General features: G+C 32.4%; 2 protein-coding genes across 4 annotated transcripts; both read right to left on the reverse strand.

Annotated features, from left to right (window-relative positions):
• Window positions 1-22,309: 22,309 nt before the first annotated feature.
• Window positions 22,310-62,608, reverse strand: LOC129219250 (G-protein coupled receptor moody-like). Of its 2 annotated transcripts, XM_054853577.1 has the most exons (4): window positions 60,713-62,608; window positions 36,704-37,133; window positions 28,711-29,112; window positions 22,310-23,448 (listed from the first exon to the last, which is right to left on the reverse strand). In XM_054853577.1, the coding sequence occupies exons 2-4, from the start codon at window positions 37,112-37,114 to the stop codon at window positions 23,152-23,154; spliced, it is 1,110 nt and encodes a 369-aa protein (XP_054709552.1). In that variant the 5' UTR covers window positions 37,115-37,133; window positions 60,713-62,608; the 3' UTR covers window positions 22,310-23,151. The 2 variants fall into 2 exon arrangements, with proteins under 2 accessions (XP_054709552.1, XP_054709551.1); XM_054853576.1 differs by lacking the exon at window positions 60,713-62,608 and having other exon boundaries at window positions 36,704-37,194.
• Window positions 62,609-87,699: 25,091 nt separating this feature from the next.
• Window positions 87,700-104,327, reverse strand: LOC129219251 (neuroendocrine protein 7B2-like). Of its 2 annotated transcripts, none has more exons than XM_054853578.1 (6): window positions 104,229-104,327; window positions 99,294-99,619; window positions 98,019-98,147; window positions 96,818-97,023; window positions 93,946-93,993; window positions 87,700-88,071 (listed from the first exon to the last, which is right to left on the reverse strand). In XM_054853578.1, the coding sequence occupies exons 2-6, from the start codon at window positions 99,616-99,618 to the stop codon at window positions 87,997-87,999; spliced, it is 783 nt and encodes a 260-aa protein (XP_054709553.1). In that variant the 5' UTR covers window position 99,619; window positions 104,229-104,327; the 3' UTR covers window positions 87,700-87,996. The 2 variants fall into 2 exon arrangements, with proteins under 2 accessions (XP_054709553.1, XP_054709554.1); XM_054853579.1 differs by lacking the exon at window positions 104,229-104,327 and adding an exon at window positions 104,051-104,172.
• Window positions 104,328-144,179: the final 39,852 nt, after the last annotated feature.

Genomic DNA, 144,179 nt, shown 5'->3' on the forward strand with positions numbered 1-144,179 from the left:
AAATTTTTTGCTCTTCAGTGGCACATCTCTCCAGAGGAGCGGGGACAGTAGTCAATCTGGCCTTGCTTTAAAGGAGTTTTTTTTTTTTTTCATGTTTTGTTTTTTTGTACAATTTATTTTGCTTCAAATCATCAGCTGGAACTAATAGAATTTTTACTTCCTTTTACAAAAAAGGAAGTATTGTATTCGCGAAAATATTTTCACTCAAAAATCGGCCTTAATTTCCATTTTTCTCACCTGGGTCATTCCATGCGAAATGAGCAAAATTCGCAAAAAAGTGGTGGCCGCATAGTAACAGATTTTTATGAAATTTGGTATAGAGGTTCCTTTTATGCCTATATAAAAATATCTAAAATATTTTTGCTTAAAATTTTTTATTTAAATAGTTACATGCGATTGAAAATTGGTCAAATTGAACAGCATTCTCATAAATGCTAAATGTTGCACTTTTGAAGGCTTGCATCTTGTTAACTATTTAATGAAAACATAAAAGTTATATGTTTTTGCAATCTATGGAGTAGGGTAATCAATCTGATATCAGTAAAATTTTCAAAGTTATTATAGTTAACTTTTAACCGAGTCTCAAAAGCTGAAAATATTTCAATTTTCTTATAATTAAGCATTTTATTTTTTAATCACAATCTTTAAGGAATGCACTAGCTTTGATGAAATTAATACCCAATAATGTGCTAAGTATCATAAAAGAAATACCTTACTTTTGAATTTGTATTTTAACTCATTTGTCTTCAAAATCAGTTTTAAACTTAGTGACATTTTGTAAAATGATGATTTTCCCCTTCACGTACACACAAAAATTCAAATGAGGAAAAATTCAGACAACTTAAAAATTTTTCAAGAATATAGAGCTGTGTTTCTACTATTTGCTTGAAGAAACTCGAAATTGGTTTTTGATTTCCAAACGTAAAATAAAATTCAGAAAAATAGCATTTTCTTTCTGTTTTATGCGTCAATCCATACAGGTTCGACGGATAGTTGCGCTCGACCATTTTTAATTTTTTTGAAATTCATATCCCTAAAAGCTGCATATGAAAGATGTTTAAAACCTCTTTTATTTTTTCTCTCAACTTTGATTTTTTGGAGGTCATCAAAAGTGATTTTCGTAGTCAAAAATGGGACTTTTAGACCTTTGCATTTTCGCCAAAATCTATTTGAATTACATTTATGACAGTTAATTTAACGCTTTGATGTTAAAGTGCATAAGTTGATAGTCTTATGCTGAGTTACGTAGCTGTACGTTAATAATTAAAATAATGGCAACAGGTTAAAGTTCAAGGCCAAATGTAAAAATTTTACTCATTTCAAAGGGGGATAACTCACGTAGAGGACGGAAACACAAAATGAAATACGGCAAAAACTAATCACTGGAACCATGCTAAAAAGAGTATGTAACTTTTGCTGTGTGTTTGTGTACCCTTTATAGATTACAGCCCCTCAAAAATCGGAAAAATGACAAAAATGACATTTTTAGACCCCTATAAACCAAAAAGGGATTGAAATAAAAATAAAATTTCCTGACCAATTGAATATTTCATTCAAGTACTATACATGTTATACATATTGTTTTTTTTATTTGGTTTGTAAAAGAGATACAGATCTTTGAAATTAAGCAATTTTGCTAGTCAATTCACACATTAAAACAGAAATAAAAAGTGTAAAAACTTCATGGCACCTTCTTAAATTACGTATATTGTGCCCTATCACTTCAGTATAATACATTATACTGAAAAAACATATTGTAATTTTCAAAATAATAATTTTAATTTGATAACTTAGAAATATTTGGACATGAATGAGAAGTTTTTACTGTGTGGAACCTGTATGGATTGACCCTTATGTGAAATAACGAGAATTCAAAGAACTTGATAAACGACTAAATGATACAAAAGCAAGTAAAATTGACATTTATTTCAATTGAAAAAATGTACATTTCAGCATAAACTTCATAAACATGCTTTTGAGAAAATGAAACACGAAAAAAATGGTTAGTTTTGCTAAACTTACAAAATAAAAAGAAATAACTAATGAAATTTTACCTTAGTTCAAGTTACTCTAGTAACAAAAATACGCTGATACCAATGATTAAAATTTAGTAGCATCTAAAAGACACTTCGATATATTATGTAAAAAAAATGAGCAAATTTAGAGCATTCCCTCATTTTCAAAAAAACATCTGAAATAGAGGAAAAAATGAAATTTTTGGAAATTTTCGATTTTTTTAAGTACAATTTCGTCATTAAGAAATTCATAAACAGTTACTAAATTAGAGCAGATAGTTACTTATAGATAGTTTTTCAATCTGAATTATTTTTACTGTTATTTTTTCATTAAAAGAGCTAGAAGAGTGATTTAAAATCTGAAGTAAATTGGCAAAATTTCAAATGACCCACCTCCGAATGAATGTTGAGTTTTTTTTTTTCGACCTGACCACACGTGGAAAAATGCCTAGGAACCTACAGACTCCCGAGATATAAATTTTGGCGATCCCCGAGTTAATTACAACGAATTTTCTCGTGACGTCAGGATGTACGTATGTATGTGCGTATGTGTGTAAGTATCTCGCATAACTCAAAAACGGTATGTCCTAGAAAGTTGAAATTTGCTACCTAGACTCCTAGTGAGGCCTAGTTGTGCACCTTCTCTTTTGGTTGCATTCGGATGTTCCCAAGGGGGTCTTTTGCCCCCTTTTGGGAGAAATCATTGTTAATTTCGATGTAAACTGAAGTGGTGTTATAATTTGTCGGACACTTGGCGATATATCGCCGGTTTTTTGGTCGCCAAGTTTTGTCGCCAACTTGGCGACAACTTTGACTTTTTTTTTATTTTAAATTTGTTTTCAATTTGAACACTGTTGGTGATATTTAAAGAGTTAACCGTTGAATCACATTAAAATTACCAATAATGGGGAAATGACATTAAATTCTAGTAAAAGGAAGTCATGTGATGCACACATCAGCTCGTATAATCTTTCCTTCTCACATGGTCTCTCTTCTTTTTCGTGCGAAGTATTTGTACTTGTACTTCTATTTATTTTTTGATAGTTTCGTGAGTCGAATCGGCTTTTCAGTAGATATTTTTGTAATATTATTGAACAGTTTAGATTCAGTCGGAAGCTTTAAAAGTAACTTTAAAATGCAGTTTTTATTTTTTTCTTTTTTTCAGTAAAAGGCAAACAATGGTAAAATTAGTAACTCTTCAGAAAACAACCCCTATTATGATACTATAACAAGAGAAATATAAAGACGACGCAAAATAATTAAAAAAGGGGGAGGGGACGTGTTTCCATCATTTTTGTTTCAACAGAACTTATGTTTTGACCCAAGCTTTACTTTCTTTCACTGAAGTAGAAAGGCAAATACCGCAACAAGTAGTAATAAATACATTTTACAAAGGCTACAACTTTGAATCTTTCTTATATCGAAACAGTTCCATGTTTAGATTTGCTACATATGCCCATTTCTCCGCTAGTAGCAATAATACATGTGAAACAACTTTATGGTTGTAAAATTGTTTTTTTAATTCAAAACAATCCCTTGTGTGAGTTTCTGAGCATCAAAGGATATCTGTACCAAATATGGCAAAGATACAACGTTAACTTCCATTTATTTATATCTATAGCTTTTTCTGTTCTGTAATGTTGTTTGTAACCCACTATACTTTATATTTGTATGTTTGTTACATTGTCATTCTATCTTTCGCATTTTTAACACTCTCAAAGTGACTGCTACCGTTGGGGGATTTTTTTTTTTTTTTTTCGTGCAATAGCTTATCTGTAAAAAAAAAAAAAAAAAAAAAAAAAAAAAAAAAAAAAAAAAAAACATATTATCATTATGATAAAAATAAAATTGCATTTGTCTAAAATCAATCTTTATTACTAGTTCCGAAATTAGGGGCTCTTTCACATGCAACAAAGCAGAAAATTCGTTCCGTCTTCCATTGCATTTCTGAAGCTTTTAAAAATGTGTGAATGATCTAAATAAATGAAAACCTAGCACAAAAAGAATGGGGGAAAAAAACCAGTTGCTTTTCATTCTTGTTGAGCGGCATATATAATTTTAACTTAGCTGAAATGATCGTTTTAAAAACCGTTTACATTCACTTTCGTCCTATTGAGATGCGAATTTCAGAAAACTACTGGAAGTGCAGAAGTTATGCAAAGCTGTTTTAAACACTTAATACCGTATATTGAAAATAGATAATGAGACTTTTTCGTAGACGTTGCCTTTGACTCTTCATTGAATCCGTTGCTTTTAATTCATCTTCACTACCGTCGTATTTCCTTTCCCTCGAGAACAGCACTTTCAGTTGAAGGTGTGATCCTCAACCTCCGCTACCATCAATCAATGTCGTAAAATAATTCTTGCGGTAAAGGAAAGAATTTCTAGCATTTATTTGTACTTGGCATTTCCGTACAACAAGGACTCGCAGAGAAAGGTGTCCATCTCCTTGTAATTGATCTCAAATTGCTTCACAAGCATGCTATTTGCCATTTAAGTTTGCTTTGCAGAGTGTTCACAATGGGCCGTGGAAGTTGCAGAGGGTTTCAAGGTCTTTCAAAGAAGCTTTGATTACGTCAAGTAATTCTTGCTGGATTGCATTTATGCTTTTCGAGAATTACTACTTCTGAGGCAATTATTTTGTCTACCTCCAGGCTTTCTGAAACTTTACCTCACAGCAAACCAACTCGGACTTCGTTTCATGTTTTTATATCAATTGCGGAGTGTAAGGTAAAACACCCGTTTTGGAAAGCGCAAAATATTCTAATGATATGGTATTCTCCCTTTTTTTTTTTGCCTCACGGCTATTTTTTTTTTTATAGTTACGTAAATCGAGAAGAAATTTCAGCTGGTATTTTTGTGATATTCTTGAACGGTGTAGATTAGCCGGAAGCTTCGAAGTAAATTTAAAATACATTTTTTTGTTTTTTCTTTTCTTTTGTAAAAGACGAACAATTGAAAACTTAATAACGATTTCTACATTGATGCACATTAAAAATATTAACGATGCGAAATGATGAAAGAAAGAAAGAAAGAAAAGAAAAGAAAAAAAAACTTAAAATTTGATTTTTGAGATCTTGAATTCAAATTACGTTTTTATGTTTTTCGCCATCATGAATGGCGATAAAACCCTACTCATTGGGTTTCTTGTTTCTACTAATGGCTTCTATCGTAATAATAATTGTGAAAACCATAATTTGAATTCAAAACGTCAAAATTCAAATGAATGCCAGCTGGTCGTTGCTGGATGTTATGTACTGGATTTTGTGTGCTGGATACTGTTTTCGCGTAAAAAGGATTGGTTAAAGTCGAGAAGACGTCGGGTATAAATAAAGTCGATTCCGAGGTACATGGACGCTACCGCCCAGGGGAAGGTTCATGCTCGTGGAGGCCATGGACCAGAGAAATTTGCATTGTAAGCATAATAAAATCAAATCAAAGGTAACTACTGTCGAATAAAAACAATAAACAATCGTGATTGTTAAAGAAAAACAACTTGTTTCAATAATTGGAGGGGGGGGGAGGGTGATTCTGGGCAGTCCTAAAAATTCTCGTCTGTTTAAACATCCCCAGTACCAGGCCCTTGCCCAGGATGTCATAAAGGCAGGGGTTTTGGTTTCAATGTTTTTTTTTTCATTTTTGCCTGTATTGTCAGGAAAACACAACAATGTGCGAAATAATTAATTTCTGTGTATTGGTCAGTATGAGGAGCGTAGCCGGGGGGAGGGGGGTCCAAATTCCCAGATGTCTAGGTTTTGAGCAATATTACCAATTTTATTGTATCATGTCCGGATCGTTATGAACTTCACCTCTCAGAAGGTAAATTCTGACTGCGGTATTTAGCTCAATATTTATTAATTCTACTGCTTGTTCAGATTCAAACCGTATTATCTGTTTACTGTGCGGTATGTTGCAACACATTCTGAAAAAATTTCACATATTCTTTCATGACATATGTTTTCAGATTTTGCATTCTAAGATAATGCGTAGAAAACAAAAGAGGAAAGGGTTCGTTGCAGATGCAAATTACATCACCAAACACAATTACTATGCATCTTCATAGATGCAATAGGGGAGATCGGGGTTAGTTGTTACAATTTTTTTCAATATTTTTTTTTACGTTAAACTACTATTTCAAGTATTTACACGTGTGAAACTTTAAAATGCATCTAGATTGTTTAACATTCATAACATATTTTTTAAAAAATGATTAGAAGCCACTACTCCAAAATATTTCAAGTTTTTTGAATAGATGTAGATTGTAACTACTTACCCCACACCACGGGGCATGTTGTTGCACTATATGGGGTTAGTTGTTATATGAGATATATTTTAGTAATAAAATGAATTTTACACATTTTGTGGTTTATTCTGCAAAATTTTAAAAATTCTTAGCTACGTTAAAAATTAAATACTTTTTGGCTTTACATATTTACTTCATTAATGACTTATTCTGATAAACTATCATCATCATAATCATTGTCCGAATTATAATTTTTAAAAGCATACAATTTATCAAACTTAGCACATCGGCCATGTGCCTATTTGTCACAATTACGACATTGAAGTCATTTAGTTGTTTTTTTGGATTCTAAGTACATTATAGCGCACTCTATGCAGAACCAGTCTTCATCATCTTCATCCGAAGGACGCAGTGTTTGCACTTTCTTTCTTTCTTTTTTTTTTTTTTGTCTTTGTGTCTGTTGATTTCTTCTCTGTTAGAGACAATTTCCTTCTCACAGATTTTTGTTTCCCAGCTTCGTCTTGCAAAAAATTTTTTACTGGTGTATCTGTTAAAGTAGCGCTGACTTATGGTTTCCGCTTGCGAACCGTCTTCACTTCTGCACTGCCTGCATCGTTGGAGAAAGACCTACATTCGAATAATACATTATTTATTATTATTATCACTGTTGTAATTATTATTATTATTTATTCAACCATACATATTAACAATAAATTAAATCATAGAATGAAAGAGATCAGAATTATTATCATTATTATTATTACTATCGTCATACAACTACAGTGTTTGATATGAATTGAATCATGCAATAAAGCAGATCAGAAATATTACTTACCACCACTACCATTTTTCATCTTACTGACGCAGAATCTCTCTAGTGTCATGAAATTCATTGGCTGCCTTTCGTAATGAACTACCTGCAATTACTTCTTTTAGCCACATCCAGGTATGTTTTTTTAGGTGTTTTGCCCCTGTCCGTCTAGTTTTTATAGCTCCCCGCCATATCACCTTTAAAAAGAAAACATAATATTAAATTAAAACTTGCATGGGGCAAGTTCTTACTTGTAACAACTAACCCCAACAAAACTGTAACAGCTTGCCCATATGACGCCAATTCAAATCTTGGCACACATTACCGGTATGAAATCTTTGTACAAAACATTTAAATATGTTAGCACTTACCTGAAAATGTAGGCTTTCACGTGGTATAGAAATCAATCTGTTATCTGCAACGGCTTCGTCACAAATAGAAAAATAACAGCGGAAAGAAAAATTACTTCCAGATTCAAAAAACCATTTTCCTTGAGCACTCTCCCTGCTACTGACTGCAAGAACTCCAGTGATCATCAGGGAATGCAGATGGGTGAGTCCTATCATGTAGTGCAAGGAAAGCCATTTTCCCCTGGCGGTTAACTTTAAATTCGAATGTAACAACTTACCCCGTGTAACAACTAACCCCGGTCTCCCCTACTCTTCTCTATTTCTGAAACGCTCAAGTCATCATAACCTTCTGCTAAGAAGCTTAACGAAGTGAATGCTCTGTATTAACAGTCCATTCTGCGGTTCCTCCATCAGTTCCCCCAAAATATGATTTTTGTCGATAAAGAATAGACAGTTGTAAATTGCCGAGAAACTTCAAAGAGAATTGAAAAAAAAAAAAAAAAAAAATGCTGCACACAAATTTTAACCTTCAAGTTGATTTTAAGTCAAGTGCGAGCTTTTCTGCATTTAACTTTATATTATTTTTTCCCCAATGGGAGGGGGCCCCTAAAACCCTCCTCTTGGATTCGGCAATGCCCTGCCCAGTACCACCCTGCGCTTTCAACTGCCACTTTGCCAAGATATGCAAGCTTAAAACTTAAAAGTACACTTTCCTACTTTATTTATTTATTTGTTTTTTACTCTTTGTAAATGCACTTTTCCAAAGATTTTAGCTGCTAAAAAACACTTTTCAAATGAAAATCGTTGCTCAGCTAAAACTTACAAAGAGAAAAAATTGTAGAAAATTCTGTTTTTAGCTATAATTTCATTTTAAGATGCTTTGAAAGTTTTATTTATTTATTTATTTATTTATTCGCGCATCGTGTCCAGGTTCGATCCTCCTGCGGGTGACACTCGGGGTGCCCCCCCCCCCCTCTAGCTGCGCTACTGACTGAATTCTTTTAAATTCATTTGTAGCAGAAGCTTTAGACACGTTAGGTAAAACTTTATCCAGAAATATCCTTGGCGGCCTACGGCCAACACTACAAGGCAGTGAGGCAAATATTGACCGTGAAAATGCTAGTTCTTACATTGTTTACATTATTTGGTGCTTTTAGCTCAGGTTAAGTGTTGAGTCAAGGATTATTCGTCCTTTTTCTTTCATACTTTTTGCTTTTGCACTTTGAAATTTATACCCTCATTAGAAAGTAAAAAATTTTCTATCTGAAAAATGTTGCGAATCGTGCAAAGCTAAGCAATATATTTTCTTTAAATGTTATATAATGTTGAGACAGAAACGCTGCCTTGAATTTTGAGTTCTGAAGAACCTGACTGATGAGATAAGTAGCTATTACTTAATTTTGGTTATCATTGTAACACATGTCGAGATACATGTTTTTGATAACAATTTGTTTTTAATTTCCGACAAGCAATAAGTGAAAGATATTGTTTACCAGTGCTGCGGAGTCGGAGGAAAAATGACCGTCTCCGACTCTGACTCTGGGGGTTTTACAGCATTCTACTCCGATTTTCGACTCCTTTACCCCAAAACCAGTTCAACTCCGTCTCTTCAGCCCTGCGTACAACTACTAGTCTTGCTTGACAACACGATAAATGAATAGATTTATCAATAGCCGCGTTCATAACGCACTTTTCAACCCGGTAAATCCCCGCTCTGACTCCACAAAAAACAGATTGAAAAATTCCCCGTTTCCCTGTAAAAAGAGGTTCTCCCTTTATACCAGAGAAAGCGGTTTTTACCCAGCATCCTTAGCGGCTAGTAGACGAACTTGTTTCGCGTAATGCATTCTGGGTAAAAACACCGCTTTCACTCAAGGAGGATAGAAGAAATGGGAGACGCCCAAAGCCGTAAACTTTCTGCGCGCACTTGAAGCCGTGGACAGAGCGGGTAAGGGAGAGGGGCAGGGGAAAACTCTACCCAAGAAAGCAATTGTATTCAACGTAGAATAACAGGGAAAACGTTCAGAAAGAGAAATAAATGTGCGGAATTTTTATAATTTTTACAGTCGGAGCAAAAAAAAAAAAAAAAAAAGATTTATCACACACAACAATGAAAAAAGCTATTTCTTTGAGATTTTTTTTCTTATTTTGATTCATTTTTGTTATTAGTGAATGCATTTTTGCTATGTAGAGTAGTTATTTATTTCCCCCGATTACCACACAATTTCAGAAGCTTAAACGTGCTTAATTAATGAAGAAGTATGTCTGAAACTGTGCTTAGTTAGAATTAGAGTATAATTACATTAGAAATAAATTATACTAAAAAAATGTGGATGCCTTTAATCCTAAATTTTGAACATTGTTTGAAAGAACTACAGAATGTACCAAGTACAGAAAATGTCTTTATTATATACAACAAATATTGACAAATTGAAAGTAAAACACAAATTTATGACAAAAATTTAAATTTCTTAAAAAATACCCTTAAAATAGCCAAAAATTTAAAGAATTTTTATATTACAATTTCTTTGTCAAGAGCTCTCTTCAATAAGTTTAGTTTAAAAAAAAAATCTGCCTTGTAGTTCAAAATTTATGTATTGCTTAAGCCATTTGCACAAATGAGACATTTTTGCGCGCTGTATTTCTGGAATATTAAACTTGTTTTTAATTGTGACAGTTAAAATATGATAAATCATCATTATATATCATAATATGATGTATTATATATCATAATATGATGCAGCAAAATTATAGTTTTCTTGCATTAAAAAAAATATGTGCCCTATCCTCTTTTTTCTATGGTTCTAGTAGAGATATTTCGAACAAGAAATGAGTTATTCAAGTTGTGTTGCCAGGGTTGCCAAGTATTTCGCCACGGGTAAAAAAAAAACACGGTTTTCCCCTTCCAGCAAAAATAGATTTTTTGCCAGTATTCAAAAGGGAACAAAAAATGGAATTTTTACAGACAACTTATGTAATTTTTTTAATTTTGCCCTCAGTAAATTAATAAAAGATATTAAACATGCTTTAATTAAATTCTAGTTTTGTTTTTCTTTGACATCTAGCTTAAAATAAATGTTACATTAAACTTGCTTAAACGAATGCTTCCAAAGATTGTTATTTTTTTTAAATAAAAATTGAATTTACAATTTGTATTTGAGACAGGAAAATAAATGCAAAGGATGATTGTCTAAAAGGACTAGACATTACCAGTTCTCAACTACTTTTCCTCGGGTATCAATTTCCTCAGACAGGAGAAAAAAAAAACGTATTATTTCTTTAGAGAAAAAACATAATTTTCTATATTATTTGACTATTTTCTGTCAAAATTAAATAGCTTGAAAATTTAAATGAAATCTGGAAAAAGAATAACAGTCTAAATTTTTGATGAGGTTGGTCATCCTGCCCGCAAAGGGTTATTTTTGCCAGGATTGTGGCAAAAACTGGGAAAACAAGTACAACAATTGTACAATTTGAATAATCCAATTGAAACTTAAATTAAATCAGACCAAGACTAGATTCTTCATTAATATAAATGTATAATTAAAACAATTCAAAGTAAACTAGGGGAAATAGATAATGATTTAAAATTTGCATATTGCGATGCAATGTTTAAAAAAATATCCTGATGTATCGGATCCAACTGAATTTTAATGAACTTTGACTATTTTTAGGAGTAATTGTCAATAATAAAATTTCATTTCGTATGAATTATACATTTTTATCACATTTATATTTCACACTATATAATCATAGTTGACCTCTTATAATTTTTATTACTCTGTTGGCATTGCACTACTTCCCTGCTAAAAATTAAAAGATGAGAATTTCTTATTTAATAGTTAGGACAGTTTAATATTTTATACCAAAGTCAGTGAGTTAATTTTTATTGCTTTTTACTCTCCATTTTCTTTCTACATTCATAAAATAAAAAAGAAAAGCATTTCACTAAAGCAATGGATTACTGTTCCACTGATGCAATTTAATATTTTAGGCACAAAAACATGAAAATTATTAGAATGCAGTTAAAATTACTATGATATTAAACACGTTTATATCCAATCCCCATAAATGAAGAAAATCTAGTTTTGCCACTTTGGCAAATATGGGCAAAAAATAGTTTTGCCAGGACACTTTTAGAATTTTTTTTCCTACCTTTGGCAGAAATGTGCCAAACCTATTTTTTTTAAAAAAATTACTTATCTGAAATTTTATGTTTAAAAGAATTAGGCTCATAGAAAAATTTTACTGCATTATATTGCAACATGTTGTGATGGAGGTTTAAAAGGATTGCTTTTGTTACTAAACGCAAATTTTGCAAATTATAAATAAATATAATAAATAATAAAATTGATAGCTAAAAAATTTCATTCCTATATCTTTGTTAACAGAACTCAATTCAACTTTCTCTAATTCTGTTTTTGACATTTTTTCCACTGTCCTGGCATAAATGACTTCTTGCCTGCAAAATATCTAACCCTTCGTGTTACCCACTATTGCCCTTTAAAGTGCAATAATTTTGAATATAATTGTCTAAGTGAATTGCTTTTTTTTTTCAATATTTTTTCCCCCAATACCTAAACCTTACATTTAAATATTCTTTTATAATGGCACGAAAGATATCCCTGGAATCTTGTTTCCCGGTCTGTTTGTACACCCGTACGCAACACAAGCGGGCATTTTAGTTAAATCAACAGAAAATATTCACTACTAAACACAGCATTCTAAGTAAAATAGCACTGATAAAGCCCTTCAATGCCGAATGTTTTGGGTAGACTTTTCCCCGCGTCAGTTAAAACCGGTTACGGTTTTAGCTTCAGGTTTTGTTGCGTTGAGCGTCTCCCCTTTCTTCTATCCTCCTTGCTTTCACTCCAGAAGCTAGCAGGAATAGAAAGATTCCACATAAACCCCGCAAATAACCGGAATACGGTGAAAAGCAAGCTTTTCCGGGATCGAAAGGGTCCATGGAAGCGGCCCTCTTGAGAACGTCCCAAGTTGGAGCACAAAGCATTTGTCAATAAAACTAGCACTGGCAGAGTTGCCGACTTTGAGAGAAAATGACCGACTTCGACTCTTGGAATTTTAAACCTTCGACTCCGACGCATTCACCACAAAATCACTGCGACTCCGAACCGCAGCCCTATTTCTTAACCCTTCACTGGTAAGGTGATTTTTTTGCAATGTGAGTGATGAAGCGGGTAGTATGTAACCCCACCATTATATTTCATGTCACTCCACAAAATTTGGTAAATTGAAGTCGAGAAATTTCAGTGATTTTTGTACTATTCATCTATACTAATAGAACTGAAATAAACACCGTAGGTAATATACATATAAAGCCATGTATATACTATTACAAAATGTTTGAATGCAAAAGTCCCGTTCTTTTGTGGCGCAAGACACCCTATCTCATGAGTTAAGAGTTAACAAAGATTGATTGAACAATCTGTTGAATAAAGTTTAAGAGCGTAAAACAGAAAGGAGTTTTGGATCTAAAAACTAATTCATTAGTTCGTATTTTTGTATAAATAGGATTTCAGAAATTGTTTCTGAGTAGGCAACTCCTGTTCAGTTCCAAAATAAAAAAAGTGATAAAAGATACAGAATATGTGAAAGCAAACAATTTTTAAAAAGTGATGAGAATAAAAGTAAAACAGACAGTAAAGAAAACAAAATAGTAGGTAATAAGTAGAGTATGAAATAAAAGATGAGCATTAAATAGATACATAATGTTAAGAATCTGCAGTGAAACTTTGACTTAAAAAAAATCCCACATATTCCGTGACTGGAAAATTTTGTGCTTGTTCAACGTTCATCTATTGGGTTACTGTTGCACTTTTTATTGAAAATCTCCCCCTTCCAAATTGAGACCTAAATCAGAACCATAAAAACTACCCTGTTTCTTTTCTAATAACTGCATATGCAAATAAAAAATACTTTTAATGTCATGTGTTCATTTAGAATTTATATTCCGGAAAAATTATGCTTTTCGCACAAACTTGATTCATGACAGCTCACTAAATATTTTTATTCGCAATGCAATAAAAAAAATAATAAATGAATAAATAAATAAGTAAGTAATAAGAAAATTATTTAAAATAAAAGTAAGTTTGCTAAATTATGTAATACAATTCAATCAATGCCACTGTTATTACTTTTTAACGAGATAAAACTAAAAACTAACTTGTTTGCAAACCTGAAGTATCGCGTTTGAGATGTATCAGAAAACAACTGAATGCATTTGAACAGTATCAGAAAAGTTATCCAACATTTTATTCCCCAGTTATCAGAAGGAGGGGGGGGGGGCTTTTATTATAATCTTTCGTATGTACGAGGAATTTAAGTTTAAGTTAAGAATATTTATAAATTTGGCAAATTTCAGTTCCACTGAGGTTCTGCATTTCTAAGAAGCTTACTTAAAAGATGGATTTTAGATTAAGACTTGATGCTGGTTAAATTTGGCGTAAATGTAAATAAACAAAAATTTAAGTAAAGGAAATACAAAACTATGATTTATTCTTACAAGCAAAAAAAAATTCTGATCTCAGTATTTGTATCTTGCATTAAAATAAGTGGGATTAAAGAAAAATGAATGGTTTTAACTGTCTAGCTGTCTAGAGCTGTCATATTTACTAAGACTCACTTCAACCGGACGTGATTATGCCATACCATAACGATTTATGAATGAAATTGCATGCTTGCCAAAATCCTTCTTATTTGAACATAATGTATTACCGCCGTGTCTATAAAATTTGCATGTTTGGAACATTTATTTCGACCGCCTGTGAATATTCCGCGGTTGGTTAATGAAATTGCATGTTCACAAACATCTGCTAAGAGAATAAAGTTTACATTAATATACTTTTGTACGTTTTTGAGATTCTTACAAGGATGTCGTGTGTACGCGTATTGTACTCATATATTACATTAATGGATATTAAAATGATACGGAGACCTAAACGGTTCGCATTTTGAAACCTTGAAATTAGCAAAAGATTAAATTAGTAGAATTTTCGTCTGCAAACGCATTATTGTTCCCGTCCTATCGTTTTTAAAGGGTTTCATTGTCAAAGTTAAAAAGAAAAAACCATCAATAATCGAACTGTAATATTTAATTTTAAACGGGGATTTAACTTCGGCATGAAATAAATATATAAAATTGGAATTATAAAGAGATTTTTTAAAAAATTCTTCAAAATTTATTTTGCAGTACTAAGGCTTATTCTCACACTCGTACGGAACGATTCAAAGACATTCTACGGAAAACGGTCCCGCACGTGATGCGTCATATATTTCATTAAAAATAATACTTAAAAATATTAATGAACAAATTTTTTCTGCATAAGAAATTTCAAACTTATGAGTGATTTCTTAAGCAAAAAATTTCCTCATTACCCTTTAAAATTATTACTTTTTAATGAAATATGTGAACCGTTTCGTGCGGGACAAAGGGTTGACATTTTAGTGGAATGGCCCTTTTAGCTTCGGATTGACGTCATAACTATTTCCTCAAACCTAAGGCTCTACTCAAACCGTCTCCGCAAAGAAATTCAGTAAACGGAGACGTTTTGAGGGAGGACTTATGACGTCAATCCGTAGCAGAATGCTCCACCGTTTTTTTTTTCTTTCTGTCTTGAACAGGTCCCTACATTATTTCAACAGATTTTTTATTTCTTTTTAACTGATTTTTTATTTTAGGCTCTATTTGGAAAATAATGTTTCTCGATCAGTCAGTGTGCTTTGCTACAATGATTAGTTCTCCTACACTAATGTGTTACCGGAGGAAAACTTTTTTACGCTGGTACTAAAGTTATCTTGCATAATATCATGTTTAAATTGTCTAGATGAATGACAGCCAACTACTGTAATTACCTTTATAATTCATGCCTTCAAAACTTTTATGATACGTAGTTGGTCAAGATCAAACGATATTTCTGCCTCGAGTTTTCTATATCGTGCCCGCGCAGGGCAGAGCGTGGATAATAAAAAACGAGCGAAAAGTAAAATAAAATAAATTAATGAATAAATGATTAACCCCTTCTAAGGACTGTGGGGAATGATATACGAATTTCAATAATTGCTCGCGTCCATAAAAAACTCAGTTGAACTTTCCTGATTAATTGATGCGTTTTTAAGGTTGAGGAGAGCATAGTTAAATTTTATCAATTTTATTTTTCTTTTTGTAAATCAATTGATATTTTATTTAAGCATAACGCTTAACAGTTTGTGAGAATAAACTTGATATCAATTAAATATTAAGCAAAATTCCACTTTCATAAAAGATACATTATTTTGTTTTCATACATCTGTTTAAAAGGTGAAAAGGTATAATTCACAATATTGCAAGCAAAGATAGATATTTATCCGATGCTAGAAAAATCGATATAGGAAATTAGGCTTGTGCAGTTCTAAACGGAGCTTCTTTTTTTAAAAACTAAGGTCAACATTCATTTTCTCTACACTAGAAAAAATAATTAACAAACTGCAGAACGATAAAATCCTTATATCGAAGGTGAAGTGATATTACCCGAAAAAGAAGCTAATCGAAGCTAGGCGATAAAAAGCAAATTGATTAGTCCCCACTTCATTCGTCAGGTCGCCGCATTTTCTGTAAACCAAAAAAAAAAAAAAGAAGAAGAAGAAACTAAACAGCAAATTAGCTTAGGGAAGTTTTCGATTTTTCAATTTTATTTTTATATGATAGAGTAACATGTATGAACAGAACATCATAGGGGAAAATTTTTTTACGATACGATAAATAGTTTTTTTTTAATTAATTTTTAAGGTTCAAGCGCTAGTGACGTCAAATGGCATAGGAAGTGACGTCAGGCGCTCTTCCGATAGGGGAGAAGCCGAAGGTCACGCATTCGACTTCGAAGACGAAACGTAAAAGGCTTATCTCCTCGCGTTTCTGGAACATTAAACCTCTCATCCTCTCGGAAATATTCGAATATCATCATTGATGTTACATGAGGAAGATTATTTAGATTGTGCTTTAACGAATCCGGTCTCCATAGTGTGTTCAAAAGGATTATTGAATTTCTAAAAAATAAAAATATCAGCGAGCTCAAAATGTCCTTAGCGGAAACAAGGGATTTTCGGCGGAAGGCTGCCCATTCGCGCCCTATGACGTAGGCTCGTGACGTTTCAGAAGAGCGCACTTTTGCGCGTGGATTTTTAAAAATTCATTAAAAATCAACCACGGTGTTTTAAAATTCGGCAATGGTGAATTTTTTAGTTTTGAGGGTCAATTAACAATATCCAATAGCCAAAATATGAACATTTAATAGGTTGCAAATTCCTTATTGCTACTAGAACATACAATTTATCAGTTTTAATCAAGGTTAACATAACTCTTTATTAGAATCAATGCTAGTTGTATAAACAAGTGATAATTTAGTACGCAGGGTATCATTTCCAAGAGGAATGTTTTCTGACAACTTAACATTGTTATAGCACAAGTGGGGTCGGAGACTAGTGCCGGTATGCGAACGATACTAATATTTTTAGTCGCCACTTTAGTTTTCTCCACGTGGCGAATGGCGACCGTTAATACTTATCTTAAGTTTAAGCGTGAGTAGACGGCGTTTCGTGTAACGTAGTCATTCCTTTTGTTAGCATCTTTAGTTGTCACTGTGTCTATTCATAAACTTTCAGGCCGCTCAAGCATAAATGTAGACACGCCATTTGTGTGTGTAAATTGCCCTTGGTCTTAAACACGCAAAAATCTTCAAACATAACCCACGCGTAACGTCTTATTCAACAGCGACAATTGATTTAGATTCAAGAACTCCCACAATGTCTTAGAATGAACCGGCTATTTCAAGATATTTTTCTCGTCTGAAATTAGTTACGCATTAAATGAGAGAACAAGGTTGTAACTCATGAATCATGAATATAAACTGTATTTAGGGGTTACAAATAACTCTTTTTGCCGATGTGGTGAACTTTTGAGAAGCAGCAAGCTTTCTAAGTTGACTTTTATTCAAACACGAGAAAATCGCCCGTCAAGGTATGATGGATTAAAATTGCTTTTGCATTTGAACGAAGAAATTGCCTGTTTGATGATATTTAGATAGTTGTAATTTTAACCCTAACTCCAGTGGATTAACCCTAAATTCCAGTTCATTGTTGACCACTTTTTCGTTTCTTCATTCTCCTAAAATTAGTCTTACCAGTAAGTTAAGTTACGGATATAGTTCAGCCATGGCAAAATAATGCTTTTCCCTGCATGTCAAACATTCCCAAAAAATATTATCAAATTATCATTCCGTGGCGCGAGTTTCATTGTTGGTGACGTCAGTCGCGTTACTCGATCAGTGAATTCGCTATTATATATATATATATATATATGAGGATTTATTGAACCAGTTTTTATCGCTTTGTTCAGGCGTTGTGTGAAGAATTTAACTGCAGTACTTACTGGGTATCATATGTATATATGCTGGATACCACCTACATTTAATTCCACAGACCAACTCGGAGCTAATGAACGCAGCAATGTGTGTATTTTAATTCTAATCAAAATCATTAACTCAAAATGAAAACGAAACAAGGCATTTCAAGAAAATTACTAACTTGGAATATTCCAAGAAAAAATATTATTACTTATTTATTTGTCAGGGAAACTAAAGATAAGCTTCCTTTGAGATAAAATGCCTTTTTTAAATTTGACCTATGTTTTTTTTTTTCATTTATAAGTTGAGGACAATTGGGGAAAAAAAAAGATGTTAATGAAAAAAAGAAAAAACACAGTATTACACAATTCTTTTTTCTTGTTTTAAATGAAACGTTTAACTATACTTAACGTGCTTTAAAGATGAAAATAAAATTTTTTACGAGGTTAAAAAAAAAAAAAAAACTGATTCAACACAAATTTTGTGAAAAATTAATAAAAAAAAGCTGAATTTGACAGCATAAATTTTTTTTAATTTGCTCTGTAATTTTAATACTTCGTAGTCCGACATTTTTGTGTTCAATTTTACGTTCAGAGAATTCATTGGAAAAACTTAATTTCAACAAGTTACATGAATGCAGACTTTCACAGTTGTGAAAAAAGTTTTAGGTACCAGTGTCACAATATACACAGCGTTTTTATTAAGTGTTTCGCCCGGTTCTTCCAGATTGACTGACCCCCAAATGCAGTCTCTCTATTCTTTTAGCTTTGAAAGAATTTCAATTAAATAAGGTGTTCGGTATTTGCTTGCAATTCTGCATAAGCTTTGGCCATATTTGCTAAAATGCTTTAGGAGCTCTCCTGAGGAATCAAAAAGGATCTATCTATTGGGGCTATTTTTGATGCATGAAAGTTTCCTGAATCATTTCACAAACGTGACTGGCTTTCATCGGGAAGGTTTCTGAATTCTTCAGAACGATTCTAGGTTAATTTCAGGAAGGTTACTGATTTTTAGAGAGAAATACTCCTGTTTTTATTTATTTATTTATTTATTTATTTATTTATTTTTTGCCAGATATGCTACTGGTAGAAGTTATAGGCACATTAGCTGCCCATTATTTTCCAGAAGCGTTTTTTTTCCCTCTTTAACAGTGAATGCCTTTTAGAAGCTTATTAACTAGCTTTGAAAATTTCCTAGGTTCGAGGTTAGCTTCCAGGATTTATGAATATCCAAGTGTTTTCGAGAAATGTGACCTATTCTATATCAAAACTAATTTAAAAGTTCTCCCAAAACATAAACTACTCTCACTTTATCCAAACTAAGATAAATTATTATAATAATGGTCCTAGTTTTGCAATAGATAAGTATCATATTCTTCTACTACAACGCAAAAGCTCAATCGCCCGATTCCAGAAAGTACATTACTTCACACACAACAAATTGATATTTGTTCGCAGCTATCTGTTGTTGATTATTTTAAATTAAATTTATATCTTAATCTCAATTTGAAATGAATATTTTGAATGCGTATCTTAAATGTCATCTTAATATGCCGTTTATTCAACAATAAATGAGATACAACATTCAAAAAATATTCTAGCACAAATTGTTTTGTGAAATGTTATTAGTTAGCTTAAAATCATTGAGACGTCTTGCTGATGAATCAGTCGGCGATACTTATCGAAGAACAGACGACGTTGATGATTTCTTTATGTGCTGCAAACTGTCGACTCCTTTATCCGTTTACTGTTCGAGTTTTCAACATTAAGTGTCCAGGAAAACCTTAAAATAGTCATTCTGCTTCGTGAACTTGTATTATACCTGCAATAAAAGTTTAGTGTTCTAGGGGAAGTATGCTTTTTTCTGCTCCTTGATCATCGTAAAAATAACCATTGGATGTAAAATCTGCTTTGTAGAAACACGTGATGGATGCTTAAGCTCTTAAATCTTGCTTTTGTTTATTTTAAAACATTAAAATCAGCTACGCTTGATTTCATTTTTATTTTTTCGCAATTTACGCCATTGCATTGTTCGTGTCAAATTATTATGCTTTGTAATTTATCTGAATCGATGAATTTTACGAGGTTGCTGTTATTGTAGTACATTGTTTCCAAGTTGTCGAAAACATCAGATTTAATAAAATTATGTTATCTAATTACATTGTTGTTATGTTGCTACGCTGGTACTATTTAATAACAGCATTGCTATTATCTTAATCTATCCTATATTATATTAATATAGTACTCTTATCTTTCTATAATTTTGTTATTTGGCTACACTAGGGCAGCCAGAAATACCTTCTGGAGGAGATTTTTGATCAAAAATACCTTCTGAAGGGTTTTTTCGATCATACAGCGCTTTCATATGCATAAACTCCTGTATTATAATTTGCATTTATGATAAAACTGATGCCTCTGGGGGTGTTTTCATCCCCCCTCGCTGCGCCACTATTTGGCTACATTGGTGTTACCTTATTACATTTGATTATATTTTTGTTATTTTTAAAATAATTATAACCAATAGATCACTGATCACATCTCAATAAATGTACATCTTATACTATAACTCATCTACACTGCTCGAGAATAACTTACATTGATGTTTTATTACATTATTTTCCTCTTACTACATTGAAGGAATAATTAATACTAATGTTTGAATTTGGTTGCTGTAATGTTGTTGTAATGTTGAATTTGGCTTCAAGAGTAGCTCTTGTCCGGTTCAGTTGCTCTAAAGATCAGTAAACAATCCACTATTAATAAAAATGCAACTGTCACAACTTTGGAGATAAGATTGCTCTAGATGTTTTCTTTCAATTCAGAAAAGAAGTTCTACAATTTTTGTTTTAAATTATTTTATTGAATTACATAGGATCTATTTTCTTCCATAAGTTACTTCAATTTCTTCATGATGATGCCTGGTGCCATCTTTCTAGAACGTTAACAGTTTATTGAGAAAAATGTGCTTCTAAGAGTACTTCACTATCATTTAAATTTAAACTGAGGGGTATTATTTTTATTTATTACTATGAAAAATATCACTATACAGTAAAAAAATAAAATAAATATAAATAAAATAAAGTTTAAAAAAATTAAACTGCTCGCTTACTGTAAAATTTCTTGGAAACTGGAATTCTAGTATTACCCCTTCCATTTGGTAGCTTTTCGAAGTACAGCTTTTGCTTAAATAACGCAACTGAAGAAGGAGTTGCATCGTTACTAAAAAAAACTTTTGGAGTCCAAGTTTCCAAGAGATTTTCTAGTAAACGGGCAGTTTTTTGAATTTTAATTTTTAGTGTAGTTATGACAAGAAATGTACTCCGAAAATATTTTATTATTCAGTTGTATTTAACTCAAGTAATTTCCCTTCAAAAAACAAAGAACTTAGATTTTTTAATTAGCATGTTGAAAGATAATAATTTTTTTAAAAGTTACAGTCATCTTGGGACTGAAGATGTGTGCGGCGTCAAGCGGTTAGGTCGCCCAATGCGGGTAGGCATTCGTATGTCACCGCATGGTGTGCAAGCGGCGATGCATACGTCTGTCGTGTTTAACCGAACACCCTCGAGTTTCAATCAGCGAAGCAGTGGTGAAGTGGCATGGCGTAAGTCAGTCGTAATAAGTCTAAAAAAAAAATACATTTCGAAAAAAAAACTGAAGGTTTGCAACTTGTGATTATTAGAATACCAGCTTATTTTTTTAACTGTCAATAATATTACGTTATTATGACATCATCTACCTATAGACTACGATGGTCATTCTGTTTGCTCTTTTTTAATTTAAGATTATTATTATTGAAATAAAAAACGTGCTTTCAGGCAAAGCGGGTATTCCCACTTTATTTATATTTTTTGGCAAATTTACTGACTTAGATTTTCAATTTAAATAGGATAAGTATAAGTTAAAAAAAATATTTTTCTGATGGCAACTAGCTAGTCTATTGTTTTAATCAATTATTTCTTTATGTTTATTAACAGATGTTCTGACTTATACTTATCCAGTTTAAATTGAAAATCTAACTTATTTTTTTATATTTTTTGAAATGGAAGTTAGCTAGTCAGTTGATTCAATCATTTATTACTTCATACCTGATTGAAAAATGTACCAAATCACAATTAGTTAAGCTTACCCGAATGGCGTACCCGCTTTAGGCCCTCTGGTAGGGCAAAACAGGTTTTTAAAGTGTTTGTAATGTTTGATAATAAATAAATATTGGGTTAGAAATAATGCCAGAATTTTGAACTTTAATTAAACTTTTTAACGTTTCGAATATTTTAATTCCGAGTGTTGATTAATGCCTTAATAACTAGTATATGTACGTTTTATTACCTGTGGATTTTTTAAACATTAAATTTTGTTATCGCTAAAATTTAAAATTTCAATTTTGATACATTCAAAAAGTGCATAAAGCTCATCTTTTAACAACAGCGAAATCTCTTAAAGTGTCTGAAGTGTATGCTGTAAAAATACTTCGATACGGTTTGAACCCATAGATGATTTAAAAAATTTATTTAAAAAAAAAACAACATTTATACATATCGTTACAAAATGGATAGAAATCAAATGAAATTCAAATCGCTCACAGTTTTTGCATATGAAATATGAATATTATTCACAGAAATTCAACTATCGTTTCAAATGCTCAACCTTAAAGTAAAACAATTATTAGTGAATTAGGATATGTTCTGAAGAAATCAACTTATCGTGTAGCAGATCCAAACCAGACTTATTCACATTTATATTGAAAGAGTGATTCACATTTCTTTGACTCAAAAGGTTGCTAATGTGAGACAAAATGAGAGAAAAAAAAAGTGGCAAAATAAGTTCGGGTCAACCTTTTTTTAACCTAAAATCAGATCTGAAATTTTATAAATAATGTTTATTGCAGTGGAAGTTCCAATTTATCCAAGAAAACTATTCTCTTGAATGATAGGAAACTATTCAGTATACGAACTGAAATAAGTCAAACCGATAAACGCAGAAGATTCATCTCAGTTTTTTATGAACCTCTCAGTCTCTTATGAAATGGAAAAAACAGTCGTGTTTCGTGACTGAAGTTGTAAAAAATATCTTTCCACATTACTCGGATTCTTATATGAAGTTTCTAAAACGTCAACAAATGAAAATCCATAGATTCCATTAAAAAAATGTCTTTTTTTCGCACCAGGAAAGCTTCTAAAGAAGTCGAAAGGCAATATACTCTGCCTTTTCGAATTGCAGTTCAATGGAATTCCATTCCCAGCCTTATGAAATATGAAGATCCAGTTTGTAAAAAAAAAAGGATTCCACATTGTGAAATCCAGCATCCTCAGGAACTGTTCTACTCCTGATATAAACTAAACACTTTTCTCTTCGACGAACACTGAATCCGGTCCTACAGACATACTAGGCATAGAGGTGACGAGAGAGATAGTAGTACGCACACCAGTTGAATCGTCATGCTGTTGTTGGGGCGGGCTGCCACCACTGAAACTAAGAGCACGTGGCCTTCTGCACAGGAGAACAGTTTTATATGCTTGGCGATATTGCTTGTTAGTAATTCCATATATAACGGGATTGATGCAAGCACTCAAATAAATCAGCAGGTAACCCACGATGTGCAGTTCTGGTCTCTGTACGTCTTGATCGGAAACCTGAAAGAAAGAAAAGAGTAATTATGGCAATAAGAAAATTTCCGAAAACTGATGCGTTAATTTTTGATTCTTTCATACGATCTTATTTCAAGATTCGGTCTTAGACATGATACACCAGTGAGTACAAATATGACAACGTGTATAATGTACAAATAAAACAATTAAAAAGAGTTAAAAAAAACTCTGCAAACAGCTGTTTAGGGGTTATAAAACCAAACCCCTTCATCAGGGTCCGACGACGGACAAGTGAACGAGAAAAAGTAAGACAAGGTCACACTTCCAGTCTATTAACTCGTCCTTGTCTTACTTTTTCTTCCGTCGTCGGACTTTGTGTTTCATCGTTCTTTTATGCACTGATGAAAGGAGTTGGTTTTAAAACCCCAAAACAGCTGTTTGCAGAGTTTTAAAACTCTTTTTAATTGCTTTTATTTGTACATGTGCACCTACATGTTGTCATATTTTTACTAATTTCAATGTACAAATTTTTCGACTTCTTCTTTTACGTATGATACACCAGTCTTTCATTTAGTTGTGTGAATTCTGAAACAAATATCTGTTTGAAAATCTATTTCCTGTCTTTCTCTGGTCAGTAGGGGGAGGGGGGGGGGTAATGCTACACACAACAGGTCAATCGTACTTCGCAATATTTTCTTGCATAAAAGTATTAATGAGTTTTGGATTGGCAATACATTTTCTAGAATATTTTTCTCTAGAACTTTAAGCATGAACAGATGTCTAGTTCAAATGTTTATTTCCATTCACTTGAAAAAAAAAAAAAGTAAAATTAATCATGCATATAATAACATACAAAATTGAAAAAGTAGTTTGTAATGTTGTTCTAACTGCGGTTAAGAGAGTAGTAGTTGTTTTTCTAACTATAAGAGGCAAAGGATGTGTTCTTAGAAAATAACATAGAAATAACTATCAGTGATGATTACGCCCTTTATGGTCAGAATTTATGTAATTTTCAGATTCTTCACATTTTAACTACGTACCGGCAGTACAAACCATCAAACAAAAGTAATAACAAGCTTTGTGAAAGGGAAAGGAATCGTGGCAATAAATAGGCACATTCAGATATAATCGACTTTTTACTCCATTCTATGGTAGTTTTCAGCTTAAAATCGAAAGGATTAAGGAGTAAATAGATATCTATCACAGAATCAACAAGAATGTAAATGCGCTGAAAATACCGGTTTGAAGTGTTTTAAATCATGGGATTCTAGTCCGACAAGATCAAACCATGTTGCTTAAGACAATCTGTCCGCAATTATTCCTGAATTTCAGAGTAAAATGTGATTAGTTAGATGTCAGTGGTAGTTGAAAGAAAGTAGCCAAAGACAGGGGATGAAGCCCAAATTTGCTGTTAAGAGTTATCATCTTGATGACGCTTGAGCTACTTTACATCCCGGACAAGCTTAACGCTGCTTGGCTGACCGATTTTATAGCACTCGTTTAACATGGAATTCCGTACCGGTTGAATTTTCAGCCACATAAGGCAATGATAGCGATTTGTTCTGCTCTACCATTTCAAACAGTTTACAGATTTATTGACTTCTGGCTGTCTTTATGTATTCTCCGCCCCTCGTAATGCAAATACTAGTGCTTAAAGTAAATTCACTGCGCTTAGCATAAAGGCGATAATCTGCTGTCAAGGACAATGACATGTCCAAGATCCTGGTTTTCAGCTCGAAATATGCCATAAAAAGAGAATTATTGAACGAAGAATTATGAATAAAAGGAAAATCATTCTATCTGTATTTCGTTAGGTTTTTTTCTTTACCATACGCAGGCCGAAAGATTTAAAATTAGATTGTATGGAGAAAAATTAACATTACAAATTCAAAGACTTTTCTGTTGACCGACATGCAGATGTTTGGTGAGAATGTTAAATAAAATGAGATGAATAACAGAAAATACTATTATTCATCAAGGCGTTTATTGCTTCTACTATTTCCGAGGAAATATGTTTTTGCTCTTATAAGATATCCTCTCACTATTATTTAGTTAATGAAATAACAACGTGGGATTGATATTTATTTTCACTATTAGACTAGTAAAAGGGAAGGACGACCAAAATTTTTTGGAGCACGAAATAATTAAATGTCGTATCTTGAATCTGCATTTCATACTTTATTTTTGAATTTTATTTGAAAAGCTATGTATAACTAAAAACTTCCAGCTCCAAATACATTTGAAACTATGTCATACAGACAACAACTAGATATTATGCTGTTGGGTCATTCCATAGAAATGTCAACCTCAACCTCAGAAAATTTTTTTCCACAAAGCCTTAATTGTGACCTATCATTTCATTAAGCATACTTTCTAGTACATAAATCCAGTAATAGTTTGCAAAAATTTCATTCGGTGTTTTTCTTCTGGCTCTAAACGTGCGAGGTTGTAGAAAAGGCTTAGCATGTGCAAAAAACATGCGTCTACGTTTTTTTGTGTAATGTAAAATTTTTTGCAAAATTTTAAAAGAACTATGTTTATTCTTAATGATTAGATGTTGGCCCGACAAAATTGACTGTTCTTTTTGCATACATTGTAAGATAAGTATTTTAATTAGTTTGGTTATTTCACTGAAAATATTTGCGTTACGTTAGTCACGAAAATGTACTATTTTCTGCTTAAAAACTAAACCAGATGATTGCACCAAACAGCACTTTTTATTTTCTTACATTTGTGTCATATCTACTTAAAAAGTGCAAAATATTTATTTTAGTATCAGTAGATATAAAATAATTAGTGTGACTAACGTAACATTTGAGGTGTGACTAACGTAACAGTTTGCATGTGACTAATGTAACATTTTAAAAATGACTGCATATATTTAAAACTTATTTAATTCAATGTACATTTTCATGAACAATTTTGAATATGTAGGCATTCTATATTGACTGAAAATATAAAGGGTAAAAAATACCAGTAATATTACATTGTAGACCTTCTGTTTACTTAGAAAAATACTTTTTTAAAGGTCTTTATAAAGATACTTCTAATTTAAAGAATCATTTAAAAAGAAAAAAGATGAGTCAAGCAAAGTGAGTACTCTGCTGAATGTGCATTCAACACAAGAATCCAAGCTTAAGAATTAAGATAATAGAAATACAATCTTAACAAAGGAGAACTTCTCTATTTTTTAGAAAATACATCTCCACCTATTATTAAAATGAAGTAATGGCTGCTCGTTGGAAAACATTTGAAGATGTTACATGATACAGTGACAATAAACGCTGCTGCCATACATTTCAGAAAATGCAAGAATGATCATTTAGAAATTCAAACATTTGCGGTGATATCTGGAATTAAAATGCATTCTGCAAAAACGTCCGAATATATTTTTTTTTTCAATCTTACATTTTAATTCAAAAGGATGCACAACACTATTCGTTCGATGAATCAGTAAACCTTAAAAAATAATATGCCATTGAAAAGTACTACGGAGTTTCCTGTAACGATAACTAGTATATCAGCAGAATACTAGATTTCGGTGAAACTATCAACGTGCATAAAGTTAATTTTTACAAGAGAGATATTTAGGATTTAATTAGCCCAAGAATGATGTTATTCAGTTTGTAAAAGCAGTTTTTTTTTTTTTTCGCACATTCAAATTGAGTTAATTGATCTGAATCCTTCCATTCAATTTCTTACACTTATATAGAAAAAAAAGTAAAGAATGAACCATAATACAACACAAAGAAGGTTCCTAAAAAGTGTAAAAGTAATATAAGAGCAAGAAATTAATTATAAAAAATTTTTTATATGCATTCATTGCTTGTTATTCGATGGTTACGTTAGTCACGTTACGTTAGTCACACACAGTTTTTCGGAAAAGTACCATTTAGGGCAAAAAAAGATTCATATGTAACAAATCTGTAGTACATTTTTAAAAATAGATTGTTTACCTCTTACAAATATATCGGCCAATTTTAAATGCCTGCGTAAATTTCAGAAAAATTTGCCTCGTAACATAAGCATTGTTTCTCAGGGTTGCAAAAATGTTACGTTAGTCACGATGCCTTTTTTGGAGAAAAAACACCTGCCAGCGCTTATTTTGCTTCAAATTCTTGGTAGAAATGAAAAATAGTCACCTTGTACATTTTAAATCTGCATATTAAACCAAAACACATTTATTTTTACACCCGGTGTACGTAAAAAGAGTTTGAAAATCAGCTGCGAATGTTACGTTAGTCACTATGGAATGACCCTGTTACGCCCCCCCCCCATTTAAAAAAATGAAACACAATTCCCTATCAATATGCTTATAAATGTTTCATAGACAGGGTCCGACAAAGTTTTAGGAGCGAGGGAAAAAAATATAGACGCAAGACAAATTACTTCTCAGAGTTTGTAGGGCAATTCCATGTAACATGGCTCCTGAAAAGTTCTTGTTCTGAAAGAACAAGTAGCCAAGATATTTTTTGTCGCCCGATAACCTGCCCTCCGCCCCCCTGTATTTGTTGACCCCTGTTCATGGAATATACGATTTATCGCACTTTTAAATATGTATTTCGAGGCACTGGGATAATGTGAATTGATCGTGAGAACACTGATTATGATATAGAAAATCATTTCCCTTACTTTTTTTTTATTGAACTTCACAGAGGGTGCAACGTATGCTAAGAAAATCGTATAGGAAAAAAAAATCTGTGATGGTTTTACTTCGGAGGAAGAGAGAGCAGTAATTTAAGAAGCAGTACTGCTTTGATTCTCTGTAAAATCTTAAGTTTATTATTTCGATATTTCTTTAATTACATACGTAGTACCCAGAAGCAAAGGGTTGTAGGAGCCAAAACTAAAATCTTGGGTTACAATTAGTACAAATGGTAAGAGAAAATATATTTATTGGGGCAAGAGATGGTAATAATATTTCTAACAGGTGCTGTTATACAGAATGATTCACAAGAACTTTTCAAAGAAAATCTACCTGCAATTCAAACTTTGTACTCGTTAAAAGTCCACTTACATTCCTTTACTTCTCACTGCCGTATATGAGATCCAATGATGAGGTAGGGTGGCTACAACATTAAAGCCTAAGCTGGGCTCCAACCAGGAGCAATAGCAGCAAAATTCATCGTTCAGATTCTGAAATTGCGCAATATCTGGTCTTTGTATACACAGCGCAGAAACAAACCCTGAGAGATGAAATCTCTATTATTGTCACTTTTGGTCTTAATCCAGCATTATGCTAGGTGTAGTTTCCTGAAAATATTTCACTTTGATCATCTACAAGAAGTATTTCAAAAATTTTCTTACTTTTACTATAGTTATTGGTAAGTAGCAAAGCAGGAAGGAGCAGAAGATGATCAGCACCATCCTAGTGACCCGCCATTCTTCCTTTCTTCGTTTAGCTTCCCTGTCCTTCCTCTGAGCACTAGTCTCTGTAGAGGAATGCTTTTGGACACGAGTACGACTTCTACGAACCACCCAAAATATTCGAGCATAACATATCGCAATAGCAAGACAAGGCACTACGAATCCAAAGACGAAGAGAAATGTCTTCGAAGACTGGCCGTCTGTTTCTAGGATGGAACAGTTGAGGATGGCTGGGTCATAGCCGAAGCGGCCCCATTTGCCCAATAGTGTAGGAAGAATCATCGCTGTTGCGAAGCACCAGATGAATACTACCATGGCAGCAATGTAACGTTTTCTGTACACCTAAACATAAGAAGTAAATTAGTAATATTGTTATTTATTAAAGTTCTGATCATAAACTAGTAGCTTCAAGTGAGAGATAAATTGATAATTTATTATAACACAATATAAATACATTTATACGTGCTTCAGGGTTCCACATAACCCGTTGTTCTATGCGAAAAGGGTGCTCGTTGTATCCCTGAAATACGAGAAAGGAATATATTTTGAAACTTTGTGGGCGACTCCGTTGTTCACTCTTGTTTAAACGGTTTGATACTTTCAACTTTTAACGGTCTTTCTTATAAATGTTATGAGAAAACGATTATGTTTAATAATGATGTTTGAGGGAAAATTAAATTTTAAAAACTCTCTTTCTATCATGGACATCCTGTGTGCTTATACACAAGATATATTCATTCTTATAACATCCTGTGTGTTTATACGACTTTCGATAGCGAAAATTAAATCGAAATTCAAGATTTCAAGTTTTTCTCTCTTCAACGTTAGTCACCTAGAAATACTCTTGATTTTTTCTAGCTAGTGATTCCTATAAAATAGTCAAAGAGATGTTTAACAGCCACTAACACGAAATATGTTTTGTTTAGTTGTCACGTGAAAATCATTCCCGTCTTCGAACTTAAATGACGTTAGAATGCTACTAAATGCACATTGTTAGAATCTTTTGTACGCATCAAGTTAGCTTTGTTAAACCAATATTAACCATTACTTGCCAATGGATTATTGTGCCAAAAGGAATACGAAGACCTGTCAAGAAACAACGAAGAAAGGGACAGGCTTTTACAGAGTTATTCCGAAAGGATAAAACATTATCTCTTCCAATATACAGGGTGTTTCAAAAGAATGACCCGATTTGAAATGCATATATTATGAAAACTATTGAAAATAGAAACTTCAGATTAATTTTATTATACATTGATTTTTAAGAAGTTTTTTCCCATACAAAATTAAAGGTGCTCAATATGTCCACCTTTGGATGCATGACATATGTCTACACGGTAGTCAAATTCGTCCCAAACTTTTGCAAGCATGTCTGCATCGACTGCGTATACAAACAACCCGTGTCTTTGAATTGTTTATACCATCTTCTAGTGCTCTTCGGGGCAGGAGGTTCAATACCAGGACCAGGGTATTCTAGACGAAAATCACGCTGAACAGTTGTTGCGGACTCGCACTTCGCGAAACATAGAACACCGTACAATTTTTGTCGTGCAGTCGCCATTTTCACTAACAATGAAATGTCAGGTAAAGAAAGAGAATTAGCGCTACCTGTTGGCAACTCCATGACACATGAGATTTTCCCCATTGCAACGATACTTTTATTTAATGAAACGGATTAAAATCTGAATGGTTATGATTTTTTGAAATCGGATCATTCTTTTTGAAACACCCTGTATTCTGTGTCCCATATGGTCAGGGCCGCAGTTTTTAGCTTAGACGATCCCCGGCTTGGTTCATGGGATTTAACCCATCTCGTGCTAAACGGAAATCCTAAGGCATCACGATAAAAGATAGGCAGTTTTTAAAGAAATATAATACTTTCTGTGGACGTCATTGAAAGTGCACCGTTGTACCAACGTATCTTTCCAGTCTTCCCTTTTATTTGATCATACTTGCATGTCGTATTCAGAATAAGTGAATACTTTTATAAATCTGATGAAGATACTCGGAAAGTAGCCTGGAAGCAACTGCTGTAATTTTAATAAGATTTTAATAGATTTATTTGTGCTTGTACTTCTGCTGATCTGGTTTGAGTTAATCAATTTTGAATTTATTATTTAAAAATGTACGTCCAAAAAATAGATATGGAAAGTGATGATCAAAATGGAGCCGTTTTATAGATACATTCGACTCCCGATTATCAGCCGTCGGATTATCAACGGTTCGGATTATCCGCGGGTCTTATCAATTTTTTTTAAACTTATGTTAGTGTTATTGTCCGTTTTTAGATTTTACATACATTTTTGATGTAGCAATGTTTTTAGTTATAATTTAAATGTTTGAGTGAGTGTTATTAATATTTTTTAGCTATTGAATACATCCATTCTTTCATGTAGCACCACTATCGACGGATGCTTTTACCACGAGAATTTTGACACCCAGTTTCCCCGCCAGATGGAGCTACTTGGGATCTATTTGATGCGAAATTGCTCTAAGAATTTAATTTTGCCAAGAACACTCGAAGCCAAACGAGTGCTCGAGAGATATTTTACATGCCACGCAATCATACGACATAGACACTGTTGATTTTCTTAAAAAAAAAAGTCATTTAAAAAACAATAAAACAACGAATTGTAATTTTTTGCTACTGAACCAACGTTAAACCATCTAAGAACTTACTGAATGAAAACTTAACTAATCTAAGAAACAAGCACTGGCGCGCCAACCAATTTTACATTTTTAGTGCCGTACAGGTTAATAATTGAAGACTGCACATAAAGAGTAGTATTTCTAAAAGAAGGAATCAGCCTTATGTATACTTTGTTCAGAGTGTTTGCGAAACTATGGAATCAACAGCTCGTCAATGTAGTGAACGTTTTTCGCGTCATCAAAACAAAAAGTCTTATTCCTTTAATCGAAGTCTTAATGGTTTCTTTTTCTCTGATACAGAGCAAAATGTACATATTCTTTCTCTCTATATGTATCACACGCACACCACAAATAAGTATTAACATATTTAACATTCTATCCATCAACAGCGGAAAAATTGACAATGAAAAATCATTGCATGATGTTCTAGAGATAATTAATGAAGGAGCCATTTTAATTCATAGAGGAGTATTTAACTAGACCTGTTGACTGTAAAACGAAACTACTTAGTTGCTTGTAATTTGCATAATTTTTCGCTTCGTTAAAATTGAATCAATAATATTTTTTATGCTAATTTTCATTATTTTTTTCCATTAAAGCCTTCGTAAAACATTATCTCATAAGTTCATACTAAATGCTCTTCCCTCGACTTTACAATCAATGCTATGTATCATCGACTAGCTCTTCGGATAAAGTTGATGGGCGATAATCCCAGTTTTTTTTTCTTCCAATTTTTGTGTGCATCTTTAAGCTTTTATACTTTTCATACAAGTGCTATTACAATATTTGACAACAGAATAGCCATGAATATTCTTTTGGAGAATTGAGTCACGCTAATTTTTTGCGAATATAATTTTCTCGAGTTGGTTTTTCCGAAGATTTTTTGCAATAATAGGGTCTTCTAATATCTCTCCATGTCGGTCATGAATACGGTGACTGCACTTTTAATAGTTATTTTAGCTTCCGAATATGAAGGAAATGTGCAAGCCAAGAAAATGAATTTTAGGTATTTGCTTTACATTGATTTATTTTTTTTTAAATTTTGCGAAAATGCTTACTGTTAAAAGTAGTTCTATGGTTTACCTTTAATCCAATAATCTCTGTTTCTGCCCGTGTTAAGAATATATATATGTATATGGTAAAATCCATGTCCATTCAACTATGGCGTTACCTTGATAGTCTTGGAAATTTTTGAATGTAAAATACGTTAAGACTAATAAAAAAGTAAGATCAGAGTATTTTTTGGTGTTGATCAAAAAATTCCTAGGGACCCCATTATCTCAGGAACGGTACAGCATATTTTGTTGCGTTTTTTTTTATTTGTAATATTTTTTTTCTGTTTCCACAGATATGCAACTTTTTGAAATATTCGCTTTAATCTTTCCACTGTCTTTTGAGAAATTTTATTTTATTTTATTTATTTATTTATTTTTTGGTTTTTCTCAAAAATGCCAATTTTAAAAAAATATTTTTTTTACTGTTGGTTAGTACTACTGAGTACTACATTCCCTGAAAAGGAGAGCTTTCACTTTTTCGTTTAGTTGGTTTTAAAGGCATTTGAAATAAAATTTTGAATTTTCAAGTCTACCTTTACATACTATAAATTTCCTGAAAAACACTCATTTTTTTTCAAATGCCTCTAAAACCTGTTAAGTGAAAAAGTGGAAGCTCTCCTTTTCAGGGTATATTGTGCTCAGTAGTACTAATCAAGAGTAAAAAAAAAAAAAAACTTTTTTTTTTTTTTCAAAATGGCATCTTTTTGAAGAATAAAAATAAATAAAATAAAAATAATAATTTTGTTCCTAAAGGCTGTGGAAGAAAAACTTTAACAAATATTTCCAAATTTTGCATGGCTGTTAAAACAGAAAAAAAAACCTTTTAAATAAAAGAAACCGCAATAAAATATGTTACACCGTTCCTGAGATAGAGAACTTTAAATATTTTGCTTAAAATCGCAAATGAAAAATGATGCTCGGATCGCCATCTTTGGTGACCTGTATCTCGGCCCAAAAATTTTTTTTTGGAAAAAACTAAAATAAACCCTGATTTTACATTTTCATCAGTTTTAACATATGTTACATTCAAAAAATTCCAAGACTATCAAGGTAACGAACGCCCTAGTTGAATTAACATGGATTCTACCATATATATTTTCTTGGTATCCCAACTCATTGCAGCTTAAACTTCAAAAACTTTTGAAAATTATTAAAAAGTACAATGTTACTAGAGGGAACCAACAGAAATTCTAAAAACGAAGGTACACCTCAGTTTAATTTTATTTTTACACTATAAGGAGTAAAAATTATAATGCACGGTTTTCTATTTTTGCGCCATTGAAAATACATTTTTTCTAAGTTCCACAGAAAAAGGAAACTAAAATGCATTAAAAAATTATTTGTTTTGAAGGAAAGTTTTTAATTATTTAGCATCACAAACTTAAGGAAACGTATAAACAACATGATAAATCTAACGTAAAATTTTAGGAACAGTTTTGTGTTGAGGATGAGTACAAAAATTATATCAGATACACATATTACGAGACGGAAAAGATATGTACTTCCTCTTCTGTTGTCGAAACATTTTGAGCAAGAGATGTTCACGTGTTTCAGGGTTGAAAGAACCCATTGTTCTATGTATAAAATTATTCCTTCGCGCCCTGAAATATGAGTATGCAATATATTTTGTAACTATGTGGGCAATTCTGCTGTTCTCTCTAAATGAAACGTTCAGTGGAAGTTTTCCATGATCTAAAAATTTTATCTCTTGATGAATAATTTTATAAAAAAAAAAGGGGGAAAAACAGCATAAGACTGCTGTAGAAATAATTACGAATAGTCTGCTCCTTCTATTTAAGTATCCATGTAAATATCATCAATTGTTACAAAACTTAATTCCATAAACTTTTGCAGTGCAAATAATATTGTTATTGCTTGTAAGTTTTTGAATACAGATAGTTCATAAATATATTGCTTATTGAACATTAGATATGTTACTTCTTAAGTGCAATATATCGATGCGAAGTTGCGTACTTAGATTTGTAATCCGTTATTAAAGTGAATGAATAAATTTAGCTCATTAAACTGAAAGTCGTTTTTAAAAAGGATAAGACGATACAAACACATTTGGGAGACAAATTTAATTTACAGCGATAGATATTTGTATTGCAGTACCGCATTTACTGATCAGTATTGAAATTGAAGGGGTATAATCAACTCCCATAGGAAGCGATAATAAAATTTAGCTTCAAAAAATCGAAAGATGGTACGAACCACAGTAAAAATTGACATGTTAAAGTGCTCAGTTATCATGACTCATAAGGCAGATCAACTGTATCCTCCACCCTCTCCATCGTCATGGGAAATCAACTCCATTGCAATAAAGATGAGGAACTATTCCCCTTTCTTCCATCTATTGCATTTATAATTATTTTCCCCTATAGCTCTGTTGGTTACGTTAAGATTTTTATGAAACACAATTCATATTTTAATGTTTTAGGAAAATAAAACTGAAGGCTTAATGCAGAAAAATTTAAGCTTTTTTTCGTGGAAGCACCAAAATAAATAAACAAATACTTTAATAAATGTAACACCCAAAAATAGTACATGAATAATAATAGTAATAAAAATTCAAAAAATAAATAAAAAGTAAAATAAATAAAAATACATACGTTACTTTAAAAATGTTTTGTGTAATATAAAATGGTAATGAACAGGTATTTTAAGCTATTATGGGGGACCCCCCCATTGGTGCCATGATATGTTATCTCTTAAATAAAATGCCTTATGGCCGAGCCCTATGACTGTTCAAATGTACTGTTTTGCGTTAAAGGTATCGAACCACATAGACTTCCAGAATGTATCCAAAATACTGATAATATAATAACTTGGGATAGTTTAGATGACAATGATCACCGACCGACAGGGCAGGACTATGCTTTTGGGAGAACCACAGCATAGGTGGTATAGGAGACCCAGGGTTGCCCATCCGCCACTCCCAATAGTAATGGCGCACTCCCCAAGCACCCAGCAAAAGAGGACAAAATAAGTCCTCCTAAAATATCCCCTAAAATTTCAGTGGCATCCTCCTACGTCTTCCCCAGAGGTGGATGCAGAAATAACTTTTAGAGGGGGCCCGGAAATAAAATAGCGCACAAAACATGCAACAGTTTATACAATTGCTTTCATGACTTTATTTTTAAATGTTTTTTTTTTATAGATCACTAACATAAATATTATTCACTAATATGCTTTGAATGTGGACGCAAAATATTTTTAACATTTCAAGCGAATTAAATACCAAACTCAATATAATCTCACCAAGAAGCTATAAAATGAACTGTTTTAATTATGAACAAGATTATAACACGAGAGCAAGGTTATTAAATAATCCCATACTTCGTTTGAGTTTTTATAAATTTATTTATATTTTAATTAAAAAATAGTAAATTAAGAAAATCATAGCTTCATAACTCATAAGTTTTAATGAAGAATTCAGAAAGTATTTTTTTGCGAATTTTAAAGAAGTTACTGTTTTTTTTTTTTTTTTTAAAAGCCATGACACAGTTAAGGTGACATTTCGATACTACATTGCGTTTTCCATTAATATCATGGTTTTGCAAAGAAACTACCATGTGATTTTTTTCACTTAGCATTTTTTATAAGCAGAAAAAGAAATCTATTATTTCGCAAATAGCTTCTTGGATCGAAATGACGCTTTTTGGTTCGTCTAGACATTTTAAAAAGTGTTAATTAGTGATTCCATCAATGAAGAATTAATGAATGAATCGCGATATTTTGTCCCTTTGAATTCGAAACCAGGGAGTTCAATGTATTTTGCAGCTCTGGCTTCTGCCTCCAGTAATACTTTCTTAGCAAACAAAAATACTTTCATTCAAAATATGCTGTGTGTGTTTTGTGTTTTTTTAAATAACTGTGAAACAAAAATTATGTTATAGGGAAGTAAATTAAAAATAATAAATAAAATAGTTAAATGAATTCATCCTTTGGTGAGGTGGGGGGGGGGGGCTCCTAAAATCCGCTACTGGTCTTCCCCCCTGGTATCCCTCTTCAGAATTATGATTTATCAAAATTTGCTTCTGAAATTAAAAAAAAAAAAAAAACCTTTGAACTTTCGGTGCACCCCAAAAGCATGGAGACTTTTTGCCGGTACTCTGGATGCCTATACGATAATGCAGCCCTCTTAACGGGCCCTGTGAGTTGTAGTTTGGTCTTCGATATAAAACAATGGAAATTGGTGTCACGAAGGAAAAAAAAGCAGGACGTACCTTTGCATAAAGTGAAGGATGCACGATGAGGATATAACGATTGATGGCAATGGCTGTAATTGAAAGCAAGGAAAGTCCCACATTAACGTATCTGAGGAAAGGGAAGAGGACGCACAATGTGTCACCGTGAACCCATCTGTGATTGATGAACCTGGAGGCCGAGAAGGGGAGGTTGATGCAGCAGAAGATGAAATCCGCCACGCTTAAGCTGATGATGAAGGCAGCTGTCGCACTACGGACGCGTGGGCAACGCACCAGGGCGATGATTGTTAACGCGTTGCCGGTGAGTCCCACGATGATTATCACGATGACGCAAAAAGCCGAGAAATACAGTAGCCCTTTTCGTTCGAGGATGCTCGGCAAGGTGGTGATCGGGTCGATCGAAGGCCAGTCTCCGTGTGCGAAAGCCATCTTCAAGTCTGGAAAGCACCTGGAAGAGAAACTGGTGTTCACAGTGGAACTCAAGAAACATACAATCATGATCCGCCTCATTTAAAAGAGATATAAAACTTAGGAATGAGAAAACGAAGATTCTTTACTCTCAAATAGGAATTTTGATCAGATTTATGTGCACGTAGATGGCATTTATTTGGGTTGGGATTGTTTTCTTGACTCCCCGGAAAAATGATAAGTAGTTAAGATAAAACGATGCTGTATCTGACTAGCCATGCGCTTAATGTGCGAATTCAAAAGCTGCACGAGGTTTCCATGTAATTTGTAGCTTAGTATCACGTCGATGAAAAGCAAGAACAAGCACTGTTTCTTATGCTTGTATGATTAATGACACTTGAAGCAAATAAGAGCATTGTTACAGAAGGATAACTTTTATCAATATCTGATACTTACTCTTTTGATTGCTTTATTTGGATGGGATGCTAAAGACTTTTTCTCTATCTAAATATAATTATGTAGCTAATCATATTTCTGGCTTTATTTGTTCATATTTTACTGATGTTTTGAGTTTTTATTATTTCGAAAAATAGAAATAAATTAGGAAAAGGAAGTAAAATAAATTTGTAATTTTAGCTTAATATCACGCCGATGAAAAGCAGTATCAAGCATTATTTCTTACGCTCGAATGATTAATGACACTTGAAGCAAATAAGAGCACTGTTACAGAAGTGTAACTTTTATCAATGTTTGATTCTTATGGAGGCAGGGGGGTGGGGGACTTACGCTAGTCTGGATCTAAGGTACATATTTTTAAAGCATTAAAAATATGGCGATTGGTTTATTACAGTTGGAGAGCTTTCAATGCAAATGCTGGAAAATGTAAATAAAGTGTTAGGTTGAGTTGCAACTTTTTAGCAGATATGTATTTTTTTTGTTTCTACTTGACTCCTCTCCGGTATATTTTGTAATCGGCTATGAGTTTCCAGTTCATTTACAAAGACATATATGTATGATATAATATGTGTTAATAGGAACCCATTAAAAATATTCTGCTTGCATTGAATTTATGTTGTACATTGTACATGTGTTGTATAAAGAAGTGTAAATAAAGCTCAATGTTTTTTAAGGTTCCAATGTTATTTATCGTGCAGTTTATTGTTTATGCTAATTTTATCGACTGAATAAATTTACCGAACTCCGTCATCGTCAATTTATCCGTCATTGTTTGATCGAAGTATTTAAAATAGATTGAAACATTTCAAACACACAGTACGAAAAAGTAGAAAATAATTAACGAAATAAAAAAGTTTAAATGTACCATGTTTTAAAACGAATTAAAAAGGATAAAATAATTTTGCTAAGGTTTAATGTAGGTTTAAAGCCCAGTAAAATTTCAAAATTTCTTATAGAATGTCTGGAAAGTTTGTGATTGTTAGTTTTTAGTAGTTATCAAAATACTTCTGAGCTTTTAAAGGAAAAAGATGGGGCGCATGTACTTCATAACAGTAAGTTTTAAGGATTGCTATGAATGAAAAAACTTACATCTCAGTTCGCACTCTTTGCGGAGCGATAAAATTATTAGTTAAATTATAAATTTCATCAATTGTCTGTTGCATGAGCCCCATACTTTACTCTTTAAAGCTTACAAGTATTTTGATAGCTATCAAAAACTCATAACACAACAAAATTTTCAGACAATCAGTAAGAAATTCTGACAATGGGGCTTTAAATATACATGAAGCTTAGAGAAATTTATTTATACTTTTTCGTTCGTTTTGAAAACATAATACATTAAAACTTTTTCATTTTATTAATTATTTGTAATTTTCTCTTATGCAGTTCTATATTTCGTTATCTTGGATACAATTTTTACTGTGCACAGTAGTTTGCTACCTTGGCTCAATGTATTGGTTATTTTGTTTAATCCGTACTTTCATGAATTCAGATGACCTGGATAACCTTTTAGTCCGGATCCTAGAGTGGTTCTACTGTATTGTTGAACTTTCCACCTCTCTAACCCTTCAGAAAACTTTTAATAATGATTGATCCAAATATAAATAAGGGCTATGAAATTTTTGAAAGTTGAAAAGAATAAGGTAATGAGTTATCTCCAGAAATCGGGGGTTCATATTGAGACTCAGGAGGTCAATTCAGCAGAAATGGTGTCATAAGCAGTTGTCATACCTCGCAGTGTTATTACTATTTTTTTAATTACTTTTAATGACTGTGAGCAGTTTCCTCTCTTTCTTTCGCATCACCAAAATGAAATTATAGGCCCCATTTCTGAAAACTGGGTGTGTGTAGCATCCTCTCCCTCAGCCTACTCCCTTCTTGACGATGGCTCTGAAAACAATTCTGCACTGAAGTATTGTTCAATTGCTTTCCTAACAATGTATTGCTTTCTGAAAAAAAGAAAGAGAAAAACGAGAAAGATAGCTATCGCGTCTGTCGCTTGTATAGAAAATCTTTTCCCCCGTTTTTCTACCTTGATTATTCTCGATTTCAAGAAACTGACCAAGGATAATAGTAGGGTTTGGAAGATATTCGATACCAGCAGAAGAGGCGCTTAACCACTCACACACCCACGATTGCCCCTCCTCTTCATTTTGTCTGGAAAAAACCGTTGCATCTCGACGCAACGCAGTTACGTGGTGTTTACTTAGAGGGAAGAAATGTGGTATGAATAATTTGGAGCAATCAATTACGTAAGGATGATTTTGTCATTTTTTAACCCACCCTACCCCCAACTAAGGGTACGCAAGATTTTTCACCCCCTACTATTCTTGCTTACGATTCCATTTCGTTTTCCAAAATAATAAAATGTTGTTAGAAAATGATCAGTTGCACTAAAACTCCCAATTTGCTGTAAATCAAAGGTTTTTATTTTTGAACAGACGCGTTATATTATTTTGTTGCTATCAATTAAATATTACCTTTATATTATTAAATGAACATCCAGTCTTTGGAATACCATTTATCAGTAGTTAAAAGCAAATTTTTAAAAAAATAATCTTAAGCATAAATCAGTTAAACAATCTACTATCAATAACACTTTTAAAATAATGATCGACTAGTTTTTAATTAATTTCTAAGAAAATAAATTAAAACAGTTAAAATGAGATCAATTCAGATCATCTAGTCTGAATGTTTTTTTTTTTTTTTTGTTGTTTATGATGCGATACTAATTAAAAATAAAACGTGCCATACATAGAGATTCCTTTTTTCTATTTTAGACTATTCATTCTTTGTAAAACAAGTAAAAAACAGCTCCTCCTAATACGTTTTTTACCTTCCAGATGCAAATGAAATATAAACCCCTGTCCCCACTTGACCGCACGATTTCTAATGTAAAAAAGACTTTGAAAATATCACGTAAGAATGGGTTCGACCTCCCCCCTCAAGTAAGGGTATGTTGAGATTTTTCCGATCCCCCCCCCCTTTCTCGTGATTCTTACGTAAATAATGAATGGCCCCTCTTGAGCTGAGTCAAACATATTTCGTGATAAAGTAGTGTATTTTAATTAAAATTTGAATTTGTTGAATCGCGAACTATTGAATAGTACGAAAGGTATGACTGCTTTTCTCTCCCAAGTAAAATAGAGTTGTTGTGTATTTTAAGAGTATTTACTGTTTTTGAATCAATTTTGTGTCTTACTTAGTGTCAATGCAAGTTTTATTATTAAAAATATCGTTATTTTTTGCGTAATGATTTTCAAAACAAATTCCCTATTTGTTCCTGTTGAAGAAGGTAAATTATCTTGACAATTTCACTTTGCTCCACTTTTACCTACCACTAATCTTAAACATCAAGTTCCACCACTTTTTTTTACAGTTTCATTGAAAATAGAAAATACGCAAATTTCAACGAATCGTTCTGTGAATACTTTACAATAAAAATAAGTAAATACTCATTTTTTGGTGCTACATATAAATACTGGTTAAACAGCTCCTTGCTAATTTCAATGATATTTGGCTTACGCTTTACCCGTTCCTTTTCTTTCAGTAGAGATAAACCACTCAATAATTTCTCTCACGTTTTTCGTTTTTAATGTCCCATCTTCTCGTCTTCCCAGGCAATGATAGCCTAGTATGAATGATAAAGATTGAACGTTTGAAATTTTAACTGCACAATAATAATTTGGAACAATACAAATCAGTATAATCAATATTTTTCTTTCGTGAATCATTGTTTAGTAATCCTCTCGTGTTATTTTTCAGTGACATTCTTTTCCAAACTGTGCCTGAATTCTTTTTCAGAAATGAATCACTCAGTGATGTTTCTTATATTTTGCATTTTAAATGTATTTCTTTTAGAGTTGGAATGCTCAAAATGTTCACTGTGCATATATAAGCATTTGCAGATATATGTATGTATTTTATAGTTACTTCTATTAACTAAAAAGTGAACACCTTGACACTTTTTAGAGGAGTGAAATATGTAAAAACAATAAAAACCATAATAGTAATGAATTCCATATAAAAACCTAAGCTTCTAAGAATGAAACGAAAGATAGCAGGAAAGGAAGCGTGCGTACTTTTGATTTTTAACATTTAGAATATTTGACGAAGATTAAAAATACGCATCGCATTTCAAACGACATACACTTCACTAAATTTTTGAGGCGCATTAAAATATCCCTGAGTATTAGCAGTTATAAAAATGAATTGCCTATATTCAAAATCATTCATTACCTTTACATTTGCGGTAAAACATTAAACCATTAAAAACATTAATATTAGCTGCTTTGCAACAATTTCGTAGCAGTGTTAATCAATCTTACCTTTTTGTTTCATTATGATCATAAATAAACCTCCATCAATCGCTTCCTAAAATATTTCTTTTGACATTCTCCTTCTGATACTTCGATTATTTTCAGAGATGTATCTCTCAAAACCTCATGTTTCACGTCTTGAGCATCAAGTCCTTTCTCTTTCATTCGCAATGTCTCAGAAGTGGAAAGAATACGCAGATAAGATAACTCTTTCCTGAACGTTTTCCTATTTGACTGATGACAAAACCTTTTTATTAGACTGTGACATACTGATAACTAAGCGAAGTTTATTTTCCCCTGTCTTCGAGTAAATAAGCGTCAATGGAAATGTAAGCGATACCATACTGATTCATTTTGTTTATTTACTCTGACGGATAAGGTCAGAATAAGTTCTCTGATTTTTCTCTCTCTTTTATACTTATTCCCGTTAAAGAGAAATCAAATATGCACTTTACAAAGTGTAATGTTTTTTGCAAGTAGTTTTAAATATGTACAAAATTGTATAAGGGACCAAGATTTGGGACTTTTTCTGGTCGCCAGTGGCGAGCAGAAGTAAATTTAGTAGTAGCCACTCCACTTTTTCTAGTCGACACTTTTTTTTGTTAACCAAAAAAAGAAATTAAACAACTAACAAGTTTTTAAATTTCAACTAAAGCATTATGGTTAGGTAATCATTAATATAACTAATGGCATTAAGGTATATTAGGCCATTAAGGTAATGGCATTCAAGTATTAAGTATGTGAACAGGAAATTATTTAATTCTTAAGAAGAATTTCTTTTGACAATTTGAAACCGTTAGTTGTTATTCACATTTTTATTCGTAACACAGGTGGGGTTGGGAAGAGTGGCAAACGGGTGGCTAATGAAACTGACATTTTTAGTTGCCTCTTTTTTACTCAGTTGCCACTAGGCGAATGTCAAACACCAATATTGATCTTTACTACTGATAAAAAGTTTTAATTTGACTTTGATATACATGTTACCCTCAACGAGTTTAGTCTTATACAGACACTTTTTATTATAAAACATTTTTTAGCATTGGAAATACTTTCAATATTGAACTTGAGTTTTACTATGGCTATATAAATTATTTGTATGATCTCTATTTACCGGTGGCCCGATTTTTGGATCTCAGTGATTTATGATGAATTCATGGCTTTAATGCATAACATGACTAACTGTGTGTAAAATATTATCATGTAACTCAAGATACGCTGTAAAATTAAATTATTCGTGTAATTTTTATGTGGAGATTACTCTATTTTTAAATGTATTTTATTTACTGGATAGTTTTAGATTTGGTAAAAAGTATTATCACAAACTCTTCACACTGTGTTACTAACAATTATTTATACAAGTATGACTTATATAAATATATACTTCACACAGAGGTTGCTTTAGTTTACTTTGGGCGTAATCTTGGATTTCATAAATAATACTATCTAGTACTGCATAGAACTTTTAATGTGACTCTGTGTACGTTGTAATATTAATTTTGGAAATAATCTACTATATAAATAATCGGTGTAAAATTAAACGAAAGTTAACAAGTACCTAAAAATTTTCTTTGAAAACGAGAAAAATAAATACTTTTTTAAATGTATGGAAAACGTAGCAAAATTTTAGAAATATGTTCAAAAATGCAAATGTTCAAAGTGTTCAAAATGAATAAGCTGTTACAGATGAAAGAAAAAAAGAAGAAGATTTTAACAAGTTTATGCTTGTAAGCAAAACAATAATGTCAGTTTCCCTCTCCAATGCACAGAAAAACCACAAAATGATTTATAAAATTGAAGTAAAGTGTCAAGGAAAGTGCATAACGTAGGTGTATTTCGCACCAAATCAGCATATCGTTCAATTCCATTGTTTGATGCTAGCTGAAAGGTTGTCATGTCAATTAAAACATTACTTGAAAAAAATCTTTTCATTTTTATTATTGCGCTTTATTTTCACATGGTTGATTCTTATGCGCTGTTAGTTAGAACCGTGAGCTTTTTCGGAGCACAAGGAATTCATTTTCGATATTGTAACTTCTGCTTCCGTCCCGAAACTGAACTTTTTCAATGGAAAAAGGAGCTTCTCGTATCCTCGAAACACGTGTCAAAATATTTTGCAATTTGTGTTTCACAGCGTTCTTTTTTCCAGTAGATGAATATGGGGCAAAGTGAAATAATTAAGAAAACTCACATGTTACAAAAGAAACAAATTGTAAATTCATTTTGAAAGCTAACAGGGCCAGTATTTTATAATAAGACTTCTATTGAAATGCAGTCTTTTTTTGACAGTAAATTTGTACTTCAAATAAAAGTGGAAAATTATCATTTCGTGATAGTTAAAATATGAAATATTTTCTTTTCGATTATTGAGAACAATTTTTTCAAACAAATGAATAAATGAAGGAATGAATGAATAATGAATAAATAAAGCTAATACGTAAATGAAAAATAGAAAAAACATAAATGTATTTTAAAAATAATGAATACATAAGTGATATTTGAAAAATATTGAATACATAACGAATTTTGAAAAATAATGAATACATAAATGATTTCAAAAAATAATGAACACATAAATGCATTCTGAAATATAATTAATACAAAAATGATTTAAAAAAATTAATGAGTAAATTAACGAAAATTAATAAATTAATTGATGAAACAAACTTTCTATTTGTCTCATCCACTTTGATCCGCATGACACTTGAAAATTGTTTTAAACACTTAAAAGGAAGTATTTACCTGGTTCAAAGTTATCGTACCCATTAAGGTAATTTTAAACTGGGTGAAAAATGTGATGTAAAATTAATTGTTGTTACAAACTTGTGACACTGTGTTAGTGACACTTTAAACCAGAAAAATAAAGTAGCTAAAAGCTTTAAAAAACTCCATTTCAATTTCATAGCATCAAAAAGTTTTTACAATTTGTTATATTACACAGAATATTAATATGTAGGGGGAGAAATTCTCTACATTATAAGAACTTCGAAACATAACTAAAAAATAACTCGCAAAAAGTAACTTAAGAATTATTGGATTGTATAATATATTCAGTGCTGCCAGTATTTTTTGCAAAATTAAAAGTAGAAAACTGATATTATAACCTTGTTATCAGAGAGCAGCGTTGAGTCTTCTACAATATCTTTTAAAATCAAATATACAAAAATAAATAAATAAATAAATAAATAAATAAATAAATAAATAAATAAATAAAAAATAAAATAAAATTAATTTGAATTCTGAAATTTGGAGCTCAAATTATATTTTTCGCAATCATGAGTTGCGACAGGACCCTACTCATTGGTTACTATCCTACTCACTTGTTTCTAGACACGGCTCCTGTCGCTCCAAGCCTACCTCTCCTATTGGGCGGTTACGTGTGTACAGTTGTGTATGTGTAGGCTTTTGTGTGTGCGTAGATCTGTGTATATGCACGTTGGCGAGTGTGTATGTGTGTAAAGGCGCGTGTGTGTTTGTGTGTGAGCGCGTATGTATGTGAGCGTGCATGTGTGTAGGACATGGACGCCACCGACTAGGAGCTGCTACCGGGGGACGGACTCGCGCCTGCGGGGGTTGAAAAAGGCACCGACACCAAAGACGGTCAAATGAGAACAATAAGCAATCGTGATTGCTCAATAAAATAAAATAAAATAAAATAAAAAATTAATTTGAATTTTGACATCTTGAATTCAAATTATGTTTTTCGCAATCACGAGTGTGTATGTAGGCGTGTGTGTTTGGGTTGGGGGGGGGGTATGTGTTTGCGGTGTAGGGGATATGTGTATGTGTGTAGGCATGTGTGTCTGTGTGCTGGCATAAGTGTGTGGGTAGTTTTGTGTATGAATGTGTGTGTGTGGGGAGGGGGTATGTGTATGTGTGTGTAGGCATATGTGTTTGTGTCTGTGTGCAGATGTGCAGGCATGAATGTATGGGTAATTGTGTGTATGTGTGTAGGTGTCTGTATGTATGTGTGTGTGTGTGTGTGTATGTGCTTGTGTGTATGTGTGCGTGTGTGTGTGTAGACATGGATGCAACTTGGAGACGGCTTTCGCTATAGGAGCCGCATCGTGAGGAACCGGTCGACGCGACGGTGATGGTGTGGAGGGTGGCGGTGGGGAAATAAAATCAGCGTAACATCAAAAACAGTCAAATGAGAACAATAAGCAATCGTGATTGCTCAAAAAAAAGAAAAGAAAAAAAAAGGGGGGAGGGATGAAGTGGCATGAAGAGAAATGACAGACGTGTTGATATCATAATAGCTTCTAAAGAGAATGATTTGGTTTTCTGGAGTAATCACATGCGTTTCAATATAGCAAAAGCTTCTACAGAGAACGGTTTGCAGAAGAAATAAGAGACGATTCAATATAGTAAAAGCTTTTAACCCTCTCGGTCACCCTGGGCTTCAAACGAAACTCTTACTTCAAATAACAATATTCAAAACATATGCTTTTTTTTTTGCTTAATGATAGCATTTATTCCTGTAAAACATACATGAAGTCTTAAAATGGTTACGAATCATCTTTCAATGACAACAACCTGTTTCTGAACAAACTAGTATTATTTGTCTGAGAAGAAAAATTAACTCAATATCTGGACTGCTTATAAAACGGGTTTTTAAGTCAGTAAATGTGCATGCTATTAAATTAGTTTTTAACAATATGAATTCCTTAAAAATTTGAAAAATTATATCTTTGACCTCATATGAGACACGTAAATAAAGTTGACTTTTGAAAACAAAAATGCACATGATTTACAGCGGCATTTTACGCAAAATTTTAAAAGTTAAAAAAAAAAAAAAAAAAAACCATGTTTCTGTGACAGAAATGTGATACTGTGAATGTGAGGTTTAAAGAGAATGATCTGCAGGAAGATGACAGGTGATTAAAGCTTCAATGCAGAATGGTTTAGAGAAGAAACGCTAAAAAAAGTTACAGCTCGAGAATTCACCACTTTTAATGATCCAAAAAATATATCAATACATTCTTTGTGCAAGACAGCTTAAAAAAATTCATTCGTTAAATCTGTGGGCACAAAAGTCTTGTGATCGGGCGTTAGCGTTACCACGGGTACAGGAAAAACATAGTCTTCCCTCAAACATGGTACAACATTGAACTTTTTAAATTTATAGTAATAATTACCATCAATGAATCATATATTTTTTAAATTATCCATTTAACTGTGTGTAACTGAGTATCAATGTTTGTATCAAAGTAATTTATGATAGGGTCGAAAATATTTTGCTTCGGAACGGGAAAATATAACGTGTGCCAGCTGCAAATCATTTGCAGTCAGAATGTGATTTTAGTTCGTGCTGAATTATTCAATATAAATTATCAGTTAAATCACATCTTTTACTTCATCTCTTAAAAATAAAAATTGAAAAAAAAAAGAAAAAAGACTTTCTGATTTTTTTGAATATTAATGTGGCAACATTTTCTATGTTTCTCAATGTCCAATCTGTAACATCTATTTCGAAAATAAAATAAACAGTCACGTCGAATCTGGTAATATTTTTTTAAAAAAAGACTAAGTATAGTACCAGTATAACCTTCGTTTTCTGTTAGCTACGTTGAACTCTACTGTTAACAAACAAGGTGTGTTTAATTCTTTTTTTCCGATAACTAGTTTGAACTATTGAATTACTCTGTTACACTTGCATCAATGATTGCATATTGATTAGAAAAAAACAATGTAGTGCTTTTTCTTGAAATTGTAAACATAATTAGTTTTAGAGTAATTAGTTCTATTTTGTGCTTGTTCCGTAAGGCTAGTTTTCTTTATAAGTGCTACTATCTTTTTAACTGCTTATCTGTCCACTCTATTACGCAGAATTTTCAAAATATTCTAAAAATTCTTAATAAATTATCATGGAACCGGGAGGGATGAGACAATTTTAGCAAAACTATTTCTTTCAAAATATTTTGTTCTGCTACAACAATGTAAATTTCAGAACAATAAATTAAGACATTTTAACATGTTCAAAAATATATAATTGATGATAATTATTACAATATTATAGTTTTAAAAAACAGTTAAAATAACAATATAAATGGCCCATTGCTACCTTACAAACAGAAGGCATGTGACATTCATTTGGAAGTAAAAGTAGTATTTGCAAACAATATTATACAAAACGTCAAAGACAACGTATCATTTATGTAATAAGATTTATATAACACTGATGAAATTTATTTTATCTGACATTACACTTTACTAATTGGTCTCCATGAAATGAAAATTATTTCTTTGCTTTCAACCATTTTTGTTATGGCAACTTTGCAGTAATATCTGTTTTATCAAATAATAGTGTATTTTCGTTGCTATTTTATGAAAGTCATATTATTAGATGTATAAAACATTAAGATCAATTTTGTTAATTTTAATGAATGAATTGAAAACTTATATTGAAAAAGGTGTAGTTATTTACTTTTATTAATGCGAAATAGCGTTTTCGGAAATTAATTTTACAGAACCCTACAGCTAAAATAATTTACTGCATGGGGTTATGATTGTTCCATCTGGTGAAACATTCAGAAATTAAAAACAATGTTTATTTTTAGCATAATTCTAAGCGTCCCATTTCGTCCAGTGTCCCAACCCTCTCGACTCTCCCCAACTTATGATCAAACCATAGATACTTTATTATACACAAATAAACGGGAAATCAATTTAATATATATATATATATATATATATATATATATATATATATATATATATATATATATATATATATATGATAGCAATAGAAGGATTGAACATGGACGAAAAAATCTCGTCCTTGTTCAATCCTTCTATTGCTATCAAATGTGTTGTCTACCAGTATCATAGAGCAGCCTGCGGCGCCTATTGAACTGAGTAGTGAAGTTCATTTTGGTTGACTTGTCCAGATTATAAATACAATATATGATAGTGTTTCTATATATATATATATATATATATATATATATATATATATATATATATATATATATATATATATATATATATATATATATATATATATATACTCAAAGGATAAAAAGCGTCCTCAGATATTAAGTGTAAAAAACTAACTACGCATCTAGAACAAACGGGAAATCCCGCTGCAACATCCCCCGTATAAAAAGGAATAAAACAATCGAAAGGATATCGTTTAAAAAAATGATAAAGGTAAAAACTCGGAATAAGCGAAAATCACTCATCCCCCCTCCCCTCTCCCGATGCAAAATAAACACATTCTTCAACTAAAATGACTAAAAACTCTTTAAAAACGAAAAGCAATTCTTTGCAATTGGAAATCATTCGCCAAATAAACAAAATATACAATAAATTACATTAACAGTAGCTTTAAAATGTAAACAAATGATCACACAACTCTATTGTTTACAGCCAAAGTCGCCAAGTCACCACGTTACTGTAATCCAGCCGATCAGTGAGCGAAGCCAACTCCGACCGATTAGCGCTCCGATCTTTTGAACGAAAACTTTTTAAACTTCATATATTGCCTAATTTGTTCTTTCCACCAAAGATAAAGATCTCCCAATGCACTGATCTTTCGTGTACAGAACTACCCTGTTGTAATTTATCTGGACGAAAATAAAATTTGTTTCGTCTTTAAATTCCATCATCTTTTCCTTTAAGGATTATCAAACTAATCAGTTTATTAGATAAGATAAAGTTATTTTATTAACTTTTTTTTCTCCCGTACGTGATGGTTTGTTCCTTCAGCTATACTCAAAGGATAAAAGGCGTCCTCAGATATTAAGTGTAAAAAACTAACTACGCATCTAGAACAAACGGGAAATCCCGCTGCAACATTCCCCGTATAAAAAAGAATGAAACAATCGAAAGGATATCGTTTAAAAAAATGATAAAGGTGAAAACAGTTCTCTGAATAAGCGAAAATCACTCACCCCCCCCCCCTCTCCCGATGCAAAATAAACACGTTCTTCAACTAAAATGACTAAAAACTCTTTAAAAACGAAAAGCTATTCTTTCTTAACATTGGTGCCAAAACTCAAATGGATTTGAGCCGAGAAAGAAATGTTGCTGGGGACGGTACTTCTCATCATTTGGTTAGGATAACCTAAAGCACCGATCCGGTCACATGGTTCAACTACGACTACAGAACACACCGTTTTGCGGTGAACTTTACTTTACCAGTACTTTACTTTAAAATATATGTCGGGACCTAAAATCGTTGCTTTCAAGAAATGAAGGCTTCACTCTCTCTCTCTACGTTTTATCTATTCTCAATTGACATATCACAGTAGGAAATTTCATTACAGAAAGCAGAACTGACTTTCTTATTGTCCTTTGGCAACGGGTTAAATATTTCTTTATTTATTTCAGTTCTCGCTCAACAATAGGTTAAAATAAATATAAATCATTTGGGAGATTTTACCATCCAATGTTTAAATTAATTAATTCATTAACAAAAACGTTTCCGATTCGATCCATAGCGCTTCGAAACCATGCTTGCCAAAACTTAATTACACACAAAAAATTTGATCAAAATCGGTCCAGCCGTTTAAAAGCCTTATGGTGACAAACGTCCGCACAGAAGATTTTTATATATTAAGATATATATATATATATATATATATATATATATATATATATATATATATATATATATATATATATATATATATATATATATATATATATATATGTGTGTGTGTGTGTGTGTGTGTGATTCGTAGGTGTGATTTATTAAAGTTGATAGATAAATTCAAATGCTTCGAACATGTTATAGTCAAAATGACTCATTTCCTTTCTTCAAGCTTGTGTCCAAATTGTGAAGATAGAGATGACTGGATTAACTGCTTCTTGCCGGTGAATCTAGTTATATACGTTCTGCGTTCAGGATAATGATGGTCATCTACTAGGTGACCCTTCACAAATGGCTGTCAGTTTTGTGGTTTTGAAGGGAGCAAGTGACGAAAAATGAAGTACCGCCAAGTTTAAAATGTACTGTGTATTTTTTACCAAAATGCAAAACAAACTTTTTGACAATCTGTCGTATGATTGCTAAGTTTTTTCAGTTGTTTGATTGATGTCACAATAACAAAATACTAAAGCAGAATTAGCTGGCTTTTTTACTCAGCTTGCTTACCGAACGGAAATCATCATTCAAGTATTGTCCGTTTTCCACAAGAAGACACTTGACTTCTCCTTCGTCACGTGGTATCCGATGATTCTATTTCGCTGTTTTCGGCAGAAGGTATATTCGGATCATAGCATTTTGTTGTAAAAGCAGTAGTTTTTAAAATGTAAGAATAACTAAAATGCCAACAGACAAGTGATTTTGAATGCTGCAAGTGATGTAAAGGACACTAAGACTTTTTTGCACATTAAAATGCACGCCCAAGTTAAGGCTGTCTGGTTGTCTCATTTAGAAGTGCGAGGATTGCTTACCAATCACCCCCGCGTAAAATGGAACTCTGCGTTCGAGGAGGCGGGGCGAAGTGCCTTCTCGTGAAAAACGGACAATACAGCTGATTAACTTAGTGCACTGAACGTTCTCTTCGCACGGATCATTCGCTAAAGCTTATACAGACTCTATTTCCTCAAATATAATGCAACAAAACACGGTTTCTTTATCGCAAAATAGGATTACTCAAATAGGCTCTATTGTTCGTACCAAAAATTATTGAGACATTAAGAAATTATGAACCTATTTCCACGATAGAAGCTTATTGCACGAATGGCTCCGTGAGGAGCTCGAGGCGAATCTATATCGCACGTCTTTCTACCTTCAGATACACGGTAAAAGAATATAACTTTCTAATGATGTAGAACACGGAATTTAATGGCGAAATATGAACATTGAAAAATCTAGCTCAAAGATGACTGTGTGAATTGCTGTATTGTAGTATTGTTTTGCATAGAATAAGACTTTTTTTTGGATGAATGGATCATGTTCATGGTATGCGAGGACCTAGACTCTTAGCGACGTTTTCTGAGGCAACATCTAATTGTAAAAAAAACAAATGCATATTGGGCTGTGGGATAGCATTTGATGTGCAGAAGCTACTGTAATTCGTATTTGATGCTGGTAGAAACATATCCTCTGTTTTAGAAATGAGCAAATAACTAAATTGTTTTTTTTTTCTTTTTAATCTAACTAGTTATTTCTTTTAGGTGCTAACTGCGTCTGCTCTGCATTGATGCTAATATTAAAACATATGAGAACAGCACGATATCCTGCGGCATAATCAATCATCAAAAATAAATTACTCGTCATACAATTTTAATCATTCATACAATTTAATCATTTCTCCTTTTGTGACAGTAAGCTGTAAATGTTTAATACTTTCAGTTAATTATATTTAGATTTGCAGTAGGTTAAGCGCATTTTCTTCAGGAGTGCAAACTTTTTAATAACTTTTTTTCTAACTTCATACGTGTCATACATTTTGTATTTAGATGATTTTTTTAAGGTGCTTAAAAGGCAATTTAAAAGTACTTAATTTTGATTTCGAAAATTAAATCTCATCAAAAACAACCCTGTTGTAAAAATTTCCCCGCCAAGAAAACCTTTAACCTTTCCGCACAAAAAAGAAAACCTGCATCCTAAACCCAAAAACCCTCAGCCATAAAAAGTTATGATATCTAGTTTGCTCGCCAAGTATCTGCCAAACTATCATTCTCCCTCTTCTCCTTTTTCATCACAGCTACTTCCATTAGAACCTCCTCCCACCTTCAACTCCTTAGAAATATGGATAGATCTTTTAAATTGTTTATCTTGTTTGGCGGGAAGCTTTTTGCTCACCAAGCAACCACTTCACTTTGAAAAGCTTCCCGCCAAACAAGATAAAAAATTTAAAAGATCTATCCATATTTCTGAGGAGTTGAAGGTGGGAGGAGGTTCTAATGGAAGTAGCTGTGATGGAAAAGGAGAAGAGGGAGAATGATAGTTTGGCAGATACTTGGCGAGCAAACTAGATATCATAACTTTTTTATGGCTGAGGGTTTTTGGGTTTAGGATGCAGGTTTTCTTTTTTGTGCGGAAAGGTTAAAGGTTTTCTTGGCGGGGAAATTTTTACAACAGGGTTGTTTTTGATGAGATATCACATCTTTTTGCATTGATATTATTACTTTGTCTGTATTTTTAGAATTGAGAACATCAAGTCAAAAATGTTTCAATTGAAACAACGCTGTTTTGTGTTTTTAAGGAACAACAATGGCTAGCCTAATTTTACGTCAAGTTATTTTCTGACTATTAAGATTCTATGTTCATTTTGCGAGAATTGGGCGGTTTCAATTTTATTGCAATCCTTGTATCCTCTCTGTTGCAAAGAAAACTTCTTGGATAATAAAATACTATATTTTAAATTATATTGCTTTCGAGTATTTTACGACTTCGCAATAAATTCTATTACAGTTTCTTTATTTGACAGATTATTCAACATTTTCATGAAGGTTTCTTTAAATGTTTTACAGCTTGAGGGCTATTTTAATCTAGCTTTTCACTTTTTGTTTAGTTACATTTTTTCTTAAATCGTGGATTATTTTACGTTTTATGGGATAATTTTAATTGTTTGGTGATTTATCTTTTTCTTGATAGAAGTCTTTGTCTTGTTTAATACCTAGTTTTGCTTAAAAGTTCATTTAAAAATCGAAATAACGCATGTTATCACCAAGCAAAAAAAAAAAAAAACTAAGCCATTAAATATTTGAAGTTTGAATGTGTCAGAAGATCTATACAACCTTAATCGATGTCAAATCGCGGATATCCCAAATTTGCCATAGCGAATGCGCATGTTGCGCGCGAACTAAGCTCATTAAAAGTCTTGCTTAAATTAATTGAAAAAAAATTTTCATCTAACAAATTACTGCAAAGCACGGATATCCACACACGTATTTCATATATTTTCAATTCATTATGTGTTGTTTGTGAAAAATCCATTAATTTAGAAATAAGCAAACCAATAAAAAAGTGCTATTTTTCGCTTTCAATTAAAAAGTTATATGTGCCGTATTCATATGCGTACAGTTTCATATAATTTGTTACGTAAAATATTGTAATGGTTTAACCCCAGTTTCACGCCGACATTTAAAATTTCTTCCCTCCATAAATATATCAAAACTGAAAAACAGTGGGAAGGAAATTTCGCATCGGCAAAACTTTGGAGGGAGGGGGGGGGGGGAGAACAGCATTCTAATCTCATTCATTAATTTTTTTCTCTGCTTAAGTATAAACAAACAACATAGCTTATTGGGCTTTCTGTTTTCAGATTCTATGTCTGCGCGCATGCGCAGTCGCTGTGGCAAATTTGTGATATCCGCGATTTAACGTCTAGTTACAACTGTTGGATATGTTTTAGTCTTGATTGAGTTTCATTTCCTAAGACAACTTTGGAATAACTGTTAGATCTGTTCTAACCTTGCAATTGCAGTCCGAGATAAACAAACCCTATGAGCTGAGAGTAAGTACATAAGAATTTAGGGAAAATTAGTGATTTTCAACCTTCAATTACTCCGGCCCATGATGTCCCTGGGGGTTGAATTTTTGTATATGTACTCAATGGCCCCCCAAGAATATGTATACAAAAAATCATTACCGTAGCACCCTGGGGGGCTGTGATAGAACCCCAGGAAGGTACAATTTGGGGGGTAAAAACGCGGGGGGAGGGGGGGAGGGGGGTCAAATGGCACAAAAGGCACATCAGTAGGGCACAAGGAATGTGTGTGCGAAATTTCAGCTTGATTCCTTTTTTCGTCTGGGCTGTAGCCCTGTCAAAGAAAGCGAAAACTTTTTTGAACACCGATTTTATAACTTTAATACCTCCTCTCCCTGATGGTCTAGGGGATTGTATTTTGGTTTACGGCGTCAGGGGCCACTAGAAATTGAGTGTACCAAAAATCAACTCCAGGAGTCTTCATGGGATTAAGATACAGAGGGGTGAAAAACCCAAAAAACCCCAATTCGTTCTGTCGCGTAATCTTGTTCTTGGTCGCTTTATTTTCTTTCGACTTTGGCGGTGGATTTGCTTCTGTTGGCTGCTGACGTTTGGTTTCCTTGGCGGGGCGAGACGCTCCCTCGTCCCGTAATATGAACTCTGTTTTTGTCGAACTACTAAATTTAGTATAGCATTTAGGTGAAAAACGGTTTTCCCACCCGGTGCATTAGCCTTTCATGGCAAATCTGTTTAAATAGCTCGACACTGCTCTATTGATATGAGAGAATAAAACAATGAACCACATTTTTGGGCTCGTGTATGATCATTAGAAAACCGAGCAGATAACGTAGATTCAATCACATTTCGCAAAATATTTGGGAAGTGAAGTGACTTAAGAAATAATTTTAACATTCTCCACTGTTTTTAGCAGTGCAATTGAACTAAATGTTATTACATTCCTTCTCAAAAGTTTACATATTTTGCGCTTTTTCACAGTATGATAAAAATGGGACTTTACTTATTGTGAAAGTGCCTCAAAATGAATGAAATCTTTTCATATTTAATAATTGAATGCTATTAATAACGTGGAAAAAATATATGGTGCTTTATTTTAAAATTAAGGAAAATCAGCTGTCTCATAAATATGGGCACAAATCAGATTTATGCAAATCTACTGAAATTTGATATAGATGTATTTAGCCCTCTCCCGCGTGACGTTATGATTATGTAAGAAATGGATAATAATTTTTTTTTTACATCGAACATGAGGCTAGTTTATCTTTTTTTTTTACTTTATTCATTTAAAACTATTTCTTGAACAATCTAAAAGTATTTAGCATTTTTGTCAACGATTGAAATGGAATTATTTAATATAAATTGATATATTTTATATGTAAATGTACCAAAAATTCAAAAAATGTACAAGAATTCTGGATGCGTTAATTTTTTACCTTTAATTTCACTGAACAATATAGCATCTTTAATGGAGCCTTAGAAACAATTTGCGAAATTATAATTACTCAAACATTGGAAACTATCACTTTTCCTGATGACATTGATGAAACCGAGGAGTCAAACATGAATAAAATTATTGGCGAGTCAATTCTCGACCGTTGCTTACCGTCACAAATTTGTAATTTATTTAAACGAAGTCTATTTCTTTAAGAGAGCTAGATATGTTGAATATTTTTAAAAATTATAGTTATGTATTTACAGGGGCGTGCAAAAGCACGGGAGAATGTTTGAGCCTGAAGGGGGCCCGAGAATTTAAAAATGAGGGGTGAAATACATGTAGGAACGTAGGAGTAAACATATGGAGGGGCCCCGCAAAGTCATTTATGAGGAGCCCCAAAATTTCTGTGCACGCCTCTACCACTAATTCAAAGACCTTCAATAAAATCAATAACATTAGCGATTTACTATTAATCACCAATTGTATTTGCCTTTGAACTGAAGACAGGGTAACTTTTTCAGTTCTATTTTTAAAATGCATTTTTGTTTTCAAGTGGGCATTAATTTTTATGTTTTTTTCTTTTAAACACCAAGAAATTATGTGTACAATAAATATTATTTGCATATTTACTAAACGAAAGAAAAGGAAACTTGAAAATGCGAAATAAGAACTGAAACATAAAGGATCCTGTTACGATTAGATAATTTCTGTGCACACCCCTGTGTATGGATATGTTTATTTCATTTTTAAGTATGACCACTTTACCCCATCTCAGGTCATAAATACAAATGGAAAAAAGTACGTTATAAAGTTTTGTATTTTAGTGAAACTTTTTCTTCCTGAAGTTCAGTGCAGCTTGTTCTAAAAAATGTAATGTAATAATAGCAGAAATTTAAAAAAAAGGGCGAATATCTTAAATTATGAACGATTTGTTCAACTTTTACTAAATAAATTGAAGAGGTTGTTTTCAAATGGCGTTAAGTCAATTTTACTATTTTTGATTTGATGCGATTTTGTTATGTAAGATTTAATATTTAATCCAACACAATTTTGTAAATTTGTTGGTGACCACTTATCTTCACTAACAAATTCCATTTTTTCACCGTTATCATTATTTTGACCTATGCGTTAGGTTTGTCGTTTCAAAACTGCTTACAAAAATAAAAACAATTGTGCAATTTGTTAGTTCCCAAAACTTCAAGTAATTTCAAAACATCCTCCTTTTTTTACTTGTTTCATATTGTATTTAGCTTTTATTTAGGAACTGGAGAATTTTTCCCCCATGCATCTTCGTGACGAGACAAGCAACATGAAAACAACGATTAGTTAAACCTGACTTTGTCACAAAATTTACTAGTGACTTAATTCTTTTCAGGAAAAAAACACGAATTTAATCCTCTGTTTTCAATACGACTAAACTTTGTCAGGAAAATCTACTTATTGTAGTTATATTGTTAGCCACGTGCTGCTCTCTATTCCATCAAAAAGTCAATTTTTGAAAATTTTTACTTAACACCTTTTCTAAGCAAGCTCTTAAATTACTTTTAAAAAATTTGCTCTCCTTAAAATTAGATACGAATTCAGTTAAAACCAGTATCCGTAAATATCCCTTTCTTTCTTTTTTTTTTTTTTGCAATAAATGTCTTCGATAAATTGTTGAGACTGATCAAGTTATTCATAAACAAAGTGGTATTACTTCCAGAAAGCGCAGTTGTCGGTTTCTTTTCTTGATTCGACCCGATTTCTCAATGAGTCATTGTAAGTACGCAAGCATTAACCAAATAAAGCAAAGGAGAGTTATTTTCTTTTGTATAACGAGCGCAGAAATTTGACTCGGTAAGTGAAAAGTTTTAGTGTTATCGCTAATCTGAAACAACAACAACAAAAAAAAAAGTATCTTTCAGCTTTTCTTTGGGACTTTTATCTTTAGTTAGGATTTTTCGTAAGCCATATTCATTTAGAGAAAAACATAATTTAGTTTTTGAGGAAAGTTTCAAAAATTCATTTGATGTCAAATAAAAAATAATAGTTTGATTGTATTCTCTTGAGGCTCTGCGATTCAGTTGATTTTAATCTCAAATAAGATCAAATGGGGCATTAATCATTCTGTCTCTCTTTTTGCTTTTGGAAAAGCCCTAAATACTCTGAAAGCCTTCTTTCACTTGCTTAGATACAGATGCTATAAATTTTAACATACTGGGATACGTATTTTAACATACTGGGATACATATTTTAACATACTGAGATACATATTTTAACATACTGGGATGCATATTTTAACATAATAGGAGGGTGATGTGAGAGTGAACACCAAACCACCTTCGCTGCACCCCTGATCCAACCGGGATGTTAAATTTAAAAATAAAATAAATATTTTGCTGGAAATACGAGCAGCCCTAATGTTTGTCCTATAGTTAAAATTAAGTATGTTTTTTTTTTCGATTGGTAATTAGAGTAATTTTAGGTTTTAGTTTCATTGTTGATTTCTCAAAACTTTTTATTTTTAATTTAGTAAAGTGAAATATCAAACCGGATTCTATATACCTTTATTAATAGAAATTTACAAAATTAGAGTTTTTCACTTATTTAATTTTCAAAAGGAAAAAATGTATGCATAAGTAAGATGAGTAAATAAATAAATATAAATACTACTGCTACTACTAATAATAAAAGTAAATAAATAAATTTAAGTTTAAAATGGAAATGTTAAAAGCTTAAACATAATATCAAATGAGTAATATTTTACAATGCTGAAAATATATTTAAAGTTTTCACTTTCTAATGTAAATAAGTAAATAAAACAGTACCTATGGACGTAAAATCTGCTTTACCATCAGCTTTTTCTTTTCCTTTTCGATAGTAAAATCTAAGATGTTTATGCCTAAACTTGCCATAGGGTAGTCCGAAGAAAAAATGGGCGCTCCATATTTGGAAAAGTTTTTAATAAAGTTTTTAAAGAGCTTTTCATAGATGAATTGGAAACAGTACATATTTTCCTTCTATATAATTCCAAGAAAGAAAGAGGAAGAAAAAGGAAAGAAAAGAATGTGTGAAAGAAAACATTTTTTTAAAAAGTGAAGAGGAAAAACCAGAAAACAATGTAGACAAATGAAAATTTAAATGAAATAGAATGTAAAATAAAAGATGAATATAAAATAAATACCAACTGTGAAGAAGTCTCTGAAATTTTGGTTACCAAAAAAAAAAAAAAAAAGTTCATTGTCTAGAAAAACGTTGTGTTTGTTCACTAGTTAGAAAAGTTCTGTTGCTTGGATTGAATCTCGTTGTTGCACCAATTTTTGTTTAAAGCTCTCAAAAAATCTGTAGCCGCACCATATAAATTCTTACCGTTTGATCTAAACAATTACACATATCAATAAAAATATGCTTGCTGTCCCTTACCAAATGATTCAGTTTTTAACGATATTAATCTCGAAAAATCAAGTTCTGTTTTAGTGTTTATGTTTAGTGCTATGCTGGGACTACTTTATCATCTTTCAAATGTGCATTCGTTAAGCAAATGTTCTTAATAAAGTCTTATAAGGACGCGACTATTACAGTACAGTACAGCAGAAACTTGTTGGGAAAAGTGGGTATATTCATGTATCACACTTACTAGGAGTCCTTTCTTCAGACCAAGCAATGAAGTGATAAAAATAGTTTTAGACAAAGGTTCATTTGCATCATAGTCTTAGCTTTAGATGATGCTTCAAAGATAGAAAACAATGAAGTCAGAATTTTGAATCAACTATTTTCTAAACGTTTACATTTATGAATAAACAATTAACGAACAAACAAAATTGTAAAAAAAAAAAACATTGTATGCACTCGTTACGGGCTTCATTTGAACTACCGATGCTCTAAACTTTATGTATTGAGGAACTAGTTCTTTGTAACCCCGAAACACGTGCATGCTGCAGTTTTTGCAGTTTGTGTTTAAATGATTTCAGTGTATACAGATCGCAAGCCGACAACGAAAGTGAAACTCAAAAAAAAAAAAAAAGGAGAAAATTAAGGTTTTACGCAGTTGTAGTTTTTAGTGATTTAGTCTCAAACATTACAATATGCTCAAAAAATTATGTTGTGATATTTACTGGTTAGCTTTTGTTGTTTAAATTAATAATCATACTTAAAGTTCGAAAAATTTTCTTCGAAATGGTAATTTTTGATGATGTGTCACTATTAGGGTTTCCAATCCCGAGATCCGGATCCCGAGGGATCCCGCACGGTATTGAGCGGGACTAATCCCCCGGGATTTAGAGCAAAACCCCGCAAGATTTCCAACTCCGCAAAGATTTTCCATGCAAAAGTTTTTCTATTTTTACCGCTCATAAAATGGATCGTTTCCCAAGCATTCAACAATTACTTAAACTCAGCAAAACCATCTGCAGTGCAGCCATATCAAGTGTTTTCGTCAAGCACATTTTTTTTTTTTTTTGCGCAAAAATCCCTTTCCATACCATACAAAGCGAATGGAACACTTTAACGCACTAAACGATAGTTCCTTAATGGTATGTGACTTTTCGGCACTCTGCAAATGGTGAAGAGAATATGAGAAAACTTTAATTTTCAAGTTACAAAAGCAGTCTTTCCTAAAAAGCACAACTTTTTCTATTTGGCACTAAATTTTAACTTTTTAGAAGGATAAAGTCAATCTCGCAGGATTGGCTCATTCCAACCTCGAAATCCTTCGAGACTGAATTCGGCGCGGAATAGAAAACTTTAGTCGCTATTCATTGTATCGTTTTTACGCCACCACGCACCAGTTATGTAAGCTAACTTTGCGAGTTTTGAGGCAAGAAATAACACTAAATTTAGATTTTGAATCAATATCTAGTGCATTTTCAGTAAATTTTGAGCTGCGTCACTTTTTTTGCCGGTGTGCGACATTCAATAAAATAACTTTTTTAACATAAAAAACTGAACGAAAAACGATAAATTAAAAATAACATAAGAATTAAATATCTTAAGCTAAGCCAGTAAAGAATGGCAGATATTGACTTACCTAGGACATTGATATTTGCAGATGAAACAGAACTTGAGAAGGCATTTTCCAGAAAGAAGTTTATATTATAGGATGTTCATAAATAAAAACTATGAATATCCACACATGATAAACTGTAGAGTTTATAACTTTAAACTTAGTGGTAGGTTGGAGTCATTTTAGATAACTGGACTGCTCTCACACACAGCAATAGATAGCTTATTACTGTTCAGTACATTCCTCTTGATCAAGAAATGCAAGTGAAGTCTGTGTGTTGATGAAGCTATCATATAAATGTGTTTTATGTTGTTATAAACGGTTGGCTCTTAAAAGAAACAGGTCACGCGAAAAAACTTGTAATTTGCTCTTTCTTCTTCCTTGTAAGTTTGATAAATATCAAACTCTTCAATTCTATTCTTTGAGCATCAGAAGGTTTTAAAAAATCAAGAAAAATCGATTTTGCCTCCGCATAAACCGATGAATAAGATGCATTTTGCATCTAAACAGCTCACAAACCTGATTAGCCTTGACGCTATCAGCTATCGTAATTTATTCAATAATCCGGGTAAAAGCATTTTTCAGCTGAGCTAACAGCATTAGGAAAGCGGCTTCGCTCAGCGGCATTCTTTGAAGAAGGACGGAAAAACCTTTTCTTATTTGTTTTTTCTGATAGCAACTCACCGAAAATTTTTCTAACAAATGCTAAACATCATACGGTGTCTCTTCTCTTTCACTTGTTGATATGACGAGTAGGTGTAATTTATGCAGTTCACGCAAGGTAGGTTTGAAGATAGTATAGATTTTTATGAATTCCTTGGATGAACGGTACAGTGGAGAAAAAATATTTATCCAGAGATTTTTTTGACGGAGGAATTTTCGGAAATATTTCTGAGCACTGGTATTTCTTTTTGAATGTCTGTCTTGTCAAAAGAGAAGATCTTTAAAAATGTAGTGAACATTTATATTGCAAAGCTGAACTTTTAGTTATTTTCATTTATTTCTCTGATTGCAATTCTCATTGTTAAAAAATCACTTCTCATTGACGAATTAAAAATTATCACTTGCAAGCAATTTTTCTGCTGACATTTTTTTAACATCTCTTGTTGAAATAAATTATCTTCGTATATGATCTTTAATAACTAGTAATCTATATTAATTGAATGTACTTGTCCCAGCTTTCAATAGTGCTATGCAAGTTCAATATGTCTATGAAGTGTTCTCATCCTATCTCTCTCTTTTTGTCAGTTTTCGTGACGTCATTTTGATGACAAAGTTTTCATGGTTTATAACGGAAAATCAATCTTTGAGAAAATTGTGCAAATCGAAGACACCAAACAAAGTTCCAATCTTCGAAGTATCCTGGAAGTTAAAGAAAACCTTTTCTTCTTTTGGACTGTTGGTGTCAAGGTATGGAGTAAATTTTTTATTAGTAGCGAAATTACTTTTTTAGAGTATTATTTCCTATATTGTCTTCGAGAATTTTCATATAACTGTAGGGAAGCGTCGAAGGGATGTGAATCGTATTGATACAGCCTTTCGATGATGATAACGGTGCGAATGAAATATTAGTTGAAAATAAAGTCTACCAATGTTCAAATCTATATGAGTAGTAAGACACTATCATACAAATCTTCCAATAACTGATCTTGAAATATGAATATTTTGCTGAAAAAGAAACAGTGTTTATCCTTTAAACACTTCACCAGAAATATTTTCCACCATCACTACCGGCGAGAGCACATAGACAAAACAAATCCGACTGCTCCGATAATCTCTCCTCAATATTCCCATCCGAAGAGTCGCGCCGGCAACCACCGATTTCCACTTACGATGATTGTCTTTGTTTATCCGACCACTTTCTTCGCTGATCGAGGAATCACCCCCGCCTCACGCTCGACCGGAGAATGTGTCGAAAGTGGGCTCTCGAACGCTGTTCACTCGCGTGACGTCACGCCCGACGTCCCCTCGACGGCGAGCATGAAGACAGGATGCTTGTCCGATGGGTCCATCCGGTACGCCACCCATGAGAATGAGGCCGTCGCGCGGGAACCCAAAGTCGACCTCGTCGATTAATTAGTGCACCCTGCACCAGCCGTTAACAGGCGTCACCACCCCAAATAAACAGCCCGCTTAGTCACCATTATCACTCCAGCCGACTTCCTTTGCATCTTCGGAAATGAACCTTGTTGCCTTCATTCAAGGCGGATTGCTCTCGCTTATCATTTGGATGCTCGTCTGCTTCCACTCCGTCTCCCGGGACGTTTTTTCTGGAAGAAATCTAAGCTCTTCCTCTTCTTCTTCCAGCCACGCGTCCTGATGGGAGGTCACTGTGACATTCCAAAAATGTCCTTATTTGGCAAATTTTGTCTGACGATTCGGCGAAATTTGGAGCCCTATTCGGCAAAATTATCGTCATTTGACAAAAATTGGAGTTCTATTCCGCAAATTGAGAATTTCCGCCCTCCTAAAAATTCAAGTTCGGGGCGCGCATTCACGCTTCTTTTACAGCTACATTCAGTCGTTGTTTACTTGCAGTTTCAACTGAATTAAAAAATTGTTATCGAAAAGATGGATGCAACCAGGACTCAATTTGCATGGGAGCTCAGCTAATGTCCCTTTTTTATTCAGCGAATTCTTAGAAATTAGACGACCAGTATGTCTGTTCCAAAACTGATGAATAGTTATTTGATGTACTATGAGAAATGTGATGTAACTTGCAACATTACCGAGAGCTTCTTTCTTTCACACAGTGACCCATTAGTTTTCTGTGAGCACAAAGCTACGAGAAATGCCACCATAAAACATAACCATAACTGTCATTATTTGTCTGTGACTAAGGGTAGATATTTTGAATGTTGGGTTTCTGCCCTTCTTTTGGCAGGAATTAAGCTCTGGATACAAGCAACTATTTTTAGACTCCTCTCTCCACTAAAAAGAAACTAATACGACTGCGTTGTAGTTTTGTTCCCTTTTCACATTCCTTGTAGTTGCTGCTATATTGCAATTTCGGATTTCAGTCACTAAGAAAAGCAAAAAATATCTTAAAGTTAAGAAGCCCCAGTCTGTGACTAGTAAAAATGTGCAAACCAAAAGTGCCGAAAATGGAGTAAATTTTATCAGTTTTAACATGGAATTAACCAAATAGGAACCAATCAAAAGTACTCAACAAGAGCTACAGAAAGAGACTAAGTAAACATTGACAAACCAAGGGTACGAGATGAAACTAACTTCATCCATTTTGAAAGGAATAAATTTTATCAATAATTATAAGAATGAACTAGTTAAACTTGCTAAAAAAAGAATTAATTTTATTAGCACCAAAAGGGACACGGCAAAAAAATAAAGAACTAAAGTAACAAAGGAAACTAACTTCATTCAATTCAAAAGAAAACTAATTTTTGAAAAAAATCCACGAGGGATATAATCAAGTGCTAAGAAAGAAGGCCAAAAAGCAACTAACTGATTTCATCAAAATTTTTCCTTCAAATTATACTGAAGTACAAAAGGAGATAAAAAGTTACTGAAACCCCTGATAACAAACTTTTTGATAGTTATACAAATGTTCAAAAAATGTGTTCGAAAAGCAGCCAGTCAACAGATAACGTAATTATTGGAGATAAGTTTTATCCTCCTGGACATTGAATAACAGCAGATTAAATAATTTCCTTCCTTAAAAGTGTTGGAATTTTATTGCAAAAAGAAAATTTTCAGTACCAGGATGTATTCAATTAAAATGAGGTTCTTGAAAATCGGTCAGTTTCAATAATGCTCATCAAAGTAAATAAGAGGCATTTGTGGACCTTTGAATTCTTCGCTTTCTATGATAACTGATAAATATTCCCGCAGCAAAATTTATTGAACCTTTATTGATCTTCCCTTGATAGCAGCACAAGTCTGCATATCGAGTTCTGAGAACTATGACAGTGGGAATTAAAACACCCGGCTTTTTAAGTTAACTTTTTCGAAAAGCAGCCAATTTTTTCTTTATTTTTCACCGATAGTGGTGCAAAAATATTTAAAATGATGCATTAATTATGAAGTTTGATAACGTGTAAAGATAGTTATACCTGAACCCCCCCCCCCCCCCGCCAAAAAAAAAAAACACCCTTGGGAAATTATATATGCGATCTTCACGAAAATAGGTGCAAATCATTACTTTATAAATTTTACAAATTAGTATAGGTTGAAAACTACAGATTTTTTTATTCTTATTTATTGATCCCCATTTAATGGTTTATTCATAAGTAATTTATGAAGAGCTTAAAAACATTTTGACCACTCTGTGTAGAAGAGTGGACGAATATGCCTTTAAAATAGTAATCATTAAGAGAAGTTACAATTACAGAACAAACATTAAATGAAATAATGATTTTTAACACTGTCATTACGTCTGCCATTTCGAGAATTTTTTTTTTCATCATTAATACAAATGCAACAGAGTGGACATTCAACGGTTCAAATTAGCTATCAAAAAGAATGAATTAGATTCGCCTTGTTTGTATACTGTAGCATTCAAAGTAGCTAAGTGCGGAAGTTATGCGACTATTCTTCTCAAAAATATTACCAGATTTTATTTTCGAAATATGCAGTCGTAACATAATGGACAATGCGAAGCGTAGGAAATGTCGGGTTATCAATAAATAACAATATTTTTCGGAGAACAAAATTTCTGAACCAGCTTTATTTTATTTAAAAGGATATATAACTGATAATTTATATTGTTGTTGCAATTCAGCACAATGTTAAATGACATTTTAACTCATTATTTGAAGTTGAGACACGTGATGTTCTCCATCTTTTTGTAAAAAGAAAAATATTTTTGAGACTTTTAATGAATTACTTATGCACAAACTGGTGGTGCGACATTGATGGGAAAACATCGATGCATCTGCTCCAAATCATTGATGTTTAGAAACATCGATGTTCTGAACCATCGAACCTTTTTAATGTACGAGTATATTCCGCATAACAAACTCTAAAAAATGTTTTCATGCTAAAACTAAATTCACAGTAGCTGTTTTATTGAATAAGAAGATTTGCGAACGGGCAAAGGAAATTTGATAATAATAATGATAATTAATTATTAACATTTTAATCTAAGTAATTCAAAGGAATAAATAACCTATAAATTTTAAGTACACAAAATTGAAACCTCAGTATAAACTATTTGGAATCTTTTCCAAAAATTTTTTTTAAAATTTCTACCTGAATAGTAAAACCTGTGAAGTTGACCACCCTTGTAAGTTAACCACCTGTCTAAGTTGACCGCTTTTTTCAGGCACGGAATTAGCCCTTATCATATAAATCAACCTCTGTAAGTTGACCACCTGTTTAAGTTGACTACTAAAATACTGCACCGCAGGTGGTCAACTTACACAGGTTTCACTGTAATACAAAAAATGAAAGTAAGTTATTTATTTAATGATTAATGTGAATTTGCGAATCAATTAGAGTAGTTTGTAAAATTCTTCACAGTTGAAACACACAAGAAAGAAAGAATAAAGAAGAGAAACGGAAATATAATCCATAATTAATGATTGAGCAAGTATACTTACTTCTAACGGAATTACATTGAAGAATTGTACGATGATATTTAAAACTAAAAGTAGGGGAATATGGAGCAAAGTGGAATAGTAAAGATAACTTACTTTTTCCAAAATGAACAAAGTGAAAATTCATTCTGAAACTTACGGTACATAAAAAAAGAATAATATATTTTACAATAAAACTTGCATTGAAACTTTATGATTTATTTTCGGCAGTAAATTTGTACCTTAAAAAAATATTTTAAAAATTTCACTTCTTTTTTCATGGGGCAAAGTGAAAAATAAAAGAATTTTCTTATGAAACATTTTCTATTCAATTGTTAACAATATTTTTGATCAGATAAAGGAGTAAGTAAAGGAATTAATGAATAAATCAAAAGGAAATGAAACAAATAAATAAATAAGTTAATAATGAAAAGAATAAATGAATGAATAAAATACTGAATAAATAAGAAAACAAGTTAATGAATGAAAAAATAAATGAATTATTAAATAAAGGAATGTAAATGAAATAAGTAGTAAACGAATGCGTAAGTGATTTGATAAAGGATTGAATAAGTAAATGAAATAAATTATTTCACTTTACCTCTTCCACTTTGCTCCGCATGTACTTGGCTAACTGTTAAAATATCTTATAATAGAAATAAACTTAATATTAAATAAATAAATATTTCATCGAATGTCAGTAGGTGTAACTAATGTTCAAAATGTCAATAACATGAACTTAATAATTTAATTATATAACAAAAATAATTTTTGACTTGCAACAAAATTTTACAATATGAATATCAATATTTGAAAATCGCTTTTGTTAATGCATTCTTATTTTTCAGAGGTAATTTTTTCTTGGCTGGAATAGACTACATGTGTTACTACATATAGTTAAAATACTACTAGGTATAAAAGCAGAATAAATATTCCCCTAAATACAAAGGGTATAAATATTTAGAGCCACTTGAAATGCATACTAACAGCATGATTAAAGTAAAAATTATATATATATATATATATATATATATATATATATATATATATATATATATATATATATATATATATATATATATATATATATAATAATCAACGACAAATAGGGAGAGTGGAGCAATAACATTAAATAACATTATCTTAGAGGAAAACTATAACTAAAAATTGTTGATATTTGTAGAAAACTTTAGAAACACTCAATATTTTTTTAACAATGCGCTGGAAAAAAGGATTGTAAACTTTTAAGCAACATAAGTTTACTTCTATAGACAACTAACAATATGAAACTCTTTAATATGTGATAGATGTCGCAATAACTAATTAATAATAAAGCTTTAATCTTAACTGAAAACTGTAAACAAATTCAAATTCTTTAAGACTATTTTTGGTTCAAATAGAAAACCTCGACATCGAAAAAAATATCGAACTGAAAACATCGATGTTAGAAAAAACATTGACTCTCAAGCATGTCTGATGAAAACATCGATGTTTTAACAAAAAAACATAGATGTTACAAAAACATCGACGTTGATGTTGCATCACTCGTACAAACAATTGATACTTGATTACGCACAGTTAAATGGAGAATTACTAAAAAATATATGGATTAACTGATGGTAATTATCGAAATTGTTAAACAAATTGCAAAGTCTCAGAACTTACGAGGAGCATGATTTGCACCATTTCGCATGAATGATCTACAAATAAATAAATGTATTCCTATTTAATATTAAACTTTATCAGACGACGCTTTGATAGCTTTACGGTAATGATGCTTTGGAAAGGATGCCTATGTTCAAGCATGAGTGATCGCGTATCTTGATAAACATTTACTTACACAATTCGACGTTGCTTCACGTAAAATTAAATTTGTCACATGTTTTTTTTTTAAACTATTTTTCGTATAGCTTTGTTCTATAGTTTTTCGTTGCATATTTTCTGCTTATTAGTTTTCGTTTCTGTAGCACACAGTTTTGATAATAAAATGAGCTTATTAATTTCACATTTTAAAGAAAACATTTCTGAAAATTTAATTTCGATTTCATCTTGGTCTAAAATTGTTTATTTCGCTTTGTTTATTTATAATAATATATTTTCAATAATAATAATAATTATTATTATTATTATTATTATCATTATCAATAATATTAATAATAATAACAATAAAAAAGATTACTAGTTTTAATCGGAAGTTATAGAAGTTGCTAGGGCTGTTTTGGATATTTTGGAATAGTTTGATTCCACCACACTATTCTACTGGACAAGAAAACAACAACATATTACTAGTTGATAATTAATAACTATTTTAGTATTATAATTGTTAGTATTAATTAAATAATCGAAACAAGAGCAAATATTAAGTTTGAAATGTTTCTTTCTCCTAATGGCTTATTTAGTTTTCTTTCACTCACTTGTAAGACAAAAATTTGTATAGAATAGTTTTTGTTCATCTTTTAAGGCATATATTTATTGATTGATGTTTTTTAGAACAATAAACCGTGCTTTGTTGGAAATATACTTTTTCTTTTCGATTAGAATCGGGATATTGAATATGCCCATTATATTAAACTTTTAATCTAAGAAGCATGGGTACTCAAATAGTTTTTATCGCTCTGAGATTTTTTTCTTTGTAATAGTTAATCGAATGATACATTTTATCAGAAAATTTAGCAATAATCTATAATGATGCTGTTATGATCGTATAAAAAATTCGTTAGTATAAATTTTAACTTTTGCAGGTCTTAATGTTGTTCTGATGTCAATGATATTTTCCTGCTCAATTTGTTAAATGTTTTCGCATCACTGAAAATAGTTCGATTGGAAGGACTATGGGGAAAAAATGGTTTTGGTAACGTGATCATTGATAACATGATCATAATCACATATATCTATTTCTAAAAAAAATGTTATTTAACACGTTTATCTATTGAGCTCCTCGCTTCTTACAGAATTTTATATTTCTTTAAATCGTGAAAAGTCGGAAACGTTCACCTACTGAGCTCCTCATTTCTTACAGAATAGCGTTCAAAAAGCACAAGGACTAAGTTGTCAAACAGCGCCTCATGCCGTCTCTAGATAAAATACATATCCCTCACAAGAAACATTTCGTAACAAAAAAAGGGTGAATTTTAAATTCAGTTCATAATTCAGGCAGATGCTCTCAAAACACTTAAAATGCCTGCCCTTTTTTTTTCTTTGGCGCATATTGAGCCTGTTTACATTGATCAAAAAGCCGGCTCATTGCGGGCACGTGGTAAGGAAATTTCCTATAAAAGAGAAAAAGAACAGATCGTTACAGGTAGAATTTTGGACTTTCTCCTTACCAGGTGCAAAGCGAAATAGCTCAGAGGAGCTATAGGTCAACTGCAGATTGCAATGTAAACAAACGGGTGCTAACAGAAATTCCGTCTTCGATCAGTTTTATGCACTTCCTTTGTAAAGATACCATTAAAAGCGTATAAGAGGAATATTTTAAAAATATTAATGCTCTAGAAAAAGTAGTTTGAAAAGAAGCTAAATCGAAGCAAAGACAGTCCTCTATGAATCAATTAAAGTATTTATGTATAGCCCTTTTTACTAATCAAAAACTCTTGTTTTGTACGAGGGTTGAACTTTTCTAGTGGAAAATATTCATTTACAGCTAAACAAAAGTGACACATGCTACCAAGGTTTACAGTACTTCAGTGTAGTCACCAGAATTTGTACAATCTGTTTCCAACACGATGTAGAAGTCGTAGGTCACCTATAGTAGCGCCTGTTCTACTGATAGTTCGAATGGAGGTATACTGACTGCGGTAAGAATTTCTGCAGCAAATCTAAAGTGAATGACACAAAACGGTTTCTTCATCTTGGGAATTAAGTCAGTCGCAAGGGCTTATATCTTAATGATTTTGACTTAATTCCGTAGATAAAAAATTAATTAAGGATAAAGGAAGTGAGCACCACCTCGTGGTGCTCACTTCAGAGCTGTTCCAGATAATCTTGCTACAGTAGATCGCTGCATGTGAACTATCAACAGAACATGCGCTACTGCAGGTGTCCTGTGATTTCCACATCGTTGGAAGTGGGTTGTACACAATGCTGGTGGGTGACTGTATTGAAGCATTGTAAAACTTGGTGGCATGTATCACTTTTCTATTAGGTGTAATGTAAATAAATAGTTGCTACTATTAAAATTTCAACCCCCGTATATTTTATAGTTAGTGATTGAAGAAGGTTTAATTAAATTAACTAAGAATTTAGTCTTATTGCAATTTTAGTCACACTACTTTTATTAATATTTCTGCGTTTTAACTTGTTTGAGAACTTTGCGTTAAAAGATAAATATATGTATTTTCCCTTCAATTGGATACAGGGTTACCCTGAATAAAAGGTCACTTTATACATAGTGGATGACCTAATAACGAGATTTGACTGTATATACTATGTGTTTCAGTTAACTGTTTCAGAACGTCTAAGAGGGGTAAGGTGCATCGTGACGACTCGAAATTATATGAGGTAGTGAGAAGCAAAGGGATGCAAGTGGCAAAATTAAAAATTTGGAGATAACCAGTACACACAAATGGTAGGTGAACCTCTCCTCTGTCTTGGGGTCAGCGATTGTACTAGTAGCCCTGGTAGGTAGGTGCTGCTGTACAGCATGATTTAGAAAACAATTTCAATGAAAGCCTATATAGGATCTGATCTTTAAATGCGTTTTACTCAAAACTTAAAATAGTTCACTTGCATCCCTTTGCTTCTCACTGCCTCATACAGCAATGCAGGATCGGAAATGATTTCCGGAAGAGGTGATGTACACAGAAGCACCATTAAGTAAGAGACCGTAAGTGAAAAATCTTTTTAGTTTTGTATGTAAAAAAGCAAAAGGTACATTGGTCAAAGTGAATGTTTAAAGTTTTCCATCGGGCAACAATGCACACCTTGCATCTTCAGCGCGTGGAACTCCTAACAGTCTGAAATATCCCCGGCTTACCTAAAATTTCTCAGGTCAAGAAATCATTTCCGACCCCCCCCCCATTGCTACATGAAATCAAGTTGTCACGATCACCCTACCCCTCTTAGGAGTTCTGAAACAGTTAACTGAAACACCCTGTATATATAGAGAGATATAGGAGAGTCCACTTGATTTAGATCAAGCAAATCAGTGTCAATTTAGTAAATCACAATACCCCAAAAAAGTTGATTTTTCAAATATAATTGTTAACATTGAGTTTTCGCGAAGCTGGGTCATTCCCACCAAAGTGGAAATTGTTAACTCTATCTCTTCAAATGCGAGCCCACAAAACATCACCCAACATTAGATCGACTGTCCTGCTTCCCCCAACTCCACCCACCGTCGTCCTTCATCACGGAAAGTTTTTCCCAATTATGTTTCGCACAGAGACGTGATTGATGGTTAAGTCGGAACTGAAAACTTATTTTGCCTCTCGAAAATTGATTTCTTTTTTAACTTTGGCTCACCAAACTGTGCAAGATTCATGGCGTCGATGTTTCTTTTTACTAGAGAGCACTGTTTCAGAGAAAAAGACATTTCTCTTGAGACGATAGCATCGACCTTGATCAGGAAGAGCTTCATTATTGATTCTGATCAGAGACACCTGAGGGGCAGGAGGGGGTCCTGTCGGTGTGGAGCCATTACCATGCGAGCCACCTTGTCACCGCGCACTCGGCGGCAGTGACAAGGAGCATCGGTGCATGAGCGCACATAGCCGGGAAGCACACCTCACTCGATTCACGCTGCATGGAGAGCAAATAGCTTTACTTTAGATTGATTGAGCTATAAAGAGTGCAGTTAATTGAGAGCAATTAGTGGACCTATCGCACAGGGAAGGTATAGTCATTCAAGGTACCTTTGAGCCATGCCGGTTATCTCTGCACCACTCCAATTTTTTTTAGAGGTTTTTAGTATATAATGAAACCTCGATTTTACGTCCCCCGAATCTACGTTTTCCCCGAATTTAACGTTTTCTCATCCGGTCCCATCATGAGTTTTGCTGCTATTTATTTCCCGTATTTCACGTGTTCCCCGTATTTTGCCTTTTTTAACCCAGTCTCTTAAGAAACTTAAAATCCTTTTAGTTTAGTAACCTCTTTTTTATCATTAATCGCCTCTTTATCCAATATTTTTTTTACGAAAACAAAAAGCCACTACACTAAAAGTTAAGTGGTAGAAGAAAATATTGACACATGAGTCCTTAGTGCTGTTTCATTCAATAGTTTTTCTTTCTTTTTTCCCTCGCCCCATTTTGCATCACAAACTGGGAGCGAATAAATAGCAGTTATTTGTTTTGAAAAGAAAAAGTCAATGACGTAATAATTATCTGCGGCTGGTTGGGTTTTTAGAACGTGATCGGTTGAGTATTTTATTTAGTCACCAAAGTAAGAGACGTTTAGTCGTCAGGGGGCGAGTGTTTACTTTCGGGTCTAGCCTTGAACCAAGTTAATGATTCATTATAAATGAATTTAATAATTGTGATTTCTTAATTTTAAACAACTCTACAGTTTAGGAGCTTTTCGTATGTTTTATACCAACTAAAACAATAAAGTATGAGTGGAGCTGTTTAGAAAAAAAAGGGGAGGGGGCTTTTAAAGTAGCGCCGAATGATTGTAGCAAACAGCCTACATTGAGATGGTTCAGATGTTTACATTTAATTTGTTAATGGTAGGTTTTTTTATTATTTTACTATTTAAAAATATCATTGCTCTTATCTTTGAGCTGTCCCTAATTTTAAAAATGCAAGTTGTCACTCTTTTTTCTAGTGAGATAAGTGAAAAGAAGGTGGTGGCGAATGAGTGCAAAAAATGAAATCGTTCAGTCACGGAAAGTCAATTTAGAGTTCAATCTCGCTAGGACTCGATTCCAATGAGCAGATGCAATTATTCAGAAAAGACACGGCTAGAACAATTTATTCCACTTTTCAAAATTTGTACTATTTCAGCTGTCAAAGTTTTCGCATTGACGTAGAGTATGCAATAACAGGGTTCTGCTTTGCGGGAGGGACGGCGCGGCGCTGTCCTAATATTCAAAGAAGTTTACAATATCCTCGTGGCAAGAGGAGGACAGGGCTCCTCTTACCCCAACGTAAAACGCCTAAAAATTGTCTTCGAAAGTCGTTTTTTGAGCCTTCAAATATCAAATGGTTAAGAAGTAGGAACTGGTTCTTTAGAAAAAATGTGTTGATCTTGATCTGAAATCTTGGCATTGAGGATAAAATAGTAATTGTCGATTAATGCGATTAATGTGACAATGAAACACCTCAAAAAGATTTAAAGCACTTTGACAAGCAACAAAGCTAAAAATTAATAAGGTGAGTTGGGGTAAGTGCAGCCCTTAAATTGTATAGTTCGACTTTATTAAGGCCTAGACATTACAAGACTTGATAAAAAAAAAATTAATTTTTATTTCGTATGTTACCTGTTTTAATGCTTTTTCCAAGACATGAGCCGGTTAAAATCATTGCAGGTAAAAAAGTTGAAAAAAATTGTTTTAAACTATTGTGCTCTAGGGCCGCACTTTCTCAATAAAAGTGGGGCAAGAGCATCACCTATCTGAATTTAAAAAAAAAAAACCGTTTGAGAAAATAAGTGGCAAATGCAATCGATAGATTATTTTTTCCTGATTAAAAACGATTTTTTTATCTTTATTTTCACCTAATCATTGGGAAGTTATTACATTTTTCCTAACAAAACCTGTCAATGTAAAATGAAGAACGTTCAAGGAAAAATGGATTATTAAACAAAATTATGAAGTTTTTACTTTAAATTAAATAAAGAACATGAAAGATAACTTTTATTATGCTAATAAGCTTAAAAAAACAAAACCAAAACTTGCATATCAAGGAATAATCTTTAAAACTTGAATATCAAGAACTTATAAAATATTAACTTAATAATACAAAAGGTAACTATAACACTGACAAAAGGTAAAATGTCTTTGACGAACTTGAACATATTTTTTGTATAAGTACACTTGATATAGTAATTAACAATTTAATTTATATTATGGAGCAGTATATATAAGCAGTTATATTGGAGCAATATAGACTAGTGACACTTATTGTTAGTTAGACAAAGATGCAGGGATTAAAAATTAATTACATTGCTTCATTAAATCGTTGCAAGCGAACTATATCTGTCATAAAAGAACATTGCCAGAAAGGAAAGTGCAGTCCCAAGAAATGCGAGGCTGCACTTGCCCCTTTTTTTTCGGGCCGCACTTTCCCAGTCGTATAATTTTCTGGGGCAAGTGCAGCCCTAAAATTAATTGATTTTAAAGTAAAAAATAATAAATCTCAGCTTTGAAAATACGAAAAGTAGACATGAAATAATTGTAATTTCGTTTTGGAAGCACGAAAAAGTGAGAACAACAACAGAAGAAACGATGATTTCTCGAACCATAACAACATGGCACTGTAGTGGGAATGAGAAAATTTAGGAAACGAGGGAGGGAGTAGAGTTACCATTCAAGTAGCGCGATCTAACGCACGCAGTGCAAAGTAATAACGTTTACCAAGCTACCCAGATGGCAAGCAGCCTTACAGATATTCCCGGTTTCTGATTATTAACCTAAGCCGCACTTGCCCCAAGACCGCACCTACCCCAACTGACCTTAATAATAATAATTAAATAAATAAATAAAAATAGGGATATAGAAGAGTTGCAGAGAAAAGATTTCTATAATTATATTTTTTTTTTTATGTATTTATCGAAAATTCTGTAATATACCAAATTTTATTATTTTTAAAATGAGAAAAACATTTTAGGATGCAGTGATTAAAAATGTCGGCATATATCTTATGTTTAAACCAAATGGGGTGGGACTTTTTATGTCATTCCGGCAACGTGTAAAAAAGTATAATCTTTTGAATTTAGGTTTATTTAAGAAAATTGATATTTCTACTACACATTGGTTACTTATATACTCAAATAAAATAAATAATATATACATACTAAAATAAAAATCCAAAACTTCAAATTAATAGATTAAACTTCAAATATACGAACAATCCGCAGAAATAGATTGTGCTACAAATATATATATATATATATATATATATATATATATATATATATATATATATATATATATATATATATATATATATATATATATGTATATGTATATATATATATATATATGTGTGTGTGTGTGTGTGTGTGTGTGTGTGTGTGTGTGTAAAAAAAATAAGCAAGCCAATTTCCGAATATTAAACAAATTATATAAAAATAATGATGATAAAAAGGAAAATTGCAAATGGCTATTAAATAGGAAAAGATAAAGTATGAATCCAGAGCTCATCAGTCGTGGAGGATTCATTAAATATGGTCAAAAACTCATTTTTTTTTTAAACTATGAACTAAAAGAGAATGTTTAATCTCCAGTACATGCATTATAGAGTAACATTGGGCAAATGCACTACATGCTAAACAATAAACAAGAGCTCAAACCTAAAACTAAAAGCAGGGGGTTTCGCCTCGAGTAATTAGGAAAATTATATATATATATATATATATATCCCAAACAATCGAACCTCTTCCTAGTCTCGCACTGTAGACGTACGATGAACTGAAGTTCGATTAGTTACAGTCCCATATATACATTTTTTCTTTCAATTTCAATTTTCTCAATGCAACTATACATATTTCATTGTTTTCCTTATTTTTTCATTTATTTTTGCTTGAAGTTTAGACATATTTGTTTTTGCAGTTTTGGCGCAAAGTATTTAGAACGTTTTATGCATTTTATTTTATTATTCATTCTTTTCCACAAAATTTTAAGTATTCTCCTTTCTATCAATTCCACAGTAAAGGGAATGAGGTGCAAAGTGAAATACCAGTAGTTAAGATAAATCCCATTTTATCAAAAAGAATAAATTGAAAATTTTATTTGAAAATTACAGTTCATAAAAGAGAGAGAGAGGGAGAGGTAGAGAGATCAGTACATTTTGTAAGAGAACTTGTATTGAAATGTTATTTTTAATTTTTGGTAGTGAATTTGTACTTTCAAGTAAAAAAGTGGAAAATTATCACTTTGTTCCACACCATGGGGCAAAGTGATAGTAAGAATACTTTTTCTAATGAAATATTTTCTACTTGTTTGATTAAATATTTTTCTGATTATTTTTCTTTGAAAAATATTTTAACTAAATAAACGAGATCACACGTGAATAAATGAGTAAATAAAAGAAATAATTACTGAATTAATGAAAAATAAATGAATTAATGAATGAATAAAAAATAAATGAGTTAATGAATGATTAAAGAAATTTTTGAATAAATTAGGAATTATGAATGAATAAGTGAACGAATGAGCAAATGAATGTTTAAAAATTTAATAATAGATGAATGAATCAATGATTATGCAAATTTACTTACAAATGAATGAATAAATGAATAAATGAAATAAACCATTCCACTTTGTTCGCTTTGCCCCACATGCAAATTTTATTGAACCATTAAAATCAAAATATGTTTAATATTCAATAATTAAGTACTGCACTGAACTTCAATAAATCTTAATTGTTATTTGAAGTTGTAGTAACAAGAACTTTCTCCTTTTATGAAAACAAAAATGATTAAAACAAATTATTTTTGATATTTCTCACAGTATCAATATCAAATTTTAAAAATGGCTTGCATTTTCACGTACCTACTTCTTAAGAGACAAATTTCTTTTGACTGGAATACACAGCATGTTTAATAACATAGTTTAAATATTGCTAGATAGGTGGCGCTCAACTAGAGTGAAATATTTTATTTTTTTCTTAGCCCAATATTTCACTTTACCATACATGCTCCTTTATATGCATATGGGAGGCATTCCGTATTTAACTTGGCACACGGTATACCTCTAGACAGTTTTATTTTTTACCCTAAATTTTGAGTTAACTCTTAGCTCTTGCAGATATACCTACATGGAATAAGGATCTATCTTTTTGATATAATTTGATTCCATTTATGAAGAAGAGATTTATTTGGATTTTTAGTTTTCAAACAGGTCCAGTAACCTTCATCTAAAAGTTTAATTAGTTGCTTAGTAGGATTTTAGTAAAACTATTTTGAAATAAAAGTTAAATAACAAAACTTATACATTAATTTACATGCCTGAAATTTAAGTTCACTGAGGTGAGAAGTCACAATAACCACACTTAATTTTTAAAACAAAATCTATCTTTTTTTTCGACAAAAATCTCACAACTTCTTTATAGCAAGGGAGCATCATGGAAAATAAAATTTGATGTCATTACTGCCACGTGTTAATGAGGAATGGCATTTTGTGTTTAGGTAACGGAGGTGAGAATTTATTGTGTGACATAACTCCTTATCCTTCTAAAACGAACTAAAACACATTATTAAAAAAAATAAATATACTTAAACAGTTAGTATTTCAGACACTTGTGAAAGGAATAATAAATAAATAAGTATATACTTTTAATTAAACAAGTTATTAGGCAAAATAAAATGTCACACAAGGTGTGTGACATGCCACGATATATTTTTAAAAAAAATTATTAAAAAATTGTTGGCAGGTTTGAATAGATATATTTCTGATGAAATCATAAATCATCGTTAAATGAATTGTTTCTTCAAGTTTTTAGTGTAAAAGGCGTGTGACAGAAAAGTTACTCTTTTTGAAGAATGACCCCTATAAACTATAATAAACCTATAAAATGTAATGAAGAATAATTTATGAGAATTAAATTAAAAAAAAAAACAGTTCTAAGTATCAGATATTACTGGGCAATATTTTTTATGCTATTATTAAAAAAATATATGTATATATAAAAAGATTAAATAAAACGTTCATTGTAAAGCGAATGCTATACATTATTTTTCGAAACAAATCCGAAGCTTTAAGCCGTATATACCCTTCATTACAGTGCTGGCCATCATTTTATATTGTGAAACAAAATTATTTTGCGTAGTATTATAAAATTTCGAATTATAAGGCGTATTCATTTATAGAAAGTATTTTTCGTTGGACAAAAAACAACAACAAGTGAATCTTATCTTAGTCATTAATTATAAACATTTACTTCTTATAATATACCAACAAATTTATTCAAATTTAATTTCTTGTTAAATTATCAAAACGAATGAAATTTTATAAAATCTCAGAGTATTTTGTACTTGAGAACTAACGTCTAAAATATTAGGCCTTATTATGCGTCAAGCTTTCAGAATTTGTACTGTTCGCAGCTTGAAAAACATAGTGACACAACTCAAAAAAGCAACTTTTTCAGAAGACCATTTTTTTTAATTGTTGCAATTTGTAATTTATTGTTGTCTCATTCATAACAATTTTTAATTATTGTAATGCATCTTAAAAGTGGTTAATATTATTCGTTTTGTTTAGGTCATGCAGTTTTTGTGCTAACCTTTAAACGTTCCAAGACATTTTAATCAAATTTAGGTCAAATTACACTGTAATCAAAGTTGCCGTAAACCGGTACTTTCAACGATTTGTGTCTTTATTCCGTTTAAAAGGTCAATTTTGTAAAAGTGTTATCAATTAAAAATCTCATTTTCGGTATTTTTTGAGTTGTGTCACTATTTTTTTCAAGCGACGTGTTGTGAATCTGATATAAGTCCTTAATTATAACATAGTGAATCGTATATTAGTCACTTAATTATAAACATTTACTTACCCAACAAATTTAATCAAACTTAATTTCTTATTAAATTATTGAAACGAATGAAATTTTATAAAAACTCAGAGTATTTTTGTACTTAACTCACGTCTAAAATATTAGGCATTATTATGCATCATACATTCAGAATTTGTACTGCCGTGAATCTTATATGAGTCTTTATTATAACACGGTGAATCTTATATTTGTCATTAATTATAACACAGTGAATCTTATATCAGTCACTTAACTATAAACATTTACTTATACCAACAAATTTTATCAAACTTAATTTCCTGTTAAATTACGAAATTAAAGGAAATTTTATAAAAACTTAAGCGTTTTGGAACTTAAGAACATACCTTCTAAAATGTTAGGCTTTATAATGCTTCAAACTTTCAAAACTTCACTGCTGATGTTTTTTAAACATACATTTTGACATCTTTACATCATTGTGGTCAAAATTAAATGCGAGCGGAATTACAACGGAACGCCTAATTCGAACAGCAATTCATAAATTAATGTAGCGTAGTTAAAACACTCGGACATATTTTTAGTCGACTGGTCAAGCTGTATCTTCAATCAGACGGTGTCTAGACATCAGTGGAATTCGAATTTTCATTCGTTACCTTCACGCAGTAAAATTAAATACGTAATTTTATTCTCCTACGCAATATGACCTGCCTTTGACCTTTGTGAAAAATATGAGAATGTGTGAGCCCGTGAAATGAACTGCAAACTTAAATTACGAAGCAATTTTTTTATGATCGACAGCATAAATAGTCTTATTTTGTTTTTTATTATAATCAGCTTCTTTAAAAAGTAATTCTTCACAATGTTTAATGAAAAAGCGTTTTCGCTATTCCGTTTATTTTACCTATCTAAATTGACTGTGTGAAGGACGGTGTGCGTTGTGAGGTTTTTTGTAGCAGTTTTAAAACAATTTTTCCACAGTAAGAAGAAAAAAGTAAAATTTAAAAAAATGTTCACCAAGAACTAAACGAGCCTGCGTTCTCGTGTGTCAACGTCGATTTTCTAACAGCAACAGGATCACTCTCTCTCGCGGTTATCTTAGACTCCAAAATAATCCAAATGTATCTTTTTAAAGAAAAAAACAATTGAAAAAAATGTGGCTTAGTTGAAATAGTAAAAAGAGTTAAATTATTATAAAAACGGTGAAAAGTTCATTCTCAAAATTTTAGTCATCCAAGTGTTAGTATATTCCAAACAACGAAAAATTCCTTTAAAATAAAATTTTTGATTACTGTGAGTAAAAAACAAGGAGATAAAGGAAGAACTACGTCTATACAATGCTTATGAAATAACCTATTTCATAAATATTAAATCAAAAATAATTTTTCTCCCTGAAGATTTATTCAATTTTCTAATTGTTGCTAAAAAAACCGTTAAAACTTTTTTTCCGAAAGAATTTTTAATTTCACTTATTAACCGTTGCAAAAAACAAAAATGACTTAGTAGTTTTGAAATTCGAAAATAAAGATGCGTATCGACAATTGCTTGCATCAAAAATAACATAGTTTTCAGTTTTCTCGCTCTTTGAATTCACTTCATTTTGATTTAGTGAATCAGTTTCCAACTTTCCGCTGCGTTAAGTCTACCAGAAACTGTATTTCGATTTTTATGAACTACTGTTTTCTCTGCATCTCAAAAAAAAAAAAAACCTGAAAATGAATTCAGTCTGCAATTTTCTCAATTTTTCGGCACTAAAAAAATATTTTTGAGCTAAAATATGCTAGAATTTATGTTGCATGAATCATTGAGGAACTTTTAATTATTTTCAAGTACGGGTGTCGATTTTTATGAATAACTTTTTTTTCTATATCTTAAAACAAACAAACAAAAAAAAAACTAAAAATGAATTCAACCGTTGCAATTTTCCCAATTTTCCGGCACTAAAAAAATATTTAGAGGTGAAATATGCTAGAAATTTTGTTGCATGAATCATTGAGAGACTTTTAATTCTTTTCGAGTACGTGATGTCGATTTTTACGAATAACTTTTTTTCTATATCTCAAAACAAAAAAATAAAAATAAATTCAAACTTTGCAATTTTCTTAAATTTTCGGTACTAAAAATTTTTTTTAGAACTGAAATATGGCAGAGTTTTTTGTTGCATGAGGCATTGAGAAACTGTTAGTTCTTTTCAAGCATGTGGGTCAATTTTTATCACCCTACTTATATTATTCCGTGAATTACTGAACTTTAACACGTACTAAAAAGGTAGTGTAAAATTTATACACCTGTAGTTTGTAGTAACTTGCATAGTCGAAAGCAATTTATCATTAAGGCAAGTATTCGTCGTGAAATAAAGAAATCAAAAATGTTACATCATTGATATTGAAATACTAACACGACCTAGCCATTTCAAGCGTATTAGTTCAATATCAATTTCTCGGTTTTCAAAAATAAAAAATTCAAGTCAAAAATAAAAACAATAATCATTGATGCAATTTTGTTTATCTGTAAAATGCTATTGAAATGAAAAGATGAATTAACTGCACGTCAGGAGAAGCACCACAGAAAATTAGTAACATTTATATATATATATATCTATAGTAACTTGCCTAGTCGAAGGCAATTTATCATTGAGACAAAATTCCGTCGTGAAGTAAAAAAATCAAAAGTATTATACTATTGATGTAAGAATACGAGAATGACATGGCCAATTCAAGCAGATTAGTTTAATATCAATTTCATGGTTTTCAAAAATGAAACCGATTCAAGTCAAAAATAGGAACATTCAATCATTGATGCAATTTTGTTCGGCTGCAGAATGCTATTGAAATGAAAAGATGAAATAACTGCGTGTTAGGAGAAGCATCATAGGAAGTTAGTAAAATTTATATATCTGTAGTAACTTGCGTAGTCGAAGGTAATTTATCATTGAGTTCCTTCGTGAAATAAAGAAATCAGAAGTGTTATAGTTTTGATAGGAATGCTAGAATGACATGGTTAACTCAAGCATAGTAGTTTAATATCAATTTCTTGGTTTTCAAAAATAAAAACGGTTTAAGTCAAAAATCGGAACAATCAATCGTTGATGCAATTTTGTTTGGCTGCAAAATGCTATTGAAATGAAAAGCTGGAAAAATTACATGTCAGGAGAAGTATCATAGAAACATTTAAAAAATGTAAGTTTTAAACGCAAGAAAACTAAACTTCTTTTACTTGTGATTAGAAAAAACAAAATATGACATTTTTTTTCTAAAGTTTCTCGCAATAGATATTTTGAGCAGAAAAGTCACGCTATTATTGACATCGTCGCAACATTTTCTCAGTTAAGTATCAAGTCATTCCCTTTGTGGTTCCTCGGTCTCTCATGCATTAATATGAAGTGTCCTGAAATTGTTGTCGGAGTCACTTATGTGTGTGTGACTCTGTCAATTCATCTGAAATTAAACTCACGCACTCGAAATAATTTGGGATCCATGTCAAGCAAAGCGCAAAAGTGTCTACCATGTGGAATGACGTGTTCACTGACCATTTCGCGTGTAAAGAAAAATTTAGTTTCTCGAAGTGCTTCATTTCACTCGAATGAAACCTTTAAACAAATGTAGAGATGTTAAACGCGGAAGTGATGAAACATTGTTTCTCTTGTAGTAATTCAAAGTAAAAATATATATTCGATTTTAAGCTGGGAACCATATTATAGTGCTGCAATGAAAACAATTTACATTAGTATAAATTGAAAGAACATGTTAAAACACATTTTTGGGAGCATTAATTATTGCCCTTGTGTCCCCGCTATTGAAATATGAGACTTTAAATTCTGCCGAGATTTCAAGAGATGTCGCTTAAGAGAAGAAATTTTTATAAATGAAAGTCACAAAACAGTGATTGTAGGCTGTCTTTGGTCAACCAAGTGTAAGAGATGGATGCAGGGACTTTCCTGCGAAAATTTTTCGAAATTGAAATTCAAAAAACGTAATTTTAGCTTATCTTGAATAAGGTTTGAGAGGTGGGTTTAAAGAGTCCTCCCTGGATCTTTTGGAAATTGAAGTCTTGAAAAACAAAAACGCAATTGTGGGCAGGGATAGTCATCATCCCCCCCCCCCCCAAAGACCGACTTCCCACCCTTTCAAATAATATGCAAAGGAGGAACCCCCACCTCAACCTCCCAGAATGAGACACCATCCAAAACAAAAACCCTGAGCATCACCATCCTCTAAAAATTTCAATGGCGCAATCTTCGCCATGAATACTCCCTAATGAGCCCTCCCCCCCCTGATTGTAGGCCACGTTTGATGATTTCAAGGAAAAGATGGAGGTTGGGGCTATACCCCAGAAGTTTTTTGAAATTGTAGAATCCTAAATTCGCAAACGTATGGCATCTTTGATTACGCTAAGGAAAGAGATGGGATTCGGGGAGAGTCCTCCAAAATTTTTTCGAAAATTAAATTTCATAAACGCAATTTTAGGGAATCCTCGATGGTGGTGTTAGCATGAGAGGGCTAGGAGGAATTTTTGAAATTGAAGCGCTTTAAGCAAAATTTAAAGAATCTTTCAGCAATCTTGAGTGGCTGGGCCCGGGGACCATTGATCTGAAATTTTGGAACATTTTTGAGCTTGCAGGCTTTAATACGCAATGGTAGATCCTTTATAACGACGTTAGCCAAAGTATGGAAGTTCGGGGACATTTCCTCAAAATTCTTTAGCAATCGAAGCTATTAAAATTCATTTTAGGCTCTTTTTATCGATGCTAGGAGAGGTGTCATGTTTTGTGAGTTGTCCTTGTAACCTTTTTGATATTGAAGTTAAAAATTGAATTTTAGGTAACATTTGAGACGATAAGGGAAGGGTGGTGATTCTGACTTACATTAGTCCAGAAATTGAAGGACTAAACACGCTAGAAAATGTTTGGTTACGTTAGGGGAAGGGAGAGGGCTTGCGGGCATTCCCCGAAAATTTCGACCATCTTCGATGTTATAAGGGAATATAGAGCTTGGTGGTTCTCCCTTGAAAGGTTTTTGAAATTGGAGTCCTAAAAACGTAATCATAAAAAATCTTTTATAACGTCAGAGAAAAGAATTGGATTTGAGACTTTTCCCAGGGGGGGGGGGGGAAATATTTGAAATTGAATCTCAAGAAATCCAATTTTAGATGCTTCCTGATGATGTTAGGTAGAGGGGTTTGTGGACTTTCACCCAGAGATTTTTCTGAAATTTAAGTTCTAGGACGCAGTTTTGGGCTACCTTTCGGGACACGAAAGGAACGATATTAGATTCGGCAACATTCTCCCTCTCCCTTCTTAGCTTCTTCATTATATGCTTTTATATACTGTACATGAAAAATGCTGACGGGCCATTCCACGAAAAAGTCAACCTTTTTTCCCGCACGTGATAGTTCGTATATTTCATTAAAAAGTAATAATTCTAAAGGGTAATGACGATTTTTTTTGTTTAAGAAATTACACATGAGTTTCTAATTTGCTAAGCAAAAAGAAACTATTTATTAGTACTTTAAAGTATTATTTTTAATGAAATATATGTAGCGTTTCGTGCGGGACAAAAGGACCGTTTTCCGTGGTATGGCCCTGACGACAATTGTTGATTTTGACAGCAACGGTATTTCACCTTAGGTCATTTCTTTCCTCTTTATTTCAATTTAAATATTATACCTCTTGAATTTCATGATGCAGTTTTGCTTTACTTTCGTTTTTAACTTCAAACATTAAAAAACTACTAATGAGACTTTTCATTTCAATATTTTGAATCTCTTCTGTTTTAAACACATTTTGGATTTAAATGAATTTTTCTCCACTTTGCTGTGATTTTCAAGACAATGTTTTGGATTTATAAAATTTAAATATAAATAGGTCGGCAGTCCCTATTACCAAAGGTTTCCATAATGAACTGAATTTTTAACAAAAAATCAAACATTTTTCGTTAAAAAATGTTTGAAGAGTAAATCTCGACAGCCCTTAGTGATATTTTCTATTATGAGACAGATATGTACTCAGATGTTACTAAAAAATATTTAGTTTACATTTTCCCTGAAATTTTTGAATTTTATGGAAAAAAGTATTTTTTTGTTTTTACTTCCTTTTCCAAAAAAGGAAGTATTGTATTCGCGAAAACATTTTCACTAAAAATTCGGCCTTAATTTCCATTTTGCTCACCCCCGAATGAATGTTGTGTTTTTTTTTTTTTTTTTTTTTTCGACCCAACCACACGTGGATATATGCCTAGAAACGTACAGACACCCGAAATATCCATTTTGACGACCCCCGAGTTTATCACAACGAATTTTCTCGTGACGTCCGTATGTACGTATGTATGTGCGTATGTGTGTATGTATCTCGCATAACTCAAAAACGGTATGTCCTAGAAAGTTGAAATTTGGCACGTAGACACCTAGTGGGGTCTAGTTGTGCACCTTCTCTTTTGGTTGCATTCGGATGCTCCTAAGGGGGTCTTTTGCCCCTTTTTGGGGGGAAATCATTGTTAATTTCGATGTAAACTCAAGTGGTGTAATAATTTGTCGGACACTTAGCGATATATCGCCAGTCTTTTGGTCACCAAGCTTTGTCGTCAACTTGGCGACAAATTTGGCGATTTTTTTAAAAATTTGGTTTCACTTTGGCTACTGTTGGTGATATTTAGAGAGTAAATAATTGAATCACATTAAAATTGCCAAAATTGTGGAAAACACATTAAATTGGAGTAAAAGGAAGTCTTGTAATGCACACATCAGCTCGTTACTCATATCATCACTTTCTGATTTTCTTTTTCTTTTCTAAACTCTTTTTTTTTTTTTAACTTTCTTTCTTTACATCGCTAAAAAGAAATTGGCGGCTTCTTTCCAAAAAAAAGGGGGTGGGGTGGGGGGGGAGTACGACAACGTCTCTGTCGATAATTTTCCACCTTTTACTTCATATGTATGCTGGTTCTGATGAGCTTTAAAGCAAATGACCAGGGGGTTATCCAATCCCGATGCGCCCTCCTTTCAAGAAAGAGGGTGCTCTCTTGCATTAAAACAAAGTTTTAGAAATATAGGAATAACTCTTTTGGATGTAAAAAAAAACGAGCTGATGTGTGCATCACATGACTTCCTTTTATTCCAATTTAATGTCATTTTCTCATTATTGACAGTTTTAATGTGATTCAACATTTTACTCTCTAAATATCACCAACACTGGCCAAATTGAAACCAGATTAAAAAATAATAATAATGAATAGCCAAATTTGTCGCCAAGTTGGCGACAAAACTTGGCGACCAAAAGGTTGGCGATATATCGCCAAGTGTCCGCCAAATTATAACACCACTTGAGTTTACATCGATATTAACAATGATTTCCCCCCAAAAAGGGGCAAAAGACCCCATTAGGAGCATCCGAATGCAACCAAAAAGGCAGGTGCACAACTAGACTCCACTAGGAGTCTAAGTACCAAATTTCAACTTTCTAGGACATTCCGTTCTTGAGTTATGCGACATACATACATACACACATACGCACGTACATACAGACGTCACGAGAAAACTCGTTGTAATTAACTCGGGGATCGTCAAAATGGATTTCGGGTGTCTGTACGTTCCTAGGCATATATCCACGTGTGGTCGGATTGAAAAATAAACTCAACATTCATTCGGGGGTGAGCAAAATGGAAATTAAAGCCGATTTTTGAGTGAAATTTTTTCGCGAATACAATACTTCCTTTTTTGTAAAAGAAAGTAAAAAATAGGCTTCAATGCGGATGTTTTACAGATCTTTCCTTCATTAATTCATGAAACGTGTTGTTACACTTTTATAAAGTTAAGCCGCCCTTCCCACTCCCTTTCGTATTTACTATACAAGGGTAACGCTTTGAAAAACGTTTGGTCTTTAGGCAGTATAGTTGGATTGCTTTGATTTTCAGAGAATTTTCTACATTAAAAAAAAAATTAGTTAATATTTCTTCGGAAACTCGGTTGCCATATTTTTCTTAATTTAATTTGGTTATTTTATTTTCCTTATTATTATTATTTTTTTTTTACTCCGTGCTGGGGCTCGGACTGAAGAAGTGTTCGTCCTTCCCTATCTATAAAGTATACATACATGTCAGATCAGAATTTTTCAACTTCTACCTAGCTGTATGTCAGACAGCCGCCACAAGTTTTCGTTGTTTTTACTTCCTTTTACAAAAAAAGGAAGTATTGTATTCGCGAAAAAATTTTCACTCAAAAATCGCCCTTAATTTCCATTTTGCTCACCCCCAAATGAATGTTGAGTTTTTTTTTCGATTCGACCACATGCGGAAAAGTGCCTAAGAATGTATAGACACGCGAAATATCCATTTTGACCATCACCGAGGTAATTACAACGACTTTTCTCGTGACGTCTGTATGTATGTGCGTATGTGTGTATGTGCGTATGTGCGTATGTATCTCGCATAACTCAAAAATGGTATGTCCTAGAAAGTTGAAATTTGGTACATAGACTCGTAGTGGGGTCTAGTTGTGCACCTCCTATTTTGGTTGCATTCGGGTGTTTCTAAAGGGGTCTTTTGCACCTTTTTGGGGGGAAATCATTGTTAATTTCGATGCAAACTCAAGTGGTGTTATAATTTGGCGGTCACTTGGCGATATATCGCCAGTCTTTTGGTTGCCAAGTTTTGTCGCCAACTTGGCGAAAAATTTGGCGATTTTTTTTTTTTTTTTAAATCTGCTTTCAATGTGGCCATTGCTAGTGATATTTAAAGAGTTAGAGAGAGAATCCCATTAAAATTGCAATAATAGGGAAATAGCATTAAATTGGTGTAAAAGGAAGTCATGTGATGCACACATCAGCTCGTTTCAATCTGGATTTGAAAAGCAATTTTTTAAAAAAATCACACGAGGCACAGAATCAACAACAATAAATTTATAATTTCTTTCCAGATAAAACTTTCTCAAAATGTACAGGTAAAGCTCTCTGCTTATTGAAAAACAAGCCAATCACTTCATATGCAGTTTCAACATAATTTGCACCGAAATAAATAAAATTGAATAAATATACAACGAAGAGACACTATTGAAAGTATACGTCAATTCAGACACAGGTGTTACGAAGACCCTAGTGCGAGTAGATGAAAGCTATACATTTAAAGCATTGGCAGAAGTCTACAAAATATCACTGATGTAATTGATATGAGTAAATAATATATCATTTCATGGCTGTCTTGGGTGTCTTTTTGGCAACAACTGGCAGCTTTTCTCCTTCCAGATAAGGATTTGAGGGCTAGGGTATAAAAACAGAAAAGTTATACATTGATATAATATATTTATTTAAAAAAATTTAGTAAGATAATAGTACTGCATCCTGGTTTAAATTCGTTTTTGCAGGGGAGCATATCTCTCTCAAAAGCAAGGTCACCCCCCAAAAACTATAAAGATCCCCCAAGAGTGAGACCCCCCTCCCAAAAAGAAAAAAAAAAAACCTTAAAATAACCCCCTAAAAATTTCAATGGCGCAGTCTGTGCCATGAAACCCCCCCACCCCCCGTAGGTGGGCACCCCTGGTTCTTAACTAAAATTGTATCCTTATTGTTTGATTTACATTGCACTTCTTGATTGTTTATATATAATCGGCATAGCCATAGACCGTTCCGGATTAGAGATGTTTACGAAGTACCCTAATCCATCGAATTGCATAGTTTTAATGTAAAGTAAGATTAATACAATACAATACAATACTATAACAAGTAGTACTGTGAAACTGTAAAATACCTGTAAACGTACAACAACAACCACATTCAGCTTATTTATGGAACCATTCGACAGGTCCGTCGTTTCGAGGGCCGGTAGGGGGCAACTGCCCCCTTTCTGGTTTTGAAAAATCAATGAATTTACATATATGTGGTTTGTTTTTCGATGACAACCCTTGTCCTGGGAAAATTATGAAATGACGGGCCTCTTTTGATATCCGATTTTCGGCGGTTGGACGAATAACAAATTGCAGAATTTGCCGAATCCACGAACGTCGGATCTTCGGTATGCACTTGCACTTCCTAAGCACTTATGTGCACTTCTCGATCAAGAAACGCACATAAGAGCAATGGCGCCATCTATTGCTTAAATATAGAAGCAAAGAACAAAATGTAGAGCAGTTTTGTTTTCAAAAGTGGAGTGCAGCATTGATTATTTATTACGAAATTCTATTTAATCTTTCGTTTCAGAGAGCAAACATGTTTTTCACGAAACAAAGTTACTTGGAAAAAAACTTGTCTATTCTCTTTGAGATGAATAAAGGTAAACACACCGGTAGTGGCCACTTCAAGGTTTCTATTTGAATTAATAGGATTCCAGGTCTCCCAGTGCATTCAAAAGTGCATGTTTAAAAATTCCTATTGTGATTTGTACTTTGATTTGCATGTCATGAACAAAACACAAACCTTCGTTTGTTCAAAACAATTTTCCGCTAACGCAACGTTTACAATAAGAAACTAAAGAATGCGGTTCAATTTTAATTATCCAAAATTTTAACAAAAACATGTTTGCAGTTATTTTTCTTCTCGAATAAAGAAAACAAAAGCACTGCATAGTTGGGAAGCGAAATAAACAAATCTAGTCAAAAATAAATAATGCTAATTAAAAAACATAATCAAATACGAAATATTAATTTTTAAAGCTTCAGCAAAAAAGATGGCGCCACTAAGCACGACATGCTTAAGATGCAATGAAGAAAAAACAAAATCGATCGAAGTATGTTTACGGTTTTGGAAAATATCGTTTTCTATCATAAGTTAGTTTTTTCGATAAAGATTTTCCAGGCACACATTTTCGTTTTGTAGTGATTCTGCCTTTTTTTCTGAGATATTACTCACTCATGTCCAAAACTAAGGTCACAAACATGTTGAGAAGGAGAATATTCAACGTATGGACTGGCGATTGATATCTCTGGATCTCAATCAATCGTATTGAGCATGTTTGGGATGGTCTTGGAAGAGATATTGCACAGCGCTCCCCTCCACCCTCCCTTTCCCCTCCAAGAGTTAAAAACCATGCTTTAGGAAAAATGGGCTTGATTGCCCCAAGCATTTATTGACACTCTTAAACAGTATGAAAGCTCATTTGTGAAGCTTGTATAGCAGTGCAAGTTGGTCCTAATAGACAGGCTTTTCCCGAGATAAATACTTTATCTCTGATTCATAATTTAACGCTTTTTTCCCTGCACACATATACCCTGTTTCTTAATTCCCAATTAAAGTATTTTCCACGTTGTTATGTTTCCGTTTTTTCTCGCATCGTGATATATCTTTGTGCAAAATTTCATGGCGACACAGTGAATAGTTTTTATAGTTTTTTAGTTTTCGCAAATTTTAATTTAGTGACTTTAATTTTGGACATGAGTGTATTTATAGTATTTTTTAAACTGCGTGTCCTCCGCACGAACTCTGAAGAAATAATCTATGACTCTCCAGGGGACCCTTAGGTCCATGCACTAGTATTTTGCATATTATTATATTGAATAGCAAACACATTACAAATATAAATTGGTATCATCGTTGAGAACTGAATTCCGCATAGAAATAATTTTGTACACTTAGGGAAAAAAATAACAATGCGATATCAATTTGAAAGAAAAAACAATAATGAAAACAGGAGGCGTTTTCCGACCTGGAGGAGTGTTTCATATGTAATCAGAGCGTGCGTGCATTAGGGTGGTTCAAAAAAACTTTTTTTTCACCTAGAGTCCTGGACACCCCCTATCTCTTTCCGACTTACTAATAGGACTATGCTGTAAAAGTTTTAGCTTCTTACTCAAACTTTAAGAGGGTGCTCAAGGACCACGCAATTTAACATTAGTCGTAGCATAGAAAATGTCACAAATTTAGAAACATTTAATTTCCCCAGCTGTTTTTTTTTTTTGTAAATAATTATTTTATTGCAATGTATAAGCATATTACAGTAGAGAACAAATTATCCGGGAAGTTCGGGACCATCGCTGTTCCGGATATCTGAATTTCCCGGTTTTCTGGATCGCTAAAAAGCGCTATTGGCCGTTTGTTTATGAAACTTAAATTACTATAATAATTAGTAATACATATTAAAAATAAGAGGAAAACAGTTCAGAAATGCTTATTTTTGAAATTTATCCATAAGACCTGAGACCCTCATATTCATTTTGAAAAGGGGGGGGGGAAACCACTTTTCCATGCTTTAAAATGAAAGAAAATGAAGGGAAGGGCAAGCAACAAGTTTTTGACCATAAATGTGCGATTTTTCTACTATAGTGTATCAAAGAACAGGAATGCGGTTTTTTTTCCTTGGCAAAGGTTTGGTGTTTGCGATTACGGTAGTTATTGATAACTATTGCTTTTGCATTAAATTCATACCAATAGAAATTTGATTTATGAGTCTTGCGTTTTACGATTTCTTGATTCTACCATCAACTATCCAAAAAATTCACAAATCTGGTTTGCGGTGTTTCCCGCGCTTTTCTGACGCCACTTACGCTCCAAACGGCTTTAATTAGAGACTATTCAATAAAATATTGTTTAAGAATGTGACTATATTCATTTCTTTAGTATTCAGTTGGAATAAAACACGAAAATTTCAGACTTACGAGTGTACTTTTTAATTCAAGAAAATATTTCGGAAATTTTGCCCCGCGTTAAGGAAAACCCTCTGAAGTTCGTTTTTGTAAACATATTCCCGAATTATAGATGAGTAGTATGGTATTTGCTAAGATACCGCTCATATTCTTTTACGTATTTCAAAAAAAATGCTTAGTTTTTCAAAAATTGCTGAAAATGCGCATTTTTTAAAAATGCCGAGAAGATTGGCAAAAGGTTGCCGGTTTTCTGGTTTCCCGGTTTTTTGGTTCCCGGATAAAAGGTTCAGCACTGTACTGGCGCATATTATAATATATAGCATTGTTCCTTCAGTTCAATGTATTTTTTTAACCCACTTCCCTATACTTATAAAGTTTGGGTTAGGGGGGTGAGCACCCTCTTTCAGTTGAAATAGGAAGTTAAAATTCTTCCTGTATATTACTATCCACAAGTCTAAAAATATTGAGGAGTGTCCTGCTATCTAGGATAAAAAAATTTTACATGTATTTTTGAACCGCTCTAGAGTGCATGTCAATTTATTTTGCCATAACGCTAATTTATATAACGACAAGTGAAATTGTCGCGTATGCTTGTTAACGCAAATTTTTTAAAAATTACTTTGGTCAGAAAATTTTAATTTGTTTCCTTTAATTTTTCATAACTTTTTTTTATCTTTTGGATTAAATGACTTTTGCCAGAACGCCGACGATCTGAACTACTTGGGCAGCAGCCAAGAGTGGCACAATTGTGGAGACGAAATAGTTTTCTAAAAAATCATACCAAAAAATGAGAAGAAAAAAAGAAAGTATTTAATTCAAAAATTGAGAAAATTTTTGCTTTATTAAAGAGTTTTCTTTTTATTCTGTATTTGAAATATTTTTTAAATTATCAGTCTGTCTATCGGTCTACAAACGATAAACTGAAAAATGATCACGGAAAAATTAAAAATTACCTCATCGGAATTTCTTTACGAGGTTTCATTCCGTTTATATCATTCCCTTAACCACAACATTTTTTTTTTTTCATTTTTTTATGCATTTGTGTTTATTTTGTAATTCGTAAGAAAAACTCCCAAGACAGCAATCCGCGTTTAAACATTAGGCTGAAAATATTTTTGCTCATATCTGCAACTAATTGATTATTTTTTTCTGTATAGCGAAAACTAAAATGTTATCCTCTTGATATTATGCCACACGCTCGATTAAACTCGTTCACTTGATTTTCAATAGAAGGTAGCCAAAGAGAAATGGAATCTTTCATTAAAATTAATTTACTCTCTTCAAAGCAGTCTTAAATATTTTTATAAAACTTAGATAACTAATGGTTTAACATAATTATACTTTAAAAATGTAAGCTTAGTAATAATAGTAGTAAAATATTTCTTTAAATTAAATTTATACTTTCAAATTTACAAGCAATTCAATAGCTTAAAGTTAAAGGTGGTCAGTTTCAACAGCCAGGAAAGTTTCAAACTTTAATATGCACCTGAACATCTAATTAGTTTACTCTTTCATATTGTGCATGAGAAAGTAATAGATTTATAGAAGCAATTTTCAGTAATATTTTTTAAATATTTCAGTTTTAGTTCATATCCAGTTGAAAAACGAATCAAAGATTCTCGCAGGAAACGAGAAAGAAAGAGGAAAAGTGCTTTGTTTGAAAAAATTAAAATGTTGCTATTTTTTTGGTCATTGTTGGGTAATATGCTTAAAAGTACATATTTTTTCCTCTCTCAAAAGAAGGGTAACAAAAATTTCATTTCGGAAGATAAGAAGAAAAAAAGTTTCAAAAAACAGTTAGAGCTCCATACCTGCAAGCCACGAATAACAGAAGCGGCTTTTTTTCCAGAAAAGTTTCGGTGCAGAGTAGAAAATAAAAGAAATGACTAAAAACATAAGTATCATTTAATAAAAAAATTATAAAAAAACATTTAAATACTGTGTAGTGTTTAACATAAATTATTGCGGTACAGTTCCAAAAGTGGGGTTTTTAGACAAGTTTGGCATTAATTACTTTAACGCTGACGGACGAAGGATTAAATTGTTCCATTTGGTAAGATAGAAGTGAAAAAAGCCGATTTGCTTTGCCAACGACGTATCGCGGTGGTTATTGGTCTCGTGTCAATATAAGAATATCTCGTCTTTCTTCCCAAGCAGAAACGAAAGCTGTCTTAGCTTACTATACCATCTTAGAGCCTTACTATACTATCTGTGAAGGTCGATTTGTTTACATTTCATGGTATAATGCACGAAAGTTAGGAGAGCATATGGAACCAATCAATATCTTTGGAAATATTCCCATGCCAGAACAATATATCTGGTCGACAATATTGGTTACCAGTGTTAGCGCAATAACGACGCCAAAGTACAATTTAATCTCAAGAGATTTGATGGATGGAAAAAATCAAATTAAATATTTTACGCGATGGAGAAGGATTAATATATTAGAACAGGGGTTCTCAAACTGGGTGCCGCGGCACCCATTACTTTATTTGTGCTAACTATAACACATAAGTCCAGATAACTGAGAACTGAAAAAATAAAGAGTAAAAAAGTTTACCTGGTGTGAAAAAAATTTCTTCGCCACAATTTTGTGTTCCCCCTCAATCTGCGAATAAAAAAGAATAAAACTAAAAATAAATGAATGTAAAATGCAATCGTAAATATTTAGACATAAGTTTTTCCCACTAATAGAAATGAACCGCGTGGTTTTAAGTACGCTGAAATTTAATTTTGTTAAGCGATGATATTTACCGAATTTCAAATAAATAAGTATTTAAGATACGATAAACTTCAAGATGGACACATGTATTGATTTATACAATTTGACTTCAGCCAAGTATTTTATCCACGCGTAAAAAAATTGCTATAAGCGAAACAACAGAAGAACTGGAAAAAAAGGCAAGAAATCTGTGCAATAACAACAGCAATCCTTCACCTTTGAAGACACTAATGCCATTGACAGGCTCAAGGGGCAGATTATTAAGATGGACCATCAGATTTGTGAGATTAATGAAAACAGAAAAATCACTAATGGTAGTATTCACCAGTAGATTCGAACTTCCGTCAGACAACCGAATCAACATTCGAAGCCTTCTTCCACTAATTCCATGCTTCGGAAGTGACGGAGGTTCGAAGCGGGTTTTGAATACGGCCATAAGATTACTATCAGATTAAGAACATACCACCGTCACTTTGAAGGAAGATGGTGCCCATTACATATTAAATGAGTATTAATTGCCCTGAAAAGGAGCGTTCTTTGTGGCACACCGTTACTTGTCCTTCAACACTTGCAGCTCAACAAAATTTGGGGGAATTTTTTTTCTTGAAAGAATTTACTTGGATTTTTCCAAGTCAATTATTTCGTTTGACGTCTTGATAGATACGAACGACACAAACCACTAACCAAAAAGCTAGTGAACATTTCTCTCTATTTTTCGTTTTCCAAGTAAAATCGGGGAAAAAAAACGGTTGCGTTGTCTTCATCACGTGACGTAATCGTTACATTGTGGCAAAAAACTACGAGCTTGCGGTCAAACCAGAAGAAGACAATTATTTCTATGCAATATAAATTCAATTTGTTTCATACATTTTAGCTATGGATCGAAACAGTCATTCAATTCAAAAAGTTTAAAGCTCTTCTTAGTGTCTAATAAAGGGGAATGAGAGGCAAAGTGAAATGGTGAAATATTTACTTCGTTTGCAACGCTACCTATCTGGTAATATTTTAACGATATAGTAACACATGTAGTCTACTCAAGTCAGGAAAAAGTTACTTCTGAAGATCAAAGCATATGATAATACAAGCAATTTTCCAAAGTTGGTACTCATATTGTAATATTTTTTGTAAGTCAAAAACTATTTTTTTTAAAATTATTAATTGATAAATTTCCAGTTATCAACATTTTATATACTAATTGAGAATTACTTATTTTCGCTGCAGCATTATTTACTTAATATTGTGCTTATTTTCAATTAATAGCAAATCACTTTCATATTCATTAATTCATTTACATTCTTCATTTAATAATGTACTTATTTATTCATTCATTCACTTGTGTTTCCTTATTCACTCATTATTTTACTCATTTATTCTTGCTCATATATTAATTAATTAATTCAATTATTTGTTCCTTTATTGTTTCTTTAGCTATTCATTTATTCATGAATTCCTTAATTTACTTATTCATTTGATCAAAAATATTTTTAGCAATCAAAGTACTTCATTTGAAAATAATTTTATTTTTCACTCTTTGCCCCATAAAAAATTTAATTGAAAATTTTCCTCTTTTTTGAAGGTACAAATATACTGCTAAAAATAAAAATAATGTTTCTATGCAAGTTTTACTATAAAATACTTTGTTCTATCTTTAATTTTCAAAACAATTTCTAAATTGTTCACTTTGGAAAAGGTAAGTTATCTTATTTATTGAACTTGACCCCACATTCCCCAATACGGTGTGCCGGTTAAAGTCAATAACCAACTCAAAAATTTTTGAACGAAAAAAAATATAGTCATAAAAGTAAGATCTAATTATAGTAAAGTGGCTATGTGCGACGCAATGAAGCCGCTGACAGCTCCATCTAGCGGAAAAATTCGGATTGAGCGTTCTTATCTCGAAAACGGCGCGAGATACGAGAAAAACTTCAACTTCACAGTTGTTCAGCATCACCAAATAAACAAAGAAAAGCCATTTTCCGTATTGCATCGTTAAAAATATTTGGCGTAAAATTCTAGCAACAAGTCATCGGGCTTATTTGGTGCGTAGAATGTCCTCCACGGTCACCTGACCTGATTTACTTTGCCCTACATTCCCATATATATATATATATATATATAATTTACTTATTTATTTTAATTGAATTCTTATTTTCGAGATTAAAGGTTGTCAGAGAAAAATAAATAAACAAATAAATAATGAAAATAAATAATAAAGATACCACGAGTTAAATCTTATTTAGTTCGGTAATAGATACTTGATAATCTCACTTGCAGAAGTCACAATACGGTAATATGTGTTTATCTGGTTGCAACTGTTAAAGAATAATTTTGCTTGATAAAATCTATTTCAAAAGTATCAAAATGATTATTAGCATTTTTTCCTTTCTAAAAATCACCTCCATGGTCATTGCTCAGTCTCTAATTTTTACAATCACTCAAGTGTTCGTCGTTTTTATCGTATTTCGCTCCAAGTGAATCCTTATTCGCTAGACTTTATTTCATAAATAAAATAAAACAGTAAATATCAGTAGTACGAGCAAAAACTTCTCATGTTTTGTTTCAGAGAAACAATCTGGTTCCTAATAATATTGTCTCTAAATGTCGCATGTACGTAGCTCCACTTATGCATATTTATCTATAAATGATGAATACTATTTCTTTAAAACACACGAAGATGTTAATTTATAATCGTTTGAGATTAGAAAATTACCTCCATGTTTTGCATTAGTCTATCTAAAGCAGCCTCCGCTAGTCCTTCGTTTTCCAATGATCTTGCTAAAGCATCAATTTCATTTTCTCTTGTAGCCCCGGGACAGTCGAACATGTGTTCTGAATCGCACATACATTCTTGAGACGCTTGATATTCTCTACTAAAAGCCGCTGTGTTGACGAATTCTTCTAAGCAACCATCATCAGCTGAAAAAAAAATGGAAAAATTCATAAATTTGAGTAAGGTGGTTTCGGCAAATAAGGCCATGTAGACCAGTAAGGGCCAGCTCCCTCAGTTTTCTGTTTACGACAGCGAAATGTCGCTAGATCACGATTTTATCGTCATTAGAAATCCTAACTGATGATAAAGTGCTATCAACAAAAAATTTGCTGTTGCACTTCCGAACATAGGAGAAACCGGAATTGCAATACTTGTGGGATAAGTTTGTGTAATCCAGTATCTTAGAAGTCTGCCATCTGTGAATGAACCCAGCGTCTCATAGTTGTCCACCCGCATACGGGGAATTTCACAAAAAAAATATGTCGCAGAAGTTTTTCCAAAGGTGTTTGACCTTTGACCTTCCACCTTGTAATCCCAATCTTCCTCCTAGCAACTTTCACTTGTTCTTTCACCCGAAGAAATTCCTGTCCTGGCATACTTTTACCATAGACGAAGAGGTGCAGTTCTTAGAGTAAATGGGGTGTAATTACTATTAGCAAATGGAGGAGGCAAGTCTAATCATTTGCATAGCAAAAGCTGAGGCAAAGACCCCAAGTCACGTGACTCATCAACGACGAATGGTTCACGCGTTTTTCGTGAAACTAGCGAAAAAAAATTGTTCTTTCAAATGATTGCTTGATATTCTATCATGTGACTTGGAATCTTTGTTTCACGAATGAAAGTCTTCTCTTCTTAATGGTGCGGTCAGGTGCCAACTCGATTGTGTCTGCAGCTGACTTCTATGATAGTGAAGAACAAAAACTTTTCTCATGGTTTGACAAGTGTTACAGTTCCGGTGATTTTTAAGTTCGGAACAGCTGAAATATTGCTGCATCTTATGTAATAATTTTTTACAAGTTATGGGCTGGGGGAAACTTACTGTCCTGAAGAACTGATATATATTAGAATAAATGAAGTACTCTAGTAGTACTTCAGTTTTTATTCTAGAGATATTTATTGAGTAGTATAAATCATTTTCTACCTGTATAACCTAGGGGGCATGGATCCGGAGGGTCACAATAAGCTGGCAAAGCTCCATCTGTTTTCACAACCTCGACGTTCTTCATGCTTCCATCAGGCTTTAGTCTCTGATAACCTTCACCAGCTCCACCTATAAAGAAAAAAAGTTCATTTTATGGATATGATGAATATGTAGTTACTTTTCTCCGCATCCTACCACCACTTCTATACGGATTTTTTCGTCGGAATTTGTTTGTTTAATAATTTAGTTCGCAGTGGATAAAATTATTCCAAATGCTTTTTTGTGGATTAGATAGCTTCTGGTTACCATAGTGACGACTCCAAGGAGAGAGGCGTTATGGGCTACGCCTTCTCCCACAAAAAAACCAGAATTTTTAGTTTTTTTAACATCATTGCACCAATTTGTTCTCTCTATATACTTTGTCGTTGTTATTAATGCCAATTGGGAAACCCAGGTCCCTTTTTCGTGCAGAGTGGAAGTTAAGGCGGAAGAAAGTAGTTACTGTGAAAGTGAAACCACATAAGTAAATTAATTTTGACCGATAGCTGGAAGCACCACCCGTCACTACTTTCCCAATTTTGGCAGAGTTCTGAAAGGGAGGGCAAGCATCCAGGAATCATATACACTTGATAACTGCTAGTGTCTGACCACAGGACTTTTACCTTTATTTTTGACAGCGACATCATGACTGAGCTAACTAGTTTGAGCTCTCTTAGCTCAGCATTAAAAATTAGCAATTTTCTGGCAGACATGAATCTCAGATGTAACTGCGACGTTTCTAACTGACTAGTTTTCTTTGATTTTAAACAAGTACATAAGTGCTGCACCCAGGAAAACGTTAAGGTTTTTTGAGTGTAGAGCTCATGGCACAGCGGGGGGGGGGGGAGAGGAGGAAGGGGGGGATCAACCTCTACACAGATATATTGCTCATTTGGAAAAATAATGCCACAATACGAAATTTTTCATTTTCTCTTTTTTTTCCGCTTAAAAGCCTTCAAAGGACTTTATCTTCTTTGGAAAATAATGACAGAATTTTTGTTCTAATTTTAACCACTGGAGAGCGAAGCAAAGTTACTTTTCTTAATGCAAATTGCCTGAAGAGTTCAACTTCAAACGTTTCTCCTGTAAAATTTCATTTTTCGTATTGTGGCACTCTTTTTCCAAATGAGCGATATATATGGGAAAAATTGTGCTGATATTTACTGGATGATTCTAACAGAATATTTCTTTTCTACAAAGGATAAGATTGCACCCAAATTAGAGACAGCTGCTTACCTTGAACATACTGATGACCGAAGAGAGAGCTATGTTCGAGGTATTCTTGGTCCCTTATGGAAGGCTCCCGGCCTAAAATTGCGTCTCTTCGAGCTTCAAAAGCTCTTGGATAATCCTTCATAACCTTTTGCTGTGGAGGATCCCCATTTTCACTCATTGCGTAATTATCGAAGTTGGGATTGAGAGCGTCGTCAGTATTCCCTATGCGACTCATCACTTCACGCAGCAACGAGTCTGTGAATGAATCCAGGTGGTCATAGCTGCTTCCCAAAACTGGTAGCAAGCATATGATAGATAAGATCAGGAAATGGAGCATAGAAATCATTCTGAAAATAAAATAAATATTAGTAACGCATAAACGCAATACATGTAATACGTCGCACTGAACACCACCTTACGATTTAACTGAACCCACTAATCTGCGATAGTTTCGATATCTTCATTTTCTTTAAGGCACCATTACGTACAAAATGATCGGTGTTATTGGATACTAGTCCTTCTATCCAATTCAACTCTTTTAATTTTTGTTTAGAAACTTTTCAGTAACAGCACAAGAATTAACATAACAGATGAAATTTATAAAGGCATAACAATACTGTCTACGCTAAACCCGAAGTCTGAAACATAGGATTCGAAACCGTTGCAGTTAATTGTTAAGGGTAGAAACCTTCAGATTACTTCCAGCTGAATCATGAAAAAAGTGTAGCATTTTGTTAATAGATAGTAGGGGAATGTGGGGCAAAATGAACAAATTGGAAATTTGTTTTGAGAATTACAGTACATAAAGAAAGAACATTGTATTTTATAATAAAACTTGCATTGAAACATTACTTTTTATTTTTGGCAGTAAGATTGTGCCTCCAAAAAAAAACAAAAAAAAAAAAAAAAAAGGAAAATTTCCACTTTCGTTATTTATGGGACAAAGTGAAAAATGAAATATTTTTTGAATGAAATATTTTTTATTCGATTGTCAAAAATATTTTTGAACAAATTAATGAGAAAATAAAATGATTAAAATGATAATTGAATAAATGGAAAGATAATGAGACACTAAACTAACAAATAAATATTTTAATCAATTAATATATGAGGAAAAATAAATGAGTGAATAAAATAGTGAATGAAAAAGAAAATAAGTGAATGAATGAATTAATAAGTGGATTATTAAATGAAGTAATGGTAAATGAATTAGTTGATAAAGGAACACGTAAGTGATTTCGTAAATGATTGAATGAGTAAACGAAATGAACTATTTCACTTTACCCCATTCACTTTGCTCCGCTTGTCTTGACTAAGTGTGAAAAACATTAAAAATACAAATAAACTAAAACATTGACTAAATAAGTACTGCACCCAAAATTAGAAGGTCCCAATTATTGTTTAAAATGTCAATAACAAGAACTTTATCATTTGATAACATCGAAATAATTTTTGATTTACATAGTTAAAATATTACTAGGTAAGTGGCACTCAAAGCGGAGTAAATATTTCACCATTTCACTTTGCCCCACATTTCCCTACTAAGTAAGTCCACTATGTCACTTAAGAAAACATGATTTGCCATGTTTTGATTAGTGGCTTTTAAGTCCTTCAATTTTATGTGGAGCAGGAATTCCCTCCTTGAGCGTAGACCAAAGAACTTGTTTCTGGATTTCGTAAGCTTCAAACAGCTATTGGGCTAGCTGATGGATAACGCTGATATTTTTAACATTTATTATAGTCTTAAAGAAAATGAAAAATAAAGATCTATAAATAACCAAACTGATATTGACATGCGTGGCATAAGTAAAATATCAGGACTTAATTTCTAATGAAAGAAGTGCAGGAGCCCTAGAATTGTTAGAACTCCTTGAGCTCCTGTGCAAACTAAGCTCCGATTCGGACGGAATCTCAAATTATGACGTCAGTAATAAAATAAAAAGAGGACGTACAAGGGTGCTAAATATGGTTGTACAAGTGTCTCTTCATATTGGGCACATAAGTACTGGCCATTATATATATATATTATATATACATACAGTCGACGCTCATTATAACGACCACACATTATAAAAACCGTTCCATTATAACGACCAGTGGTAAAAGCCCGAACTTTGTCCCTATGAACTTAATGTTAATTTGCTTTCGGTATAACGACCGTTCTGTATCTTCTAATCCAATACAACGACCGAATTCAGCGGGCACTATTTCCGATGTTTTTCCAATAAAGCAAATTTGTAGCTTGAAATGATCTTGATAACTGTTTACAGACAGCTGCATGTAGTCTTCAGTGTTCAATCCAACTTTGAGAGGGGGTGGGAGTACTACTCAAAACAGCACAGAAAAAATAAAGGGGGTATAAAGTGAAATTTCCGGATTCCGAAGTAAAAGGGGTTGACACATTTTATGTTAGTTTGGTGTTTGATCGCGTGGTTTTTAAGATATTTGCAGTTTTGCATCTCTCTGAAGCAGCATGGAATGAAGTCTCAGAAAAGACCCTCAAAAATTGCTTTCATCATGTTGATTTTGAAAAGCAAAAGGAATTGGAATCTACTGCTGAAATGCAAAAGCAACTTGCTGAAGTCAAGCAATCCAAGATGAAAATTTCGATGAAGAAGATGAAATGCTGTAAAATGTTTTTAAGAAAATGAAACTGGATGAAGAGTTAAACTAAAACAATTATGCTAACATCAATTCTGATTTAGCATGTGTTGAGCATCTGTCAGAAGATGAACTATTTCTCGATACTGTGCACAAAAATTAATTGATGTATCATGATCAGATGAAGAAGGAATTGAGACCAAAGCTTCTAGTGTGAAAAGTTTTGAATGTTCAAGGGAATTTTAAATGTTCTTTCAAAGGCACACTACTTATCATCTATAACTGAAATGGAAAATTGTGTTTTTCAAAAATCATGTGCGTTAAAAAGGCAAACAAGTGTTTCTGATTTTATCTTCAGAAAATAAATGATTTTTAAGTAAACGATTTTTAAATATGTAATCAGTTTTTCCCATATTTTCTACTTTAAAATCGGTCATAATATTTTTCACCCATTATTTTTTAAAAAATGTCTATGATAAAAAATACTTTAGGAATTTAACTGGAATCTTTGAAAAAATGCAAACTTTATTAGAGCAACATAACATGCGTGATGCATGTATATATGTTTTTTAACTTCTACCTCTTATAACGACCACCCATTATAAAGACCTTTTTCTCTGGGACGGAGATGGTCGTTATATCGAGCGTCGACTATATATATATATATATATATATATATATATATATATATATATACATGCAGCAGAAGTTTTGATTGAGATTAAATTTTGACAAATTAATTTCAATTTTTGACTATCCAATTTTTGATTCATTTACTTTAAGAAATCTCATTTTTATTAACTGTTCGTAGTTACTTCGAGTATGTTAACATAAACTTACGTTACTATAAAGAATCAATTTCATAAGGTTTTTAGAAGAGTGATAAATTGATTGAAATATTGAATAATTTTCTGTTTTGATTTATTTGAAAATTAAATGACAATTAGAAATAGCTGATAACTGAAATAGGTATCAATATTGTGTATTATATCAGTATTATGTTTGCCTACATACAAAAATAGATTGAAAAAAACTATTACAGTGGTATAGTGAAAACGTTACTTCAATGAGTTTGTTGCTTTCAGTTTCAAATGCAGAATGGTTGGAATCACTTGATCGATCACCGACTCCGTTCAAAATTTCCATTAATCGTCACCAGAGCGTATTAGTGCCGGAAAGCACCGGATCGACGTTCTGTTTTAGCAAAACATTTTCTTTAATCATGTAAACTGCTAAAATTTTTGTCCCACTATTGATATTTTCGCGTTGAGCTTGTCTTAAAAATAAATTATTTGCACATCATTTGTTTTTTATGCATCAATTTTACTTTATACATCAAGTGACCTCATTGGTATTCCAATACCGGAAAGTTTACGACTGCACCCTAGACCATGACAACACAATAAACAAGCAATCTGCTTGAAAAACTAGTAAAACCGGTAAATTACCACAAATTATCAACCAGCTGTCGTGAGAAGTATGGATACCAAATCATAGTTTTCAGTCATTTTAGCGTTACATTAAGTACTCTCTGCAGGCCTGTCGCTTCGATTTTTTTTCAAGGGGTGCGGAGGGGGGGGGGGGCAATGGATATATACTCATTGGAAATTGTACCAAAAAACAGCAAGACCTCGCCCACTTACATGTAAATACATAAATTTCCCAAAGCTGGGGGGGGGGAGCAATCTCTGTCAAACCCCCTAAATGGCTGGCCTGGTAACATTAATGCAAAGCAGCAAATATTTCTATTTACTTAACGAGTAAAGTTTGCATCCAACTAAATCATTGATTAATTCATCTGTCATCTTAACTAAATTTTTGACAGTTACCGGCTACTATCGATGCTTTTTAGAATTGACACACATATGTCATAGTTTCAGGCAGAATAATATAGGAATTAAGCTTCCAACGTTTTCTTACGTGTTCATAATTATGTATGCGCGGTTCAAGTAATTAACTTTAAAAAGAAAATCAAAATTTAAATTTTTTTTTCAATAATTTCAGAAAATCAATAAAAGAATACATACTGTCAATATGTACTTATAATTGTAAACAACCCTTAAAATCTTATAAATAATATAATCTGAATGCAGATATTCAAGTAGAAAAACGAAAGAAAAAAATATATAATCGGAACAAACACTACGTTTGATACATATTTAACTAAAAATAGTTACGGGATTTTCCGCAAACAGCTACTCCAGTTTAAATACGGAACTGTATGATTCCTTCAGTGAAACACAATATCACAAATTATTTTGAGGAAAAAAATAGGACGAGAAATGTAAATCTACTCAGTAAGAGTGACAGGAAACCCTCATTTTTACAAAAATAGAAGAGATTTCTGATACCTACCTTCTATTCAAAATAGCAGCTCCTATTCCTATGTGTGTCGCTGATGTTGGAACGCGGGCAAATATGGTAGATAAAAGCTTTGCGCCTGCGCTAATCGATAATCGCGCGGAGAGAGGACATTTTCTTTTTCTCTCAGCAATGAGCTCATGTAATAATGATGCGGGCTAAATATTTCTTAGCGGTGTTTTTCTTTTCAGAATAATGCGCTTTACGGATATTGAGCTTTGAATTGTATTTAGGGGAATTATGGTATTTTTAGGATCTGATCCTTCTTTACCTGATCACAGATTTTGCAGGGACATAATATTCCTTTTTTTTTCGCACTACTCCGTACTATTGTAATTATTATTTTTAAAAAATGTGCCTTGTTTCTTGCGTCTCTTAATTGACAGTTTTAGAAATTTTTTAGCACTTGGTTTTGGGAGAGCCTTGTGTATGGGTCATTCTTCAAAAAATGCAACTTTTCTGTCACACACCTTTTACTGTAAAACTTTTAAGAAACAATTCATTTAACAATGCATTTTAATTTCATGAAAAATATATCTATTTAAACCTGCCAACAATTTTTTAATAATAAATTTTATTTTAGTATATTTTTAGATCACAACATGTGAATTCTCACCTCCGTGGCATGTCACACACCTGGTGTGACTGTTTATGTTGCTTAATAACTAGTTTAATTAAAAGTATATACTTATTTGTTTAATATTCTTTTCACAAGTGTCTCAAATAATAATTGTTTAACTACATTTAATTGTTTAATATTGTGCCTTAGTTCGTTTTAGTAGGATAAGTTATCATGTCACATAATAAATTCTCACCTCCGTTACCCTAAACACAAGACACCATTTCTCATTAACACGTGGCAGTAACGACATCACATTTCATTGTGCATGATACCCTTGTTTATTTTCAGCCATAAAGAAGTTGTGAGATTTTTGTCGAAAATCAAGAAGATAGATTTTGTTTGAAAAACTAAGTGTGGTTATTGTGAACGCTCACCTCCGTGAACTTGAATTTCAGGAATGTAAAATTAATGTAAAAAAAGAAGTGAACATGTTTTCATGTGTTTAAAATGTGAAGATTGTAGCAACGAAGAAAAAAAATATATATTTCCCTGAAAAATGTATTCATTAGGCCTATATTAATGGAAATTCCTCACCTCCGTGACAGGTCTTATCAATGTCATTATTTCTGAGGTGAAAATAAATAATGGAGAGGATGTACATAAATATTAGGCATTCTTTCAAAATTATAAATTGCCAATATATTCGCAAATTTACTAAATACTATTTTTTAACACACATTTGAACTAAAAGGAAAACTAAAAATGTTGCCGTACTTTAATTAAGAGAGCTTAATATGTACAGTGAAACCTGTCTAAGTTGACCACTCGCGGTGCAGCACTTTGGCGGTCAACTTAGATAGGTGGTCAACTTATAAAGGGCGTTTTTTTTTTTTTTTTGTCATTCAACTCACTTTCAGTGTTTAACATTATTGAAAGTGAAACAATAATTAAAAATACTATTCAAATAATTTTGTTATTTTTTTTCTTGTTTTTAACTATATTAGACATTGTAGGTTTAGAAATTCCATATATATCAGCTAATTTTCTCTGGTTTTCTCCATTTTCAATTAATTTTAATATTTCATACTTTTTATTAATCTCAAGTTCAACTAACGTTCTTTTTGAAGCCTTTTTATGTATATCACAAAGAGTAACAAGCTCGACCCTCCCAGTTCATAAAGGAAAAAATAAAATGTCCTATCTCTTAATCCCTTGGACCAGAAACATGTAACTTTACTCATTAGCAGGCCCAGACCTGTGTACCCGCAGTGCGAGGGGCCCGCTTCCTTAAAGGGGCTAATGGCCCTAGAAATTGAAGAAAAAATAGAAAAAAACTAGCACTAAGACTTATGCACTTTGCAAATAGACACTGCTGGCCAGGAGGGAGGAGCCTACATATTTTGTTGCAGGGGGACCCAAAATATATAGATCCAGGCCAGCTCTTTTTGCACAATTCCTGTGTTGTCACAGCATATTGCAACTGAAAGAAAAGATTTTGAACTTCACTACTGACACTTATTTTCATTGAACAGAGTACAAAAAGCTATCTCAAGTAGAACAACAAATGAAAAACAAGTTTTGAGAATAAAGAGCAGCATAAGCTTTAAGCTGCTGTTTAGTTAGTAAAATGCTAGTCTGTCGTCAAAGCAAAAAAAAAAAAAAAAAAAAAAAAAATTCTTAGAAAGCTATCAAAATAATAATAATAATAATAATAATAATAATAATAAATAAGTAAATAAATAATAAAATAAAATAATTTGCTGAAGAAAGTTGAAAAAAATAAACCAAGTGGTCAACTTACAAAGGGTTTTTTTACAATACTCCAAACCAAATTTGGCGTACATTAGTGGTCAAGATAGAGAAGTGGTCAAGTTACAGAGGTTTTCCTTCACTATATGAGATATAGGAAAAATTCCGTTCCCGACAAAAGTGGTCAACATAGAAAGGTGGTCAACTTACAAGGGTGGTCAACTTTACAGGTTTTACTGTATTGGATTCTCACTAATTATTAAAATAGCTCATTTTTTGCACGATTAACAAAATTACTACTTTGATATTAAATTGGCCTCGATTTTTAAGCATTAAAAGTTTTTTTTTTTTTTTTTTCATTTCCGTGAACAAGGTATTTTTTATTTTTTATTTATGAATAAAATAATTGGAACTTAGCTGGGTCATTGTTTTTGGTTACTTCTAATAGGTAACACTTTCATGTAAGAATGAAAAAAAAAAAAAAAGGTTTCGAAATTTAAAAATATTTGCGTTCAAAAATTACGCTTTCTGGAGAATGACCCGTATTCATCTTATCTAAGCCTTGATACATTATTACGCGAATGTAGAATTGCATTTGTTGCAATGAAGCCGGCATAGCATTCGTAAATTGTATTTACAATATCAAAACTAATGATCCGATTGTAATTTTCCTAAGAAACCTTTTTTCTTAATAAAAATTATGTTACGTTTTGAAGTAGTGCAGTGATTTGTAATATTTTTTTTCCTTCTTAAACATTGTAGAGTACAGTCGGATCGCGCTACAACGCGATCCGACTTACGCGAAATGGCTATAACGCGAGTTTTTCCTGGAGTAATGATTTTTTTTTTTTCCAACGTCTACTTCCTCGCCTAAAGAGCGATTTTTTTTTTTTTTAAAGAGTCGCGGGGCGCGAAGTTTCAATTATTGAAACTTAGAATAGCTATAACCAATGATTGGACTACTTTTGCTAGGACAACCCTATACCATCGGCTTTGTAATATTTTTGCCTCCATTTTTTTTATAAGTGTAAACTCGATAAGGGAAAATTATTAATTTTTGAGCCCCTTTTAACCCCTGACAACCCTGATTAGGGACCGGAAGAAGGTAGGCAACCTTACTTTAACGTTTTCTTTATGGATTTTACTCTTTATTTATGACAACAATTTTTGGAAACTCGATTAGGGTAACTTACTCCTTTTTGGACACCTTTTAGCCCCTGGCGACCCTGATTAATTCACACGCAATAGGTAGGTAACCTTACTTAAACGTTTCGTTTACAACTTTTACTGTTTATTTATGATAACAATTTTTGGGAACACAATGATGGTAAATGTTTCATTTTTGAGCACCTTTCAACCCCTGGTAACTCTGATTAGTTCACGTGAAAGAGGCAGAAATTCTTATGTTCGCGTTTTATTTACAACTTATGTTCTTCATCTATGGCAGAGGTTCCCAACCGGTGCCTCGCGAACCCCCAGGGGTTCGCGAGGTGCAGGAAGGGGGGTTCGCGAAAATTTCGGTGCAATGGCGGGTTTTTCCTAGTTTGGTAAAAAATTATAAAATATTCAATTTGCACACATAGTTACTAAATTTTTTTTTTAAATTTGAAAACGCGCCAGACTCTTGTATTAAGCTCAAAAAAAAAAAAAAAAAACCTTTCAGCGGTGGTTCTATAATCTTGGTTAAAAAGAAATTTTCTCATTTTTTTTTTCGATAGACAACAAAAAGAGATATCCTTCCTTCTTTATTGCGAGGCGCCATGCAGAAACGTTGTATTAAGCTGTGGCGGGAATTACGATGACCTTAAAAAGGCGCCATCGCGTGGAGTCAATCAAACAATATACATAATATACATATGTCGAAAAAAAATAAAGAATTCTCAAACAATGCATCATAGGGGTATTATTTCTAATCTGGTTGAAATATAACTCGGGAATTTTCGTCGAATTCAGTCATCGAATAGCAGACATGACAGCAAAAGGCTCCAAACTTAAAATTTATTACTGGATTTTACCCATCTGTTCGTTTTCAAAAATATATAACATCAGCATGCTCATAGTTCTGGGGAAATAGTTGTTAACAGACGTATTTAGAGATACTTTAGAGATGCTTGAAAACAAGTGACTTTGTTTGCAATTGGTTTTGCTACGTGAACTTGCTACTCTGTTTGTGAAGTTATAATCGTGTTGGTAATTTTTATGATTTAATAACGTTCTGCTGTTATGGATCGATGGTTGAAAACTGGTAGTTTGGTTGAGCGACAAATGGACAAGCAGTCAATCGATCAACCCTCAACATCAGCAGTAACTTTCGAATCAACACAGGATATTGAAATAGATAGCTGTAATGAACTGCCGCCTCCCCCGACTAAACAGAAAAGTGAACTAGGGGAGAAAAAAGGAAAAAAGCGAAAATATGACAGTGACTATTTACAAATGGGCTTTTATTTTACTGGAGAAGAGTCTGAACCTAGACCGCTTTGTCTTCTCTGCAACGATGTTCTAGCGAACAGCAGTTTGAAACCGTCATTTCTGAGAAGACACCTCGAAACAAAGCATCCGACACACAAGGACAAACCTATCGAACATTTTAAAAGAAAATTGGAATATAATAAAAAGTGTAGCGTCTCTACGTTCCTGTTAGAATCCAACGAAGATAGTAAAATGGCCCTTGAAGCTTCATATCGAGTCAGTTATAGAATTGCAAGATCTGGACAGCCACATACAATTGCAGAAAATTTAATGGACCGTGTGCTAAAGATATTGCTAAGTGTATGCTGGGAGAAAAGTCAGCAAAAAAAAATTGACCTGGTTCCGCTATCAAACAACACAGTATCACGCAGAATTACTGATTTGGCAAGTGTGGAGAAAGAACTTGTGAATAGAATAAAAGAGAATAATTTTGCGATCCAGCTTGATGAGTCGACTGATGTAGCAAACGCTGCAATATTACTTGACTATGTTAGGTATATTTTTAACGATACAATTAAAAAAGATGTACTATTTGCAAAACCTTTGAAAAAAAAAAACACAACTGGAGAAGCAATTTTCGAACTGGTCAACAGTTACTTTGAAGAAAATGGAATAGATTGGTCTTTGTGTTGGTGTGTGCACGGATGGTGCAAAATCAATGACAGGAAAATTTGTTGGCTTTGTGGTGCGAGTAAAGAAGATTAACGAGAAAATTGAATGGACTCATTGCTGCATTCATAGACAAGCATTAGCATGTAAGCGTATTCCCGCAGAATTATCCGCTACTTTGAATGATGCGGTAAAAATTGTAAATTTCAAAAAATCACGTGCCACAAACTGCCGTCTATTTCACGCGCTTTGTGAGGAATTGAGAAGCCTTCATGTTACTTTACTTCTTCACACAGAAGTTAGATGGCTTTCCGTGGCAAAATTTTGACACGCTTATTTGAATTGAAGTCAGAAGTTCAAGCATTTTTTGTTGATCATCCATTTCCCTTGTCCACTTGCATATTCGATCCTCTTTGGATGCAAAGGCTTGCATAGACATCTTTTCAAAATTAAATGAATTAAATCTATCCTTGCAAGGTGCAGTAGTTAATATTTTCGTTGTATATGATAAAATTGAAGCTATGGTAAAAAAATTGAATTTCTGGATCCAATGCCTGGAAATGGGTGAGTTTTCTTGTTTCACTTCTCTTAGTAGTTTTTTATCAGAAAACTCAATGAAACTTGATGAAAGCGTTAAAAGAAATGTATGTGAACATCTGCAACATCTTGAACTAACTTTTGACGAGTATTTTCCTAATAGGCGTAACGTCCCTCTCTCAAACAACTGGATACGCAATCCTTTTGAAGGAAATCCATGCTTAGAGAACACCCTGACATTACCTGAAAAGGAAATGCTCATCGAGTTATCCTGTGATAATTCATTGAAAACTACCTTTAAAGAGCTCTCGTTAATTGACTTCTGGCTCAGTGTAAGAAATGACTATACCGTTTTGTCCAAAAAAGCAATTCGAATTTTATTACTATTTTGTACAACATATCTGTGCGAGAAAGGATTTTCCTCCTATACTTATCTCAAAGATAAATACCGAAGCAGATTGAATGCAGAGCCTGATTTAAGACTCAAACTGTCAGACATTGAACCAAACTTTCAGTTTCTTTGTTCCGTCAAACAGCCACAAATATCGCATTAAGGATTTTTTCCCCAATTTAAAGTATGCTTAAAAAAAAATATTTGGTTTATAAAACTTCTTGTTTATAATTTTTCTTGTAGATGTAGTTTTAACTTTTTATTAATGTTTGCACTTAATGATATTTTACAATTATATTTTTGTTTATTGCAATCAAATGCTGCAAAAAATGGAAAGCAAACATGCTGTTTTTTTATTGTTTCTTACATGTTACTAATTTCAACATCAGGGGGTTCGCGAACTTTTTTGCCTGTCCCAAGGGGTTCGCAAAGAGAAAAAGGTTGGGAACCGCTGATCTATGGTAACAATTTTTGGAAACTCGATGAGAGTAGGTCAAGTCTAGTGGGATCTTAGACTATGACGAGTCGCCTAATGTGCATGCGCTGTCAGACGACTGATAACAGTCTGATCGAGCTGCGTAAACCTTCTTCATTTTTTAAATTATAAATATAGTTACTATATCTACTGTTAAGTGCTATTTTAATGCTGTAGTGCCTATACTGTAAGAAACATACTGCTTTATTTGATGTTTCTCTCCCGCATTGATCATTGATTCTGTGCTCCTTAACAGTATTTTATGTTAAATATAATAACGGTTTTTTTTCTCCTAAAATACAGAAAAAAGTCAGTTCTTTTTAAAAGATACTGTAATATGTAGTTAAAAAATGGTTTGAAACAATTTGAGGTGTGTTTACAAATGTCTGAGGCAATAGGGTTATGCTTTTCAAAAATTCCTAAACTAACGCGACATTTCCACAACGCGAAATTTCAACTTACGCGAGGGGTCTTGGAACGCATCCCTCGCGTAAGTCGGGACTCGACTGTACTACATTTTAGTTGTTATTTTCTTGTGAAATCGTTGAAATTTGTAAAACTTTACTTAGTTATTTATTTATTTAAAAACTGAAATATTGTAGCAACTTGTAATGCACTTCAATTAACCTTCTCTTTCCTTCTCTTTTCTTTTTTCTGAAGCATTGTAATGTTATGTTTTTAGTTTTTCAGAATATTGTAATGATTAGTGAATATTTATTAATTCATTAATAATTATTATTAGCTTAAAATACTGTTTCTTTCTTTTTTATATTTTTAGAAACAATGTAGATAGTTAAGGCAATTTAGTTTTTGGGAATGTGCTTTTAAAAACAAAAATATGCGAAGATTGAGTAGTTTATGTTCGCTGTTAAATGAGTACATTTTTTTTACGAGATCGAGATTAATTTTATAAGAAAGGCAAACTAGCAATGCTTTTCGATGCAAATGCATGTCCCATTTGATTTCTACAGACCTAAAATATCTACCCATAATGTCCTATAGAATAATCATCATATCAAATAGTTAAGAAGTAGCTCAGAAATCATTAGGATATTCTCCGAGAAAAATTTAAAAATTCGCGTACGATCGTAATGAAAGAATGATACTAAATCGAAAGTCTGTATTCAGTGTGTACACAAACACACACATATCCAAAAGTTAGTGGATGCTTTTCAACGTTCGAGAATTTCTCGAATTTATAAAGACAAATTTTTCTTCCTTTTTTTAAATGACGAATTTTTCTTTAAATGCGTAGGGGAAAAGAGGGCCCATGTTAACATTTTTTTTTTCATTTCTTTATTTTTCAAGAAATATTAACAATTTCTCAACACAAAAGTGTCTCCATGATTGAATACACTTTTCGTTGTGTCATGGATATTTTTGGGATTTTTTAAAAAACTATTTCTTTGCTTTATGGTATTTTTAAAAAATGTCTGCAGTTGTTCTCGGGTAAAAAATGCAGGAGAAGAATTATATTTTAATGAAAAATTCTTTAATATGAAACATATACCTAAATAACAAATATGTTGAAGGGTTTGTAACCTATATTGCGTCAGTTTCAGTTGTACAGTTATTGTAACTGTGCACTGTGAAATTCTGAAGTATCATAGCCTGTTCAGAGTTCTGATTACTGAATAGACTAGACAAAGACTTATGTGAATACATAATACAAAGATCATTATTTTTATGCAAGGGTTACTCTATATATATATGTTGCTTTTAAGCATCATACATAATTTGATAATGTATTTTTAAATGATTTTGAACTTCAGTTTTTAATTAAGTGAAAATATTTTGTGTATTTTTATTTCCTCTAAGTATTATATAACACTAAATTATGGATCAAATATTTAGTAACAAAAAAATTAAAAAAAAAATTAAATATTTATTTATTTATTTTTATTAATATTAATTACAATTGACAATAAATTTACAAAATGATTATAGGAAAATAATAATTGTAAATATTTGCACATTTTTTAACACTTAAAATTTCCTACACTAATAATAATATTAAGGAAAGTGGCTATGGGAAGTATTCACTTGTGCCCCTAGATGTTGTGTTCACAAGTGCCCCATCGTCTACTTTAGAGCTAATTCGCAAAAATAAAGAATTTTTAATCTAACAAATTCTTTAATCATTGTCATAAATTTACTGAATGTTCATCAATGGTTCGTAACAGTTAGATTTAGATTAGCAGTTAGTTTTAAAAATGTTATCACGCAAAGCAGACTGTGATACAAAAATTTCCACACCGGCGAAAACAAAGAAGTTGCCACCACAGAAACATAAAATGGCTTATTGCTGTAATGTTTGTCCAAGAGGTACAACTGGTACTGTCTTTAATTGAGAATTTTTCCAGATTTTTTGCTTGAAGCGATCTTAGTAAAAGATACCATGTTCACATGTGCCCCGCGTTCATACGAGCCCCCTTTTCCCCGACATATTAAGGGAATGTGAGACTCACTTTTTAGTAATGATTTCTTCATGTGTGCATTTAGCATTAAAAGGACTAACAAAAAATTTAAGATTAAAAAAAAAAAAAAAATCAGGATTGCCACTAAAGTTAAAGAGTGAAAATCCCTGTCTTTTAAAGGTTTTCCAGTCTATTTTGGGAGAAAATCCAGGTTAATCGATGTCTACTTACAAACATATATCACCATATTTTCATTATTAATTAGCCTACTTTATTAACCTAAAACGTGTTATCCTCACTAATTGTTATCAGTTGAAATAATCTTAAATTTGTTTGCATGTAATCAGTAAATGTTATGATATTTTGCAAATGCTTTGCAAGTTCAACAATATTTTTTCTCTGCAAATGCAAACGTTTATTTCTTTTTGTTTGCAAATAGAGTGAAACTTCTCCAGAGCGACCACTCTCCGTTCCTGAAAATAGTGGCTAATCGAGGTTGATCGCTCTTAGAGATCGTTTTTGAACATGCAAAAACAGTATATAATATTTCATTCAAACCTCTATCTTAACACTAATTTCTCCCATTTTGTAACTTTGCAATATTGTAATCTTTTATCATCCATGGAACATGAAAGATTACACTGTTAAAAAAAACCTGAAAGTTCAGGTAGTTTTATGACTGATTTTAACAGAATATTTCCGTAATGCTTCAAAACGTTTTTTTTCCTTACAACAACGTAAACATCCGGACGAAAACGGAATTTTTCCATTTCTAGGGTTGCCGCTGTGCTGTACTTTGCTCTGATTAGTCTTCAAGTCATGATAAACATCCCTTATTAATAGTGCTTATTAATCGCACTGTTACATTTTGCTAATTAAAAGCATATTTAGAATAACAACTCGGATGCTGTAGACAAAATAGATAGCTTGCTATTTCATGTCTGGAGAGTACTCGTTATGTCGAAATTGTTTATACGCCTTTTAGCTTTGTAGGTTTGAAAAAATGTTCGCGCCATTTTTAGACTGGCCGATGTGTTTTGATAGCTCTGATGATTTGATGTGGGTTTTACTGAGTCAGTATTAGAATATTATTGCGGTGTATTATTTTGCTCAATACTTCGAACAATTCTATTCGTTAGTCATATTGTGCGTTCTAGCCGTGAGAATAATTTTAGAATTCCGTGTTATCCATTTAAAATAAAGGCTATTGGATTACTTGTATCCAGATGCAATGGAGACACTTAAATTTAGCACCGCTGGTCACATGTAAGTATTGTTGAATATCTTTGTACATGTTAAAATACAAATGTATTTTTCTTGTTAATATGCATTTGATAGAATTCCGATGGTAGCTGATTTAGAATTTATAGAACTATTATAAAGTTACTGTTTTTGCTCTAACGCGTTGTATTCTTGAAAATCATTAAAACGTTAAATGCCAACATTTCGTATCAACTGGAGATTATCGTAGTGTGCGAGCAAGACAGAAAAAAATCACTCAGTTTTTTTTTTTTTTTTTTTTTTGTTTTGATAGATTGAAAGAAAACATTTTGAATCTCCAAATAAATGTATTTCTTGCTGTTATATTTTTTGCGAAAAGGCATAGCAGATTGTAATCTTTGAAAATATATTTTTGACAAGAGTAAGTTTTCTTGATTACTTAGAAATCTGGAAACATTCATTACTCCTTTCGGGATTTCATTTATAATAAAAAATACAAATTATTTATATCCTTAGGATCTCATCCAACAACTTATTTGAGATTATTGCAAGTTTCTTGTAAAAACATTTCGGGTAAAACGAACTGATTGATATGTTTAGCCTAAGTATAATGCTTATGCACTAAAAATCTATGTTGCTATTCCAATGAGAGAAAAATGCGGAAATCACCGGGGGGGGGGGGTATACATCATCTGAGCAAGAAATTCTTCACGTGTATGTTAATGATTCTGTTTTTAAACACAGTAAATTGGTATGCGGTACTCTCCATCAGGTATATTATTCCATGATAAAGTCAACCGGTTTTTAATGGTACAGTGAAACCTGTGTAAGTTGACCACTTGCGATGCACTACTTTAGTGGTCAACTTAAATAGGTGGTCAACTTACAGAGGTTGATTGAAATAACATAAGGCTAATTCCGTGCCTGAAAAAGCGCTGAACTTAGACAGGTGGTCAACTTACAAGGGTGGTCAACTTCACAGGTTTTATTTTATTTGACTCATTTTATTTGACTTTTCATGTATGCTTTTCCATGCCACGCCAGAATATGTACGAGAAGAAGTCGAAGGAAATATCGAGCAGTATCAGCATCAAAAATTGGTGTTATATTTAAATCCACTAATTTCCTTGTTGGTACTTTTCGATTATTTTCATTCATCTGAAGGTTCGAATTTCGAGATGCTTGAAAGGTAAGTTATCAAGCAAAAATTTCACTAAAAATATATTTTAGTAATAAATACAAATTAAAAAAATAATAGCTTTTGAATACTTAAACTATTTTTCTATTATATATCATTTTAAACATAGGATAGAAAAACGAAAATGAAATTTTAGTAAAATATGTGAAAATGAGAAACGATAAAATAGCGCAACGAAAAATCAAGAACCGAAAGTTCTGTAAAGACACAGAAAGTTTTAAAACGGAAAAATAGATGAACGGAAAATTTAAAAACGGAAAAATAGATCAACGGAAAGAAGAAAAATGGAATTTTCGTTAAATCACGGAAAATTTATAAATGGAAGAACAGAACTAAACGGAGAAATGAGAAATGGAACTTCTGTTAAGTCACGGAAAATAATTTAACGGAAACGTAATATTTACGGCAACTTTGCTGCCGGTACTTTATCCGTTATTTTCAGGAAATTTTTTTAACAGTGTATGACTGAACAACACCATGTCCTTAAAGCCAAAAGAGTCTAGTCTTGTTAATATTCAATCAAAATGTCCTGATTGATACAAAATTCACTTTCAACAGTAGCTTTGCCGTATGAAAAAAAAATCATAATTTTGATGGCTTAAAAATGAAGCGTTTAGTGTAAAAACCAGCTGAATCCACCCTTGAATTTTAATTATTTACGGATAAAAATACTTTAGCTTGAAATGGTTTTGAAGTAAATCGATCTTCTATTTACCTTTTTTTTTTTTGTTTCAAACTCTGTTTAAGGCATTGGTAAATAAATCTTCTTTACATTAGCCTTCAGTGAAAGCAACGATAAGGTTGATTTTGATGTAAACCGGATTTTCGGCACTGGTTTTTCGCAGGATTAAGTGTGATTTCCTTCTAGTCACTTTAAGACTGGATAGTATCAAACAAGATCTATTAAATTGTGGGGGGGAGGGGAAACGAAAAATCACTTGTTAAATATTTATTGCAAAAAGGGTTGAGTTTTAAATTTAAATTTTTTCCATTTGTACATATAGATTTTTTCCGCTATCATTCTAAAATATCTCCCCCCTCCCTTTTTTTCGTTTATTTAACAGTTTTTTAACAAATGTTTCACAAAAATTTAAAAAAAAAAAAAAAACAGCGAAAGAAGTAGCTGGGTTTTTAAAATTAGTGGGGATGCTCAAACGTGGAGTACAATGGACGTGTGGGGAGGGAGGGGGCCTTACTATTTTGAAAGCTAACTTTCAAAAAGATGTGTAATAGATTTTTTCAAGAGAAATATTTATGAAAATATTATTTTTTGCTTTGTAACCACAAGTATGTTTCTCTACTCTAATAATGAGTGCGAGCAAGAAATAATAATTAAAATATTATAATATATAATAAGAGCATAATTCAAATTATTTTCTAATGGTAAAATGACAGTGAGAATCAACAGTTTTAAAAGCATAATTAGTAATATATCTAACCGGATTTTGAGTTATGCTTAACTTACTGAAAAATTAAATACAGTCAACTAACTCCCAAGGGACCAGTAAAAACATTCTAGTTTTCGGAAGCTCCTTTTCCAGCCATCCAAAGAATAATTTTCATTTTCTTTCTTAGGAATAATGCATACTAGATGGATTATATAACGTTTATAATTTAAATAGAACAATTTATCAGTACTACAGTAAAATATATTTACAGAGAATAATATATATATATATATATATATATATATATATATATTTTGATGCATAAAAAAAAGAAAGTTAGTTTGACTGCTTGCAAATTTTTTTTTTATATCGCATCTTAAAGCTTCATTAGGTCTGTAAACACAATTCGTCACATTTCGTGGATTTTTCAGGTATACTGCATCAAAATATTTGCAAAATTTGATATTTGCTGATTAGTTGAAGATGGTAAAGACTCTTCATCAGAGAACCTGCACAAGCTGGACATACACGAACAGCTTGTACAATCGCTTTATAGAACAAAAACTCTCGCGCAGTTACATTTTCCTCAATATTCAAGTACCTAATCTTTCATTTTCACCCAGCTCACCTCAACAAAAATTTCAAATTGATCCTATTCGTCGGTCACTTTAGCTTCGTTATAATTGCCGTTTTATGAGACCATAGCTCTTAATGCAATTTTAACTACTATTTCTGTCGTAAGCAACATTTCTTTTCTCTTGACTTCAGTTCGCATTGCATTTTAACGCTTTTTGTACTAAAAGCACGATTATTTGAGTCATCCAGAAAATAATAGCCACTTTTTTCAATTTTGTCTTACTTTAAAGATTAGCCAGCAATTAAACTTTAGGCTCTAAGTCATGACAAAAAGTAGCCTAATTGACTACTTTTAACGCAGTCTTCCAACAATGTGTGACTAAATTGAATATCTCCCTCAAATAAGCTGATAGGAAGAAAACCTTTTTTTCTTATTATTTTGGCAGCATTTTTATGCATAATTGAAATAGAAACTTTGGTAAAAACTTCGACTTAAAAGGAGTACATTCGTGATATCGAGACAACTTTGTATTGAAAACACTAAATTATTTTGGAACCGAATGAAAACTTTGAGTTAAAGGATTATTTGAATTATAAGGCATCGAGTTATCGAGAGTCGACTGCAAATTTATATACCAGGTCAAATTTACTGCCTCAAATTTATAGTGATGTTTCAAAAAGTGCATTGTTAAATTTTAAGTATTAAGTGTAATATCCTTTTATATCAAAAAAGGTGTTTCTACGAATAGTCGATTGAGTGACTTCATACAGTAGACCCTCATTTTACGCGTGGGTTACGTTCCACCAAAATGCCGCGTAAATCAAAACCGCAGAAATTAAGATTTAACTAATAGTAGTGTTACAATAGGGGAGTTAGGTTCCACAGGTAAAAAAAAAACCTTATTCTAGTAATACCTAAATCATTATACAAATAAAACACTAACTGCAAATTTTATGTCCGGAGTAAACTCGGAGACTACTTGACCGGTTTCGTTGAATTTTTTAAAATTTCCCAGAATATAGTCCAGTGATATTCGACATTAAAATCGAAAAGTGCGATGTAAGGTAAACGCACAAGTAGTAACTACAGTTAAGCATATTTTGTGTCTTTTTTAAACTGTGGGTCTATAATATCAATACCAATTTTGAAACTCAATGACCGTATTTTTGCCCAACTCTTCCTTAATCGTCTCATTTTCAAAAAATTCTAGAATTTCAATTTGTTCAATTTTTTAGCCATTTTTTCCCAAACCTCAAATTTGATCCATTAGTGGCCACTCCAAAACCTGAAATTTTCAGTAGTGGCCGCATGCATGAGTCATCAATAGTGGCCATCTGACATCCTTTCCCAAGAATTTACATTGCTTACTTTAAATTCGAATATCTGATGAATAAAATTGATTCAATATGGTAGTTACATTAAGTATCAATATATAATCACATTTTTACTGTACATTTCTTTCTTCAAAGTAAATAAGTACTTAGGTTAAAATAAAAAGTTTTATAGTAGAAAATTTGTACTTGTATTTTTTGTACGCTAATGTAAATAAATAAAGTACAAGAATATGTATGTACTTATTATAAGTATTATACATATAAACTTTGGTAAGTATAAACTGAATAATCACTATCACTTCAAACTCATTCATAAAAAAATAGTAAGGTAAGCACACTATTCAATCTAATTCTACGATATTTTCTTTCCTACAACTTACCAAAGCACATCATTGGATATAGAAAATCGGTAACGCAAGTTTTCAATACTACTAAAAGTCAGTGGCTTTGGTAACGTATAGTATGTTACAATCACAGACAATTTTTCATACAAATTTTTCATCACCACCGCATTCAAGCTCAATGTCAGAGCCCAGTCCTAAGCAAGCATCATCAGATGAGTTTCCAGAATGCCTCCATTAGAGGTGGGCAATGTCGTTCTTTTTAATGTTCCGTTCATCAGAGGATCGTTCATTCTTTTGATCCGTTCATTTAACTATTTCATTTGAACGACTTCGTTCATTTTAAAAAATTGCAGGTGATCTCTCTGCACGACATACTCACGTACATTCGAAATGTTTTATTAGATCAAATAGATTTATCTAAAAGTAAGAAAGTATGCCTATGAAAAATGAATCGAAAAACTTTATTCAGGTTAAGATGTATTAAGCAATTATATTTCATTTTATAAGATATTTCTCAGTTGCTGAATGGTAAGACATGTTTTCCATTCCAAAAATCGCAGGTTTCATTTAATCATGTCAAAAAATTAAGTTATTACGTTTTTCCAGCTAATACAGCACTAGAGTGGGCCGAAAAAATTGAAATTTTGCAGAGCACTTAGCATTAGTGCGGAAAAATTTGACTCCCTAACACTAATTACTGTGCACAATTTCATGACTCTGAGTTAATATCTTCTGCTCTGGCAAGAGTCTTGAGTTTTTGAGATTTTTAGAAAACATCAAAAGAAAATTTACAAAATATTTCAAATTCCGCTGAACTTTAAGCCTTAGTGAAGTAATTTTTTAACTTCCTAACACAAACTACTGCGTAAAATTTCAAGCCTGTGAGTTATTTTTTTCTGCTCTGGCAAGGGGTCTGAACTTTGAGAATTTTATATAAAATTCCTTAAATACTAATGACACATTACAAAGTAGCTACATACTAATACGCTGCAATACTTCTAATTTTTAATCACGGTAACGGCATAAGACCACCCTTTGAACCAGGTGTTTCCTTTCAGGGTTTGGGTGAAGGGGTCAATGCCCCCCCCCCCCCTTACTTTAAAAAAAAACTAACATTTTCACATATAAGTGGGCGTGGTTTTGTAGTTTTTAATAAAATTTCATTGAGTTCACTCCCTTTATCCCCCTTTCCTTGAAAATATCGAAATAACGGGCCTGTTTTGAACTGAAATAGGCTCTTTTCTTTGTTTATACGGGGAAAATGATAAGGAAGTCACGTGGTTTAAATATTTGTTAAAAGTTGTCTGTTGTATCTAATGCATTTTTCAAAACAGGGCCGTCGACAGGATTTAGTGGCTCCTATGCAACTTTCTTCAGGGCATCTACCTTTTTACTTTAATCTCCTCTTTCTTCACTCTGCTTTTACATAAATATCCTAAATATTGTCAGTGGGTCTAATTAGGTATGCACCAATAAGTAAATTATCCGATTCCCAATTAATCGGCTGTTGATAATCGGCTGATTAGTCGGCTCTGGCCGATTAATAATCATAATGATTATTTTTAATGCTAACAATTCCTACGTACCTTTTTTTTCTTTTTTGACTTTAGAAGTAGTTAACAGTTTATTTCGGAGAGACAATTTTTCTCCTCTTTAATAATTTTCTTAAAAAAATTTCAAAATTTCATGCAATTTCTTTCAGCCAATTTTTACATTAATGTTAATAAAATCACATAATGTTAACTGAACATAAAAATTTAAAAACATCAGGGGCAGCCTGTGGCCAGCAGGAAAATTTAGGAGCAATTTTTTAGTTTAAATTTATTTTTAATTATATGTAGTCAAAAGTTAAATTAGGTTTAATTATATGTAGTTAAAGTGTTCAATTATATGTAGTTTAATCCAAGTTTTCCATACATTACAAAAAAAAAGTAAGGTTACCTAAAAGCACTATTCTAAAGGGGAAAAGTATTGACTCATGAAACATGATGCAACGTTGTATATATGTGCACATTTTTTCAAAATAAAAATAATTAAATTAAAAAAATATTACTTAAACTATCCGTTTGTAAAAAAAATAAAAATATTAAAGTCTGCACATATTTTTTTACATCAAATCATATTTTTTTAATAAGTTGTATGATGTAATATTATGTATAGTTACGATGAATAAAATAACTGAAAAAATAATGAAGTTGTGTCACCAAAAGCTGGGGTTAGGGTGTCGTCGTAAACTTTAGGAAATGATCCTAATTTTCTTTAACAAATAAAACAAAGGAGTTAAAGAGGGCGAGAGAGAGATAGAGAGATAGTTAAGGGGAGGTTCCAGTAGGATCATATACACATTTTTTTTTTCTGTTACATTTCTGCCCTTCAAAAGACAAATAAAAATAACCTTAATAACACAAAAATAAAAAGTAGCTGCAGGGCATGTGATATGAAAAGTGTAGATGGAGAGGAGGGATAAACAATTTTCACGTTCCAATTTAAACCTGAAATTTAATTATTCTTTGTAGTGTCATGTGAATTTCAGTTGGGAGAATTGTTCTTTAATATTTCATTCCGTTTTACGCACTTTCGAAACTATTTGGTTTTACTCTGTACTTTCATACTGCAGCTCAAAAATAATGTTTGCAGCAAATTAAGTTAATTTATTGTTCATAAATGCATTCATCATAGTTTCTTGTTGAAGGTATGCTTAAAGAAATTATCTTGAAAAATATTTTTTCCGCCGATTGATCGGCAAAGTTTGACCGATTATAAACAATCGGCCAAGTGGTCGATTACGGCCGATTAATTGGCACTGCCGATTAATCGGTGCATCCCTAGGTTTGATAAAAAGGTTTTTTTTTTAACTGAAAACTTTTTTTTTCTTAATTAAAATTGCTTTGCTGTGCTTCTTAATCTAAACTTTGTAATATTATTAAAAAGAGATTCTTGTATACAGGGCCGGATTTCGACTTAATGGGCACCTAAGCTATCTTAAGTATGGGGGACCCTTTTTGTAGCTCGGACAACATTATGTTAATAGCAAAACAGGCCATTTTGAAGTTTTTTTCCCTAACTATGTGTCTTTTCCTCTGGCACATACAGCGATAAAGCCATGTATGTGTTTTTACAAAATGTTTTTTCCACTGTCTTTATCTTCCTTTTTTTCTAAAACTTGGAAGAGGAGAGTTTTCAGGAGAGTTATACAGGGACCTCCTCTGAGTTGAGGGTACAATATCTGAAATTTGAGGGGTCCGAGGGTCTCTGCCCCGGAATTTTTTTTGAAAAATGCATTAAAAAATTCTGCATTTTGAGGCCTTATAAGGGGTAATTCAAACTACAAAAACATCAGCAAAAAATAGAACAAAAAAAAAAAAAAAAAAAAAATTAAACATATGTACTCTTTTGCAAATTAAAGGCAATACAAAATAAAAATTGTCCTTGGTTCAACAAATCGTTGATATTTATCGACAGAGAGGAAGAGCGAGAGAGGAGAAACGAGATGACACACACACAGTCTATCACTTGCTTACATCGACTTTCGGTTATTCATTTTATCTTTCGACCCGTTAGTTTTGATTATCCCTTCAACCCACCGACAAACACAAAACTGAATCATTTGAAAAATTATCTACACTAAACAATGCATAAAATTCTTTAAAAGAAATAGTAGAAATATTTAGAAAATATGTACTAATGAGAAAGCAACACCCTCTATAATACCATTCAGACACGTTTACCTAAAGCTATAGCTTGTTTAGCTTATAGGTAAATCACTCATTCCAATTAATACAGTGACACAGGGGAACCCATCCCCCTCCCCCCAAGGGAGAGGCACTCCCTCCCAAACAAATTAATGACCCTGACCTCCCTAGGTGGGCACCCTTGAGTGACATAACAGTGCCCCCTTAAGACATTTAATGAGGAGTGCTTCATCGAAAATGTTTTCCCAAGTTAGGCAACCGTTTTTACTCAAGAAACAATACTAGAATTAGTTTCATTTTGTATCACTGAACTTAAAACTCAGATCACTGCATATTTTAAAATTAAAAATTATTTCAAATATTTCATCAAACTGAGCCGTTTCCCTATGTTTTAAGTTTCGAACGCTAAAAATGCAACCGCTTTTTTATTTTTATTTTTGTCCCTTGTCCATTTCGCTAAAATTCTGGTAATCTTTTAAAAAAAGCGTTTTTTTTTTTTTTTTTAAGTTTTGCAATTTACGCAAAAAAAAAAAAAAAATCATATTTATTTTTTGTTGATGGAGTCGATAGAGGGCTATGAAGATAAGGATAAATAGAATTTCTCACTTTGAACTTGAAAAAGATTGAAAACTTGTAATCTCTAGAAGAAAAAGTTCCTTCAAATTAAAAGTTTTCAAAAAAAAAAAAAAAAAAGAAGTGTTGGGAGTGGCTTCTTTTTCTTAGGCCAGCTTCTTAGCCCCCCCCAATCTCTCATGGGCCCCTATGCAATGCATAGGCTTGCCCTCCCCCCCCTTCTCGACTGCCCTGTTTCAAAATATTTTCAATTCACTAGATTAAAAGCTGGAATCATTCGCCAATTGGAGCACAAGCTTCGCAGACTCCTCCAGTGGGCTGTTTTCCTTTTACATCTTAACGAACTCTCATTGCGGCATCTCTTCCAGTTTGTTGATGGTTCAACGTCAGACTCCAAATCTTACTCCAGTAAAATTAGAAAAAGGCTGTGCGACTCTGAAAAACGTCCCATAGTTGTTTTAAGCCATTAGAATGCAAGTTGACCCGATGATATTGAGTAAAGGCTAACAATGTGTATGCTCTTCTTAGCTTTCTAACCGCGATCTGGGTGCGCTAAATACGTCTCTCTGCCTGAAAACAGCTTATAGAATATTGAGATTGTACACGTCTACTATAAAACCACCAAGTTTCAAATTTTGATCAAATTTATTAATGTATGTACTCCATCCTGGTTTAGAATAAAAACCAAACATTCCGTTAGAGACGGAGCTACGCATGCGTGGGAATTTCTCGTGTATCAAGATACTTGCCAAAAAGGTGTCAATGTAATCGATTCCAACAATTGCTCAAAAAAGTACATTTTGTAGTTTTAATGACGCATATTTAACAAGTTTTATAAGTAATTTTATAATTTTTCCTCAATGAATAGAACTCTATATCCAAAATGCAGTTCTAATTTTTTGCACATTTCACAGAGAGTTTTTGTAACCGTATAAAACATTGATTTTTAGTCGAACTTGTTCTTACATGCTATTATTAGATTATCATTAAAGACCTTGTAAATTTTTAATCTCTACCCACCTCAACAGCCACACACACACGATTAAAAAAATGTGTTTTTCCGTTGAAATTTAGACCTCTTGCCAGAGCAGATTAAATTAACCCAGAGATAGGAAAACATGCATAATAATTTGTGTTAAGTAGGGGTGCCCACCTAGGGGGGGAGGGGTCATGGCGCAGACTGTTTCATTGAAAGTTTTAGGGGGGAGGTGTTTTTAGGGGTACTTTTCTCATTTGGGGGGGGGGGCTCCTGCTTTTGGGAGGGGGTCTCAGAGATATTGAGGGGTGTGTCCTTGCCCTAAGGGGGGCACCCCTGTGTTAAGAGTCTACAAAATTAAAGACAGGGTTGTTATTTCAAATTTTTCCATTAGGGGGGATAAAGGGCTTGAACTCAATGAAATTTTATCGGAAAATCACAAATTCATGCCCACTTATATGTAAAACGTTTGTTTTTTTAAAGTAAAGGAGTCCATTGACCCCCTTCAACCTATCCCTGAAAGGAAACACTGAGAAACCTGAAAGAAAACAGAAGGATTTCAAAAGGGTGAAACTGTATTTCAGGGATAAGAGTGTTTAAAGAGCAAAAAGGAGGAAATGAAAAAATATTTCGTAAAAAGGATGAAATCCAAAAAAATTTCGTAAAAAGGATAATATTCAAAACCACATCAAAATAGGACCTAGAAGCCATGATATTCAAAAATTCAACAAAAAAAGGCTAATTTACCAGCTTTAAAGATAATACGTATTTAATTAAGTATAAGTAATAATTTTGTTCAATTTGCTGCATTGTACTATTTCTTGTAAGAGTGTTTATTCCTAAATAAATCTTCATTTTGAAAAAGAGGCAACAATTTCTAACCCCTGAGTCCTTGAACAAATGGTTGAGGGAGCCAGAGGTCAATCTTGGCTGCATCACACAATAGTGTCAACATTTCATATTTTTTAGAGAAAAATACCTTTATTTCATTAAAAACATTTAAATTCATAGTGTTAAACGAGTGAGAACATAAATTTTAAAATTAAGTCTGCTTGTAAAGTAAAAATTTACAACAGAGAGAAAAATCTGAAATTTCTTTAAATGGTAAAACATGCGTAAGAATTGAAAATAAATAAATATATTCGTATATAAACGATCGGTTATTTTTTTTCTTTGCATTGGAACCCGAACTTCGTTTTTTAAACTTCCTAATACGATTTTGGAATCAAAAGAACAACTTGCAGCTGCCTCATTTAATCATGAAATCTCAAAACTTTTAATAAACGTAAACCATTTGAGATTCACTATAAATATTTTTTACTTTCATAAATACAGAAAAAAATAATAATAACTAAATTAAAAAAAATAACCATGCCAAGTTTCAATAAATTCGAGACTGTGGGTGCTAAGCCACGTTTTTTGATTGACTAATGCATTTTTTCTAAAATAAATTAAAGAAATAAAAATATTATTGAAATGATGAATAAAATAAGCAGATATAAGGTAGTATAAAGTAAAAAACCACCCAACATTAAAAATAATGGAAATACTTGCAGGATGCAAAAAAATTGAAATCTCAAATGAGGCATGCAACTTTCGGCGCAGCACATGGTTGACGTCGTTGGCATGATTCCAAAACATACGTTTTTGGCAGATATCGCGGAGGATGAAGATTCGAAAGTAAAAAATGAAAAGAATAAGAAATCGAGGACCGAAAATTTAAAAAAAATCGTATTTTTTTCCGATTTTTGAGAAAAATAAGGTCTGAAAGAGGCAAAAAAGGAGGAAAGGCTTTAAAAGCCAAAAGAAAAAGCCGGAATTCCGGCAAAATCTCATCCCTGGTATGTACATGTTAGTTTAATGATTAAAACAATAGGGAAGGGTGGCCCAAAGCGGGTAGGTTTTTGAAGAACGCTCGAAAAATGTAATTTTTGGACTTGTATCGCAACAATTTCGGTTTTATTTCCTAGCAGGGTTCTTGAACTTTAAAATAAAAAGTGATTTTTGTATTATTTTAAACTCAATATTTATTTATTATCAAACTCTACAAACATTTGAAAAACCCGCTCTGCCTTATTACCCAGGGAGCCCAAAGCGGGTAAGCTTAACTAATTGTGATTTGGTACATTTGTCAATCAAATATGAAATGAAGTTATAAATGATTAAAATAGTTAAATGGCTAATTGCCATTTTTAAAAAAAATGTAAAACAGTTGTACTTATCCAATTTAAAGTCAGCACATTTGTTTATAAAACATAAAGAATTTACTGATTAAATTAATAGACTAATAATTTTCCATCCAAAAAAATAACTTTTTAAAGTTATACTTATCCTATTGAAATAGAAAATTTAAGTCAGCACATGAGTTAAGAAATTATAAATAAATATATGATTAAATCCTATATCCGCTTTGCCCGAAGGCACGTTTTTTATTTCAATAACTATAACCTTAAATATCAAAAAGAAACAAACGAAATGATTATAGTAGTTTGCAGGTGGATGGTGTCAGAATAACGTAATATTATTGACAATAAAAAATATAAGCTAGTCTTCGACTAATCATTGGTTACAAAACTTCATTTTTAGAAATGTATCATTTTTTTTTTAAAACTTTTAAGCCTGGTTGCGCCATGCCGCTTCGCTGGGACTGATTAAAACTCGGGAGTGTTCATGTAAACACGACATACGTATGCATCGCCGCTTACACACCTTGGGGGGGGGGGGGCATGGGAAGGCCTACCCGCTTTGGTTCACCCTTCCTCATCTTAATAGTTAAATACACTTAATGTTTTGCCTTTTACGGTTGCCTTGATGAGTAGGATCTTTCTCCCGAACTGAACGTTGCCCCTATACCCCACATGCACCACAAAAATATTTATTCAAATTTGAAAAAAATTGGGTATCCCACACTTGGCCTAAAATTTGTAATTATCTTCAAACAATTGATTTTTTTCGAAGCCTATTTTTAAAAATGAAAAGTAAATTTTACGGTAAGTAGCAGTAAAGTAGATAATTAGCGTTAAAAAGAAATTTTTGCTCTCCAGGGCAACATTTAAGTACTTAAAAGATGAACTTTTTCAAGGTTATGTTAAATTTTTCATTTTATATGCATTATTTTTTATTATTTGTTTGCAAATGTTGATCTGAAAATGTGTTATCTAATAATTTTTGAACTTGGTATTTTATTTAAATTTGTGTCATTTTTTTAAAACATAAATAGAAAAAAAAAATTTTTTTGGAAGAAAATTAAAAATTTTAGGCCAAGTGTGGGGTACCTAAATATTTTTAACCTGAAAAAATGTTTTGTGGCAGGCCCGTGTCCAGATTTTCATAAAGGGAGGGGTTTTAATCTTACCTGCGGGAGGGGGAATTGAACTCCCCGCAACCTTTAGTTTACGACAAATTGCCGATCCCAGTATGGCGTTTTTACTCCTGGAAAGGCTGCTGAACCTCCCCCCCCCCTTTTTTTTGAGGGATAGTTTTGGCTGCGCATTTGACCAAAGGAATCCTTCATTTTACAGGTTCACTTTAATCAAATCTTGTTTGTTTCTTTTTAATTAAACCTACTTACTACGCGGTACATTGCAATAAATATTAAAATTTCTCCACAAATTCTTTTATAATGTAGAATGTATACCAGGTTTTATGTTCTAAATAACTGAAATAATGCTTAATAAACTAAACAAGAAAGAGGTTATTTGAGATGCAAATTACATTACCAAACACCATCTCTAATGCATTTTCATTGCTAGCACATATGCTAAATTCATCATAACCTCCTTACAATAAGCAATACTAATGCTTTGCATTGATAGATCATTCAGCAGTTCTTCCACCTTAGTTTTTCCAAAATATTATTTCAGTTGATCAAGCTTTAACAGTTGTAAATTGCAGAAAAACTTAAGAAAAGAGAGCAAGTTAAGAAAAAAAAAAAAAAAAAAGCTGAACACAAACTTTACATTAAAATTAATTTAAGCCAAAAAAAAAAAAAAAACATATATTTTCTTCATTTCCCTTATTATTTTTCGCCAATGGGAGGGGTTAACCCCTAAAACCCTCCCTTGGACACGGCTCTGTTTTGTGGAATGTGTGGGGCATAGCGCAACGTTTTACCAACAGAAATTTCGAGTTTCTAAAAAAAGGTTTTTTTTTTGGTTTGGCATAGCATACAAGTCTTGGTTTACATTTTCAGATACAAGTCTGTATGGGTTGGGGTTGTTCACATTGTATGAAACTTTTTTTCACAATTGTTTTGACATAAGAGGAAAAACATAAGAATGTATGGGTCATTCTCCAGAAAACGTAACTTTTGAAAGCAAATATTTTTTAATTTCGAACCTTTTGTTTTCTTTTTTTTTTTTTGTTCTTACATAAAAGTGTCACCTACTAGAAGTAACCATAAACAATGGCCCAGCTAAGTTCCAATTATTTTACTCATAAATAAAAAAAAAAAATAAATAAATGCCTTGTTCATAGAAATAAAAAAAAGAAAAAAAAACTTTTAATATTAAAAAATTTAGGCCAATTTAATATCAAAGTAATAATTTTGTTAATTGTGCAAACAAAGTTATTTTAATGATTAGTGGGAATATAATATTAAGATCTTTTAATTAAAGTATGGCTTAGTTGGTAGTTTCAAATGTATGTCAAAAAACAGTATTTAGTAAATTTGAGGATATACTGGCAATTTATAATTTTGGTAGAATGCCTAATATTGATGTACTTCCTCTCCATTATTTATTTTCACCTCAGAAATAATGATATTGATAAGATCTGTCACAGAGGTGAGGAATTTTCCATTAATATAGGCCTAATGAATACATTTTTCAGGGATTTTTTTTTCTTTGTTGCTACAATCTGCACATGTTAAGCATATGAAAACATGTTCACTTCTTTTTTTTCACTTCATTTTTAAATTTATTTACATCCCTGCAGTTCAAGTTCACGGAGGTGAGAAGTCAGAATAACCATACTAAGTTTTTTAAGCAAAATCTTTTTAATTTTCTATAAATATCGCACAACTTCAACTATGGCTGAAAGTAAACAAGGGGGCTCACTTGTATCATGGAAAATTAAAATTTGATATCATTACTACCACATGTTAATGAGGAATGACATTTTGTGTTTAGGTAATGGAGGTGAGAATTTGTGTGACATGACTTCTTGTCCTACTAAAACGAACTAAAACACATTAAAAAAATTAAATATACATAAAAAATTAGTATTTGAGCCACTTGAGAAAGGAATAATCAATAAATATGTACATACGTTTAATTAAACAAGTTATTAAGCAACATAAACAGTCACACAAGGAGTGTGACATGCCACGAAGGTGGGAATTCATATGTTGTGCACCAAAAATATACTAAAATAAAAATTATGATTAAAAATTGTTGGCAGATTTAAATACATATATATTTGATGAAATTAAAAATCATGGTTGATGAATTGTTCCTTAAAGTTTTTAATGTAAAAGGTATGTGACAGAAAAGTTACACTTTCTGACCCATATGCGACTTGAAAAATCAACTTTCATTTTTTGTGGGACACCCTAATTTATATGCTCTTGTCTTTATTTACTTATTTTTTGAAAAGTAGCGAAATAGCGACTACATTTCAAAAGTAGTTTGTAGTTGCTACATTAAAAAAAAAATAGTTGTAGTTAATTACATTTGTAACAAAGCAGTTGTAGTTCGCTACAAAAAAAATGTAGTTTTTCCAATCACTGATTATTGCATCTAGCACTAACGGTTGCGAAAATAGAGGTTTTGCAGGTTAAACCAGAACATTCTGTATATCATTTCAGAATTTGGCAGCATACATAATTTTAGCAAAACATACAAATTAGTATTCATTCATTCATATGAGTCTCTTCAAATTGTGAAATATTACACGAAACTTCTACAGAACACTCTGAAGCTCATTGATACAGAACATTAACACCCTGACATCAGCAAGAATAATGCAGCTAAAGGACTGACAAATGACACAAAAGTAAAGAAAGTAGAGAGACGTATTTGTTCAACACATGTTTAATAAACAATATGACTGGATAAAAGAAGTAACAGAGAAGACAAAACAAATTCATGCCATAAAAAATTAAACCCAAAATATGGTTAGTTACTTTTGAATTGTTAATATTCATAAGCTGCACTGTTAAACATTTAAAACAAAACATTAACATAAGATACAGGATTTCTTGAAACATTCGTATTTTCAATCTCTGCAAAATTGGTACAGAATCAAGTCTAAACATAAAATAACATAAGACACATTTAGAAAAGTGAATAGTTTTTGTTACTGTAAATAAACAGTATGCTAATTACTGATTCTGTTGAATTTTTTTGCAGAACATACAATGCGTTATCTTTTTTAAAAAGTAAATTTTTTAATATTTTCATTGCATTGTTTAGTTAAAATATTAATGCTGCTAAATTATTCATAAATATGCTGCACAGTAAGGTATTTACTATCAGGTCATTTTTAAAGGAAAATGCTATAAATAAATATAAAAGCAAAAACATGTAATGAACAGATTGAACATAAGCTAGACCAACTTCTACATATCATTAATTCAAGCAGAATTAATGAATTTTTCAACCCTTTGGAAAATTTTCTGTAGTTCTAACTCAAGTAGAAAATTTTTGCTGTAAATAAATATAAGGAGCAAAAACATGCGATGAACAGATTGAAATTAAGCAAGTTAAACTTCTGCACATTATTAATTCAAGCATAATGAATGGATTGTGTAACCTTTTGGAGAAAATTTCTATAGTTCTAACTTAAGTAGAAAATTTTTGCTTTCAATTTGTACTATTTAATAAAACTTTCACTGATTCAGTGTTTATTTTTTATTCATTTTTCAAACATAAAAGAACTAACTCTTTTGTCAAACCACCCAAAAATTTCAAATGAGACAGCAAAAAGCTTTACTATTTTTAGAAGAAAAATATTCATGGCATTTAAAAACATTAATACTGAACGAAAACTACATCCCTTCTTCCAAGTTAAACTGAAATTTACGGACTATTTTCAGAATTATTTATTACTAGAGTTGTCAACTGCTCCAGAGCAACTCTGCACGTTCAAGGAAAATTCAGAACTCTGCTCATTAGATACCTTGCAAATATGCATCCATTGGGGAAAAAGTTTTTCCCTATGAAGTGGAACACTTTTATGGCACTTCAATAGTTATAGGGAAAATTCATTTTGATTCCTCTGAAGAAAAATTTCCACAAAAAACTTTTCTTTAACACATCTAGTAAAAAAAAAAAAAAAAGAAAAAAAAAAAGCAGCTTTTATTTACTTTTTGCAATTTGTTTTGTACTTATTATAGTTGTGTTCTAAGCATTCAGTTTAGCTTTTAAAGTGTTTTTAAGAAATATCTCTGATTTTTCAAGTATTCATATTGCTTCTGAAGAATCCTAGAAACTATTCATTTTTAAAGTTATTGCTCTTAATTGAAAAGCAAAAAGATTCACAACTCTGTAGTGCTATTAAAAAAAAAAAAAACATTATTTAAGGAGCAACTGATGACAACACTTTATCTTTGTTTCTGGAAATATATTTTCGAATATTATCCAATAACAGCTTCAATCTAATAGCCATTTCTCGCCAGACTAGTTACATCCACACATAACAAATATATATAGTTTTTATTTGTGGCAGAAAAACCTCTCATCAAAGAGAAGAAAAATGTTAAAGATATCTTTGCACCATTATGAATTTGAAAAGTTACAACATACTAAAACTATATTTTAATGACAACAACAAAATTTCTTTTGAAAATTCATGTCTTAAATTCATTAGCAAAAGTTACATTACCAACCACAATATCAAACTTTATTTTCATAACAAAATTATAAATCACAGTAGTATTATGTCATTCTTCATAAAACTAGCAATATAAAAACTTTTTATCAAACATCAATGCATCCAGCTGCCATAAGCTAATTGCAAAATATGGGGGATACATATTTTAACTGCAATTACAAGCAGTGTACCTATTGAATGAAAGAATACATGATGGAACTCTAACTACATTTAGAAACACAAAAAATACTTAAATACTTTAAAGAATCTTTCTGTTTGCAAAATATTTAACAATCTTCACTATATCCAGTAAAATACTTAAGTGGTATGGAAGCATGCCTCATTATCTCCACAAGATATGATTTCTATAAATAATATTGGAATGAAATTCATCAGTTTAACCATGCCAAAAGAATAAAAAAGACCAGATATTCCCTATACTACTTTTTTTTGTACAAGTCAGAGTATACGAAATTATGCTCTTATACTATATAGAACTATTTTTGCTTCATTTTTTAACAAGTGCAATATGAGTCTAGTATACAAAGAATTGAATGATAATATGATTATCATAAAACTTAGTAAGCCATCACTTTGTTGGTGATTGTTGTTACGAACCCAAATATTTTCTACTTCCTCCAAAAAATGAAATGTATATATATATATATATATATATATATATATATATATATATATATATATATATATATATATATATATATATACACACACATACATATATATACATACATACATATATATATATACATACATATATATATATATATATATAAAACAAATGCAGAAAAAAAAAACTTTAACTTAAAATGCGCAAAGCAGCAAGTTTTTTGGCCACTAGAGGGCGCCTGTGATGCAGGGAGTGTTATTGCTGCTAATTTGATAAGTGTTTTCTTACTATAATTTTTCATTATTACTGTCTAGTTTTAAGTTTTTTTACTTCACTTTATCATGTAATTTAGTTTTATTGTGTTTTTGGGGGCTCATTTGAGCTGTTATTGTATTCTTGAAGTGTTTTTACAATTTTTGGAGCTAAGCTTAACATGTGGTGATCTCCTGGTTTTTGATCTTGTGTGCTTTATTGGGTGTAGCAACTCTGTTTATTTACTGCTGTTTTTAGTATTAATTCTGTGTTTTTTTCTTTTGCATTTTTATCTTTCTGTTTTGCCTTTTGGAACATATTCACTGAGTAGAAATGGGTGTTATATGCATTATGAAAGAGGTAAAGAGTGGGAAGGGGGACAGGTGGATCTCTTGTGATTTATGTCATATGTTCTGCCTGTATAAGGGGGAAAATGAGTCTGTTTTTGAGAAGGATTATATTTGCACTAAATGTGCTGAACTCTCAGACTTAAGACTTAAGATGCTAGTTTTGGAAGGCCAGTTAGCATTAGGGTGTAGGCTAGTTGTAGAGGGTATAAATGTTCCAGAGATTCAGGGGGAAGTTTCTAATGAGGAGTTAGATTGGGAAACTAAGGGTGTAATTTTGGGGGACTCTATGGTAAGGGAGGTGGGTAACACAGTCGGGAGAGTAAAGCGTAAGGTGGCTAGGTGTTGTTTACCAGGGGCTCGGGTAAAAGACGTTAATATGGTTGCTGAAAAGAAGGGAGTTTTGAATAAGGAGGACACGGTTACTTTGTGGATGGGAACAAATGATGTAGGCCACAGTAATGAGGCGTTTTCTAGGGAATGGGAATCCCTGTTGGATAAAGCAACCAGCTTTTCGACGAATGTCCAAGTGGTTGGCTTGCTTCCCAGGTATGGAGTGCATAGGAGCTGGCTAAATCAACGTGCGAGGTGTATGAACTTGCTACTGAAGTCAATTTGCGAAAAGCGCAGTATCAGGTTCATTGATGTATGGAGTCATTGTAAACGGGATTGGATTGCTAGGGATGGCCTGCATCTGAGCTCTACAGGGATCAAAATGGTTAGTGGATTAATTTTAGGGGCTTCGAAGTCAAAAAACTAAGTTGGAATGGGGGGCATGATTCAAGCATCAGGTATCGAGAGAATGAATTTTTTTGGGTATTGCTAGAAATGGAAATAAAGTGACGAACAAGAGTAGTAATGTTAACAATTGTAATTCAGGAAATTTCTGGGTGTTAAATAAAAGCAACTTAGGCATGCTTAAAGTTTTCTATACCAATGCTCGCAGTATTAGGAACAAGATGGATGAATTGAAAAGCATAGTTATGGATGAGAAGTTGGATGTTATTGGAATTACAGAGACATGGGCTACCGAATCTGATGCAGAGTTATTACATATTGCTGGGTATAATTTGTTCAGACAGGATAGAGTAGGTAAAAGAGGTGGTGGGGTTTTATTTTATGTTAGAGACAATTTTATTTGCAATGAATTGGTCATAAATGATAAGCCTACTGATATTGATATGGTTTCGCTGGAGTTGATGAGCAGTAAGGGCAAAAAGCTACGCTTTGGAAACATTTATAGGCCACCTAATTCAAACCAGGGACAAGATGAACAGATGTACCGTATTATTAGTGACATGTCCAGTAAGGGATCCGTTATCATAATGGGGGATTTCAATTTTCCGGGTATTGATTGGAATAATTTTTATCCTGGTAATGGCAAAGAAGAGGAATTTTTAAAAGTAATTGGTGACTGTTTCTTAGATCAAGTTGTAACTCAGGGAACTCGAGAGGAGGCGATTTTGGATCTAGTTTTTTGTGACATAGGTAGTTTTGTTCAAGGGTTGTGTGTAGGGGAGCATATTGGAGATAGTGATCATAACAGCATTAGGTTCCGGGTTAAATTTGAAGTGTGTAAAGATGATAATTTTAGGTTGGTGCCGAATTTCAGAAACACTGATTTTGTTGCACTTAGGCAGAGCTTGAAAGAGGTTTTTTCGTCAGGATTGAAAAATAGCGACATAGATCAGCAGTGGACGGAATTTAAGGATAAACTTGCTAAAACGGTCGGGGACTATGTTCCATTTAGGAGAAAAGGTGTTAGTACCAAAATTTGTCCCATGTGGTTCTCCAGGGAGACTAAAGAAGCTCTTAATTATAAGCAAGCTACTTTTCGTCAGTTTAAAGAAACTGGTCAGAGTGCGGAGAGACTCCAGTATGGTAAGGCAAGGCGAAATTTTAAGTATTTGGTACGGATTCAGAAAAGGGAATTGGAGCTAAGGCTGGCAGATGACATTGATGGGAACCCTAAGAGGTTTTTTGTTTATGCTAATTCTGGGAAAGTTCGAAACAGTCTAATTGGGCCTTTGGTTGATGAGTATGGAAATTTAATCCAAAACGATAGGGATATTGCAAATGTTCTAAATAACTTTTTTTCCAGTGTGTTTAACGATAACTGTATCTCAACAGTTGACACTAACAAGACACAAGCTATTATACAGCTTGAAGATTTTGTATTTTCCAGGGAGGAGGTTTTATTTCATTTGAAAAAGATTAAAGCAACTAAAGCTCCGGGACCAGATAATATTTATCCAAAAATTTTAGTTGAATGTGCAGAGGAATTAGTGGATGTTATTTTCAATATTTTCAATGCTTCTTATAACTCGGGGACGGTGCCAGAGGACTGGAAGCTGGCTAACATAATGCCACTCTTCAAGAAGGGGTCTAAAGGTATTGCTGGGAATTATAGACCTGTAAGTTGACTTCGGTGATTTGTAAGATTTTAGAAACTTTGACCAAAATTAAGATCATGAAGTTCTTAGAGACTAATAGTCTGTTGACTAGTTTGCAGTATGGTTTCAGGAAAGGTAAATCCTGTACTACTAATTTATTGCATTTCTACGACAAGGTTACCTCAGCTTTAGATAACAAAAAATGTGTGGATGTTGTTTATATTGATTTTCAAAAAGCTTTTGACAAGGTACCGCATGTTGCTCTTCTCAACAAGTTAGCTGACCTAGGAATAGGAGGAAAAACTTTACTTTGGGTTAGAAATTGACTTACTGGTAGGAAGCAAAGAGTAGTTGTGAGAGGAAATCATTCTAATTGGAGTGATGTTTTAAGTGGGGTTCCTCAGGGATCAGTTTTAGGGCCTCTTTTGTTTATTATATTTATGAATGACATCAATGAAAATATTTCTGGAAGCATGAATTGTTTTGCTGACGATGTAAAGTTATGGTGATTGTCGAAAATGAAGAACAAGTAAAACAGCTGCAAGAGGATTTAGATCATATTACTAAGTGGGCAGATAAATGGGGTATGGCAGTTAATGTAGGGAAATGTCAAGTGCTACACTTAGGTCATGGAAATAAACGTATGAGATATCGTTTACAGGGTTCAGTCATAAATCAGGCAGAAAATGTTATGGATCTGGGTATCTTTATTAATAAGGACTTCAAGTTTAGTCAACAGTGCAGTATTGCTAGTAACAAAGCCAACAAAATGCTTGGGTTTATCAATAGATCTATTTCAAACAAATCTAAGAAAGTTCTTCTGCCTTTATATAGGAGTTTAGTAAGACCTCATTTGGAGTATGCTGTTCAGTTTTGGTCGCCTTATCTGAAGAAAGATATTTTTGTATTGGAAAGGGTTCAAAGAAGGGTAACTAAATTAGTAAGGGGACTCTCAGATTTAGATTATGATACCAGACTTAATAGGCTTAACATGTATAGCCTGGAGCAAAGGAGAGTCAGAAGGGACATGATTCAGTTATTTAAATTTATCAAAATGAAAGATGTAAATGGATTAAATTTTTGCGGGGAAAGCAGGACAAGGGGTCATTGTTTTAAGCTATTTAAATCTCAGGCTAACTTGGAAATCAGGAAAAACTACTACTTTAGCAGGGTCGTGGGCACTTGGAGTAGCTTACCGGAAGAGGCGGTAATGAGCAAGGGAGTGGATAGCTTTAAGAGGGCCATTGATCTTCATTGGGGACTAATTAATTGACTAGGACCAGCCTAGCTGGGCCCAGAGCCTGTTGCTGGTCGTCACATTTGTATTTGTATAATTACAAAAGTTAAGTACTATAATGGTAAAATGGAAACACAAAATACAGTACACAAAAACTTTAAATATTTGATAAATCACAAGACAAATGCAAATGCATCAGTTTTTTTTTCAATTAGTAAAATATCAGCGTTCTTAACTGATGAATGCAGAAGACTGCCTACCAGTAAATAATTAAAAAACAATATGTCAAGCACAGAAAACTATCATGCAATAATGGACAGTTTGGTTTTATAACAGTCAAATTTTCTTTAAAAAATGCATGAAGAGATCAAGAATAAACATATGCATATAAGAATTAGCAAATATTTATGCCAGAACTAGTACAACAGAAAACATGTACCTCACATTCTTTTATCATAAAATCAGAATTATACCATCTACAATAATGTGTATCAATTAAGAAATTATTTCATCGAATAAAGAAAAACTAAATGCATCAATGTGAGAACATATTTAATAAAACTATAATGTAAGGAAAAAATTTTATATATTTCACTATTTCACTCTCTTTTGCAAAAAAAAAAAAAAAAAAATCTGTAAAAAAGAATATATTAATTCTTTCCTTTTGACTGAAGGCTTGATAGACAATCAACTGGCAACTTAACTACCCTTTTGCAGCAGCTTTCAACTGCCCTCTGTCTATCGACTGAAATCATATTTTGGAAAATGAGCAGCGTTAGAAACACAAGGTGGTCCGACAATACAAAGCATCACCTGCATTAATATTACTTCTTATAAAAAGGCTATGATGAATTTGGTATTTCACAAAAGAGAGAAGAACGTTGTTCCTATCAAAGATTCGCGCAAATTTGTTTTGTAATTGGTAATATAATTTCCATGTTCAATAAACTCTTTCTTGTTTAGTTTATATAGCCTCATTTCATAATACAGTAGAGGCTCGAAAATTCGAGGTAATTGGGGCTCTAGCAACCTTGGATTAACTGAAAAAGTGTGGGGATCACAATTTTACACTGCTTAGACCATATAACTATGTTCACCGTTATTTCCTTGTACAAAAAAAGGAAGTACTGTCTTTATGAACAACTTTACCACTTAAATTTCATCCAAAATTTGTTTCAACAAAAAAATATATTTCAAAACTGTCCCTAAATCTATTTCCACAAATTTTGCTCTGTTGCTGTATCTATGTGCATATACATGTGAATATGTATATCTCTTAAGCACAAAAATGGTTAGTGGTAAATGGTTGAAAATTTTTATTTACAACTAACATGGAGATAAGTTGTGCACTTCCTTAAAAAAAAATGTAATAGGATATTCCAAAAGAGTGTTACATGTTCTTTTGGTGGAAAATTGATGTTAATTTTAAGTCATTTAATGTATTAAGTTGGTATCTAATGTATGATCCACTTAGTGCATATCTTCTAGTTGACAAGTATTTCAGACAATTTGGCAAGTGTAGTCGACACTGACCTATCAAGACCAATTTTATTAGTTTAATAAATGTAGTTAAGAAAATAATACCGATGCAAAGTATTTCGTATTTCAGATTTTAATTTGAAACATTTTTTCAGTTACTAAAAACGTAAAATAAAACAGAAATAAATCGCATGGAATTAAGCGGAACCCTGAATTTTCGTGACTCGGATTTTTGAGATTCTACTGTATAATAAATAAAATGTGTTCTTTTTATCTTATAACTTACCTTTTGGAGTCATAAAATCCTTACATAGGACAGTTTGGTCCTAACGATTCTTATATGCATGTAAAATAATGTACTAAAATCAGTAATGTGATTTAATACCAAGGATTCATTCTGTGAGGAGTTTTATCCCTGAATATTTCTTCTCTGTGCTTGATTGTGCTTCTTGAGCATAATTCCATTATTTACTTCGCTGGTATGTTTTTCTGACAATGTGAGAAAGGATTAAAACATTTTAAATGAATGATGATGAATAAACGAAATCCTGGGCATGGGCCCTTTGACAAAATATTTGACAATGTTTGTTTCTAAACATTTAAAAAATAGATAATTACATAGTCTGGTAAAATTTTATATCGTCTGATTACTAATTCAAGTTATTAATTATAGTAGGAACTCCACTGTTCAAAGAGCTCATAAAGGACAACCAATTTCAGGTACCATAATTTTAAGAGTTAGTTGGTTGGGTGAAAAATCAAGATAATTACAAGAAAATAAATGAAATAAGTAATAAAATGCAAAATCTCAATATTCTTCATTCAGAAAAAATATCAATAAATAACAAAAATCAGTTAGAGATATGAATTCTTTGCAAGCATTGTGTTCAAACAACAATTAAATCTTCTAATGCACAAGTAGAAAAATTACACATTTCCAGTCTTACACATAGGGCCTATGTTGGAAGGGGGGGGGGGGGAGAAGGAGAACAAAAGAGACAATTGAATGGGGGCCTTTGGACTGACTTCACTATATTTGTTATTGTTCGATTTGTAAAATATACCCGATTTTTTAACAAATGTTTCCTTCTGTGTCTATACAGTAGAAGACAGTTATAATGCACCTAGAGACCAGAAGTGTTGTGTTATATAAGGTTTTGGCGTTATATAGATCATTTTGCAAATTTTGAAACTAATATTTAGAGTCGGTGGCGCACACAAAGGAGGGGTTCAGGGGGTCCGGACCCCTCCCATAGGTCTTGCTCCTCCCCCCCCCCCCCCGATTGATTATGATTCTATGTATTTTGTACCTAGAATAATTTCAAACAAAGCTATCAATAACTTCAGTTCTAATGAGTGAAAAAATAAAACCCTCATGTTAAAAGATTTTTAAAAATTGTATTGTGCACTTTTCCTATAACGAATTGCCTGTAAGAAGCAGAATGGTGATTATACGAGTAAATGAATGCACTGTAATAACCATGCTTTTAGTTTTGAAATTACAGACTAAAATGAGATTCTATAAACTTGAATTCATTTTTTAAATTATGATACAAGTAAAAGCGTAAATTATTTTGCTTTCTGTTAATTTATTTAAGTATATTTCATTAAATAATGCGAATTATCTATTCATTAGAGTATTTTTTACTGTTCTTCGTTCTCGTGAATTGATAAAATCAAGTCAATAGGAATGAGACTTTTGACCTTGAACCCTCCCCATGTAAAATTCCTGTGTGCGCCACTGTTTAGAGTGTATTAATTATGAGTATTAAAGCATTAGTTATGCAATTTAATATATAGTATCGTTCACAAATAAATAGAAATATTTATTCAAAAGAAAGCAAATTACCATGTACATATGCTAGTTTAATGGTTTCTACAACAGATTCCTTTTCAAGAACCGTCCAGAACAAAATTTAACCGGAGTACAAATTATCACTTAAAAAGTTTGAATTAAAATGGAAAGATGAAAAAGAGCTTCAAAATTTAATTTGCCTGAAAATTATTATGTTTGCAAGGGCTTTTTTAACACTTGAACTAATTTATTTCTGTAAAGTTGAGCAGTTTATAGAGAATTGCATCTTATAGGTTGACTCTATAATGGTATTCTACTGTATTTCTTGCAGAACTCCAATTTTATAAAGTAAACTCATATTAGGTCATAATTTTTATAGCTTTTTTTCTAGCAGGAATTATACTATGGAAATCCAAACCTGTAACGTTCAAGATTGCAATCTTTCCGAAATTTTAGATCCTGAATGTAAAATCAGTTATTGCATCGTGCTATATTTCACTGATGTTAGAGTAAAAAAAAAAAAAAAAAATTCTTTATCAATTGAAATTAAAGCACACTTTGGTATGCTAAAAAAAAAGTCGGAGATAATTGGCATCAGTACAACAAAATCTGCAGATTTGTGTTTAATTATTTATAATATGCGATAGAAATATCATTCAGAGATAGAAATGGCTTTGTAATTTTACTTAATATGCTTTGTATTGTATAATAATGAGCAAATAAAAAGAAGCATCATAGATCATCAGCGAATGCTAAAAACTTTCACAATTACAGCAAAATGCTAAAATATTAAGCATGACAAATGGCATTAAAGAAAATTTGAAAAAAAAAAAAAAAAAGACATTTGTGACCTTTAATGTTATGAAAAAGAACTAAATTTTCCTTTTTGATTTTTTTTTTTTTTTTTGTCATGTCATTAAAAGCATTTTCAGTTATCAGAATTTCAATCAGAAATCCTTTTGGTTAAAAGGATTTTGCAAGGAATGACTTGGAGCCCAGATATGTTTTACAGTTTTTGTCTTCAGGAGACATGATTGAGCTTAAAGTTATGAAAGAACTAATTTAACAAATGAAATTTTGCGAAATGACTAACTTCAAAGTACGAGATATTGTGAAGAGGCTGCTTCTATGACACAGAATTTTGTGAATGAGCAGTTAAGTGAACTCAATTTTGGCAGGATCGACACCTTATTAGTTCTTCAAATACTTAATTCTTTCGCACTGTATACACTCGCTTTATAAGTTGATATTGCATATAAGTCGACCCTCCTAAAAGTAGTGGGTACTTTTAGGAGGTCTAAAAGTAGGGGGTACTTTTAGGAGGAAAATTGGGAGAAAATCAAAAACCCAAGCTTCTACTTTCTGAAAAAAAATCGGGAAAATTTTGACGCTATTTTTGAATATAAACGTTGTAAAAAGGAAGAAAATGAAATATAATGATCATTCTTATACTTTTGCACACAAAGGGTTCACTTCTACGATCTCAATTTTTGTGAAGGGTTTGATTTCGCAGTTACGATTTTTGTTACTTGTTGCTTTTATTTTAGATGAATATCAATAAAATTCTGCACTGTAGCCATGTTATACATTACTTAAAAACTGTCAGAAAAGTTCGCTAATGCAGCAATTCCCGCACTTTTCGCGTTGTCGGTCATTTACTGTAATTATTTTGTCTTTATTTCACAGTCTGACCATGTAAAATTATGTGTAAGTATTCACTTCTTTAGCATCTGTAGAAAAGGGTTGGACTAAAGTCAGGAAACTATTCACGTTTTTTTCCAAGAATTGTTCGGGGAAAATTTTTGAAAATTCTACCCCAACTAAAAGTTGCCCTCCTAACTTTCAACCTCATTTTTCGTACAAAATTCCTCGACTTATACGCGAGTACATATGGTATTTCAATGGAAAAGGCATTTTAATTCTTAGAGTTTTATCTAAGCCCATAATTTCAAATTCTCAAGGGGGTGCAGCCTCTTGACAATACTTAATGCATATTATTGAAAAACATTACTTTAAAATCATTTATATTACCTTAGTAATACACAACAAGAAATGCTTCTTAAAAAACACAGGCTACACACATAAGAAATTATCACAGGAATAACACCAACGAGTATACAAGAAACATAAATTGGAAAAATCAGAAAATTTACCATTCTTTTTTTTAATTCAAGAAAATGACTTGCTAATTCAGTAAAGTTTTCAGCATCAGATGATTGAATTAGCATAGTTCTTGGAACATTAGTTGCACAAATATCGTCATTAACAGTTTTATCACAGCAATTTTATAACAAATCTTCTGAATCCAGAGGAATATTATGCACATCTTCAGGTTCTTCAAAAGAAGGCAAGGGTTTCTCATCAACCTCTGCTTTCATGCAAAATTGCACTGAAGGTTTGTCATCGTTAGTAATACACAATTCAGATGTTTTTTCTGTAACTTCTTCAATAGTTTCCGTCATGCAGCTACACTGGCACTCTTTATTGACCAATGGAAGGACATTTTCAGTTCTGCAACAACAGGTTTGTACCCTTTTAAAGTCATCTACAAGCTCAGTATTGCAACAAGAGGATCCATTAAAACGATGATCACCTTTGTGCAATATCTTATGCACACTTTGATCACCAGCAATCACACAAGTCTTTACATTCCTGAATCTACAGTCTGCAGTTTGGCAACAACTCACAATAGCACCTTTTGAACTACAGCAATGTCTTTGACAAGGTACATCAGCATTTACTACTGTGGCATCTAAACCCAACTTGCTGCTCAATGCATCTGCATTACTTAATAAAAGTCTTTTCACTTTACTTGTCTTCCTTACATCTACATCTTGTATGCTACTTCCAGTAGAATGAGTACCAGGCTCCAAAATGCCCAAAAAGAATGGCAGTTTTATTTTGTAGTTACAAAACATCACTGTTAAAACAAAGATAAATATTATCAATCCAAACGATGCAAATGTAGATAGATCTGCAAACAAATATTTCAAACCACCATTGATAGCTCGTGAAAAAACTAGAAGCGGTTGAAAAATAAATGCTGCAAATGCATCCGACACAGCAACGGCGATACTGACTTCCCAGACTGCATCTACCATTAATGCTTCATAATACTTTTTACAGTCTCCAGTAGTAAATATACTTTTAATGTAAAATGTGATATGTTCTAAGATTCCTTTATCTGTTTGTATACACTGATCTTCAATCGACAGAGAAGACATCACTGCATGTTTGTGAGCAAGTTTCTGTTTATACAAGCGCATCCAATGCCAAAATACACTAACAGAAATAAAACACACAAGTATCGTTAACTTACTGTGATGGATCATACAGAGGTAAAAGGTATACATGATACACAAAGCACAAAATACTGCAATAACGATCCATAATGTATACATAATACTGGGAATCAGAGACTCCCAATCAATGCTTCCATAATTGACGGTAGCTTTATTAATGAGTTGGCAAATGAGATCATCTAGGT

Source organism: Uloborus diversus, chromosome 3 (genome assembly GCF_026930045.1).
Source record: "Uloborus diversus isolate 005 chromosome 3, Udiv.v.3.1, whole genome shotgun sequence".
Taxonomy (NCBI): Eukaryota; Metazoa; Arthropoda; class Arachnida; order Araneae; family Uloboridae; genus Uloborus; species Uloborus diversus.

Excerpts from the sequence above, each read along its gene's own strand:
- LOC129219250 (XM_054853576.1), bottom strand. The coding sequence starts at position 37,183 with ATGATTGTATGTTTCTTGAGTTCCACTGTGAACACCAGTTTCTCTTCC. Across the intron at positions 29,113-36,703 it reads ATCCTTCACTTTATGCAAAG|GTGTACAGAAAACGTTACAT; the intron begins GTACGTCCTGCT and ends TCTTATGTTTAG. Across the intron at positions 23,449-28,710 it reads TACCAATAACTATAGTAAAA|GTTTCCGATCAAGACGTACA; the intron begins GTAAGAAAATTT and ends TCTTTCTTTCAG.
- LOC129219251 (XM_054853578.1), bottom strand. The coding sequence starts at position 99,618 with ATGATTTCTATGCTCCATTTCCTGATCTTATCTATCATATGCTTGCTA. Across the intron at positions 98,148-99,293 it reads CGGTCATCAGTATGTTCAAG|GTGGAGCTGGTGAAGGTTAT; the intron begins GTAAGCAGCTGT and ends TTTTCTTTATAG. Across the intron at positions 88,072-93,945 it reads AGAAATTTTTTTCACACCAG|CCCTCAAATCCTTATCTGGA; the intron begins GTAAACTTTTTT and ends TTTATACCCTAG.